The sequence below is a fragment of the Arachis ipaensis genome, chromosome B6, assembly GCF_059453495.1.
Source record: "Arachis ipaensis isolate K30076 ecotype BB chromosome B6, ASM5945349v1, whole genome shotgun sequence".
NCBI classification, from domain to species: domain Eukaryota; kingdom Viridiplantae; phylum Streptophyta; class Magnoliopsida; order Fabales; family Fabaceae; genus Arachis; species Arachis ipaensis.
This window is the reverse complement of record NC_142441.1, coordinates 12,091,693-12,196,233: the sequence shown is the minus strand read 5'-3', so window position 1 is coordinate 12,196,233 and position 104,541 is coordinate 12,091,693. Positions and strand designations below refer to the sequence as shown.

At 35.9% G+C, this 104,541-nt stretch overlaps 10 protein-coding genes across 17 annotated transcripts; 5 read left to right on the top strand and 5 right to left on the bottom strand.

Moving 5' to 3' along the window:
• The first annotated feature begins 1,968 nt into the window (after nucleotides 1-1,968).
• LOC107646539 (uncharacterized) lies at nucleotides 1,969-3,737 on the top strand. Its single transcript, XM_016350720.1, has 3 exons — nucleotides 1,969-2,450; nucleotides 2,565-3,225; nucleotides 3,432-3,737. The coding sequence occupies exons 1-3, from the start codon at nucleotides 1,969-1,971 to the stop codon at nucleotides 3,735-3,737; spliced, it is 1,449 nt and encodes a 482-aa protein (XP_016206206.1).
• Nucleotides 3,738-31,436: 27,699 nt separating this feature from the next.
• Nucleotides 31,437-34,849, top strand: LOC107645983 (uncharacterized). Of its 2 annotated transcripts, XM_021103967.2 has the most exons (3): nucleotides 31,447-33,479; nucleotides 33,621-33,994; nucleotides 34,277-34,849. In XM_021103967.2, exons 1-2 carry the CDS (start codon nucleotides 31,628-31,630, stop codon nucleotides 33,815-33,817), a joined length of 2,049 nt encoding a protein of 682 aa, XP_020959626.1. In that variant the 5' UTR covers nucleotides 31,447-31,627; the 3' UTR covers nucleotides 33,818-33,994; nucleotides 34,277-34,849. The 2 variants fall into 2 exon arrangements, with proteins under 2 accessions (XP_016205634.1, XP_020959626.1); XM_016350148.3 differs by having other exon boundaries at nucleotides 31,437-33,994.
• Nucleotides 34,850-35,019: 170 nt separating this feature from the next.
• On the bottom strand, nucleotides 35,020-36,880 carry LOC148554632 (uncharacterized). The gene has a single exon (XM_088489420.1). It carries the CDS (start codon nucleotides 36,004-36,006, stop codon nucleotides 35,266-35,268), a length of 741 nt encoding a protein of 246 aa, XP_088345546.1. The 5' UTR covers nucleotides 36,007-36,880; the 3' UTR covers nucleotides 35,020-35,265.
• Nucleotides 36,881-37,035: 155 nt separating this feature from the next.
• On the bottom strand, nucleotides 37,036-40,282 carry LOC107645985 (Pyridoxal phosphate (PLP)-dependent transferases superfamily protein). Its single transcript, XM_016350153.3, has 2 exons — nucleotides 38,569-40,282; nucleotides 37,036-37,315 (listed from the first exon to the last, which is right to left on the bottom strand). The coding sequence occupies exon 1, from the start codon at nucleotides 39,944-39,946 to the stop codon at nucleotides 38,573-38,575; it is 1,374 nt and encodes a 457-aa protein (XP_016205639.3). The 5' UTR covers nucleotides 39,947-40,282; the 3' UTR covers nucleotides 37,036-37,315; nucleotides 38,569-38,572.
• A 379-nt stretch (nucleotides 40,283-40,661) lies between these two features.
• On the bottom strand, nucleotides 40,662-47,936 carry LOC107645984 (tRNA (guanine(37)-N(1))-methyltransferase 2). 6 transcript variants are annotated; one of them, XR_015885705.1, is made up of 13 exons: nucleotides 47,064-47,936; nucleotides 45,591-45,747; nucleotides 45,357-45,454; nucleotides 45,070-45,174; nucleotides 44,640-44,700; nucleotides 44,311-44,386; nucleotides 43,254-43,779; nucleotides 43,054-43,173; nucleotides 42,687-42,845; nucleotides 42,398-42,504; nucleotides 42,127-42,201; nucleotides 41,817-42,020; nucleotides 40,662-40,927 (listed from the first exon to the last, which is right to left on the bottom strand). XR_015885705.1 is itself a non-coding variant. In XM_088489419.1 (11 exons), the coding sequence occupies exons 1-11, from the start codon at nucleotides 45,689-45,691 to the stop codon at nucleotides 41,961-41,963; spliced, it is 1,488 nt and encodes a 495-aa protein (XP_088345545.1). In that variant the 5' UTR covers nucleotides 45,692-47,050; the 3' UTR covers nucleotides 41,591-41,960. The 6 variants fall into 6 exon arrangements, 1 of the variants encoding a protein (XP_088345545.1); XR_015885707.1 differs by having other exon boundaries at nucleotides 45,591-45,708; XR_015885706.1 differs by lacking the exon at nucleotides 47,064-47,936 and adding an exon at nucleotides 46,645-47,050.
• Nucleotides 47,937-61,028: 13,092 nt separating this feature from the next.
• Nucleotides 61,029-62,986, bottom strand: LOC110263156 (uncharacterized). Its single transcript, XM_088489604.1, has 5 exons — nucleotides 62,948-62,986; nucleotides 62,761-62,859; nucleotides 62,606-62,665; nucleotides 62,178-62,299; nucleotides 61,029-61,521 (listed from the first exon to the last, which is right to left on the bottom strand). The coding sequence occupies exons 2-5, from the start codon at nucleotides 62,839-62,841 to the stop codon at nucleotides 61,332-61,334; spliced, it is 453 nt and encodes a 150-aa protein (XP_088345730.1). The 5' UTR covers nucleotides 62,842-62,859; nucleotides 62,948-62,986; the 3' UTR covers nucleotides 61,029-61,331.
• Nucleotides 62,987-63,304: 318 nt separating this feature from the next.
• Nucleotides 63,305-66,169, top strand: LOC107648023 (uncharacterized). Its single transcript, XM_088490417.1, has 7 exons — nucleotides 63,305-63,338; nucleotides 63,578-63,870; nucleotides 64,099-64,164; nucleotides 64,602-64,700; nucleotides 64,796-64,855; nucleotides 65,162-65,283; nucleotides 65,941-66,169. Exons 1-7 carry the CDS (start codon nucleotides 63,305-63,307, stop codon nucleotides 66,167-66,169), a joined length of 903 nt encoding a protein of 300 aa, XP_088346543.1.
• A 7,681-nt stretch (nucleotides 66,170-73,850) lies between these two features.
• LOC107645987 (aspartic proteinase) lies at nucleotides 73,851-79,336 on the top strand. 2 transcript variants are annotated; one of them, XM_016350154.3, is made up of 14 exons: nucleotides 73,851-74,041; nucleotides 74,684-75,056; nucleotides 76,675-76,735; nucleotides 76,829-76,923; nucleotides 77,016-77,128; nucleotides 77,244-77,412; nucleotides 77,517-77,556; nucleotides 77,659-77,723; nucleotides 77,834-77,947; nucleotides 78,053-78,105; nucleotides 78,260-78,413; nucleotides 78,510-78,629; nucleotides 78,770-78,858; nucleotides 78,992-79,336. In XM_016350154.3, exons 2-14 carry the CDS (start codon nucleotides 74,697-74,699, stop codon nucleotides 79,074-79,076), a joined length of 1,518 nt encoding a protein of 505 aa, XP_016205640.1. In that variant the 5' UTR covers nucleotides 73,851-74,041; nucleotides 74,684-74,696; the 3' UTR covers nucleotides 79,077-79,336. The 2 variants fall into 2 exon arrangements, with proteins under 2 accessions (XP_016205640.1, XP_020959619.1); XM_021103960.2 differs by having other exon boundaries at nucleotides 73,941-74,167.
• Nucleotides 79,337-82,011: 2,675 nt separating this feature from the next.
• LOC148554631 (uncharacterized) lies at nucleotides 82,012-84,502 on the top strand. The gene is made up of 4 exons (XM_088491865.1): nucleotides 82,012-82,323; nucleotides 82,883-83,474; nucleotides 83,556-84,157; nucleotides 84,236-84,502. Exons 1-4 carry the CDS (start codon nucleotides 82,012-82,014, stop codon nucleotides 84,410-84,412), a joined length of 1,683 nt encoding a protein of 560 aa, XP_088347991.1. The 3' UTR covers nucleotides 84,413-84,502.
• A 1,728-nt stretch (nucleotides 84,503-86,230) lies between these two features.
• LOC107645989 (D111/G-patch domain-containing protein) lies at nucleotides 86,231-89,528 on the bottom strand. The gene is made up of 8 exons (XM_016350155.3): nucleotides 89,381-89,528; nucleotides 88,935-89,020; nucleotides 88,542-88,737; nucleotides 87,724-87,878; nucleotides 87,330-87,473; nucleotides 87,137-87,240; nucleotides 86,829-86,982; nucleotides 86,231-86,580 (listed from the first exon to the last, which is right to left on the bottom strand). Exons 2-8 carry the CDS (start codon nucleotides 89,007-89,009, stop codon nucleotides 86,491-86,493), a joined length of 918 nt encoding a protein of 305 aa, XP_016205641.1. The 5' UTR covers nucleotides 89,010-89,020; nucleotides 89,381-89,528; the 3' UTR covers nucleotides 86,231-86,490.
• Nucleotides 89,529-104,541: the final 15,013 nt, after the last annotated feature.

Here is a 104,541-nt window from a genome sequence, read left to right as displayed (position 1 = left end):
AGAAGAAGCTCCGTGCGTAAACGAGCGTGAGAAGAAGAAGAAGCGCGGGAGAAGAAGAAGAAGCGCGGGGGAGAAGAGAAGAAACGTGAGAAAAAAAGAAAATGAAAAAAACGCGTGACCTAAAATTAGTTGGATGAACTTAGATGTCAAAATTGTTAGGATGTAAAAAATATCTCTATTTTTATTTTATAGCAATTGAAAAAATCGTAAAAAAATTGAAATAAAAATGGTAAGTAACTTTTTGCAAGATATTGTTAACTAAAAAAAAAAAAGAAAACTTCTGCAAGATATTCTTTTTCCATATAAAATAAAGAGCACATATCATTTTACATTATTATACCTCAATATCACATATTCCATATGAAAAATAAGTGACCTATCATTCACATCTACTTAATATATTAAAATTGGATTTTTCCCAACTAATGGAAGTCAGGTATCGATTCCTCATAAATCTATTTTTCTGCCAAAATGAATACACTATTTTCTCTTCTAAATTTATTTTAGAAAAATATTTTTATTATAATTATATTATAATTAGTATTTAAGTAATAATGCATAATTATACTAATTTAGGAAAATATCCTTATTATAGTTATATAAAATAAATCAATATTTAATGCATTATTAAACTACTTATCAATTATCAATCGAAAATATTTTTAATTATTTTAATAATAATAATAATAATAATAATAATAATAATAATAATAATAATAATAATAATAATAATAATAATAATAATAATAATAATAATAATAATAATATGATAATTATATGATAATGGTATCGGTTATTAATAACCAATTTATATTTTTCTAAATAAATTTATTTTAGAAAAATATTTTTATTATAATTATTATAATATTACAATTAGTATTTAATGAATAATGTATAATTATACTAATTTTAAAAATATATTTATTATAATTATATAAAATTAATATTTAATGTATTATTAAACTAATTATCACTCGAAAATATTTTTAATTATATTAATACAATTCTAATTCTTATTCATTATCGAATGATTTTATTAATGACAAGTTGCTATCTTAATGGTGATCCATTTATAATAATAATAATAATAATAATAATAATAATAATAATAATAATAATAATAATTACACTGAACCCAAGGATCTCGACCCAATCCGAGCTATATCTCGACGCAACGGTTACATTTTAACTGCTCACACACCAAAATCTCGGAACCAGCTCACACGCCAATATATCGGACTAGCCCACTCACCGAAGATCTCGGACTTCACTGACCGTTAAGCTACACACTGAATCTATAAATCCGAAGAAGAGAGTTGGAAAACACAGAGGACAAAAACACTTCTGCCCAAGAAGATTATTTCGCCCTAAAGTCCATTCTGAAATTATCTATCTCCGATCTTATATACTCATTTTTATCTGGTTTATTCTCTTATTAACTTGAGCGTCGAAGTCCCTTTTGCAGCTACCACGCTCGGGTTCGAGTTCACAAGGATATCATCGGCTCAGGCGGATTTGCTGATAAACAATCATACTGACGTATAGATCAGATACATTATCCTTGCAAAAACATTTGGTGCCCACCGTGGGTCCGGCGTAAATCCCCCCCGAAGATACAACTACTTTTAGCTCACCCATATCTGCTGCACGTTTTTCTTTCTTTGCAGAAAAAGAACCATGACGGATCATTCGGAAACTCAACCTCCCCGAACTAATGCCGATCTCCCGGCCGTAAATGCCGCACTCCTGGCAGAAAATCAGCGGATGGCCAAACTGTTGGCAGCGATGCAAAACAACGAGGATCGGAAGGTCGATAGTAAAAGGACAAACGCTGAATAGCACGAAGAGCATCAGTCAGAGTCTAACGCTAAGACAGGAGAAACCCCTCCCAAACCTGGGAGGCGACGAGCTAACCCATTCTCCGAAGAGATAATGAGTTACAAAATGCCCCAGAACTTTACACTCCCGATGACCCTGACACCATACAAGGGGATCGGGGACCCAAAAGTCCACGTCACCAAGTTCGAGTCCATGATGTTTCTTAACAGTGACTGCGACCCCATTCTATGCCGATCTTTTCCTACTTTCCTAGATGGAGCTGCCTTACTGTGGTTTTCTAATTTGCCTGCAGGGTCCATAACCAGCTTTGACGAATTCGCCAAGATGTTCATCAATCACTTCGCAGCATCAAAAATCTATGTGAGAGACTCCGATTATCTCAGCACAATCAAGCAAGGCCCGCATGAAAGTCTCAAGGATTACATGGTGCGCTTCACCACGGCGGCCATGAAAATCCTTGACTTAAACCCAGAAGTACAATTGCATGCTATCAAAAGTGGCCTCCGACCAGAGAAGTTCCAGGAAGCCATAGCTGTGGCCAAACCGAAGACACTAGAGGAATTCCAAGACAAAGCCACGGGACAAATTGAGATAGAGGAGCTGCGTGAAACGTGAAGAAATGAAAGACCACCATCACGAAAAGACGATGACAAGCCGAACAGATCTATTATTAAAGATCATAGAAAACCTTTTAAACTAACTCCAAAATTTGATTCGTATACCAGGTTCAACATGGGAAGAGAAGACATAATAAAGGATATATTACACAACAGGCTCATAAAGTCGCCAATCAAAGCAGGAACCTACCAAGATCAAAAGTACGTAGACAAAGGGAAGCATTGCGCATTCCACCAGAAATTCGGTCACACCACAGATGAGTGTGTGGCAGCTAAGGACCTATTGGAGAGATTAGCAAGACAGGGGCTACTAGACAAGTACATCGGTTCCAGGAATCAGAAGAAAATAGCTGAAATGAGCAAGCCGAAGTATACCTCGGAATGCAGAGACAAAGGAACATGGCGAGGTCTAGTAGAAACCCCTACCTCCAAAGGAGTCATAAACTACATCGCAGGAGGTTTCGCGGGAGGAGGAATAACAAACACATCAAGGAAGCGAAGCTACAGAGCCATGATGACAATGGAAGGAACTCAACAGAACACTCCAACACCAACCTCCTCGGCCATTGTCAATTTCAGCGCTTCTGATTTCAAATCAAGAACACCGAACCTAGACGACCCAGTGGTAATTTCAGTAAGCATGGGAGGAATGACTGTGAAAAAGGTGCTGCTCAATCCAGGAAGTAGCGCCGATGTCTTGTTCTACTCCACATTCAAGAAGATGCAATTAAGCGAAAGTCGCTACAACCATCAGGGGGAGAACTGGCAGGTTTTTTGAGCGAAAGAGTCCCCATATCAGGTTACATCTGGTTGAGGACGACATTAGGAAAACCCCCAAACTCCAAAACACTGGACATTCAATTTCTAGTGGTTGACTGTGCTAGCCCTTACAATATCATTTTGGGACGTCCATCCCTTAACTCTTTCGGAGCCATTGCTTCCACCATTCACTTGTATGTCAAGTTTTCCTTGCAGGACAACAGAATAGCAACAGTCCACACCGACCATAAGGAGGCCAGACAATGCTACAATGCGAGCTTACAGAAGGTTGCAAAGGAAGCCATCCCAAGGATCAATTCGATTTACAACTCGGAGCATATCCTACGCCTGACCGAGATGGATCCTAGAGACGACCACAGTCGCCCTTCTCCAACGGACGATCTTGAAAAGGTAGAATTACATACAGATAATCAGTATACTAACATTGGATCAGCTTTTTCTGCAGAAATAAAGCAACATTTGAAGAGAATCTTGAAAGCTAATGCCGACCTATTTGCTTAGACCCTGACTGACATGCCAGGGATCGACCCAAACTTTATCTGCCACAAACTGGCAGTCAACCCAAATGCCCGACCTGTACGACAGAAAAAAAGCAATTTGGGAACTGAAAGAAGAAACGCAGCAGCAATAGAAACACAGAAACTACTCGATGCGGGTTTCATTAGAGAAGTCCGATTTTCCTTATGGCTAGCAAACGTGGTTATGGTCAGGAGAAACTCAGAAAAATGGCGAATGTGTGTGGATTTCACAGATCTGAACAAAGCCTGCCCGAAAGACTCATACCCATTGCCGAACATTGACAGACTTGTAGACGATACCTCAGGTTACCAAGTGCTAAGCTTCATGGACGCTTACTCTAGATATAATCAAATCCAGATGCACCCAAACGACGAGGATAAGACCACATTCATAACCGACCAAGGTAATTTTTGTTATAAAGTAATGCTTTTCGAACTAAAAAATGCAGGTACCACCTATCAGAGACTAATGGACAAAATATTCAAGAAACAAATCGGAAGAAACATCGAGATATATGTTGATGACATGGTTGTCAAGTCTAGCTCAGAAGAACAGCACGAAGCCGACTTAAAGGAAGTTTTCCAACAACTTCGAACACACAACATGAGATTAAAACCGGAAAAATGTGCATTTGGTGTAAAGAAGGGAAAATTCCTTGGTTTCTTGTTAACAAACCGAGACATAAAAGCCAATCCGGATAAGTGCCGAGCAATCCTAAATATGCAATCACCAAAGACGATTAAAGAGGTACAACGATTAACAGGATGCCTAGCCGCCTTGTCAAGATTCTTACCAGCTGCAGCAACAAGATCCTATCATTTCTTTAAAACCATGAAAAAGTCAGAAAAATTTATCTAGATGGATGATTGCGAAAAAGCATTTTTTGAATTTAAGCAAATCCTGGGATCACCGCCCATATTGCAGAAACCAGAGCAAGGTAAGCCACTATTACTATTCTTTTCAATTTCGGCTAACACCGTCAGTTCTGTACTTGTAACAGAAGCAGGGAAAGAGCAGCACCCAGTATACTTTGTAAGCAAAGTCCTACAAGATGCCGAGTTAAGATATGCAACAATAGAAAAGCTGGCGTTCGGTTTAATAATCACAGCTCGGCGCCTGAGGCATTATTTCCAAACGCATCCGATTATAGTTCGTACTAGACATCCCCTACGTCAAATATTATCGAAACCAGACTTAGCAGGATGAATGACAAAATGGGCAATTGAACTTTCTGAATTCGACATCTCATATCAGTCACGGGGATCACCCAAAGCCCAAATATTAGCCTACTTCGTAACAGAGTTCACAGACAAAGGAGAACACCCAAGAAAATAGGACTTGTATGTAGACGGTGCATCGAATGAAAACTGATGTGGAGCAGGAATCCTTCTGAAGGATGACGAGGGAGTCCAGGCCGAACAATCAGTCAAATTCCTCTTTCAGGCAACGAACAACTAAGCCGAGTACGAGGCTTTACTAGCAGGGTTAAGACTGGCCATAGAAGTGGGAATCTCCAACCTAATGGTACACTGTGACTCATTACTCGTAGTGCAACAAGTAAACGGCCAATTTCAGGTACGAGATACAATCCTAGAAAATATTTAAATTCGGTTAAAACCTTAATGAAATCTTTTCAACATTTCGAAATATTGCACATATCTAGAGACCAAAATTATCGGGCCAACATTTTATCAAAATTAGCCACACATAGAATGACTGATCAAACAGATAAGCTCCGCCATATTACACTAATAGAACCGAGTTTAGACATGAAATCTATTTTGAGTATTTCACATGAAAAGGAAGACTGGCGAAAAACGTTCATTGCATACTTAAAGAATGGAGAAATACCAGAAGATGAAAACTTAAGAACGTTCAGATACAAAGTAAGCCAATACACCCTATTGGGGACCGAACTATACAAACGGGGAATCTCCCGACCCCTTCTGAAATGTCTTGGACCAGCAGAAGCAAAAACCGCAGTGAATGAGTTACATGATGGAATATGCGGAAACCACATTGGAAGTAGGAGCCTAGTCACCAGAATTCTCCGAGCCGGCTATTACTGGCCAACGATGAGAAAAGACTGCAAAGACAAGGTACAACACTGTGACGCATGCCAAAGATGCACACCACTTATCCACAACCCAGCCGAACTCCTGCATACATCAAACGTCAGCTGGCCATTTCATAATTGGGGGATGAATATACTCGGCCCATTCCCTATCTCAACATGACAGGTAAAATTCTTACTTGTAGCTATCGATTACTTCACAAAGTGGGTCGAAGCACAGCCTCTCGCAAAAATCACAGCCGAAAAGGTACAAAATTTCATATGGAAGTCGATAATATGCAGATTTGGTTTACCTAGGAAAATTGTATCTGATAATGATAGGCAATTCACAGATAGGAAAATTGCATCATATCTTACAGACTTACATATTAAATATCATTTTTCTTCTGTCGAGCACCCGCAAACCAATGGGCTCGCAGAAGCGGCTAACAAAGTTATCTTGCATGCATTAAAAAAGAAACTAACAGATGCTAAAGGACGATGGGCTGAGCTTATACCAGAGGTATTGTGGAGTTATAACACAACACCTCACACAACAACAAATGAGAGCCCATTCAGACTAGTATACGGTGCAGAATGCATGATACCTGTCGAAATCAGCCAAGGATCAAGTCGAATCGAATACTTCAACGAACAAAACAATTCAGATGACCGAACGTCTGAGCTCGACTTAATAGACGAGGAACAAAGCCTCGCCGAACTAAGACAATGAGCAATGCAAGCAACAATATGCAAGCATTATAATAAAAGAGTCAGACCGAGAATATTACAAGAAGGAGACTTGGTCCTATGACAAATGGAGGAAGTCCGAAAACCACCAGGGCAGGAAAAACTAGCCGCCAATTGGGAAGGCCTTTCGGAGTCTCCAAAGTCATAGGAAAGGGAGCATACAGTTTGGAAACATTAGAAGGGACAACTATTCCTAATACTTGGAACATTTCGTCCCTGAAATTTTACTACAGTTGAATCCTTTCTTCAATGTAAATATGAGCTGGCCAGGTACTCTTTTTCCTGATCACGAGGTTTTTTCCTAAGGAGGGTTTACTCGGACAGGTTTTAACGAGGCCGACCATCTCATATACCAAGCATTTCAATAAAATTGTCAGCCTATACACATCTTCAAACAATATTGAAAGCATATCAACCAAAATTTAGCAAACCGACATCATAAAGTCGGATACGTCAATGAAACTTAACAAAAATATCAAATATTCACAAAAGCAGCTAGCACACGAGCTAGACCAAATATCCACAAACACAAAACGTCGACAACAAAGTCGGAAGCAAAGCTCAAAACATTCTGATTTAAACAGAAAAACAACAATACAACATAAAAACCTCCACCAAGGAGGAGGAACACTCTCAGCCTGGTCTTCGACACCTTCATCATCAGCAAGGTGACCGTTAACAACAATATTTGCAACATTGAGCTTCCCAACGTCAAAGTTTGGGGAGAACAATGAGATTTGGCTGACAGCACGATTGAATCCGGCCACGAACATGTCCATATTTTCTTCCTCAAGCTCATTTAAACGAGCAGTCATTTCACCTTTAACTTTATCATTTTCCTTGAAATCAGCCTGGAGCAGCCTAATTTGCTCCTAAAGACGTCCCACTTCGCTTTCTTTCTCTTCCTTCAGTAATCTGATCTGTTCCTTTAGATCCACTACTTCATCTTCTCTCTCTTTCATCTTAGCGGTAACATCAACTACGACCTTTTCCTTTTCTTTCAATAAACGTTCAAAAGATGCAGCTTTTTCAATTACAACCTACCACTCCGAACTCAACAGCTCGGTCATGCGACCAACGCACAATAACCGAGAAGCAACAATCTGCATAAAATGCAAATTTTAGCATAACTGCAAATTAACAAGGATAAAAAGAACATCGGCAGAAAATATACCTGGATAAACTTGCCCATTCCCTCAAGTCCTACCCGACGAGTAAGTGCCATATCCCCAGGATACTGGAAAACATGATCTACAAGCTCGGCAAGGGGGAACTGGTCGCTCCACAGTGAATGCGGATTGGCACCAGGCAAGAAACCATGCAGCCGACGCTGTCGATCAAAAACAGACTTCACAGCAGTGCTCTGATCACCCTCGGAAATCACCTCTAATGAATTCTCCGACGCAGTTTTTATCCTTTTTGGAGAAGGAGGAGCCTGAGCAGCAGAGAACGCGGCATCCCCATCCGTCTCCTTCGCAACCACAGATACACTACCACCATTCTCCCCTTTTTTCTTCAAATACGCCTGAAATTTGGCAGGATTCAAATTGGGCATCTTACTACCTATAACAATAGGAAAATCAGCAAAAATATAACAAAACGACATAAACACTTACAAAAACAAGAGTACCTATATACAATTTCAGTCCTTCAAAATCATTTTCTGCATCATATTTCAATAAATCAGGGATAGGAAAACACTCCCCAGCAGCGAAATTTTCAATCAGAAACTCCAACAAACAATCCTCTTCCTCTCTCATTTCATCAGGCTCAAGAATTTGTAACGGCTCTGAACACCAGTACAAAGGAAACTTTTCTATCATTTCTTCATCAAGGAAAAAAGGGTACACGGTCTCCAAAGCACAAATTTTTACAAACATATACTTAAAATTTTTAAACGAAGACTTGTATAGCAGAAAGAGAGAACGACCAGGAAAACTACTCAGAAAAACCCAAAGTCCCTTTTGAACCCCTTTATATTGAAACAGGGAAAAGAAAACATTTAGTGAAGGAGGAAAACTCAGAAAATCCATAAGAACTTCAAATGCGCGCAGAAACGCCCACGAATTTGGGTGTAACTGGGAAGGAGCGCAGTTTAGCTGAATCAAAACCTTGCATTCAAAATCTGAAAACGGAAGCCTCACATGCAACTCAGTTAAACATGGAATGTACATGTAGAAGTAACCCCAGTCCCCTCTCCTCTCACATACCCTATCTTCACTAGAACAATGGAGAAACTCAAAGCTAATATAAGAACTAGGCCTAACAAACCTTGCGGGCTCTAAAACCTGAATCGACTCCCGATTACAGTAGGACGAAGCCCGAGTTTTCACGTCATCGTGAACCCAATGGTAAGGGTTCTCCTTATTATCCTCAACAACTTTCAACTTTTCTTTCTCTCTAACCATTTTCAGAAAACCAAACAAAGGAAGACGAAACCCGAAAGAAAATGTACAGACAGATAGAAGGCAAGAAGACTAACCTCTGGAAGACATGATTCCTCACTTATCAAACCTTTTTTTTTGAAAAACTGAAGAATTGTATCGAAAAACACACACATTCAATTACAACCCACTACTTTAGTGGGAAGTTGAAAAACCAGTAAGTTACGCGACCAAAGAAGAAACGGTCGGACTCTATTATTGCTAAACGTGCAAATTAATTGTGGCCCAGTTAACAAAGCGACAAATTCCTTTTTTGAAAAAAAAATGTGTTCAAAATTTTCATCTCCGAAAAAACCCGTTTGAGTTTTAGCCCAAGCTTGAACCCACGTTTGAGTTTTAGTCCTAACAAAAAGCTCAACTTGCTGCACTCACATCAAGTCAAGCTTGGGGGCTGTGTATTGTACCCAAGGACCTTGGCCCAATCCGAGCTATACCTCGACGCAACGGTTACATTTTAACTGCTCACACACCAAAATCTCGGAACCAGCTCACACGCCAATATATCGGACTAGCCCACTCACCGAAGATCTCGAACTTCACTGACCGTTAAGCTACACGCTGAATCTATAAATCCGAAGAAGAGAGTTGGAAAACACAAAGGACAAAAACACTTCTGCCCAAGAAGATTATTTCGCCCCAAAGTCCATTCTGAAATTATCTATCTCCAATCTTATATACTCATTTTTTATCTGGTTTATTCTTTTATTAACTTGAGCATCGGAGTCCCTTTTGCAAGTACCACGCTCGGGTTCGAGTTCACAAGGATATCGTCGGCTCAGGCGAATTTGCTGAACAACCAGACCGACGTATAGATCAGACACAGTATCCTTGCAAGAACAAGAACAATAACAATAACAATAACAATAACAATAACAATAACAATAACAATAACAATAATAATAATAATAATAATAATAACAATAACAATAATAATAATAATAACAATAATAATAATAATAAAGTATGATAACGATATGAAGTTGGCCCGGGTACTCTATTCATGATAAAAAAAAAACAATGATTTTAATCATAATATGATATGATAAAATAATATAATTTTAACAAAACAAATATATGATGTATAACTAACGTAAATAATAAAAAATTTCCTTAATAATAACTAATTTACATATTTTTTTAATAAAGCCTATATATAGAGTTTTTTTGTGGTACATGAGCTTAGATCTGAGAGTCAACTTATTTTTTTTTAATTTATTATTCCTCTTTTACTAGTTCATAGAATGTATTCTTCATTTTTCATCGAAATCTATCTTTTTAAGGTACAATTTATAATTTTGTATAGTATTTTTTATATACTCATTTTATTATATTATTCTTTTGATAATTTAATGATTGCTGTTATTCTAACTTATTCTTTTCGTCTAATATTCCAGTTCGATTGTCTTTTGTCGCAATCGTTTACAATACATCACATCCATGAAATACCTCATCGATTTGTATTTACTAATTCGGGTTCTAACTACATGGATGTAAGCGTCCAAAGAAGAGACATTAAACTCTATTTTACCGAAAGATGGTTGGATCTACTCACATATTATAACCAACCTAATGAAATGTGGGTAAAATTAGTTTTCTTGAAAATAGCTCGCTTTTTTATTGAGGAATTGTTTCCATGGAGCTTTATAAGCCAAGTTCAAGTTCTATCCCCTCCATTCTTTCTACGTCTGCATGGAGATCTTCGAAGTGGAGCACATAATAAGATTGAATTCCCTTAATTTAAGTTCAGTTTTGCTAATTCGTATCAAACTCAGATATGCAATTTCAACGATTGGTAATATATTTAAAATTTCTTATTTTAAGCTTTTCGTTATTAAAATAATTTAATAACATATTGTGATTTTTTTCAAAAATTACCAGCCTTCTTTTGCATCAATGCATGTCATTAAGGGGAATAAGGGTTAGTTTAGTTTCTCATTGTGACAATTCTATACCTTGTCGTATTGCATAGATAGCGGATGATGAAGCTTATTTAATAAGGGGATGGTCTGAATTTGTACGAATTTTAGATGTCCAAACTTATGATGTTGTTTCACTTGGTTGTCATTATGTTTTACTCAAATTTTTGTTCCATTATTAACAACAAATAAATCAACAATTTTCGAGTTTTGTTTCACAATCTTAATTTAAGGAGCGGAAACGACTCCTTTTGTGGATGTCTCAAGGTCTCAATTGTAGTTTCGAAAGTAAAATTAAAGATGAAAAGAAAATATGCAAGGTGCCGGAGGCAAAGTAAAATGCAAAATTAAAACAAACAGGAAATTAAAAAGAAGATGAAGGAAGAAACATGAACGTAAAAGAGAAAAAGACATAAAAGTAGAGGAATTTTATTAATAAAAACTGGAAAAAAGCAAAGTACAAATGTTTGAGTTCAGAGGAATTACTTAAGATTCCTAATTTTACTCTGTGATGCCAAGGGGCTGAGAGCGTTTTTTGGGTTTCTAAGTATTTTCCAAGAAGAACTGAACTGATTACAATATTTTTCTAAAGCTCTATTTATAGACTAACCTAAAGTCAGCTAACAGTTACCATTTGTACACTACTTGCGGAAAATTTGAATTTCTTGTAACTGTTCCCGCACCTTTTGTGAATTTCAAAAGTTAAAAAAGATAGTTGTTTTACTCAAATTTTAACGCTCCATGTTGATAACTGCTCCTGCATATAGCACGTCCTATAATTTAGGCTTAATTCAAATTTTGAATAAAAACTGCTTCTTTGCTAGTGAATTAGAAGCTTCCCCTAATATATTGAATCTGGCTTCATAAGTTAATAATAATATTATCTTACATTTATTTACTTAAAACAAATTATTTTTTCCTAAGTGATAATAATTTTTTGCCTAACAAGATGCCCCCAAGATTTCTCACTTGAAGATATGCAATGATTGAAAGTGAGAAAACTTAGTTGTTTATTGACATTTTTCTTATTTTTGATATTGAGAGTCAATTGACATTTTAGACACATCCGCTTGACAGATTAAATGCCTATTAGTAATAGACTTAACAAAATTTCTAAGTCTATAAAATTTTTTACATTAATAGTTGAACTGTCAATGGGTCCATTCTTTTGTATGAAAATTTTAAGTGTGTCAAATGATATCTATTCTAATTTTGGTACATTAAATGTGTATCAATTGACCTTTGTTTTGACCTTTAATATTTCAATTAAGAGTTTTTTGACACACACTTTCATTGTTTTAATTGACACAAATTTTCTAACTTCAGAAGTAACAAAATCTTAACTTCGTAAAGTCGTTTCTTTCATATGTTAAACTCCAGGTATCAATTAAATTTGATAAAATTTCTAATCCTATAAAATCTCCACACTAACATTCTAATAGATTTGACTCCAAGCGCTAAGAGACTCAACAGAATTTCTAAGTCAATTGGGCTTTTGTATTTATGAAGTACATACCCAAATGTCAATGAGAGATTATTTTTGTCCAAGATTTTAAACTTGATGCATTTTTTTTAAATAAAACCATTCATATCTATTTTACACATCTCAATACTTTCAAGATTAAATACCTTGGTGTCAACTGTTAGTGGCTTGACTCCAGGATTATACATCCTGAACTCCACATGCATCTCATCATAGTAACATGTACTATTATCAGCAGGAACTTCTTCCACTCCTCCATCTTCGTTCCAGAAAATCAACTTTTGATGTAGAGTGGATGGAATAGCACCCATTCCATGAATCCAATCACGTCCCAAAAGCAAGTTAAAACCAGCTTTAGAAGGAACAACAACAAATAGAGTTGACCTATTGACAGAACCAACCTCAATTGACAGCAGAACCACACCTCTAACAGAAGAAGTCCTTCCATTAAAATCTGTTACCCCAATGCTACTTTTAATCAGCTCTTTTTCAGTCTTTCCAAGCCTTCCCATCATTCTTTCAGGCATGAAATTAACAGCAGCTCCCCCCGTCAACCAAAATCTTATTGACTATCCTTCCATCAACACGAGCCTTGATATGCAGTGGACGCAAGTGTTCCTTATCATTTTCAGTAGGCTTCTCAAATAATCCTCCACCACACATATTGTCATCTAGCAATAAGCATTCGCTTCCAGGAAAGACATCATAACAATCATCTTCTAATGCTCTACTTCTTGGACTTGACTATACTCCTAAGGCAGTATTGACACCACAGCTATAGGTTGCTTAACACCAAATATCGCTTCTAAGCTATCATCAAAACCAGTGTCAAAATTATCAGTAATTAAATCTTCATCATTTTCTCCCTTGTTTTCAACCATTACCCTCTTCCCAGCAAGATTCTTCTTGACATTTTTATTGCATTTAGGGTGATTAGAAGAATTGCCTATTTCTGCAGACTTGGCCATGGTTGGCAAAGGAGGAAAATCTACTCCATGTCCCTTGTATGGATCCAAAGGAACATACTCAGGTATATTCTCTTTCTGCTCAAAAGTTGTAAAAGGAGAATATTTTGGAATATTTTGACAATTTGGTCAAGGAGAATAATTAGGAACTTGCTGCATGTTAGGATTATAACAAGAATAAATTGGCTTTGAGGGAACAGGCACATTTTTTGGAATATATATACTATCTCCGTCTTGTGCATGATTCATGTTTCATAACTGAGACTCATAGTACCTGGGCTTAAAAGGTCTAGGCTTCACCCATTTGTTTTTTCCTCTTGCAAAAGCAGTAGGTTGATTCTGCACATTTCTCATATTCTGGACCCATTTATTGTTTGAAATTTTGGTGGGAGGTACTCTTGTCTTTTGAGAAAATCCATCAGGTTTTCCACCAATCATGACCACAGTCTTCATCTTCTGGTTGACGGGTTGTACCCCAGTGTTGTTGACGCACTTGTTCAAAGGAGTTTGACCGCCCAACTTTTGTTTTCCCTCGGCTATCTTCCGCTTTAGCTCGTTAGTTTCATTTTCTTTTTCAGCAATCTTCTTTCTCAACTCAGCCTTTTCTTTCTCTTCAACTTTTTACTTTTCAAACTCTTTTGCAGCTTCCTTGTCAAAAACAACATTGGACTTTGGGCACATGGCGATGGTGCTATCAGATTTTTTAATTCTCAACAAAAAATCTAATAGATCCTCACTAGGACGAGGATAAACTGGCTTCTTATCTTGCTTAAAGACTCTCAGGTCTTTATTTTCATCTTTAGCACTAACCATTGTAGCATCAACTTCTACCATGTTGATTGACAAATTGAATGGCTCAATATAATTTGAGTCAGCAGCAAATGGTTCAGTGTCCACCTTCATAGTAGTTTTATCCTCAAACTTCAATCTTCCCTCCTCAATTGCTTTTTGTATCAAGTCCCTAAAACGGACGCAATTATTAGTGGTGTGTGAAAATACCTGATGAAACTTACGAAATTTCTTATTCTTTATTTCATCAGTTGAAGGCATCTTTTTTCCTTCTGGTAAAATAAGCTGTTTATCTTTTAATAAAACCTCAAATATTTGATCTGCCTTAGAAATATCAAAAGAATAAGTCTTATTTTCAACTTTAGAATAAGAAGAAACTTTTTCTTTTCCTTTAACAGGCTTCAAAGATTTGCATACATAAGGAGGACCCCACGTAATTCAGCAATATAAATCTCCTTCTCATCTGAATTACTACTATCAGAAAAACAATCAACATATGCAACCTTTTTTGAACCCTTTTTAAAATTTTCTTTTTCTTTCTTAATTTGTTCTATCTGTCTTACTCTTTCAGCTAACTGGGAAAGATCTAAAGTATGTTGATTGACAAGTTTCTTCCTAACTCCAAATTCTAACCCATTAGTATCCATTTTGACAACTTCAGTTTCCAGAATCGGAGTAAAACACTTATTTCTTATGTTTCTAAATCGCGCCAAATAAGTATCAATGGATTCTCCTTCTACACGTTTGACAGAGAATAAATCCGTAAGACTAACTTTCAATTCACCTCGGAAAAACTGATCATGAAAATTTCTTTCTAACTGTACCCAAGAATGAATAGAATTTGGTCTCAAGTTGGAGAACCATGTAAATGCATTTTTTGTTAAAGAAGAAGGAAAGTATCTCATCTTGAGATATTCATTAGAAGCTGCTTCCCCAATTTCAACAGTATATCGAGCAATATGCTCTACTGTAGACTCATTTTCTTCTCTAGAAAATTTTGTAAGGGATTTTGGAATTTCCAACCCTTTGGGAGCTCTGCTTGTTGCACACATTCAGGAAAAGCAGACACAAAATATGGCCTATTTAAGCAACTAACATTAAATCCCAAACGGTTTAAAACTTGTTCAACATTTCATGCTAGATTATAATGTCCCCTAAGTTGTTTTGCCTAAGTCTTTCTAACATATCATCAGCATTTTGACCATGTCTAGGCATATGGACATCATAATTAGGAATTGCTCCACCATTTTGATTGACATTATCAAATCTTAAACCTTGGTTATCATTTTCTTCTAAATTTACCACAGTAGCAATCCTATTAACTTGCCTATTTAATTGTTCAATTCTAGTGTTTGTATTTTCTAAAAGAGGATTTAAAATTGTCACCATTTGATGAGTTAACATGTTTACTAGATCATGGTGACTTTCATCCATCTGTTGCCTAATATTTGCTAAAGATCCCACAGTTTGACTAGGTTGATTAACAGGCATTGCTCTTGACATGTCAGAAAATACAGGTCTAGAATTTTCTACCCTAGTGACAGTGGATGTAGTAGAATTAGATGCACTGTTATTTCCTGTATTAATAGAATGTGAAAAAAAATTTTGTGATACGTGTGAACCTGACGCCCCAGAAACAGGTACATTTGACATGCCATATGGATTTTGATAAATAGGATTTTAAAAAGTTGAGTAGAGAGGCACAGGCAATCCTTGTGTCACCATGGAGGGGACATACCCCGGTGGCAAGCCATATGGCGGCCACCCCACGGTATTTATGTGAGTTGCATTTAACCCTGTATGGGCATGGCCAACGCCATCATGCCTCACTGACATCAAGGTAGGCTCTGTGTTTGAAATCACAGGAGAATTTCCGGATTTATTTCCTCTAATCTCATCACTAGAAGTAGAAGAAGATGCTGCAAAAGTATTTGACATGTCAACTGACACTGATTTCCTTGGCTCTGGACGCACGAACTTACCACTGTGCAACCACATGCAAATTCAAAACTCTTTGACGCCGGGACGTCGCTTGGGTCACCAATCGTGGCGAGGTTAACAACCCCACTATGGTGAAAATAGCCAAGAACCCACCTTGGTTGGCTAAGCCAAGGATGCACCTCTTACTCTCAAAGAGCCTAGAGAAAAATAAGCACACAGCTTATTTAAATATATAACTCAATCAATTCAACTTGCAAATAAAAGGGGTACATACGCATATTTATACTAGTAGGGGAGGGAGAACTTTCATGACTCGGGCGATGTGGGACTAACTCATAACATAATATAATAATATATGCTAAACTAGACTACTTTAATTAACGACACAAACATAAAGATATATGCTCCTGCATCATTCTCCTTGGGTTGAAAAGGCTCCTGCATTACTCTTGCTTTTTCTTTTGACAAACTACAATCTATTGACAATGTCCCACCGGGCGTGCCAATTTGTTTTACTCAAATTTTTGTTCCATTGTTAACAACAAATAAATCAACAATTTTCGAGTTTTGTTTCACAATCTTAATTTAAGGAGCAGAAACGACTCCTTTTGTGGATGTCTCAAGGTCTCAATTGTAGTTTCGAAAGTAAAATTAAAGATGAAAAGAAAACATGCAAGGTGCCGGAGGCAAAGTAAAATGCAGAAATTAAAACAAACAGGAAATTAAAAAGAAGATGAAGGAAGAAACATGAACGTAAAAGAGAAAAAGACGTAAAAGTAGAGGAATTTTATTAATAAAAACTGGAAAAAAGCAAAGTACAAATGTTTGAGTTTAGAGGAATTACTTAAGATTCACAATTTTACTCTGTGATGCCAAGGGACTGAGAGCGTTTTTTGGATTTCTAAGTGTTTTCCAAGAAGAACTGAACTGATTACAATATTTTCCTAAAACTCTATTTATAGACTAACCTAATGTCAGCTAACGGTTACCATTTGTACACCACTTGCGGAAAATTTGAATTTCTTGTAACTGTTCTCGCACCTCTTGTGAATTTCGAAAGTTAAATGGATAGCTGTTTTACTCAAATTTTAACGCTCCATGTTGATAACTGCTCCTGCATATAGCACGTCCTATAATTCAGGCTTAATTCAAATTTTGAATAAAAACTGCTTCTTTGCTAGTGAATTAGAAGCTTCCCCTAATATATTGAATCTGGCTTCATAAGTTAATAATAATATTATCTTACATTTATTTACTTAAAACAAATTATTTTTTTCTAAGTGATAATAATTTTTTGCCTAACACATTACGAGAATAATTCTAATCTATACGTGTCTAAGGACTAGAATAGATTAAATATTATTTAAGTAATTTAGTTCTAATATTGGTATTTGATTAAATTTATTTTACATTAATTTAAATTTAAATTTTTGCCTCAATTTATATATTACGATTTTTTTTGGATATGTTATTTTTAAATGTTTAAATATAAGATTTCTTTTTTCTGATATTTAAATTTATTTTTTTCTTGGACATATGTATCACTTTTTTTTTCTCTTTTTGTATTTTAGATTAGTAATGTAATTATTAATAAAAGTGCACTTAAAACAAAAAAGGAAAAAAATGTACATGGAAGAAAATAAAACAAAAAATTAAAAATACTCTATTAAAAAAAATTGTATAGAGATTGCGTATGAATGGAGTTAGTATTGGAGGCTATATATGAATATCAAACATAAAAATTTATTGCACACGTTGTGAAATAAAAAATAAATATATATAAAAAATTATAAGTGATTTAAATATTTTTATGCATAATTAATATATATGTATGTATAAATAAGAAAATATTTAGAATTATTTAAAATTAATAAATTATTGTAATTTATGAAGATTACAGATGATTTTTTTTCAAATGAATTTATTTTAATTATATTATAATTAACTCATGACTAATGTATAATTATATTATTTTACAAAAAATATCTTTATTATAATTATATCAAATCAATATTCAATGCATTATTAAACTAATTATCAATCATCGATATTTTTATTCATTCTAATTAATTAATATAATTTTAATTCTCATTTTTGTGCAATAATTTTATTAGTAGATAGTTATATCCATAATAACTCATGCTATAATTCTCACTCATTCTAATAATAATTCGTTAATTATATAAATCTTTATCTTTCTGTTTTAATTAGTGAATAATAATAATAATAATAATAATAATAATAATAATAATAATAATAATAATAATAATAATAATGTACGGATACAAGATTAATTAGTTAACAAATTGAATTTTAATTATTATATTTTATTTTTTACTCATATTTTTATTCATTAATTATTTTATTTTTTATATTTATAGTAAATATTGAATATAAAAAAATAGTGATTGTTAACCTCATAGCTCACATATTAATATTTTATTATTGATACTTAGTATTCTTCAATTCAATTCAACATAGGATGGGAATAGGATGGAATTTCTTGAAAAATTAAATAAATTTAAGAATAAAATATTTATTTTCAAAGTTTATGTGAAGTTGGAGAATATCAATTCTTTTCAATCGGTTTCTATCACAGTTGTAAAATTGTGTCACGATGAGACCATAATTAATTCTTTCAAACAAAAATACAATATTGAGCAACTATTTTAACTTTAGAGTAACCACGGTGTATATATAATTTTTTTACATACTCATTGTGTGTTTAAATTATCATTAGGATACTTTCTTCTCTGTAAATTCTGATATAATAATACTTCCACCTAATTATTCAGACATGAATAAGGTAGATAGCTTTACAAAAAAATTTCATCAATTTAATTTTAAAAAAATTATTTATTCAATTCATATATGTGAAAAAGAGTATGGGACAAAATTAGCATTATTAAACCATTCCGGTATTGACAAAATATTTAATTAATTGGCGAGATATAATGTATATCCCTTCTTAATATTGATATATTTATCCCTTATATTTAAATGATATAAAAATTCTCCAATTTCAAATGCGCTCTCCTTATTACAAATTTAGTGGACTCTCTGTCTACAAAAAATCTTTCTTGGTGCACGATCATAATTGTTGATATGTAATATTTTAAAATAGTTAATAGACTGCAAATTTAAGTGGTGCTGTTTTGTTTAAGAGTATGTAGTATTAACCACGGAACAGTTATTGTTTTATGTATGGTTTTAGGACAATTCTAAAGTTCTTGCAATTATTGCTCAAGATTTTGTAAATTTTAAGGTTTAGCTACTAATTTTTTAAATTGTAATTTTTAGAATATATAAACTTTAATGGTGGGATTATTAATTAGATCCTTATCTCTTTGCATAATTTTTAGGGCAAAAAATCCAATTAAGTCAAGAGGAGCATAAATTTACATGATTAAGCCAATCTGAAAACGACTTCATCAATCAACCAAACCACATTTATATATAATTCAAAAATGGTGCTGTTTTCTTCCCTTCTTTTTGTTAATGACATCTTTATCCTTAGTGGATAGACCTTCTTATTGCAAAAACATGCTTGCAAATCAAAATGGCAACATATTTGACTATGGCCGTTTCTCATTCCAAAAATCAATATCCCAAACCCAAAAATTCCTAAACCAAGTTAACTCATATCTCCAAAATACAAACACTTTGTCACAATCCACAATTGGGGCACTCCAAGATTGTACCTTTCTTTCTCAACAAAGCTTAGATCCTATTTTAGTATGTTATAATTTTTTAATTATAACATACTAAAATAGGATATTAGAAAAAAATAATCTATTATAATAATAAAAAATTATAACCTACTAAAATAGGATACTAAAAAAATATTATATAATATTAAAAAATATACTAAAAAAAGTATTAAAAAAATTATAACAAATTTAAAAAAAATAATATTATAATTTATTATTGTATGTACTCTTAATTGTATTCATTATGGGTATTATTAAATGTAATCTTTATTGAATATCCATACGGAATACAGTAAAAAGTACAAGTGTTAGTAATTCGAATCAACCCCATTCGAATTACAACTAGAGGCGAAATGTTAGTAATTCGAATCAACTAGGTTCGAACTACTATGGGAATAATGCAAGTGTAGTTCGAAGCAACCTACTTTAAATTATACTTTTTCATAATTCGAAACAAGAAAACTCGAATTAGTGTTATTTGTGAATAATTCGAAATGAGCTCCTTCGAATTATATACAAATGTAATTCGAATCTACTTCTTTCGAATTACTTATATATGTAGTTTGGTTGATTGATGAAGTCGTTTTCAGATTGGTTTAATCATGTAAATTTGTGCTCCCCTTGGTTTAATTGGGTTTTTTGCCCTAACTTTTATATTTTTATAGGACGTTGATTCACAAGTAGGTGACAACCAACTTGACATTGAATCTTTCAAGTCTACCACATTAATCAAGTTTGGAGAGAAAACAAGTTCTGCTACTGGTAAAAATCATATAGTTAATGAAGCTGGTGGTTGAAGTGCTACGATTACATGGAATAAACAGAACTTAGTTGCAAGCCCAATTTTTTTTTTTTTTGCAGATGAACCTACAGGTACGTCTGGAAATGCTTCTGAGACTGCTGAAAGTGAAAGATGGGTTTCACAAATAACTTATGTTGTTGAAGAAGATTACAATTTTTCAGCAACAAAGACGAGAAAGGTTGCTAAAGAATAACTTATTAAGCAGTTTTCATAATTATAATAGAACATGTACAAGATGTCTCTGGTACGGGTTGAAGGATGGATTAGGAACCTGCGGGTCGAGGCGAAGATCGGGTCGCGTGACTGGAACGATGGGGAGAGGTACTGCAAAGACACTCCGACGCTCAAGTCAGAATGGATCTGAGAGGTGTAAAGTGTGTGGAATGAATGAATACCTGAAGGGACCTGGGTCCTCTATTTATAGGTGATGGTAGTTATCTTATCTTATCTTATTTGGCTAAGATAAGGGAGACATTTGAATTCGAAAGTCGGTTGGGAGTTTCTAGAGGGCCGGTTTTGGGCCTTCCAGAAGAGTGAGGCGGGTTGGACCCGGAAAATCGGGATTGGGTTCGATCCTGGGTCCGGAATCCGTGGGCCGGATCCGTAACAGTTGCTCCTGCAGCGGGAGGGCGAGTGAGATCGGCCTGTCGCTGGGAGGTGTGGTTTCGACCGTGGGTTAGGTCGGTTTGTCGCTAGAGGGTGCGATTTCGACCGTGGGTTAGGTCGGTTTGTCGCTAGGGGATGTAGCCTCGACCGCGAGTTTAGGTCGGCTTGTCATGTCGTCCTGATCTTTCTTGGGGTCGTGGCGAGGTTTTGCTTGGCCGTTTTACGCGACTCTTCTATACCCAACGTGCCTGTTACGTTTTTCGAGGCGTACTTTATTGGTTTCTTTTTCCAAGGGGGCATTTATTGCGAGGGGACGTTTTTTGGGCATTTTTTCTCTATTGCCCCTGTGCGCTATTTTATTGTTCAGGGTTATTTGCGTCTTTTCTGCCCCTTTTTCGAAACCGTTTTTGGCTTTCCACTTCTCTTCCCTCTATTACTTCACTTCCCTCTATTACTTCATTTTCTTTTGTTTTCTCTTTTGGAAATATTCTTCTTCCTTCTGTGGATTTCTCTTGGTGCTGCTGCTGTCTCTTCTTCTCAAGCTCTTTCCAGGCTCACTTTCTGCATTATCAGGTTGGTCTTTTTTGCTTTTTCTTGTTTTTGTTTTATGGTGTATCTGTTTGTTCTATTTCTGCCGTGCATTGTTCTACCTTTTTCTTTTTTCGTTTTTGGACTGTGTTTTGTGTTTTGGGAGGTGGTTTTCGAGTCTTTGAAGGGGCTGAGCACCACCGTGTGGGTTGGTAGTGGCGGTAGGTTTTGTCTTGCTTCTGTATAGGGTTAGTAGGTTAATGGTAGTGCTCCTCCCTGTTTTAGGTATGCACCGGCGGAGAAATGAGGGTGTGGGTGCCCCGATAGCCCCTTTCCAGGGGCGTCCCCACTCGCTATACTTGGGTGACTAGCGATGTGTGGGGCGTTCCGTCACGGATGACGGAGGACGATCTTCAACGGCTCCGTGATCAGGGGGCGATTGTGGTGGTGGTGATGAGGAGGGGCGGTACGAGCTCGTCCTCCCGGATGCCGACGAGCGCGTTTGTTATCTGAACCTTCATTCGCCCGCTGTTCCAGACTGGATGTGGGTTTACGAGTCGATGTTCACTCGGCTCGGCGTGCGGTTTCCTTTCTCGCCATTTGTTCAAGATCTGCTGAGTCGGTGTTCCGTGGCGCCGTCTCAGCTTCACCCGAACAGTTGGGCTGCCGTGCGGTCTTTCGAGTTGGTGTGCCGGTATCTCGATCTTCCGGCTTCTGTTCCTGTTTTCCTTTTTCTTTTTTTATGCACTCTTCCGACTAAGGAAGGGAAGCATAAGAAAGGATATATGTCATTTCGTGCTCAGCCTCATCGCCGAATTTTTGGGTTGTTTGAGGATTCCTTTCACGGTTTCAAAAGGGAGTACTTTAAGGTGCGCCCCGTCCAGGGGCATCATCCGTTTTGGCTGACGCCAGAGGGCGTACGCCGGTTTCCAACGTATTGGAACTTTCGTGCCGGCCCGTCGGTTTTGACTAAGGTCACCTATGACGGTTTATCTCGGGAGGATAAGGACGTTGCCACCGTTTTGTGGCATTTGTTTGGCGAGCGTCCGTTGAATCCTCGAGATGTCATGGGGGATCCCGAGGCTTGTCGGACGTATATCGGTGTGTGCTTTGTCCCTTTCTTGGTTTTTTATGTTTTGTTTTTCCGACCTTGTAACTTGATTTTTCTTTGGTTTCTTTCAGTTGAGATGGCTGGTGGGCTGACTTCTTTGGCACGGTTGAAGGCAGCGATGGGTCAGGAGGAGGGGTCTTCGTCTCCTTCTACCCCTGTCTCCAATCCTGCTGTGAATTCTCAGCCGGTTTCTCAGGAGGTGATTTCTTCGGGGGTGCAGGTTGGTGCTCAGGCTTCGCCTGGTCCCGCGAACTCACCTGAAGTTGTCGTAGTTACGGCTGCTGAGGCTTCTCAGAAGAGGAAGAAGCTCGAGGAGCCTAGCAGTGAGACTTTTGAGGAGGAGGGTGCTGTGCCCAGTGTAATGGATCGGCATTTTGATGCTTCTGGGTTTATTGATCAGCACTTGATGCCTGGGACGGAGCCGTTTTTCGATGATTGTGATGTTTCGTTCCAGGCTAAGTCGGTGTATCGTGCCCTTCTCCGATCTGCTGTTGTTGTTCGGAAGGCCGAACCCGTGATGGCTCAGGTTAGTTTGTTGGACAAAAAACTTCGTCATTCGCACGCTGAGGTGGCTAAATTGAAGGAGCAGCTCGAGGCTGCTGAGGTCGCTAGGGAGAGAGCATGAAGTCTTCCGAGGAGGCTGGGGCGGAGATCCTCTGTCTTTCCGAGGTAGAGTCTTCACTTCTTTCCCAACTGAGTGCGGAGCGACAACGGGCTTCCGACGCGAGTTCTCAAGCTGCCATGTTTCTTAGCGAGCTGGAGGTTTTGAAGGCTGAAGTTGCAGCTCTGAAGAGGGAGAAGTCGGAGCTGTTGGCTGATGCTAAGGATGCGATTGTCGCTACTGAGGAGACGATGAAGGCTCAGGCCCTGGTGTTGGCTCCGGGTGTGGACGTGTCTGTGATAGGGGCTTTCAAGACCGTCCGCGATGGCCGAATTGTCGACCTTGAGTAGCTTTATATCTTGTATTTTGAATTTTGTTTTGAACTTTGCTTTGGGTATTTGGTTGGCCGTGCGCCGTGTAACCGTTCGGGCCTCTTTCTATATTCCGTTTTAAGCTGTTCTATTGTTTATTTGTTCCCTGTTTGGGGTGGGCGGACCGTCGTGAGGTCGATTTTTACATGGATATCCGTATTTCGGGCCTGGGGGTGATCGGTCTCCCAGTGGTGGCCGTGTTTCTGTTCCGTATTTGGGTCAGTTTTAAAAAATAAAGAGAATAGGGATAACTTTTAATGGAATTTTATTGATGCACGGGCCTCGTTAAAACCCTCCGTATGTGGCGGGAAAGAGTACCCGGGATTGATACTTGAGCGAAATAAAGAATTTAAGATTCGTAAAATGAGAAGATAAGTGATATGAGAAAAACAAAGAAAAGAGGTGACCTAGGGAGGTCGGTCTAGGTGTAGTATCGTCGTAAGTTGGCGGCGTTCCATGTCCTCGGGACTTCGTTGCCGTTGAGCCGTTCGAGCTTGTATGCTCCCTTTCCGATTGCAGCCTTGATTCTGTATGGCCCTTTCCAGTTGGAGGTGAGTTTTCCCTCTCCTGGGGTTGGGGGACCGATGTCGTTTCGTCGTAGGACGAGGTCGTCAGTTGCGAATTCTCGCTGGATGACTCCGTGGTTGTATCTTAGGCTGATTCTCTGTTTTAGGGCTAGCTCCCTGAGATGGGCTACGCTTCTTACTTTATCTGCTTCTTCGTCGTTACCCCCGATCGTTCTCCGTGGACTGGGGTCTCCGATCTCTACTGGAATAACGGCCTCCGTGCCGTATGTTAATCGGAAGGGGGTTTTCCCGGTGGCTGTCTGGGGGGTCGTGCGATACGACCATAAGAATGATCCGAGTTCATCCGCCCATAGCCCTTTGGCTTCGTCGAGTCGTTTCTTGAGTTCCTTGACGATTATTTTGTTCGCGGATTCCACTTGTCCGTTTGTTTGGGGGTGTTCTACCGAGCTGAAACGGTGAGATACACGTAGCCCTTCTAAAAATTCTCTGAACTTTTTGTCAGCAAATTGGGTTTCGTTGTCCGAGATAACGATCTCGGGGATCCCGAATCAGGTGATGATCTGTCGCTAGAGGAATTTTCGGCATTGGGTTGCCGTTATGGAGGCCAGGGGTTCGGCTTCGATCCACTTGGTGTAGTAGTCTATGGCGACGATGAGATACCTGAGTTGACCGGGTGCCGTAGGAAAGGTCCCGACGAGGTCGATCCCCCAAGTGCCGAATGGCCGTTCTACCGATATGATGCTGAGCTGGTGAGGGGCGGCTTGGTGGATATTGGTGTGCCTTTGGCATTTGTCGCAGTTTTTAACTATTTGTATGGAATCCCGGATAACCGTGGGCCAGAAGTAGCCTGCCCTGATGGCTTTTTGGGCTAATGTTTTACCTCCGACGTGGTGGCCGCAGCAACCTTCGTGGATTTCACGGAGTATGTACTCCGTGTCCCCGGGTTCGACGCATTTGAGCAGGGGTTGCGAGAATCCACGTTTGTATAGTTGTCCTGCAACAACGGTATAGTTGGCGGCTTCCCTTTTTATTCGTTTTCCCTCTTTGGGGTCCGGCGGCAGTATTCCGTCGAGGAGGTACTGTAGGATAGGGTAGGTCCAAGATCCCAGGTTCGAGAATATCAGATGAGCGTTGGTTTTTGTTGACACGGAGGGAGACTTAACGACTTTCTGAATTAGCGATTTGTTACCGTGTCCTGGTTTGGTACTGGCTAGTTTGGAAAGTAGGTCTGCCCTGGCGTTTCGTTCCCTAGGAACGTGTTGTATGGTAACGTGCTCGAATCCTTCTTTCAGTTTGTTTACCTTGGCGAGGTATTGTTGGAGCAGGGGATCTCGTGTCTGGTAGTCTCCGTTAATTTGGGAACTGACTGCCTGTGAATCGGTATTTACTTCTAGGACCTTTGCTCCGACTTCCCGGGCTAGGGCTAGGCCTGCCAAGAGGGCCTCATATTCTGCTTGGTTGTTTGATACTGGAAATTCGTATCGTACTGATTGTTCGATTACGACTCCATTTTGACTCTCGAGAATGACTCTGGCACCTCCGGAGGTGACGTTTGATGAGCCGTCAACATGTAGTTTCCATGATTCGGAGGTGGAGTTTCCTGAGGTCATCTCGGCGATAAAGTCAGCCATGGCCTGTGCTTTGATTGCGTACCGGGGTTCGAACTTGATTTGGAATTGAGATAGTTCGATGGACTATGCTAGCATTCTTCCCGCTAGGTCGGGTTTTTGTAGTACTTGTTTGACCGCCTGGTCAGTTCGGACCATCACAGGGTGGGCCTGGAAGTATTGTCGCAGGCGCCGGGAAGCCGTGAGGAGTGCGAAAGCTAATTTTTCTAGACATGAGTAGCGAGTTTCCGCTTCTTGCAAGACTTTGCTTATGAAGTAGATAGGTTCTTGTTCCTTTCTCTTTTTTTCGCGGATGAGCGCCGCTGTGAGCGCTTCTTCCGTTATGGAGAGGTATAGGTACATGGTTTCTCCTATTTGGGGTTTAGCGAGAACCGGTGGTTCTGCTAAGACTCTTTTGAAGTGTTGGAATACTTCTTCGCATTTTGCTTCCCAGTTGAAAGGGGCTCCTTTCTTCATTAACTTAAAGAAGGGTATTGCTTTTTGTGCCGATGCTCCGAGGAAGCGGGATAACGCCGTGAGCCGTGCGGTGAGCTTTTGGATGTCGTTAAGGTTTTTAGGGTTTGTCATTTCAAGGATGGCACGACATTTTTCCGGGTTGGCTTTGACTCCGCGTTGCGTGATCATAAAGCCAAGGAACTTTTCCGCCTCCATTCCGAAGGCACATTTTGTTGGATTGAGTCACATCTGGTGTTTCCGTAGGGTGTTCATTATGAGGCTAAGGTCGCTGACGAGTTGTTCGCCTGACTCGGTCTTGGCGAGCATGTCATCTATGTAGACTTCTAGTTTGCTTCCGGACAGATTCTGGAATATCTTGTTTGATGAGTCTTTGGTAAGTGGCTCCGGCATTTTTTAGGCCGAAGGGCATTACCGTGTAACAATATGTCCCTTCTGGGGTGATGAATGCTGTTTTTTCTTCGTCAGGTCGGTGCTTCGGAATCTGGTTATAGCCGGAGTATGCGTCCATGAAGCTGAGGTATCGATGGCCGGATGCGGCATCTACTAATCTGTCGATGTTTGGTAGGGGAAAGGCGTCTTTTGGGCAGGCTTTATTGAGGTCCGTGTAGTCGACGCACATTCGCCATTTTCTGTTAGATTTTTTCACCAATACGACGTTGGCTAGCCAGGTCGTGTAGAGGAGTTCCCTTATGAAGTTGGCTTCGAGTAAGGCTTTGACTTGCTTCTTGACTTCGGCGGCTCGGTCTGGTGACATTTTTTGTCTTCTTTGTGCTACGGGTTTAGCTTTGGGGTCCACGGCTAACCGGTGGGACATTAGGTCGGGGTTTATTCCCGGCATGTCGGCTGGTGTGAATGCGAATAGGTCTCTATTTTGCTTCAGGAGTTGAGAGAGATCCTCTTTAAGATCATATGGGAGGTTCCTGTTGATGAATGTGTATTCCTCTTTGGTTGGCCCTATTTGTAGTTTTTCCATGTCGCCTTCTGGCTCTGGCCTGGGTTGGCCGTCTTGTCGGGCGTCCAGGTCGGCTAGGAATATTCCGGCCGCATCTCGGGATTTCTTCCGTAGGGCTAGGTTGGTGTTGTCGCACTCTGCTGCGACTTCTCTGTCTCCGTGGATAGTGCCAATCGAGCCGTCGTCGGTTGTGAACTTCATGAGGAGGTATTTGGTAAAGATGACAGCGGAAAAGTCATTGATTGTTTTTCTTCCGAGGATGACGTTGTAGGCTGTGGAGTCTTTGAGGACCACGAATTCGGCTAGGATTGTCTTCCTTTGGTTACCTGTCCCTATGGTGATGGGGAGGGTGATCGAGCCGTCTGGTTTAAGGAAGTTATCTCCGAGTCCCGTGACACCGTTGCGGTGTGTTTGGAGGTTGTCGTTGTGGAGTCCGAGCTTGTCGAAGGCTCCTCGAAAAAGGATGTTTGAGTCTGCCCCGGTGTCTACCAGTATCCTTCGTACTAGTCCTGTTTCGATCCTTGCTGAGATGACGAAAGGGGCGTCTTCAGCCGAGGTGCCGTGCTGGCAATCCTCGGGTAGGATGGTTATCGTATTGTCAGCCAAGGTGGTAGGGGCTTGGTTTCTGACATCCATGACCTTGAGATCTTTTTCAATGTTGATTTTGACTTGCCCGTTATGTCTTTGCCTGTGATGACGTTTACTATGATGGTTGGGTCTTCTTCTGGGTTTTCCCTAGGGGGTTGTTTTTGTGCTCTTGGGTTGCGCCCTTCTCTTTCCGGTGTCCTGTCTCTTTCTGCACGTTTTGGTTCTCTGATTATTTTGGCGAACTCTGGGAGCTTGCCGTCTCTTATGGCTTGTTCGAGGGCGTCTTTAAGGTCGAAACAATCTTGTGTTCTGTGCCCGTAACCTCGGTGGTAGTCGCAGTAAAGGGTTTTGTTGCCGCCTATTCTTTCTTTGAGTTGTCGGGCTTTTGGGATGATGCCTCGATCCGCGATCTGGTGGTATATCTCGGTAATTGGTGCTGTCAGGGGAGTGTAATTAGAGAATTTGTCGATTCTTGGTGATCGGTTTGTGTTTGTCAGTTTGGGGTGGTCCCTTTGATTTTCTTTAGGTGGTGGGTTATGTCGGGGCGCTGAGTTGCCGTGTTGGGCGTTACCGTGTTGCCGTTTATTGGCGGCGACGACTTGGCTGACTTCCTTGTCATTGATGTAATCTTTGGCAACGTTTTGGATCTCGTGCATGGTCCATACTGATTTGGTGGTGAGGTGTTTGCGAAAGTCTTCATTCATGAGCCCGTTGGTTAGGCAGAGGCTAGCGACGGAATCCGTGAGTCCATCGACCGTTAAGCATTCGTCGTTGAAGCAGTCGAGGTATTTCCTTGTGGATTCTTCTTGTTTTTGCGTGACCCCTAGTAGGCTGATGGGGTGTTTGGCTTTAGTGATTCTGGTCGTGAACTGGGCCATGAACTTTCGCGTTATGTCGTGGAAACTGGCTATGGATCCGTTTGGGAGGGTGTTGAACCATTTGATTGCCGGTCCAGCTAGGGTTACCGGGAAGGCCCTGCATCGGACCGCGTCTGCTGCTCATTCTAAGTTCATCCTGGCCTCGAAGGCCGTTAGATGTTCGTGGGGATCTTTGGTTCCGTCGTACTTCATGTCGGTGGGTTTGTCGAAACCTTTAGGGAGTTTTGCTCTTAAAATCCTTTCTGTGAAAGGCGTGGCTCCCATTATTGTGTGGTCATTTCTTGTGCGCTTGGTATCTCGGTGTCGCCGATCTTCGTCCGAGTCGTGCTGACGACTCAGATCTCGGGAAGCGCTGCGGTTGTGCCTTTTGCTGTGTCGCCGTTTTGGCGATTTCTCTCGTCCGTGGTTGCGTGAGGTGCTGCGACCGTTTCTTCTGTCGTGTCGCCGAGTTGGCGACCTGCCGTGGCGAGATTTTGATCGGGAAGTTACATGGCTTCCGTGTTCGTTGTTGTGTCTTTCCTTGGTGGCCAATTTGCCTTCGAGTTCTTGGACCCGGAGGCAGAGGTCTTGAATGATTTGTGCTGCTTTGTCCCCTGTTTTCTCGGGGTGTCGCGGTTCCGTGATATGATCGTTCATGTGGTGGATAGTGCTTGCTATCCTGCCTTGGTTTATGACCTCCTGGTGTTCTGGGGTCGGATGGAGCGGTCGAGAGTCATCCCGGCCTGAGGAGGTTTCTTCCAGTACGTCCCCCATTCCGGCTTTGGACGGCGCAGTTCCCCACAGACGGCGCCAATGTACAAGATGTCTCTGGTACGGGTTGAAGGATGGATTGGAAACCTGCGGGTCGAGGCGAAGATCGGGTCGCGCGACTGGAACGATGGGGGGAGGTACCTGCAAAGACACTTCGACGCTCAAGTCAGAATGGATCTGAGAGGTGTAAAGTGTGTGGAATGAATGAATACCTGAAGGGACCTGGGTCCTCTATTTATAGGTGATGGTAGTTATCTTATCTTATCTTATCTTATTTAGCTAAGATAAGGGATACATTTAAATTCGAAAGTCGGTTGGGAGTTTCTAGAGGACCGATTTTGGACCTTCCAAAAGAGTGAAGCGGGTTGGACCCAGGAAACCGGGATTGGGTTCGATCCTGGGTCCGGGATCCGTGGGCCGGATCCGTAACAGAACGATAATGTAAGTACTTTTTGGAAATTTATTGTGTACCCAATCATCTTATTCACGCAATAAATTTAGTCTAAATATTTTCATTTTGTCTAATTACAAATTAGTTATATGATACACAGAGTAAAAATTTGGAGACTTTTTAATTAAAATATTAGTATTATCAACATATTACTTTATATCTTATCTTTATTTATGATTACATCTAGTATATATGTCTAATTTATTAAAAAAATAAATTATTAAAATTGGTTAATAACTATTTTAAAGTTAATACAATTAATATTAAATTAAGTGTATAACTCATTATTTTTTTTATTAATTAAATTATTATAATTTAAATTAATTTTAATAAAATAATTTAAAATTATAATTTTAATTTTATCACATGTGATGTACAGATAATTACACTTGTTTAAATGACTAAAAACCTTCCTCATTTTTTTTGTAAAGAAAATTTTCACGACATTCTCGAATTATTTTAAGCGTACGGGTTAGGGAACTGCCGGAAGTCTCTCTATTTTTTCTTTTCCGGAATTAGTCCCGCTTCTTTGACCATGATCAGCAAAAAAAAAAAAAAGAAAAAAAAAGAAAGAATATTTGGTGAAAATATAATATAAATAAAAATATATAAATAAAATATAATTACAAAATAATAAAAAAATATATAAATGAATTTGTATTGATATGGAATTAATTTTTTTAATTTTTTTTAAATATTTGGTAAAATATGTTTTTTTGTTATTTAATATTTTTTTATATTTTTTGTTATTTAAAAAATATAAGATAAAAGATTATATTTTATCAAATAATTAAAAAAATAAAAAATTTATTTTTGATTCTATTTGGATGAGAGTGATAAATACATATAATTATATAAAAAATATTATGATAAAAATTAAAAACTAATTTTTTAGACCAACATTATAATCTGTGGATTTTTTTTGGTGGCTGATATGTGGATATTTTTAAATGTTCATGATTCTTGTCTATTTGTTTTTATAAAAATATTTAAAAAATTTTGATATTTTTTATAAGAATTGATAAATAAAACTCACGTACATCTAAAAATATCTACAATTTTTTTGGGGGTCTGCATACCTATAAATCTGATCTCCAATAATTATTCAAGTAAACTGAAGTTATAAATCAAAGTAAGGAGCCCAGCCATTTAAACTTAATTCTCTATGAAACAAAAAAGAACTCCAAAGAATATATACAAATTTTAGGAAAAATTTTAAGTGTACGGAGACTGGTATTTTAGTTGTTTTAACCGTTAATTTTAATTAATATATATTATATATTTTTTATAATTTAGATCAACGATTAAAACAACTAGAACACCAGTATTCTCGACACCTGAAACTCTTCCCAAACTTTAAACTTAAATGCCCAAAAAGCCCCTTAATTACATCTCTTTTAAGAAAAAAAAAAAAAGGCAAAACTTGAATGAGACGGTCGAAACTCGGAACTCCATGGCGTTTGTTCAAAACTGGTAGGTGCTTCTCAGTCTCAGGTCAGATTTCAGGCCGATGTTTTAATCTTTCTCTGTTCTTCTTTCTGTACATAAATTGGGGAATTCATTATTTGCTCTATGGCACTAAAGCTCCAATCTTTAGCATATTCAACTCGAATCCTCAGATGGGTTTCTCGAAGTGCTTCGATTTCTTCAACCTCATGCCCCCGTCATGTTGAAGATCTTACCGAAAGCATTGCAACCTCCAATGATTCATCTGAGTTTCATCAAAATATTAACTTTTTGAGGAATAAACTTATGCCCGATAACTTGATCCGGGTTTTGAACCGTACTAGTGATTTGGATTCTGCGGTGAAGACATTCAAATGGGCTTCTACGCAGAAGAGGTTCCGCCACAGTTCCCATACATATTTTGGGATCATTTGGAAATTGGGTATGGCTGGGAATGTTCAAAAGATGGGGGCTTTATGTCAAAGCATGCTAAAGGATTGGTGCCCTGATGCGGAAGAAGCTCTTCTAGCATTGATTCATACCTTTGTGAAACATCATAGGATTAATGAAGCTATGGAAGTGTTTAGGAACTTGAAGAATTCGGGTGTATATAAGCCCCCAGTAGAAGTTTTCAATGTTTTGCTGGGAGCCCTAGTGGAAGAAAGTGGAGATTTTCAAAATGCCTTGTTTGTTTATAAGGAGTTGGTGAAGACAGGAATCCTACCAACGGTACATACTTTGAATTATTTGTTGGAGGCACTGTTCATGAATAATCAGGTTGAATTGGCCTTGAATCAATTTAGGAGGATGGGGAATAAAGGATGTTGTCCAAATAGTAAGACGTTTGAAATTCTTGTGAAGGGCCTAGTTGCGAAAAATCGAGTGGATGAGGCTATTTCTGTTATGGGGGAAATCTTTGAACAAAAATATCAGCTTGATATGAGTTTCTATTCCTTTTCCATACCTCTTTTGTGCAATGAAAATAAAGTAGAGATGGGAGTAAGGTTATTTGAAATGATGAAAGCTTCTGATGTTAAGCCAGATTCATTAATTTATGGGGATCTGGTGAGGTGTTTGTGCAGAAATCTCCATTTAGATTCTGCTATATGCCTTATAAATGGTATGATAGAAAGTGATATCTCACCCAGTGATGATGATTTTGTTGATCTGGTTAATTGCTTTTGTGAGTTGGGAAAAGTAAGTGAGGCTATAATGTTTTTAGAAGATAAACAAGTCCTCGAAACTGCTCCTTACAATGCATTGCTTGAAGGTTGCTGCAATGCCGGTAATATTCTGGATGCATATTTCCTGCTTGATTCAATGTTTGAGAGGAATATAGCTGATTGTCATTCTTGGAGCATCCTCGTTAGATGCCTTTGTGAAAAGGAAAACATCGGGAAGGCAATTGAACTTCTTGGAAAAATGTTGAAGTTACGAGTTCATCTTGATGTCGAAACATATTCTGCTCTTATACTTGGCTACTGCAGAGTGGGCAAGTATGAAGATGCATTTGGACTTTTTCGTCGAACTCGTGCCAAATGCTGGCTTTTGGATAGTACATCTTATTCTGAACTACTTGCAGGCCTCTGTGACATAAAAAATTCTGAAGCGGCTGTTGAAGTTTTCTACCACATGGCCTTGAACAGATGCTCTCTTCATCCTTCGTCCTACTGTAAGTTGATAAAATGTTTATGTGATGAATGCCAGGTCAATAAAGCTATAAATCTGTGGCAGTTGGCTTCTTGCTGTGGTACATCTTGCTGTATTGACGCGCACACTACAATCATGCGTGAGTTGTCTAAATCCGGGAAGGCAAAAGACCTGTTGGTGGTCCTTTCACAAATGTTAGTAGCGGGCTGCAATCTTGATGCAGAAACATATTGCATCCTCATTCATACCATGAGTAAACAGAATCAAGTGAAGAAATGCGTGTTGTTTTTCAATATGATGATAAATGAAGGCATAGTACCTGATCCAGGTAAACTATTTGATCAGCTGTCATTCATAGCCAATCATTCCCAGTTATGTATGATATCCAGTGCTATTGATAAGCTTCTTTCCGAATCTGACATTTTGAATTCGGCAATGTTTGGCTTATTGATAACCGGCCTGTGGAAAGAGGGTAAGAAACATGAGGCACGGAGGTTACTGGACCTAATGTTAGAAAAGGGTTGGCTTCCTGATGCTACCACTCATAAATTGTTGATCGGATCTGATGCTAGAGAAACGAGGAGTCAGGATATATTATCGATTGATAATTCTGCCGCTCAAGATACTGTTAGCAATATACTTGCAGAAGGGCTTGGAGAGACATGAAACACCAGCATTCCATGTACCGAGAGTTTTCATGCTAGTTCCATAATTGGTGCTGCTATGCATTAAGAGTCGTCTATTCGGTATTCTGCAACTAGAGTTGCAGCGCCAAGACAATTTTAAAATCAGAGATGCTGCTGTTCAGATGTCAGCTTCATTCAAATCTATTTGCCATGCTTGGTAAGACTTACATTATCAAATGACTCATGTAACCTGGATAAAACTAAAATTACAGGACATTTTACCATTTTTTACATTATAGACACCATGTTTTGGGTGCAAGCATCTATCTTACTTATAATGGGGTGAAATAAAACGGATCTTAGAGACAACTTTAAACTTCGGTTATTCTATATTATGTATTTGCTGCAAAGAGGGATAAGACTTTAGATTCTTTGTTTTTGTTAATGTAGATACACACAGGTTTTGTGAATTGAGGTTTTCTTATTTTGTTGATTGCAGAAGCCTACAAATCCCACTGATCTTGGTTGACAAAACTATTAACTGCTGCTATAATGGAGGATGACTTGTCATGGTTTCTGACACTGTATTTTGGCATACTGCTGCAACTTTTGCTCCAGTCTATATTTCTCATTTTCGGAGAAGGAAATGAACAGAGAAGCCAAAAAGACCTGCGGCTTAGATGCTTCGGACAGTTCATAGGAATCCAAAGCATGCAGGGACATGATCCCGTTGACTGTGTGATAAAATTAAGTGTGGGATGAAAACTATATGCACGGAGAGGAACGATGTTTGCTACCAGCGTTAATAATACCTTCAACAAATGTTGCATTCTTTGTTTTTGACCAGAAATACTCCTAGCACGCGCTTAAAAGTGAGAAGTGGTACAAGGGAGAGACTCTGATACTGTGGTTCAGTTGAAAAACCATTGTAATCGCTCGACATTCTTTTGATTCAATTTTTAAGAGGGCAAAAGAAAAGTTTGTAGCCTTGTGCCTGTCATGTGCACAAAGTCTACTAAGTTATTTTCTTTATTTATGAAAAGGTATATCCACTCAGATGCATTCTTTTTTATTACTCATTTGTTGTCATTTGCTGCAAAATAGGATCATACAAACTCACCAGCTTCCTTTTAGTAAAATCAAACAGAACAAATTAGAAAAACTATATATTCTGAAGAACGAAAGAATAGAGTAGAATGTTAAATATCAGAAAATGAGCATAGCATAATTACAGAAGGGCAATTTCCAAATCAATAGAATTACATAATCACAAAAGCATGGAATGAAAACTTTACACAAAGTCAATTATGTTCCCACTTGTCACATGATCAAAATCCAGATTCTAACTACAAAATAGTCAGCTAAAAATAACCAATTTTGGGTTAAAAAACTAGCAGAATTCATCTCAATATTCAATTGATTCATTAATTAACAAATGGAACTCAACCCAATTAGGTTTAGCCAAAGCCAACACCATGAATCAATCAATTATCTACCACCGTTATTGCTCTGTACACGCTCCAATTTCACATCCTCACTCGTTCCAGTTGCGGTTGCGATCCCATTGTTACCTCCGAAACCATTCTTGTTATCAGATAACCCATTACCATTCGCATTCACACTCACAGGGTTCGTAACCTTGTGAATCCCGAGATTCCTCGACCCAGAAACCCCGGCGGTGGCGGCCCGCTTGGCGTTTTCGACGGCGGAGAGGTGATCGAGGGCGTCCTTGGCCTTCTTCCTGGCGGCGGCGGACTCACGGACGGAGCGATCGGCCTTGACGCGGGCGAAAGAGTGGTAACGGTTGAGGGAGGAGCTGGCGATCTTGGAGGCGCAGAGGAGGACGGAAGCAAGTTTGGTATCAAGATTGTGAGGAGGGGCAGAATGGTCAACTTGGAAGAAAGAGTAGGAAGAAGGGGAGGGAGTGGAGCATGGAGGGCAGAGGAAGGTGGAGGCGGATGGGGGAGGGGAGGGGAGGCAGCGGACGTGGGTGAGGGAGGAGCACTTGACGCAGGAGAGGAAGCGGTTAGGGGCGGCAGAGGAGGTGGAGAGAGGGTGGTCGAAGAACTCGAAGCAGGAAGGGCAGAAGGAAGAGGGGTGGAGGCGGAGGACGCAGGAGGTGCAGAGGTGGCGCTCGGTGTTGCGGAGGTGGACGTAGTGGAAGAACCAACGGCTGGTGACGCCGCAGTTGGTGCAGGTGGAGGGCGTGGCCGGCGCGTGGAGGTACATGTCCAGAGAGAGTGAGTGAATTGTGATTTTAGGGTTAGGGTTTTACAGAAAGGAATTAACCAATTCAGAGAGAAAAGGGGGGAAGAAGGAGGTGCTTGAAGTGAGTGTGGACTGTGGTGTGGTGTATGGGACTCTGGCGGTTTCCAAAGGATCTCTCTCTCCCTCACTCGCTCACTAGTCACTAGTGATTCTCTCTCTCCCTCTCCTTCTCCACTACTCACCACTTGGTCTGTTTTGTTTGATCCGGTTGTTACGCCATTGGGCCATGGGTCAAATCTCTTCAGCATATTTGGAATCATCAATCAAGGAAATTTTCAAAAATATTACTACTACTATTAATTTCAAGAATACTTTTTAGAACGAGATTTTTGCTAGAATTTATTAATAGCTTTAATAATAAAAGGTATTTATTGGAAAGTTAAAAGAAATTTGAAATTTTCTAATTTTCTATTCATGTATAGTACATTTATTCAAAAATAGAAAATTTTTCAATTGAAATAACCTTGTTAGGAAACCCAGCAAAAACTTTCAATTTTAGTATATTATATTGTGAAAAAAAAATCATTTTTAAAAATTAAAGTTTTATTAACGAGTATTCCATAAAAAATGTAATTTGTATAGAGAATTTTGTCCATAAATAATTACTCGAATAATACTAACATTAATCAATTTATTTTCTTAACCATAACCTTATCATTGAGGAGGAGAGACAATCTTGAGAAATAATAAACAAAGAGAGCAATTTTATCAATAAAATAAAATTTTAAAAGAAATCAATGTGTACCGAAATTACTAAATTGAATATTATTAGTTTTATAATTAATGTATATATTTAAAATAAGTAAAGCATAAATCAGGCCAGGCAACTTACGTCAAATTTAGCTTTGCTGTTATTTGCATATGGTGGTGCAATTGTAGTGAAAGGATTAGGAAATTAGGATCAACATGACCTACGATCAAATCCCCACAGCTTCATCAATGGTGGAGAAATGAACATGGCATGGTAGATATACAGTGGAAAAATTGGCATTGAGCTAAACTTAAAACTTCAATTGGCATAGTGAAGGTCAAAAGCATCAAACCATCTGAGAATCAGGATTATATTTACAATGATCAATACATGACCTCATCAACATTGAAGTTAATCCCCAGGGAACGATGCAGCAAAGCAAAGATGAACATTTTCTGCAGTTTCTCTACACAACCTGGAGTTCATGGTACCGAAACCATTACAACAAATCCAGCTCGTGAGCAGCCGCAGAACCATCCAGTTTTATTCGTCATAAAACTACTTTGAAGCTTTTACTAACTGCAAATAAGCAGCATATTGCTCTAAATAAGAAACAAGTAGAATCATAACAAATCCCCTAAACCCTAATGGTATGTATGTAAGTAGTTATGAATGTATTATGATTTTCGGGTGAAAAGGAAGGAAGTGAAGGTTTGAAGAATCAAATGATCTATAAGATTTAGACCCTAAACCATTACCTTCCATTCCTTTCCCTTGAAAATAAAAACTTGCAAACAAACCCCATCTGAATGACAAATGTTGTATGCAGATAAACATAATAAATTGCATGAACTTTTCCAGACAGTTTTAAATGAATCTGCTCTCTTTATTAAAATCTCCTCTATATAGTGTGTCAGCAGTGTCATAATTGAACTTCTTGGTATTTTCTTTAATTATACACAAGAAAAGTTAAAAACATAGAATAGTAGCTCTTTTCAGTAATGCTTCCCCAAGACAAGCATTCCTGTTTAAGAACTGGTTTCAATAGATAAGTACACAGCAGAAATTATCTATGGTAAATTTAATCATTCTGCAGAGTAAATTCTCAATATTCAATCCGAACAACCATATATATAATGAAAAATTCTGAAAATGAAAGATCAATCGTTTGATTGTTGCCCTACAAATTAAATATATACACAAAATTTGTCTCCTTTACTTTGAGAGGGAGGAAATAGGGTTAATCTATGGCATTTTTGAAGACTGACATAGAAAAACATCAGTGAAATTTGGTAACACGATTAGATTCATAAGGTATTCAAATTTAATAATCTACCTACACAATGGCTAATGAGAGAAATTAGTAACTGCCGTTAATTTCCTATTACTGGATAAAAAATAGAGGAATGCTAGAGGGTCATCAGTTAGCTATCAATGTTTAAAAGTATGGGATAAAACATGTTGTTTGATTACTAGACTAAAAGAACTAGACGAAAGGCATTGAGTTGATAGCTAAATGATAGCCAAAAACAATAAATTCTGATGGTCCCCTAACATTTCTCTAGAAAATAATGTAAATCTATGATGTCTCTAATGCTTAACAGGCAGCGTTCAAACATATAAACTATAAGGAAGCATGAGCTCAGCTTTGATGCTGCAATGCTGTCAAAATTAAACATTAGTGATTCAAAAACCGTTAGACTCAGCGGATTTCATCATCTGCTAAATGAGCCAGCAGCATCAGAATTATACATCCAATGCAACTTCAAAATTTGCAACCATTTATTAACAAAAAATGAATGTATTGTTTAAAGCAAAGCAGAGGAGCACACCTCTTTAGCCTGAAAGGAGAGCACAGGTAAAACCATTATTGACAAGTTGGTTAACTGCATCCCTGAACTTGTGATAGTCATCAACTTTGTTGTAGACTTGATGAGAAATCCGGGCATATCCAGTTACACACCCGACTTCGCCATCTCTCGGCGGCCGATAGTATATAGGGACTTCAACCCCAAACTGTTCCCTTAAATGCACCCTTAACCCAAGAGCATCATCATCACAAGCAATCCCCAAAGAAGTAGGCAAACCCACCATGATCATGCTACCGCACATATCCGGAGGACTCCCAAGGTGCGTCCCCCATGATTGGGCAAGCATTTCCCCCATCTCCACAACAGCATCATGGTTCCTCTTCTTGATCCCTTCGATTCCCCCTTGGAACCGATTCACGAATTCCAAAGCAGCAGGAACCACCAATTGGGCACTATAGTCCCTGGTCCCAATCCAAGCACTCTCCACAGCCAAGCCATTGCCGTATTCATGAGACACCACAGGGTGGTGCAATTCAGAACCCCCCTTAGGGATTTTCCTTGTATACAAAAACGCAATGGAAGGAGGGCAAAAGAACCACTTATGCAAATTGCTGGTATAAAAATCAGCACCAATCTCTTCCATATCAACATCAACACACCCAATTGAATGTGCAGCATCAATAAAAACCTTTTCAACCCCTTCCTCCCTACAAATCTGAACCAATTCCTTCACCGGAATCACCACACACGGCATCGAAGTAACGTGATCTATAACGGCTAACCTGATCCTCTTTCCCTCACTCTTTCCTCTCTCCAATGCTTTTCTAAACTCTCTAACGATTTCTTCGTTGGAAGCGACGGGGAAAGGGAGGGGTACCTCGATGACGTGGCCTCCGGCGCGGGTGACGTAGGCCTCCATGGACTTTTTGACGGCGCCGTAAGCGTAATGGAGCATGAGGACAACGTCGCCCTTCTGGAAGGTTCCTTCGTGGAAGGACCAAGCGGTGTGCTGGAGGACGATGGCGGCGGCGGTGGTGGCGTTGTCGACGATGGAGATCTCATCGACGTGTTTGGCGTTGACGAGGTCCTTGATAATGGTGCGGGATTGGAGGATCCCTTTCTTGAGTTCGTTGAAGTAGAAGTTGTCGGGCTGGCGGAGGTAGTGGAGCTGGGAGCGGTGCTGGGCGGCGATGACGGAGGCGGGACAGCAGCCGAAGCTGCCGTTGTTGATGCGGGCGACGGAGGGGTCGTGGTGGGAGAATTCCTCGTGAATCTCGGCGGGAGTGATGAAGGATGATGATAAGAGCTTAGGCTTCTTGGATGGTTGGGAAATGGTGGAGGCGCCGTTGAGGTGGTGAGTGTGGATGTGGTTGTGATTGTTGGTGGTGGGAGAATCCATTGGTGGAGAGAGGGTAGGGTTTTGGAGATGAGAAGTGACAGTAGAATAGGAACACCACCATATGCGTGAAGAAAGATATTAGAGAAGAACGTGATGAGTCAGAGATTACCCAGTTATTATTCTTCTTTTATTATTGTTTCTCCATTAATAATTTTGGCGGGTCCTGACTCACGTGACATCGCGCGTGTGTCGACTGTTGCTTGTTCTTGTTTCTGATCATTCCAATTGCAAGCTCGAGCTATGCCATGCGTTATGCGTAGGAAATGTGATCATCTACGTGGAAGTGTGGAACTCAACTCGCAAAATTACTTCAACATCAACACGGCAGCTATGTTGAGTTCATCTGGAACACTTACTACGCCTAAATGCATGCATCAACACAACACTTTGGTTACATGCTAAAAACTATGCATTCATTTGTTTTATCATTATTAGATTAGATACTCAAATGAACGTAGACTTTCGAACACTTTTGAAATTTATTTTTCATGTCAGCATCAGATTTTTTTTTTAAAATTATATATCATATCACTAATTTTATTAAAATATTCTTATAACTTAATAAAAATAAAAATGATTTTTTTATTTAATTTAAAAAAAAAAAAAACTTAAATACCCTTTTTTATATATTAGACAAAAATTACCCTTTTAGATTAATCATTTAATTTTACCGTTTTAAAATTTAAATAATCTAAAAAATAAAAACAAAAACACATTTAATAAAATTATTTGTCTCTCCATAAATCTTAATAATCATTCATACCAAAAAAATTAAACAAATCTAAAAAATACTAAAAAAAATTATTTGTTCTTTGATTTGCTGGGTTTCTCACATATCCCTTCCCTTCATATCACTTTGTATCTCCCTCTCTTCTCTTCAATCTCTTCCCTTCATATCACTTTGTATCTCCCTCTCTTCTCTTCAATCTCGCCTCTCCTCTCTGGTAAAGAAGACAAAGAAGCTTCTTCCTCCACAGTGGCCTGCCAATTGCAACAATTAACGAATCAACAACTAATCATTAAAAGCATGCATGACATTTTGAATTGGAGCTTCTGATTAATAGACTAAGATAAACCAAGTATAAACTAGTCTACTTGTATAATCCACTATGTTCTCACATCTTTGATTTCTCCTTTCTTATTATTTTGCATTTTCATCTGAATCAATTGAGACCACTTAAATATTTAACCTGCTTCAAAATCTAATCCTCCATTAGCAGAGTATGCATACCAAGTAAGATTTAGTTATATATTTTTTCAGCCGAAAGAAATAAAGCAATATGAGATAATAAGATATTACTCCTTTTTGCTAGGCTTCTTTTCATCGGAGATAGTGGCTAAGATAAGTTGTGAAAGTTTTATTTGCTTAAACTTGATAATTACTCGTAATTTCTTTTCTTTTTTGGTCCTTGACAGCACATAATTCCAAATTGAGAGCAATAACTACCAAAGACAAAGCTGCATAGTATGGAGATAAGTGTTCTCATATAACTTCCAAGAACAAAAACTCCAACTTTCCTAATAATAAGAAAGGGCAATAGCGTTGGAAACACAACAGAGCATAATAATTAAGTAAAACACTGCCCGAACTTAAATCCCAACATTGTTTATCAAGCACAAAGGAAAGCTTGAGAACTTAAAGTAGGATGCTGTAAAATACTAACTCTCATATAACTGGGGAAATATCTACAGCTTTAATCATTGCTCAAAAACAGTCACCAATTCATCACAACATATGATTAGGCAAGCTAAGAACTTCTTTCTAGAAGAATCAACAAGCCCCTATAGTTAGTTAGTTAGTTAGTGTGTGTGTGTGTGTGTGTGTGTGTGAAGAGGGAAAAGAGGAAAAGGAAACAATTTGAAGAGTGACCTATTCCATTTTGCTGATTTTCACTTTTAACTACGCTTTTCTGAGTCAGATAGCATGGCATGGCCCTGTTACACCCGAAGAACTAGAGTAATAAATCACTCAAAGCTAATATCTCTTCAGCAGCATCAAGAAAGCATGCTCTTGTTATTGATCATCTTCCCTACAGCATGCTTCTGGCAACCTGAAGCTTAAACAAAACATTGCCTGCAAAGTAAACAGAAAAAGACCATGAATACAGATATTTTATAGTTTCTACAAACACAAATCAAATAGAAGAATAGCAGTGATCTATAGTACTGAATACTGATACCTTGTTTGGAGCTACATCCCTAACCCGATCAAATATTGGTTCTTGTATACAGGCACTCAAAGCAGACTCTACCACCTGCGAAATTAAGTTCAAAATTAACTGTCTAAGTGAAGTAAGAGTTTGATCAGTGTCCACTGAACTTCTTACAAAATCCAGGCTCCTAAGCCACCCGAATGGGCAAAACAAATACCACAAGTCAGTGAAATCATTGATATTCTTACCAAACATAGGAAAAAGAAAATGGGAAATACCATTAGTAGAAGGAACTCACAGCTATTATCGTCTCTGGAGTTTCAGTTGCTCTAATGAAGCAATAGCAGTGGACCCATGGTAGATTTCCTTTCCAATATTTCCTCTGGATTAATCCCCTAAATACATCTGGCAGAACATTTTTTTTAAGTCAGATATCTGCCAATAAATCTCAAAGATAATGAGAGTTTTTTGCAAAGCAAAGAATGAGTTACGAAACTCCTAGCATAGGAAGACAACAAGAGTCTTGCACGAAAGTTCCTTTAAAAAAATAAGTTACATTATGTCCAACGACATCACTCCATCTGTACCTAGAAACTGAACAGCTGATGCTGGTAGGTTCATTATTACGTGGTCAATATGCTCCCAAGTTTTTGTGTCAGTGAACTCGGAACCTCTCATTCTCTTGTTTTGGCTTCCTCTTTTCCCACTACCTTCAAAGCTATCAGTTCCATGAGTCTTTCCATTCTCTGTAAACAAAAACAACTTTATCAGGCTTTAATTTCAATCTTACAGAGTATTTTGAATACTTTGTTTCTCACTAAGAAAGGGCACTGTTCAACAAGGTTAAATTTCTTTATTTCCAGAACAGAAATTGCAGAATTATTTTGAGACTATAAGATCAGGTAGCCACTGTACTAGTGATATCCTGGGGTGTCACAGTGGTATCAAGAATACCTTCATGGGAACTACTAGAAGATCTCTTAGCAGAAGTTACAGATGTATCATCATGCTTTGATGAACATTCTACATCCTCTAAACTGTTGTTATTGTGATCTCCTATGCCCTTTCTATCAACTGCAAGAAAAATATCAGTGTTAGGTAACATGTTAAGATATCAAACCAGTATTTGCAGTTATATCCTGTAAAGATATTACCAATTAGCAAGGCAGTTTCTACACTTGTTTCAACATCATCTTTTGTGTTGCATGACTCACATGTATTCAGACTTGGAACATTACATTCTAATTTAACCTCAGAAGTTGGCACCTCCATCAGCTGGGAGATGAATTTTCTAGCATCTGTGTTGTATGCATATATGCGATCTTCGACCTTGTTGACTTTAGCATTGATCCTCAGATAGTGAATGCTATCTGGATTCAAATCATTTGCATAGACTAGGCATCCTTTTTGGGCTGCAGGAATTGCAAAAGGACCTATACCCGCAAACATATCGCAAATGATCTCTCCAGGTTGGAACAGAGAAACCAATCTTTTATGTTCATGTTCCAATCTAGAATTCCAATAAACCAAACTGTAATCAAGCTTAAAAGTGGCACCATATTGCTTCACTTCTGTAACCATATCATGTTCTCCTGCTAAAACTTCAAATTCTGGAACACGAAATTCATTTGTAATAGTTCCCACTTTATTAACAACGGTTTTGATTCTTGGATAGTTTTTCTGCATAAATAGCTAAAACATGAACAATAATAGGAGAAATATGTATAAATAAAACAATATGCTTGACACTATAAAGACCGAGTTTGTGGATGAATAACTGAATGGACGTCTATGTCACAAAGGCCATGCCATTCAAACATACAAACAGACATTATTGTATTATCCATTGTTGGTAAAAATAAAAATTCAGTTTGCTTCATATAAGCATGAAGCAACACAGAGATATGAAGACAGCAGCAATAAAATAAGGCCATCACATCCAATAGAACAGAGGATTCAAAGCCTACTTTTCAAAATAGAAAAATGTTACCTAGAAAGGATGCATCATAAATTTCATAACTTTGATACTGCAGCAAGCATTATGTTCATATACCTAAACAAAAGTATCTAACAAAAGTGCTATTCCCAAAGAAGATGAAAAGGGCAGAAGTATCTAACAATTAAGTGTAACTATTTCATCTAGTGGATGTAAATAGAAAAAGTAACTGAAAAGTAAAAGCTAAAACTAAAGCCGGAAGTAAGAAAACATACATCAAAAATAACCTTTGCAATAACATCTTTGTAGGGAAGTAATTCCTCGTGTAAGTTTAAATGGGCAATTTGACCTGCATTAGTAGGACAAATGTTAGCTTAGCATTAGTGACTGACCAACTAATAAAATTTAAGAAGTTACAACCCCACCCTGAAAGAATAAATGTTTAACAACTAAAAAAGAATATGCTTTTAGCTCATTTCAAAGAACATGCAAAATTGGATGGATATACACACATCAAAGAACAGTAGAATCAGAATCAGAATCATTATAGTAATATAGCCATACAAGAAGATACCAGGGAAAAAAATGAAATAAATACTTAACTATTGTTTCAAAGGATGAGGGAACCTCAAATCCAGCAGGCAGTATCTGCTTAAGCACGTGATCTATCAACAAAGATATTTGTCAGGTGGTCATAAACATGAGCAGGAAGAAAGAAAGGGGCAACATATAAAACAATTCAATCATTACAAAGAGAGCATCGTATGAATGCTGATCCTGTGAAAACATTACCTAGCATAAATGTAAAAGTGCATGTTTTTCAGAAATCAGATCGGAAAGGAAAGAATTGGTCCATGCAAACTTGGTATGCCAATACTTAAGAGATGATATTTGATAGCGAATTTGAAGTACAAAAAATTTTAATTGTTTAATATCTGATTAATGTAGTCCTAATAAAGAGTTTTTTGAACCATGGCCCATGTAATAATTGCCATAGCCTATGCAGCATGCTTCAAGAGAACAGTGGCACTCACCAGCACTCCAATATGAATACCCTAATGTTAATGAGTAAGGCACAACTTCAATCTCACACAAGCCCTTAAGCTCATCGAGTTTTTCCTTCGGAATATCGGATAAATCTGCTCCACATCCAAATCAAGTCAGCAATAAGAAGTTCACCAAAATTCATTATTAGATAGTGCAAAACAAATACAATTCATAATCATTTTTCATGAACACAAATTATATATATTCACAAGCTCATACCTAAACATCAGTGCAGAATTTCAACTCATTCATTGCCTAAAACATAGATTCATACCTTGGTTCTGAACTTTCTCGGAGAGAATAATGTAACGGTTTTTACGAGATGTCAGGTCCTCAGTGATGGGTTTAACCCGGGGCTTATCAAGCATGTAACTGCACAATCACAACGAACCAAACTCAAATTCTAATTTGGAATATAAAAAAGCTGCAAAACGTACAAATACACAAACACAAAAAACACACACACACACACACAAATGAAGAGACAGAGAGAGAATTGGGGGAATACCCATTGAGTATTCGAGTGGCGAGTTTGCAATGTTGGCAAGGAATTCGAAGCACCCAAAGCTTCAAGTGGACATCAAACTCACTCTCATCCAACAACATCATGCAGTTCCAAGATTAAGCTTGATGAATATAAGTGGTAGAATAAAATCAAGCTTTATCTAAAGACAGAAACACCAGACTTAGACGCCCTAATAAAATTATTGCACCAAACACCCTCGTTGCCCATTAACAATGAGAGATTAAATAGGACAGGATGAAAAGAACAACATAACCAAGGTTCTGAAAACCGAACCGGTCATTGAACCGTTCTAGTTACTGGTTTATTTGTCCAACCGGTTCAACCGTAGTTCAACCGAAATAACCGCATTTATAATAAAATAATAAATAAAATAACTAACAGCAAGGTTCCCATATTAACTAACAACAATTATTCAAAATTTGTTACAATAAAGAATAAAACCATAGAAAGATGTATTATCTTCTACATTCCAATCAAAGGAAATACCTAATATGTTTTTTTTTCCAAAGTAAAAAATAGAAAATAAATTAGAGAAAGAGCGAGAGACTATTCCACGCCACCGTTTCACAGTAACTTCACAACTGTTTTGTTTGCAAAACAAGGTCATTTACAACATGAACTAATACTAGAAAGAAAATGAAAGCTTTCATAGCCAACTAGACAGAATTGCTTGCATATTTAGAAAAGAGTAATCACCCAAATTTTGGTTCAAAAGAAACAATTTGGTTTTCAAAAGTATATACATTGTTCTATCTGACATATCTCTAAAAGAAAAGAAACGAATAAACTACTCTACTTACTAGTTACTACCATATGTCACAAAATTTGATGCCTTCTATCTACCAATATGCAACAATAACTAACAAAGGCTATGGGATCAAAGGCATACAGATCACTACGACTTAGTGAGGAATATGAAAGAATATATTCACACATCAACAAACAAAATTTCGACATTCAATTTAAAAAAGAAACTGAAAAGTTAATTTCTAAAGTGGGTCACAAGATTTACATCCATAATCATCACAGGGCCAACCTTAGAGAGAAGGTCCAAGCATGGTGGTAGAATCTCTTTGGAAGCAGGGATTGAGCCATACTAAACCAATAGGAGCAGTTTTAACATGGTAGGTTTAACATGGCAGGAGCAGTTTTAGCATGGCAGGTTTTCATCTTCCACTCAATGAACAATTTATTAAATCAACAACAGCAAAACACAATATAACAATCAAAAGGTCAAGAACAACACCAAAATAATAATTTATCAAATTAACAAATTAAGAAAAAGATCAATTAAAACTGAATCAAAATAACAAGAACAATTAAAATTTTAAACTACAGCAAACCAACAACAAAATAAGAACTAGAAAAACATACTAATAATGAAAACAACAATAAAATAAAACAATAACTGAATAATTAATACAAGAAAGAATAAGAAGAAGGAAAAAAAATCACCCTAGGATGGAGCAGTCCTGGAATTCAAACAGTACAGGGAGAGGGAGGGGCTTTAAAACGCGACAGAAATGGCTGAACGGAGGCTGAACAACGGCGGAACGGTGGCTGAAAGGCGGCGGAACAGAGGCTCGAACACGCGGCGTAGAGGGCTGAGCAGAGGGCTAAGCAGCTCGAACAAGGGCAGAGCAAGAGTTGGCCAAAAAGGGCAGAACAAGGGTTGGCCAAAAAACAGAGGCAGAAGCTTGAACAAAAACGAGGCTGCCGCGCGGCGAACAAGGGCGACGTTGAGCCGAAGCTGTAGCAATGCGGACGGCGGCGGTGGCTGGACGTTGAAGAACGGCGACGAGATGGAGGGCTGCTTCGGTGCTTCCTCCAAGCTGCGTTCGAGTTCTCTTCTCTGCCGGAAGCTCGAGGTGGAGACTGGAGACGTGAGAACTGACTACTGAGAGCGAGAGGTGAGAGTGGAGGGCTGGAGGATCGATAGTGGGTCAGAGGGGTGAGTGGGTCTGTGGGTGACTCATTGACTAGGGTTCCTTTCAGCTGCTGAAAGGAAAACGCAGCGTTTTTTTGCCAAATTTCAAAAACCGACTGGGTCACGGTTCGATTCAACAGTCTAGTTTCTGGCCGGTTTGGCGATCCAACTTCAATTTTTAAATTTGATGGTTTTGTCTTCTGTCCAAACCGTGTTTGCCAACAGTTTTTGTTTCGATCGGTTCAAACCAATTTTCAAAATATTGAACATAACAGATAGGGACACATTGTGCACCTTTCACAGCGAGAACAAAAGAGGCTCTTGCAACAGCGGTGGCGACGCTATGACTCTGCAAAAACGAAGAAGAATAACGGACTAACTGTAGAGACGTGAAGAGATGGAGTCCGAGGCTATTCTAAGGCTTTTACATTTTGTGTTTCTTTAATTAAAAAAAACGGCGTATTAATTCTGGGCCATGCTTATAGTCTGCTTCCAAAATTTTAAAAAACACTATAAAATTTAATAATTGAATATTATCCTAAAATTTTATTAAAATATATAAAAAAATAAATATAATTTTGTATATATTTTATTTTATTTTTTAATTCTTTTAATTTTATAAAAAAATTTAAATTTTATTTTTTATTTTTATTTATTATTTTTTTATAAAAATTTTAAAAAAATACTAAAACATAAAAATGCAAACTAAATATTCTCAATCTTTTATTAAAACGTCGTTTATTGAGAAAATAAAATTCATAAAGCTTAAAATTTTTGTACTCAATTAGCATTAATTAAGGTTTTAAAAATCAAACTATTCACCAAACTACTCTAACTACTAATTTATTAGTTTAATAATTTAATTAATTTAACAAGAGACGATTTATTCAACTCTTTTACAATATCCTACTATAGGAAGTAAATGGAAAATCTAGAACGCTCTCTTAGGATTCCTCCACAAGTGGAGGATCTTATGCAAAGAAGTACTGAAAAGGTCAAAAGCCGTGATGAAGTTGATCTAAATCAACCCAGAAAAAGTATGGATATGAGTGTAGAAAATATCCCTGAGATCATACCTACTCTTAAGGCATCCTACAAGGACTCATTATTGACTCCAGCTGGTCCCATGGTTGAGGCTCTTGATGATGTTGATGAAGATGCATCGGACCCCGAAGACCGGTGGTACAAGTATGAAGAGGAGGTGCCGAAAGGAGATAAGCCCTTTAATCCATGTCCGGTGATCCATGTTTCTAAAGAAGAATTTGACGAATGGTACAAACCTTGGCACGCGGCGTTGATCGTTAAAGTCATGGGGAAGAGAGTCCATCTTGAAATTCTGGAACAACGTCTCAATAGAGATTAGGTCAGAAAAGGTAAGATCAATGTTATTGATATGGATCGTGATTATTATCTTGTTCATTTTTCAGAGGAGGAAGACTATTCACATGCACTTACTGGAGGACCATGGATGATCGTGGGCCACTACCTTATTGTCCAAAGATGGAGACCTTTCTTCCTCTCATCCGAAAATGTAGTCAAAAAAATTGCAGCATGGATCCGTATTCCTAATCTACCTATTGAATTATAATCATCGTTTTCTATCAAGAGTTGGTTCTGCTATCGAAACCATGTTAAAGATTGATCGTACAACGTCTATTCACTCTCGCGGAAAATTTGCTAGAATATGCGTGGAAATCGATCAAAAAAGCTGGTGCCCAAAATCTCTGTCCCAGAAACTACTCTCAATATTGAGTATGAAGGTTTACACCTCATCTGTTTCTCTTGTGGAAGATATGGTCATAGGGCAGAACATTGCCTTGAATCCCCTGTTAGTAATGACAACAATCACCATGAAAATAACACCGCGGAAGAGATGGGAGGAATAGAAGTTAACACCGTCGCTGAGATGAAAGGTACTGAAACAACTCAGGTTTCCGGTGTTGATCATGAACCAAGCAACAATCAAGGAGTAGTTTCGGAATTAAATCTTTCAAAAAAAATAACCAAAACCCGCCAGAATTTGGCCCGTGGATGTTGGTAAGAAGGCAAGTAAGAAGGAAACATGAAAATAGTGCGGCGAGAATTAAGGGATCATCCTTAAATAAGGAAACTCACACTAGTATGGAAAGGAAGAATACTAATAACAGCCAACCCATGGAGAATGGTTCCAGATTTGATGCTTTAAATGAGGAAGATTTTGAAGACATTAATGTGGAGCATAATAACGTGATGCATGAAGAGCCTTCCCATTGTGAAGACATGCATATTGGGCTAAAAGAAAAAGATATCCAAAAAGCCCACAAGAATCAAATTGTGGTGAACCATATTCAAAGAAAAATCCTCAGGCCAGGAGCAGGAAAAAATTCACAAGCTAACAAAAAAGGGCCTTCTTCAAAAAATGGGCCTAACCCTTCAAATAAGATTGCCAAAAATAAAAATAAGGTAGGAGATCCATCAACTAGTTTGAATGATAAGTCAAAGGAGCTTGCTATGGTGCCACGTTTTGCTTCCAGAAATAACGAAAAAGAGGCCATGGAAAGAGAGATGTTGAAAGATTTGAGGAGAATCCAAAAGGAGCAAAGGGAGGCTTCGAAACTTCAAAGATGGCAAAAAACTTTCTAGAAACCTTTGTGGTTAGAAACAATTTTCTCAATCAAAACCCCTTTTTTCGGCAAGATGAGGAGACGTCAGAGATGGGGGAAGGGGGCCAGAAAAGTAAGATGCTGCTAGATAAGCCACCAAATATCCACATAGGTGAATCCAGCATGCACCATATGGAAGGAGTTCGGATTAATCCGGAAAGGATCAATGCTACCGGAAGGGTTAACACCCAGGAGTAAGGTGGGTCTCTAATAACTTCTTTTTTTTTTTCTCATCCTTGTTTATAATGAATTTGATTGTCTGGAATTGTAGAGGTGTGGGCTGTAAATCCTTTCCTACCCTTATTAGAGAGATTAAAAAAGAGTATGAAGCAACTTTTATTGTTCTTTTAGAGACCCATGTCAGTGGTGACAGAGAACATAAAATTAGAAAAAAATTGGGTTTGACAGGTGTTTTATTAAAGAGGCGAGAGGCTTTTCGGGTGGTATATGGTGCCTATGGGATACTGGAGCCTGGAAGGTTGATATTCTACACCACCATATGCAATTTATACACATGAAGATAACTGGGAGAGACATTGCGCCTTGGACTTTTACTGCTGTGTATGGTAGTCCAAATAGAAATTTTCGCAAGGAGCTCTGGAATTATTTATGCGCTCTAAATACATGTAATAGTATGCCTTGGTGTTTGTTAGGGGACTTCAATGCTATACTCCATGATTTTGAGAGGAAAGGGGGTTCCACTGATAATAATCGAAGAGCATGCCCTGACTTCCGAAACTGCCTTTCTGAATGTGGCCTGATTGATCTCGGGTATTCTGGGTAGCCTTTTACTTGGAAAAGAGGAAGTCTAGTAGAAAGGTTAGATCAGAGTTTGAGCAATCTTGATTGGCATATTCTGTTTCCAGATGCCAGAATTAAGCATCTCCCTATGTTTAAATTTGACCACTGCCTCCTTCTCCTCCAGCTGCTCCTACTACTCCTCCAAATAGAAGGAGGAGGCCTTTTAGATTCTTGGCGGCGTGGCTAACACATCCTGACTTTGAGAATATGGTGCGTACAAATTGGAAGATTCAAAACTTTTGGGCTAATGGAGTTAATGATTTTCAGGAGACCCTCAAGACTTGGAATCATAATGTCTTTGGAAATATCCAAAGAAGTAAAAGTAAGATTCTTAGGCGGCTTCAAGGCATAACTTCGAACCTCAATTCTAACAGCAACCGTTTCCTTGAAGAACTTCAAGAGAGACTTTGGAAAGAATATGAGAATATTCTCAATCAAGAAGAGATACTTTGGTACCAAAAAGCAAGATGCAAATGGATTGACATGGGAGATAGAAATACTAAATATTTTTCACGGATCAACCATGGCTCGAAGAAGAAGAAATAAAATTGTATCCTTACAAAATGATGATGGTGTTTGGATTTCTGATTTATCCATTCTTGAAAATATGGCTACATCCTTATATTCTTGCCTTTTTTTTATAACTTACTAGATTATCCTTTTATTCTTAATAATGGTTTTCCTACCTTGTCTAATGATGATATGTAGCGTATTGGTAGCTTTGTGATGCCTCAAGAAATTAAAAATGTTGTCTTTAGCATGAGCAGCCTCAAAGCCCCCGGGAGAGATGGCATTCAAGCAATCTTCTACCAAAGTAAATGGAACATAGTGGGACTAGATCTATGCAGGCTAGTTGAAAATATATTCAGGAACCCTCAGGACATTGGCAAGCTCAATGAGACCTTGATAACGCTAATCACTATGGTTGAGCCGGTCACGAACCTCAAGTAGATGAGACCCATCAGTTTATGCAATGTGTCGTATAAAATTATTACCAAAATCCTGACAAATAGGCTTCGACAGGTTATGGAAAAATTGGTAAAGCCTACTCAGGCAAGCTTTGTCCCTGGAAGACACACCTCAGACAATATTATCATCACCCAGGAAGTTATCCACTCCATGCGAGGCAAAAAAGGCATGAAAGGATGGATGGCTATTAAAATTGATCTGGAAAAAGCATATGACAGAATTAAATGGAGTTTCATCAGGGACACTCTTTCGGACATTGGCTTACCTCTGCTCTTTATTAACTTGGTCTGCAATTGTATCACAACTGCAAAAATGAGGGTTCTATGGAATGGAGAGGCCTTAGAGGAGTTCATCCCCTCTAGAAGGATCCGGCAAGGTGACCTCCTTTTCCCCTATATTTTTGTGCTCTGTATAGAAAGGTTATCCCAACTTATTAGCGCAACTTGTGATCATCAATTTTGGAAACCTATCAAGCTAAATAAAGACGGGCCGGCCTTATCTCATCTATGTTTTGCTGATGACTTGATTTTGTTCGCGGAGGCGGATGTGCGACAAGCAGAAATTATTAATAAAGTGCTGGAAGAATTTTGTAAAAGTTCTGGTAAAAAGTTGACAACGAAAAGACACGAATTTTCTTCTCTAATAATGTGGGTCATACTATAAGAGAGGAGATTAGCAACACTTTAAATTTTTCTAGGACTGATGATTTGGGTAAATATCTTGGGGTTCCTATATTACATTCCAAAGTTTCTAAGGATACATACAAGAATGTCATTAACAAGATGAATTCTTGACTCAACAACTGGAAAGCCTCTGTCCTGTCTCTAGCAGGAAGAACAACTTTGGTGAAATCTGTTCTTTTTTCTCTTCTTAGTTATACTATGCAAACTGCTATTTTACCCACATATACTTGTAATTTGATTGATCGTAAATGCAGGAATTTTCTTTGGAGCGACACAGAGCAGACCAAGAAAGTTCATCTCCTAAGTTGGGATAGGATCAACAAACCAAAGGTCTCGGGGGGCCTAGGATTGAAACATGCTAAGGATGTTAATCACTCCTTTATGATGAAATTAGGATGGGGTCTTGTTGCAAATAAAGACTCCCTTTGGGCCAGAGTGCTAAGATCCAAGTACAAGTGCGGTAGTGACATCCTCTCGAGAGTCAATAGGAAGAGTAGCATGTCAAATCTGTGGAAAGGGATTGTATCCGCTTGGCATGATGTCGAAAAGAACTCTATTTGGCATATCGGAGATGGATCTCAAATTAAATTTTGGGAGCACAATTGGGTGCCTAATTTGGACAGCTTGCAACAACACACCACTCAGGTAATTTTTCTTGGTGAATTAGAATCATCTCTAATAGACTTCCTTAATGTGTCAGGGGCATGGGATGAAGATAAGCTAAAGGAATGGCTTCCAGAGTCAATGGTTACAAGGATCATGGCCATGGCACCCCCATCTCCGTGGAAAGAAGCGGATTGCATTGCTTGGGCAAACACACATGACGGGTGTTTCAGCCTGAAATCGACCTACAAGTCTATCACTGAGGTTCAGTCTCCTCCAGATCGAGTTTTCAAACTTATCTGGAATTGGAAAGGTCCAGAACATATCCGCACCTTTCTCTGGTTAGTTGCTCACCAAGCAATCCTAATGAATACAGAGAGAGCAAGAAGACATTTAACTAACACAGCTGATTGTCCAAGATGCAACAATGCCAAAGAAACAACTTTACATGTATTGAGAGATTGTCCCTTTGCTAAGGATGTTTGGTATCGGCTTCTAAGACAAAGAGGAATACATGATTTCTTCAACCTGAATACTAGGGATTGAATTTGCAGCAACATTTCAGAGAAGGATGAGTGGTATTTGCTTGTTTGGAGTAGCCATCTCAGCTCTTTGGTTCTCGCGTAATAAGTTAATCTTTGAAGGAAAGCATATTCAACTAGCCACTGTCTCCCTGTCAATAAAAGCTAGAAGTGAAGAGATCATAAATCTTGAGACTCAATGGTCTCACCACAAGAATCAGCAGGTGAGATCCGAGCGTCTAATTCGGTGGAACCCCCTCCAGAACATTACCTCAAACTAAATGTTGATGGGTCTTTGTATGCCCAAAATAGCAATGCAACTTGTGGAGGTGTGTTTAGAGACCACCTAGGCATATTTGTGATGGGTTTCTCTTGCAATATTAGAAATTTCTCTATAACTCATGTTGAGTTATGGGCTGTTATTAAAGGACTTCAAATTGCAAATGCAAATGGGTTTCAAAAAATTGTAGTGGAGTCAGACTCTTGGACGGCAATTAACTTCATAAAAGAAGGTTGTTCTTCTGTCCACCCGTGCAACATGCTCATTGATGATATTAGGATTCTTGCCCGACGTCTTCAAAATGTAGTGTGGAATCATACTCTTCGTGAAGGAAATATGGTAGCAGATTTACTTGCTAAGAAAGGACAAGATCTTTCTGTTAGTTTGTGTTTTTTGTTTTGGGACTTTGCCCTCTCTTTCCACCAAAAAAAATAATTTAATTAATTTAATTGTAGTTCAACTATAATAACAATTTATAATGTATAAATTAGTTTTATTTATCATGTGCTCTAAGAACATAGGTTAAGATTACAAATTGAAATTTTTTTTATTAAAAATACAAAAAACTTAGATTTTCAATGCATTTGTTTTATATCTATTAAATAAAAAAATTAAAACCTTCTATTAATGATATGTTTATCATGTATAAAATTGCTTACTAATTTCTTCATGTTAGTGTTAATCTACGCCCTCTCCATATATGCAACAGAACTCAGTTTGAAATGGACTTTGGAGGCTGAAAATTCAAAATAAAATAAAAAATTTTATCCAAAAAGCACTACATGAGAGTCTGTTCATGATGGAGAAGCTACACCAACGATTCCCAACCACAACTACTATTTGCCCGTGCTGCAAACAAGTTGAATCGGTCTGCCATTGCCTCGTGGAATGTCAAACTGTAGCACGCCTTGAGCACCGTCGTGCCTCTTCCGACTGTACCTGGCACCTTCTTTGATTGGTGGTTCAGATTAATGGTTGCGCTAAATAGAGATGCAGAGAGAAGGAAGAAGCTTGACATAGCGGCGATTATTTGCTGGGGATGCTGGAAATCCAAAAACCTCATCACTTTTGAGAAAATGCAGACACCGACGGTGAAGATTTGGACAGTTGCAGCAAAATTAGCGCATGAATTGGATGGAGAAATGCAAATTTTGGAGACCCTTGACCAACGGAGTGATAACTTGGTTGTAATTGGATCGCGTCTCAAGTGTACTCTTCAAGTTGTTAGCATTTTCTTTATTCCTAATGTTGAATGTTAATGGGAGATTCCCAATTCTTTAGTTCGTTCCTGTTTGAACACTCTATTCATTTGCCTTTTAATGAATGACTTTTACCTTTGAAAAAAAAAATGGTAAGTTTATCATGTGCTCTAAAGACACATATTAGCTAAATCCTATATAAAATATGGAGTTAAATCCCAAATTGATCCCTGAGATTCACGAAATGTACCGATTTGGTCCTGACTTCCTAATTGCACTACTTATGTTATCGAGATTGAAAAAAAATACACCAAGTTGGTCCTTTTCCATTTTTCCGTCTAAGCTGCTTTTCGGCGAGAGTGTCCTGGCAAATGATTGCTAGGCTGGAGTGGCTAACGGTTACATGACATGGAAATTGAAAGTGTTTAACCCAATGTGGTCCCGATCCCCTTTTAACCCTAACTACAGAAGTAGCGCACCCAAGTTGCTATGCTGGTTAGAATGATGGTTGGACGTGCAAATGAAGGAGACTGGAGTTTTATTCGATCAACGACAAGGACGTCAAGTCGGAGTAGAGCCTCGCGAGTGCCAGAGCGGTGTGGGTGTAGGAAACGTCCTGTGCTCCGATGGTCTGGAACGGATACCCACCCAAATAAATCCTTCTTCGGATGCTCGAATTACAACGTGAGTGCGTCTTTAAGAATTGTTGTCGAGTTTTTTTATGCTAACTGTTAAATTTGCTGCTAACAGAGTAATGAAAAAAGATGGTGTAAATTTTTTCGATGGGCAGGCGTTGTAGAAGATGATAATGGGAAATTGAAAAGCGCTACAGCATATAACAATGAAGAAGTGAGCGTCAGTTTTGCTTTGAGGATCGGCAATTTGGAGGCTGAATTAAGGACCCATAAAATATATAATACAAATGTTAGGATTGCTGCTTTTTTTTCTTTGTTAGTTGTTGTCTTAGTTGTGAATTGTGATGGTAAAAATGCAACAATTGTGTTTGAAAGTATTTGTTTATGAATTTACGGGCACTCCTTGGATTATTGGTGTGGTTTGTGTAGATAGATTACAAAAATAATAACCAAACTGAATGAATAGAACAAGTAAACTGATAGCAGATTTTAATTATAATTAATACATTGTCAATGTAACACACTGTCAATAGACCACATAATGATAAACACTATAATACAGCCACCAGAAAGAAACACAAGAAGATCTCCAAGTTTAAAGGATTCTAAAGTATTTACTACCAAAAGTAAAGAACCATACAGTCTGGTTATGTACTATTCTTGAACGGAAATAACCCAAAAAAAAAACTAATTCTCAAATTCCATATGTAATCAAACATCAGCAACTAGTACATCCAATTATTTAGTGGTTTTCTTCCTTGGTGCTTTGAATCCTATAGTTGGAACAAACTTCAGAAAATTTGCTAATCTAAAAGATGTTGCTGCACTTGTTCCTTGCATGGGATCAACAGAAGCAGTTACTGGTAGTGGTGAGTTCCTCCTTTTAGTTGGTAATTTATGTAGCCTTTTTGTTGTTGGTGGTTGTGCCTGAGTAAAGTTAGGAAACTAGTTTGAATTAGTGTGAACAAGGAGCAATGACAAAAAAGTAAAAAACAAATGGTAGGAAGAATTTTTACCTCGTCTTGTGTTCCACCATAGTTTGGTTGGGATAAGTCAATCTCGGTAGCTTGGGGTGCAGCCACTGGTGGTGAAAAGTTGTCTGTAACAGCCACATGAGGAGGATTTTAGATACCTGCACTAGGAGGAGCTTTAACCACTTGGGGTGCTTCATTGGCAGTGTTGCTTGCTTCAGCTGCAGGTGTACTCCCAGTAGGAGACAAAGAAGCTTTCTCGGTAAAGAAGACAAAGAAGCTTCCTTCACGGCGCCTTGCCAAGGTCACTGCAGCTTTCGCGCGCGCCTCATCCAGCCGAGGAGAAGCATCAGAGAGCGTCACCATCTTGTGCGTTCCAGAGAGCGTCACCGTCTTTCTCGTTCTTCATCACCGTCATAAGCCTCTCCCTTCTAGTAATTCCATCCCTGTGATTTTTGTGATTTTAATTATTATAGCATTGTTGTGATTTTTGTAATTAATGTAATTTGATTTAATTTCTGTGATTTTATATTAGTTGTTGTTAATTTTGACAAAATGAAAAACTTAAGTATCAATGTGAAAGATTGTTGCTGGAGCTTCTGGGGTTGCTATTTTGCCTGGAATTGGGGTCTCATTAAGGGAAGTATTAATTAATTGTGTATTGACTCCTATTCAAGCGATTTCAATGGTAATTGAATATTTGGATGAGCTTATTTTGCTTTCTTGAAAAGAAAAAGGAAAAAGAAAAAGAAAAAAAGAAAAAGAAAAAAGAATCATATTTTTTAATTAACAGATATGATGAAAAGAAGCTTTGATTAAAAAAAGAAAAAAGGAACTGATTGTAGGAGTTCTTTAAGCTATCTAAAGTCTATAGCTTACTTTAGCATATTAGAAGAATCATGTTAGTTTATTCATTTATTTTTTTAATGAACTCTATTCGGCATCTTTGATCCGAGAAGAGCAAGCAAATACAACATTAAAATTTACATTATATGAACAAGCTTTCATCAAATCAACCATTTATATATTGAAACAGTATATGGTTTTGATTGGAATTGAGTCTCACTGATGTGATAGTGGAAACTATGTCTTATATGAACAATAAAAGATAGAAAATAAATTAAATGATATATTGATCTGCATAAAGCCATAAACTCAAGAGTCTATAGTTCAAATACAAATTCATTCCCAATTTCTCTGAATTCTTGCAAAACAATGAACTGCTTGTGTATTATTCCCTCTCATTTTCCCATCTATGCTCATCACTTCACCCCAGTTCTCATTTGGCTATGCTCTGAACTTAACAGAATGAACATTCATTTTATTTCAGATTTTGGCTTATTAACAATGTGTATTAGTCTTTACTTGTCTTCCCCTTAACATAGTTTATTATGTTTTGATGTTTCTTCATGTGTCGTTTAGGAAAAGAAAATTTAAAAGCTGACTAATTTTATGGTTCTCCAGGTCTTTTGCTGATGGATTTCCAAATACTTTTATAGAAAATGCAGAAGAGCTCCGAGGTCAACACATTGCTTTTCTGTGAGAAAGACTTTGAATTCAGAACTGTGGCATGCTTGTGCTGGCCCTCTTGTCTCTTTGCCTCAAGTGGGAAGTCTTGTTCATTACTTTCCCCAGGAACATAGTGAGCAGGTACATCTCTTCTTGTGATAAAATTTTCAGATAACTCTTTTTAAAATTTACTTCGTTAATACATAATTGCATATAGCTTTCCTTATGAATGTCTCTGTATGGCCTCTTATATGCATTCAGGATTTGTCTTAGGTTCTTCTTTGGCAAGTTAGCAATAACATAACACATAGCTAGGACCTGTATTTTTTAGTGATGCAGAATTATACAGTTCCCTGGTTTCTTTCTTTATTTCTTTTTGGTCTAATTAATCAATAAATCTGAAGTCATTCAATTTTTTGGGTGTTTTACTAATTCAGATTGCAGCATGGAATTGGTTTAGGTCCTACGTACTGGTACTTCCTAATATAAGACACATTGTCAATAATTTATTTTAGTATCTTTCTCATCCTAGTGTTCCTATATTGCTATTGTCATTCTTTGGGTATCTGCTTGTCAGGAAATGTTCAAGCTTAGTATTTCTTTATGATGCTATTTCATTCATTTTTCTCCAATTTTATGCACTATTAATAAATAATAATCGTGAATTTAGTTTATGGTGAATCAAGTCTTTTAAAGTTTTGCTAGTTGATCATTGTTCTTTTATTCTAGTTAAGGCTTTACAAACATTAAAGAAGGCTTTGGGGCTTCCTTCCAGGTATGGGTGGAATGGTGATCCTTGTGTTCCTCAACAACATCCATGGATTGGAGCAGACTGCCAGCTAAACAAGAGTAGCAGCAAATGGCTCATTGATGGACTGTAATTTCTTATTATCCTTATTCTTAGGTTTTTATTATACATTTTGTTGTACAGACCATTTAGTGGCATCTTAGCTTAATGGTTACCTGCTTATTCCATGCAGTCTTTTCTTTTTTGTTACAAAACCAAATATCATTTCTTTTTTTCCCCTTTACCACATAGCTCCTTAAGTAACAAATTAGAAGCCAATGGTTATAGGTGTCTCTGCCCACACAAAACTTACAATCAGATCCTGTTAATTTATTTTGGTTTTCAGACAATGTTTTCCTAAATCATTTGGGAAGTTTAAGTTTTGGTTTGCTTTGCTTTGCTTTGGTTTATGAAAACATCCCTTTCTATGTTCCATTTTTGAACGTCCATATCAACTCCACTCTGCACTTGACAAAGAAGTTTGTACCACTAGGGCATGATGCCATTATGTTCATGTTGAAAACTCAAAATGAATATTTAATCTCAATATTATTTGTTATTTCATGTTGTTTCTGTTGATGAACAGTGGTCTTGACAATCAAGATCTAAAGGGCTTCTTGCTAGATGACATATCCAGACTACACAATCTACAAACCCTGTGAGATAAGTAGATTATTTTGCGTTTAAGGCAAAGTTATTGTGTACCCGTATTTCAGATTTGTTGAGTTGATCCTATTTTCATAGTTCATAAAACACATGGTATAATTCCAATGTGTAATTCTCATGTTCAACACTGTTGAGTTGGAAATCAGTAAAAATGTATAAAATCCATGGGGAAAGATATTCTTTATATGATATATTCATGATGCTGTTTTTTTTTTCCAATGGTAGTGGATAATCTTTGTCAAGAAATTACTCCCATTTGTAAAAGCTAACCAAGGTTGAAACTAGCCTAAGAAGGTATTAGGGAAGTTGAGGCCATCACTTGAGTAAATTGAAACTTTGGAATTAGGGAGATCAAGGGGATCTTTGAAACATCCCATGAACATTCTATTCTCATTGGCAGTAATACATGCATTGTATTAATTCTTGTTAGAATTCTGGTCTAGTTAAATCATGTTGAAAGGTGGAATGGTTGCTTCTAGTATTGTAGAAAGTTCATGATAGGCTCTCTCAGCATTCAAGAGAACACAAAGTCAGCGAATTATCAAAGCACCTCATCTAGAGCATTAAAAAATAGAATTTAATAACTAAAGGTAAAAATATAAGCAAATACAATATTTTAGTGAAACTGCATAAATAAAGATAAAATTTTGGAACAAGGAAAAAGCATAGTTCTCCAACAGAGAATTGTCTATCCGAAATTTGTCCACCAGAAAAACAACAATCTGTCGGAAGTGCTGAGGATCTTTTGCAATAGCTGCATGAACATCGAGAACTAGTATTACAACCTGTTTGATTTTTTTAATTAAAAAAAGGAAGATGAATCACTGATAATTCCAGTAAATTTCCTATTCCAGAAAGCAAAATTTTGGTGTATTAAAATGAATTTACCTTTAGTATGAATGCAATCTATATCCTGCAGTATGAACATAGTAGTGTTACCATGCGCTATCTGGTGACTAGAAGATCGTGCGATCCTAAACTCCTGTTAAAAAATAGAAACCAAACAAATTTTTCAGTACACCTTTCAAAGAACAAATAGAGACTAACCTTAAGGGAATGATGAATACCAACACATCTCTTGACAAGAATTTAAAGCAGCAACATTCATTGTATAGACTGCGAGTTTAAGTGGTGGTGTTTTGTTTAAGAGTATGTAGTATTAACTCTTGACAAGAATCTTTTCAGTATTTTGACAGTTAAAATAACTAAAAATATATTTTAACTCTTATCTTCTTCAGTAGAGGTGTCATCTTCCTCATTCGGTCTAGCTTTGTAATGGGATCCTCAGTACCGCCAGTGCCTCCATCCATCATAGCTGTTGTGCCAGCACCATCAATATCAGAACTAAAGCCACCTCTTACATCATGGTCATGATCTGCACTGGTGAACTCTTGTGTATTTTGGCATTCTTGACTTCTCACCTCACAGTCGTGCTTCTCAGTGACACTAGCTTCATTGCTTGAGGTTTTTACTTGATCTCTGTTATGCTTCAGTGTAGATGCAGTTCATCCTGCCTTTGTAGCATTTTTGCTATAGTATCCTGACTCTTCTCTCTCTTCCAGGGGTTCCACCGATCACTCCATCCATATCTACAGAAGTATTCTCGTAATTCTCTTCGTTTTCAAGAGTTCTCTGCATAGCCTTTAATTGCTCCTGTTGCTTAGCAAAGAGTACTTGCATCTCCTCAGTAGTGGAATAAAATGCATGTAGTTGTATTTCCCTGCATGACATCAATGAGCTTCAGTGGCAAAATCAAAGCATAATGCAGGTGTAGATGTTGCCTCATAAAGTTAAAGTGCCAATCAGCATTTAATACAAACAGTGCATCGCTGCAGCATGTTAACCAACATGGACTCCTAAACAAAGCTGATTAACTTAGCATGAATGACATATCCAACAGATGAATACTAGGATCTGCAATTTTTACTGCAATGACATTGTTGAGTAGTCCATTCTAATAAATACAACAAAAACTATTCAGCCGTGGTCCTACTTTTATTTAGGCTCAATTGCTTTGCTAATTGCTTTCATATTCTTTTAGATGTTTATACATCCTTTATTCTTCATATTTTCAGGATAGCTAAAATCCATTCAGAATCTATGATAGTAATGTTCACATAACCATAATATACACACTAGTGATAATTCTAATTAAGAAGTCATAGAATTCCCGCTCCTGTCTATTTTAATCACCAATTTAAGAAAAAATGTTATATGTAAACTGTAAAGCAAGCCAAAGAATTACAATATTCAAGTAAAGTAGCCCATGCTTCGATGTCCTCTAATATTTTTTTCTACATACAGATTCATTCTTACATAACTTTCAAACTACAGTTGTTCGGTGATCATATTAAACAGAAACAACTTGTTCCTTACCAAAGCATAAGTCTTTCCTTGGCACCTTTTAATCTCCTCCTCTCAAAATCTAGATCCTGCATTGTGGCATTTATCTCAAGCTTAAGAATAGAAACTTTATCCCATGCTTCTTCTCGAGCTTCCTGCTAACAACAGCAACAAATATTTTCAGTTTCACATAAAGAAACTTCACCACCAAAAAGAAAAATAAGAGCTAAAAATAAATAAATAAAAAGATAGAAGAGAATAGGGGGGATATTGAATTAGAAAGATGAAGCAACTTATTAATTAGAATTTCTCAGTCTAGCAACATATAAATAAGATACTGTCACTCTGAAGTCTCACGGAAATAAGTCATTAACAGTAACAGCAATCGGTGGAAAGCAGACATCATTAAACAAACACCTTTATACAAAAACATTCTTGGAACATGAAATTCCGATTTCTACCTTTTCACTGTCAAGCTCTTTGCTTAATCTTCTTGTTTCCTCTTCAAGTTCTTCTATTTTCTGCTCTATGAATTTGCATTTTCGATCAGCGAGATAGTAACCAAATCCAAAATATGAAAATGGGACATAATACACACACAAAACCATATGATTACCTTTGTTTGATTTGCAGTGGTCAGCTTCTCCTCATGCAATTCAGTTTTCAACTGGCGAACCTCATTATCAAACACAACCATCTTTTGCCTAGTATCCTCCTACAACAAAATGGAACGAAGGCACAAACCTATTTATGAAATACACAAGTTATCGGCCATTGTAGGCTAAACATAAGCAAAACCATACCAGTTTGGACCTTAAGGTTTCAACTAACAAACACCTTTCTCTCTCTAACTCCTACAACATACAGAAAGAATGACAGCTTATAAGCTTCAAAAGCAAAGGGAGTACAGTTTTTTACTTTAGCGACAAAACCTTCAAATAGTAAAAAGTTTTTCATACTACTTAGACAAAGATTTAAAGGCATGCATAACAAGATAATAAGACAAACAACTTTGACCAAGCGCGTATCTAAAACTAGTTAAGGAGATGGATAGGCTAAACTTATTAATCACCTAAGCAGAGCAATGATATTGGAATATTTAACAGCACAATAGATTTATCAGAAGCAACACCATTTTTCCAAGGAAGTACAATGTGGACATGATTAGATACAATAACAGATTCAGAAAAGAAGGTGAAAAAAGAAACAACCATTCTCTGCATACAAACACAAGAAAGTCAAATTACTACAGAAAAATTACATGAAAATCCAGCACACAATTACTTAACCAGCACACAATAACCTCGGAAAATCCAGCTAATCAGCAAATCAATTTGAAACAAATAACAGGTATTATCATAAATCAATTGCTAAACCCTAAACCAGCAAGCAGACGCCAAGGAGATGGCTGTGAAGTGCGAAACTGCGAACAGAGTATTACTTACCGGCGGCGAGGTGGAAGGCGAGCGACGGCGACGAGAGAGGACGCGACACCGGCGAACAGAGAGAAGGCGTGTTCGGCGATGACAACGACGCGGTGGGGGCTACAGTGGTCAAACCCGTCGCTGCGGGGGCTGCGCGAACCCCTGGAAGAGAGAAGTTGCAGGATACCATAGCAAAAATGTGGATCAACTGCATCTACACTGTTCGCCGAACTCGCCTTCTCTCTGTTCGCCGGTGTCGCGTCCTCTCTCATCGCCGTCGCTCGCCTTCCACCTCGCCGCCGGTAACTAATACTCTGTTCGCAGTTTCGCACTTCACAGCCATCTCCTTGGCGTCTGCTTGCTGGTTTAGGGTTTAGCAATTGATTTCTGATAATACCTATTATTTGTTTCAAATTGATTTGCTGATTAGCTGGATTTTCCGAGGTTATTGTGTGCTGGTTAAGTAATTGTGTGTTGGATTTTCATGTAATTTTTCTGTAGTAATTTGACTTTCTTGTGTTTGTATGCAGAGAATGGTTGTTTCTTTTTTCACCTTCTTTTCTGAATCTGTTATTGTATCTAATCACGTCCACATTGTACTTCCTTGGAAAAATGGTGTTGCTTCTGATAAATCTATTGTGCTGTTAAATATTCCAATATCATTGCTCTGCTTAGGTGATTAATAAGTTTAGCCTATCCATCTCCTTAACTAGTTTTAGATACGCGCTTGGTCAAAGTTGTTTGTCTTATTATCTTGTTATGCATGCCTTTAAATCTTTGTCTAAGTAGTATGAAAAACTTTTTACTATTTGAAGGTTTTGTCGCTAAAGTAAAAAACTGTACTCCCTTTGCTTTTGAAGCTTATAAGTTGTCATTCTTTCTGTATGTTGTAGGAGTTAGAAAGAGAAAAGGTGTTTGTTAGTTGAAACCTTGAGGTCCAAACTGATATGGTTTTGCTTATGTTTAGCCTACAATGGCCGATAACTTGTGTATTTCATAAATAGGTTTGTGCCTTCGTTCCATTTTGTTGTAGGAGGATACTAGGCAAAAGACGGTTGTGTCTGATAATGAGGTTCGCCAGTTGAAAACTGAATTGTATGAGGAGAAGCTGACCACTGCAAATCAAACAAAGGTAATCATATGGTTTTGTGTGTGTATTATGTCCCCTTTTCATATTTTGGATTTGGTTACTATCTCGCTGATCGAAAATGCAAATTCATAGAGCAGAAAATAGAAGAACTTGAAGAGGAAACAAGAAGATTAAGCAAAGAGCTTGACAGTGAAAAGGTAGATATCGGAATTTCATGTTCCAAGAATGTTTTTGTATAAAGGTGTTTGTTAATGATGTCTGCTTTTCCACCGATTGATGTTACTATTAATGACTTATTTCCATGAGACTTTAGAGTATGACAGTATCTTATTTATATGTTGCTAGACTGAGAAATTCTAATTAATAAGTTGCTTCAGCTTTCTAATTCAATATCCCCCCTATTCTCTTCTATATTTTTATTTATTTTTTTAGCACTTATTTTTCTTTTTGGTGGTGAAGTTTCTTTGTGTGAAACTGAAAATATTTGTTGCTGTTGTTAGCAGGAAGCTCGAGAAGAAGCATGGGATAAAGTTTCTATTCTTGAGCTTGAGATAAATGCCACAATGCGGGATCTAGATTTTGAGAGGAGGAGATTAAAAGGTGCCAAGGAAAGACTTATGCTTTGGTAAGGAACAAGTTGTTTCTGTTTAATATGATCACCGGACAACTGTAGTTTGAAAGTTATGTAAGAATGAATCTGTATGTAGAAAAGAATATTAGAGGACATCGTAGCATGGGCTACTTTACTTGAATATTGTAATTCTTTGGCTTGCTTTACAGTTTACATGTAGCATTTTTTTCTTAAATTGGTGATTAAAATAGACAGGAGTGGGAATTCTATGACTTCTTAATTAGAATTATCACTAGTGTGTATATTATGGTTATGTGAATATTACTATCATAGATTCTGAATGGATTTTAGCTATCCTGAAAATATGAAGAATAAAGGATGTGTAAACATCTAAAAGAATATGGAAGCAATTAGCAGAACAATTGAGCCTAAATAAAAGTAGGACCACGGCTGAATAGTTTTTGTTGTATTTATTAGAATGGACTACTCAACAATGTCATTGCAGTAAAAATTGCAGATCCTAGTATTCATCTGTTGGATATGTCATTCATGCTAAGTTAGTCAGCTTTGTTTATGAGTCCCTGTTGGTTAACATGCTGCAGCATTGCACTGTTTGTATTAAATGCTGATTGGCACTTTAACTTTATGAGGCAACATCTACACCTGCATTATGCTTTGATTTTGCCACTGAAGCTCATTGATGTCATGCAGGGACACACAACTACGGGCATTTTATTCCACTACTGAGGAAATGCAAGTACTCTTTGCTAAGCAACAGGTGCAATTAAAGGCTATGCAGAGAACTCTTGAAAACGAAGAGAATTACAAGAATACTTTTGTAGATATGGATGGAGTGATCGGTGGAACCCCTGGAAGAGAGAAGTTGCAGGATACTATAGCAAAAATGCTACAAAGGCAGGATGAACTGCATCTACACTGAAGCACAACAGAGATCAAGTAAAAACCTAAAGCAATGAAGCTAGTGTCACTGAGAAGCATGATTGTGTGGTGAGAAGTCAAGAATGCCAAAATACACAAGAGTTCACCAGTGCAGATCATGACCATGATGTAAGAGGTGGCTTTGGTTCTGATATTGATGGTGCTGGCACAACAGCTATGATGGATGGAGGCGCTGGCGGTACTGAGGATCCCATTACAAAGCTAGACCGAATGAGGAAGATGACACCTCTACTGAAGAAGATAAGAGTTAAAATATATTTTAGTTATTTTAACTGTCAAAATACTGAAAAGATTCTTGTCAAGAGTTAATACTACATACTCTTAAATAAAACACCACCACTTAAACTCGCAGTCTCTGCAATGAATGTTGCTGCTTTAGATTCTTGTCAAGAAATGGTGTTGATATTCATCATTCCCTTAAGGTTAGTCTCTGTTTGTTCTTTGAAAGATGTACTGAAAAATTTGTTTGGTTTCTATTTTTTAACAGGAGTTTAGGATCGCACGTTCTTCTAGTCACCAGATAGCGCATGGTGACACTACTATGTTCATATTGCAGGATATAGATTACATTCATACTAAAGGTAAATTCATTTTAATACACCAAAATTTCGCTTTTTGGAATAGGCAATTTACTGGAATTATCAATGATTCATCTTCCTTTTTTTTAATTAAAAAAAATCAAACAGGTTGTAATACTAGTTCTCGATGTTCATGCAGTTATTGCAAAAGATTCTCAGCACTTCCGACATATTGTTGTTTTTCTGGTGGACAAATTTCGGATAGACAATTCTCTGTTGGAGAACTATGTTTTTTTCTTGTTCCAAAATTTTATCTTTATTTATGCAGTTTCACTAAAATATTGTATTTGCTTATATTTTTACCTTTAGTTATTAAATTCTATTTTTTTAATGCTCTAGATGAGGTGCTTTGATAATTCGCCAACTTTGTGTTCTCTTGAATGCTGAGAGAGTCTATCATGAACTTTCTACAATACTAGATGGGGAACCCTATTTGGATTTTACATCAATTATGGTTCAGGTTGGTTGACTTTTCTGCCAGCTTGAATAGCAAGATATATATATATATATGAAGCAACCATTCCACCTTTCAACATGATTTAACTAGACCAGAATTCTAACAAGAATTAAAATAATGCATGTATTACTGCCAATGAGAATAGAATGTTCATGGGATGTTTCAAAGATCCCCTTGATCTCCCTAATTCCAAAGTTTCAATTTACTCAAGTGATGGCCTCAACTTTCCTAATACCCTCTTAGGCTAGTTTCAACCTTGGTTAGCTTTTACAAATGGGAGTAATTTCTTGACAAAGATTATCCACTACCATTGGAAAAAAAAAACAGCATCATGAATATATCATATAAAGAATATATTTTCCCATGGATTTTATACATTTTTATTGCTCAACAACTGCTGCTCAATTCACAAGGATTAGAGCTGTTACTGATTTCCAACTCAACAGTGTTGAACATGAGAATCACACATTAGAATTGTACCATGTGTTTTATGAACTATGAAAATAGGATCAACTCAACAAATCTGAAATACGGGTACACAATAACTTTGCCTTAAACGCAAAATAATCTACTTATCTCACAGGGTTTGTAGATTGTGTAGTCTGGATATGTCATCTAGCAAGAAGTCCTTTAGATCTTGATTGTCAAGACCACTGTTCATCAACAGAAACAACATGAAATAACAAATAATATTGAGATTAAATATTCATTTTGAGTTTTTAACATGAACACAATGGCATCATGCCCTAGTGGTACAAACTCCTTTGTCAAGTGCAGAGTGGAGTTGATATGGACATTCAAAAATGGATCATAGAAAGGGATGTTTTCATAAACCAAAGCAAAGCAAAGCAAACCAAAACTTAAACTTCCCAAATGATTTAGGAAAACTAGAGACTCGAGTTTATGGCTTTATGCAGATCAATATATCATTTAATTTATTTTCTACCTTTTATTGTTCATATAAGACGTAGTTTCCACTATCACATCAGTGAGACTCAATTTCAATCAAAACCATACACTGTTTCAATATATAAATGGTTGATTTGATGAAAGCTTGTTCATGTAATGTAAATTTTAATGCTGTATTTGCTTGCTCTTCTCGGATCAAAGATGCCGAATAGAGTTAATTAAAAAAATAAATGAATAAACTAACATGATTCTTCAAATATGCTCAAGTAAGCTATAGACTTTAGATAGCTTAAAGAACTCCTACAATCAGTTCTTTTTTTCTTTTTTAATCAAAGTTTCTTTTCATCATATCTGTTAATTAAAAAACATGATTCTTTTTTCTTTTCCTTTTTTTCTTTTTTCTTTTTCCTTTTTCTTTTCAAGAAAATAAAATAAGTTCATCCAAATATTCAGTTATCATTGAAATCGCTAGAATAGGAGCCAATACACAATCAATTAATACTTCCCTTAATGAGACCCCAATTTCAAGCAAAATAGCAACCCCATAAGCTCCAGCAACAATCTGTCACATTGATGCTTAAGTTTTTTATTTTGTCAAAATTAACAACAACTAATATAAAATCACAGAAATCAAACCAAATTACATTAATTACAAAAATCACAACAATGCTATAATAATTAAAATCACAAAAATCATAGGGAGGGAATCACTAAAAGGGAGAGGCTGACGACGGTGATAAAGAACGAGGAAGACGGTAATGCTCTCTAGAACGCACAAGACAGGGACGCTCTCTGGAACGCACAAGATGGCAAGGCTCTCTGGAACGCACAAGATGGCAACGCTCTTTGACGCTTCTCCTCGGCTGGATGAGGCACACGCGAAAGCTGCAGTAACCTTGGCAGGGCGCTGTGGAGGAAGCTTCTTTGTCTTCTTTACCGGGGAGGAGAGGCGAGATTGAAGAGAAGAGAAGGAAATACAAAGTGATATGAAGGGATATGAAGGGAAGGGATATGTGAGAAGGATTTAGATTCTCTAAAGTTTGAATTTCACTTTAGAGAGGAAAGTGTGATCTCTCACCATTTATTTTATAGGTGGAACCAAAAATAAATATGAGAGAGAAACTATTTAAGGGTAGAAGATCACACTTTATCCTCTAAAGTACAAATTTAAAATTTAGAGGATCCAAATTCATGTGAGAAACCAGCAAACTAAAGAATATATATTTTTTTAGTATTTTTTAGATTTGTTTAATTTTTTTGGTATGAATGATTATTAGGATTTATAGAAAGATAAATAATTTTATTAAATGTGTTTTTGTTTTTATTTTTTAGATTATTTAAATTTTAAAACAGTAAAATTAAATAATTAATCTAAAAGAGTAATTTTTTTAATATATAAAAAAAGTTATTTAAGTCTTTTTATAAAATTAAATAAAAAATAATTTTTATTTTTATTAAATTATAAAAATATTTTAATAAAATTAGTGATATGATATATATATATATATATATATATATATATATATATTTTTTTTTTTAAAAAATATGATGCTGACATGAAAAATAAATTTTATATGACTTATTATTATTTGTCTATATTTTAAATGTATTGGTACGTATGAATTTATCATTTTACCGAAGCAAATACCATTGTAGATAGTTGATAGATTTACTATTTCGCAAACTAGTCCACCAACACCAAGTTATCTGCTAAATGCAATACATCCTTTATTTTTTTTGGTCAAGAGTTTTTTAGGCTTAGGCCTCATATTTTTTCGATAGGTACACATGTTCATCGGAAAAAAATTACTATAATTGGGCTGGGCTTGTATCAGGAAAAAAATTATTTTCGTAAGAGTGAGTCTATTCTAGATTGTAATGGACTAAAGTGAAAAATCCCTATCGTGGGACGCACATCCAGGATCTAACAAATTACCAAGCGATTATTATGGCCGAGTGGTAAAACTTATGAGATGATTGCCTATTCCATACACTTGACAGTTGACAACTAAAACACCAGAAAAGTAACCATCCGTGAAATTGTAATTTGTTGAATTGCATGCTCTTCGTTCTTCTAACATGTACACCTGCAAATAATAAACAATACATAAGGTGGAGATATTCCAAATCATAGAGCTATGAGAGATTAAAAAACGAACATTAGAGCATTCGTGACCTTAGCTTTCAATAGTTGCACGTGACATGCATGTTGAAAAAAAAAGAAAAAAAAAATAGGGTAGGGCAAAGGCCAATAATAATAGGATATATTAATCCTATAAAAGTATAAAAAAAAAAAGAAGAAGAAACAAATGGAGCATTCGGAAAAGGACGTAATCCACAAAGTGGTTAATGCAAAGTGGGATGTTAAGAACAAAAATTCAAGTTAAGCAGAATTTGCGACTGTACGTCAGTGTTTGGTCCCGTTCGCTATCAATAATAATGATTAATGATTAATAATGCTATGTATGTAGGGTGTTTGGCGGAGCAATAAAGAAAATAGAATGCATGTATATACAAATTGTTAAATACAAAATAAGACATTATTTAAGTCATTATTCCTATCGGCTTTTCATAAACAAAAAAAGCCAAAAAATAATTAAAACAAAACAAATGGTACCATTGAACTATCCTACGAAAGTTCCAGGTACCTTCCTTACACACGATAGTGCAAAGATTCAACTCTAGTGTTGCTACTCCCACCCGGAGGTGCAAAAGACAACCTTTAATATAACAATTCATCTCAGTATCCTTTTTAAACTCCGCATATATTACAATGAAAACATTTAATGTAACACAATAAAATAAGACCATTGTGTTTGTGTGTGCACTTGTTAAAAAAGTTTTAAATAATAATTAATGGGAGTCTCAAATAAAAACGTTTAAAACATTTTTTTAAGATATTTTTTAGTAATTAAAATTCAATACATATATCAATTAAATTATGTTATTTTTATCAAAATTAGATCAGATAAATTAATTTGGTCGAAAAATCGATAAATCAAATCTTAAACCGGTTTAAATTAATATTTTTTTTATAAAAAATAATTATAATAATTCTATTATAAAAAATGACTGAAATATTTTTATTATATATATATATATATTTTTTTTAAATTTTGAGAATTTTAAATCTCAATTCTGTAACAATATAGAGAGAAGAGAAGAAAATTGTTAGAATTTAGAGTTCTCAAAATTTATATAAAAAAATATTAATTTAGATTGGTTCAAAATATAGTTTACCAATTTTTTAACAAAATCAATTTATTTGATCTAATTTTGACAAAAATAATACGATTTAATCAATTATATGTATTAAATTTTAATTATTAAAAAATATCTTTAAAAAAAATTTTAAACATATTTATCTGAGTGACTCTCATCATTAATAGCAATGGATAAAATTAAAAGAAAAAAAAAAAAGAAGAAGCATATGGTATATATCGTTGTCATAATGGAGTATTATATTAGGGCTGGCATACATGCCAAGCAACCACAACTGAAGTTTTATAAAAAGAAAAAATATAGTAGACGTTGGTTGCGTACATGAATTATTAAAATGCCATTTCTCAACCTTACGGAACATTTAAGAAGATATTATCTGCATATTTTTGGAATGAGACACCACAACTTGCTAAAACGAAGAATCTAATTCTTAATTAGTATTGGTATCAGAGATACGTTGATGTTATGTATTTAAGAAATTTCTGGAGGCCAGTAATTTTTAGTATTTTTTATTATTATTTAATTAATATAAATATTAAATTATTTTTAATAAATAAATTTTATTAATTATGTGTATAAATTTTAAAAAATATAAATATAAATTGTATTAATTTATGTGTATAAAATTTTAATAAATACAGATACAAATTATATGGTTTTATGTATAAAATATTTATAAATATAGATAGATGTAAATTATTGTTGGTCAAATATTAATTAAAAATAATAATATTTAATGCTTAGATAACATTGTTCTATGTATTTGCTTAGTTTTTTTTTTCCAGTTCAAGCTTTCTGCTTATATATTTATCAAAAAATAAATAAAAATAATAATCTATTATTAGCCTATTAAAAATAGTTGACGTCATGTGGAAATTTGTAAACGTAATGTACTCATCGTTGCTTCGTTGTTATCCCAGAAATTTTTATACTTAATTTCTCTTTTTTATACTGACGATGAATCCGATAGTAACCAACGAATCTACTTAGCATTTTACGACAGAATAAGTTCCACGTAACAAATAAGTACTGTAAATAAATGAAATAATTCAAAGGTAATACCATCATCCAAAAATAAATGAATAAATAAATGAAGAAGAAGCTAGAGCTGGACCTGAAGAGATGATAATTACTGATTATAACATGGACACGCAAAATGAAACAGAATATGTATATAAAATAATTGAAAATGTCATCAAATGGATAGAATATATATATATATATATATATATATAAGAAATTAATTTTTAATTAATTGATATTATTTTTTTTATTATAAATTTATTTTTTAAGTGTTATGAACTTATGATTTAAAATGAGGATTTAAATTTTAAAATTTACGATTTAAAATTTACGAACTATAATTTAAAATTCAAAAATAATTAGTTCTCGTTTATATTTTGAATTATTTATTATTTTTTTATATCTATACTTGTATATTATTATTGTTATTAAATTTGATCAAATTAAATACGAATAAATTGAATCAATTTAGTTGATGAAAAATACAAATTTTCAGAAATAATTACAAGGTGACTATCATGGGATAAAATATTTTAATATCATTGGTTGATGATAAATAATTGTCAAAAGTAAAAATTATGGGAAATTTACTTGGAAAAACATGAATCGCTACGGTTTTAAAATTAACAACATGAGTTGTAATCTTTTTTTTAATTTTATAAAATCAATTTCATAAAAAGCGAATTGTTTTTTTTAAGTACAATTTCACTTTTTTTAAAAAGAATAAATTATATTTTTTTCTTAATATTTATAATTTTTCTTTTAAATATTTACGTTTAATTTTGTTTTTATTATTTTTTATTTATATCAAAATTATTTCTAGACTTTAATTTAATGTAAAACTTTATAAACAAAATAATAAATTTTTAAAAATAATTTTGATACAAATAAAAAATATTAAAAGATGAAATTAAATGAATAAAAATATTAAAAATAAAACTAAATAAAATTAAACCTTATAAATATTAAAAAAATAAAAATAAAAATTATACTTTATTCTTTAAAAAAAATTAATTTTTTAAAAATGTAATTACAAGTTAATATTCAATTTAGTTCGTAGACTTATACCTAAATCCTCGTTTAGTCCTTAAAATTTTAATTACTTTTTTTTAGTCTTTAAAATTTACAAACATGATTCATATTAGTTTTTAGAATAATTTTTGGCATAAAAAATTTAATAAAATGTTGATATAAACAATCAAATGTCATACTAAAACTTATAAAATAACATTATTTTAGTTTTCACGTTCAAATATTTTAAAAATAATATTAAATCACTTATTTTAAGTGAAAAATTTTCAATAAATGTTATTTATTATGTTTTTTTTTGAATTATTTAAATGTAAAAATAAAAATGACATACAAACTAACGTGAATTATATTTATAAAATTTAAAAATTAAATAAAAATAATTAAAATTTTAAAAATTAAATTAAAATTCGCGTATAAATTGATGGAAAAAATTGAATATTATCCCTGCAATTATCGTCTAACAGTAACTGGTTTCGCCAACGTCCAGGATACATTGATTATTAATATTGGGTAGCGACCTTCCAACTTTTGTGTGCACCTCACTCACTCCTTTTTCAATTTCCATTCACCTCTGCGCTTCTCTATCTTTGCCAACACCCACCTCGCTTGAAGCTTCAATCCACCAACAAAGGTTTCATTTTTCTTTTCATTCCGTCTTTAATCATCATACTTAGCTTACTCACTTTAACCCCACTCCCCCTCAAACTTTTCCTTCTAATTTCTGCTCCGATTTGACTTCTCCTTTACTTCTTCTGCTGTAATAATCCTTCATCCCCGGTTATCTCTGTAAACATGTTTTATCTGAATACGATCTTGTTTTGCTCTCCCTTTTTCTCTCTTGTTTTTTTCTTTGGTCTTGAATTTGATGTTTCTATTCTTATTCGTATTTTCGAGATCTGTATGAAATTGTAGCATTAGTTAAAGGATTTGGTCCCGTTTTAAACTTTGACTTTTTTCTGTCACTGCCTTATTGACCATACCTGGAAAAACAAAAAATCGTTTTTGATCAAATTCAAAACTCACTGTGGTAGCTTAGATATTAGAAAGTCAACTATTTTCACGTTTAGCATTGAGTGCTTAGTAAGAAAATGAAGCCAGCAGTTGCCTAATAATATCTAACTTTCTGTTTATCAGTTTATCTGATTTTATGTCTTATTATTTAGTGTAGAAAAATAGACTAAATTTTCATAGTGTCCTTATTGTTATACTGTGTAAAATTAGGATTGTATTCAGCGCAACTTACTTGAAGTTTCTTTTCTCTTTTTGGTGACAGATTTTCCCTGAATATGGGGGCCAAGCATTTGGCACTGGTTTTCTGTTTATGGGCTGTAACATGTTGTTCACTTCTTCCTTCTTTCTCATTTGGACTTCTGAGAGTTGGTCTGAGCAAAAGGCCTCTTGATCTTCAAAGTATTAATGCCGCTAAAAAGGCGAGAGAAGTCTTAATGTCTGGAAGGCCAATCATGGGTGCATATGAGAAGTATTTTGTTGGGTCAAATGGTGAAGATATAGTACCTTTGAAGAATTACATGGATGCTCAGTATTTTGGCGAGATCGGAATCGGCACACCTCCACAGCCCTTTACTGTCATATTTGATACTGGCAGTTCCAACCTTTGGGTTCCATCCTCCAAGTGCTATTTTTCTGTGAGTTCACTGTATTAAACTACTCTTCTACTTTAGCCCATGACAACAATAAAGAAGTATCGTGGCCCACAAATTCAGCCCAACAGAATACAAAAAAATTCAATTTTAATTTTAGTCTTTATTATCTTATCTTTATCTTATCTTTAATTGTTCTTATCTTATCTTTATTTGTTTTTATCTTTCATAGGACAATGCTCTATATATATTTAGTTTTACCTTCATAGTTTATAATACACTTCAGTACAATTCAATCAATTAACAATCAATAAAAGTTCTTTTCTTTGCTTTTCCTATTCTTTCACAATTTTATCATGGTATCAGAGCCATGGTATCCTCCTTGAGGAGGATATATAAATTATCATCTCTTCGGTGAGAAATCACCATGCTTCTTTTTCAACTTCCTCCCACAATAAATAATCATAGATTTAGTTACATGCATCCAAGTGAAAATTCTACCAATTATCCCGGTTCTTTACCAGCAATTCCGTCTGCGCCTTCTTCTATCATTTCATCTGCAACTTCTTCCGGGAGTTTCGTCAGTATTCTGTTTCAGCAGTTCAATCTGCATCTGTTCTAGCAGTTCCATCTGCACTCTTATTGCGCTCTACGCGCCATTTGAAGCATCTGAAGCAGTTCAATCTGCATCTGTTCTAGCAGTTCCATCTGCACTCTTATTGCGCTCTACGCGCCATTTGAAGACCACTCTTATTGCGTCATACGCGCCCTCTAAAGATCAATCTTGTTGCGTTTTACACGCTTATTTTTTATTTTTTTATTTTTTTTATTTTTTATTTTTTTTCATTCTTTTTTTTATGAAGATCGCTGCTTGCTCTCTCTCCCTCAAGCACAGCATCTCCTTTTATGTATTTTTGCCGTCGACAGCTCAAGCTCCGCCGCACGCAATTGTTTAAAGATCGCTGCTCAAGCACAGCATCTCCTTTTATGTATTTTTGTCGTCGGCAGCTCAAGCTCCGCCGCACGCAATTGTTTAAAGATCGCTGCTCAAGCACAGCATCTCCTTTTATATTTTTGCCGCCGGCAGCTCAAGCTCCGCCGCACGCAGTTTTTGAAGATCGCAGCTCAAGCACAGCATCTCCTTTTATATTTTTGCAGTAGGCAGCTCAAGCTCTGCCGCACGCATCTTCCTCCGCGTCACCACGTCAGACGCGCTTTTCTCAACAATTTCATCAGGAACTTATCCAAGCTGTGGATTATTGACATCTTCCATCCACCAGCTTGCGGGGGCGTATTAAACTACTCTTCTACTTTAGCCCATGACAACAATAAAGAAGTATCGTGGCCCACAAATTCAGCCCAACAGAATACAAAAAATTCAATTTTAATTTTAGTCTTTATTATCTTATCTTTATCTTATCTTTAATTGTTCTTATCTTATCTTTATTTGTTTTTATCTTTCATAGGACAATGCTCTATATATATTTAGTTTTACCTTCATAGTTTATAATACACTTCAGTACAATTCAATCAATTAACAATCAATAAAAGTTCTTTTCTTTGCTTTTCCTATTCTTTCACAATTTTATCACACTGCTTAACTTTTGTGCTTTTGCAACCCTGTAAATACAAGTTTATCCTATTGACTAATGTTCTTTTCCAGCTTGCTTGCTATACACACAATTGGTACAAGCCAAAGAAATCTAAAACATACATAAAAAATGGTAATGTTATCTTTGAAGTATTCATGTTCACTATGTTGAACTTTGATTGATGAAAACACTGAATTATAGTATTACTGCCAACTTCTTAATCAGGAACATCATGTAAAATAACCTATGGTACTGGATCAATATCTGGTTTCTTCAGTCAAGATAGTGTTAAAGTCGGTGATGTTGTTGTCAAGAATCAGGTGAGAGACTGACTCTATTCATGAGCTTCCTTCCCAACATAAATTGCTTGGTTTTGTAGCAAATTTACACGTGTCACTATTATAATCTGCAGGATTTCATTGAAGCTACTCGTGAAGGAAGTCTTACCTTTCTGGCAGCGAAGTTTGACGGCATACTTGGGCTTGGATTTCAAGAGATCTCAGTCGAGAAATCGGTGCCAGTATGGTATATATTTTGACCCTTTTCTTGTCTTTGTATGTGTCTGGTTTACATGCTAGATTAAGTATGATGAATATTTACTGTGCCTTTTAATTTATGGTTCATTATTTTACAACCATAGGTACAAGATGATGGATCAAAATCTTGTCAACGAGAAGGTATTCTCTTTCTGGCTCAGTGGGGATCCAAATGCGAAAAAGGGTGGTGAACTAGTTTTTGGTGGGGTTGACCCTAAGCACTTCAAAGGAGAACACATTTATGTTCCAGTTACTACAAAAGGTTACTGGCAGGTTAGCAAAATTTAAGATTTAGTTTATCTAGGAATTCCTTTTATATATGTATAATATAATCCTTTACACCAGAAAAATTTTAACGTGAAAATTTTCTCTATCAGATTGAGATGGGAGATTTTTATGTTGGAGGTGTTTCAACAGGTGAATTTATTGTTCTCTAACAATTTGCAACTTCATTTTTTGTTTCGAAGTGTGCCAAATTCTGTAATATTTATGTATATCAAATATCATTGTTATTTCTAGGTGTTTGTGGGGGTGGCTGCGCTGCAATTGTGGACTCTGGAACATCCTTGCTTGCTGGTCCAACTGTATGTGCTTGCATCTTTTCTCTTCTTTTTTGGTTTTCTTTTTCTTTCCTTTTTTCCCCCTCACACGGAGTTCTGTTCTATGATATACACTGACTCGTGATCGATTTTAGCCTGTTGTGGCTGAAATCAACCATGCTATTGGTGCTGAAGGAGTTCTGAGTGTAGAGTGTAAGGAAGTTGTGTCTCAATATGGAGAGATGATCTGGGATCTTTTAGTGTCAGGGGTATGTTTTCCTGCCTTCCCTGTGAACATTTGAACATGATTTGTGGCCGACATTTGTCCAGATGCATCTCCACTCATTGAACATAAATTTTATCTGGGTCTGCAGGTACAACCAGGAGAAATATGCTCGCAAGTTGGGTTATGCTCTAGCAAAAAGAGGTCTGGAAATCCTTTATTTGATAAGCCTTTTTACCTGTTGATGTATTCTTTTCTGCTTCCATTGTTTTTGAGGTTTTAACCTACCTTGCTTGTTCTGCAATATTCCGGCCTACTTAAGGCTTCTAGATTTACTTGCATTCCCTTTACTGTGCAGTGTTGGGATTGAGATGGTGACCGAAAAGGTTCAGAGTGAGGTGTCTGCCAAAGATACTCCTTTGTGTTCTTCTTGTCAGATGCTTGTGATTTGGATCCAAAATCAACTAAGTCAAAAGAATACCAAGGATAGAGTATTCAACTATGTAAATCAAGTAAGCCTTCTGAATCATCCTGCTAACAAGCTTGAGCCGTAGTTCGTACTTGTATGTTATAAGCATATATTGAGTGTTTGTTTTGATAATTGGCAGCTTTGTGAGAGCCTGCCAAGCCCATCTGGAGAGTCAGTGATAAGCTGCGATAGTCTTTCTCGGATGCCAAACATTACCTTTACTATTGGCGATAAACCTTTCGTTCTTACACCAGACCAGGTTAGGCCCTGGGCTTTCAGTGAACTGGAAAATTACTTCCACTACTAATTATGCTGTTATTTCTAATTTCTATGAATTGCAGCTAACACTAACACTTGAGTTTGCTGTGTTAATTCCAAAACTGCTTTTGGTATTTTCAGTATATCTTGAGAACTGGAGAAGGCATTACAGAGGTCTGCCTTAGTGGGTTTATTGCTCTTGATGTTCCTGCTCCAAGGGGACCTCTCTGGTATATAACCTTGTTTATATTAATTTATCAATCAATTTAAAGGCATTTATGCTTAAACTTGCTTTGGTATGGGATTAACTACACGATACTGAGCTTTGTCCTTTTTCTGTGGTACTACTTTCTTTGTGTGCAGGATTCTTGGGGATGTTTTCATGAGGGTCTATCACACTGTCTTTGACTACGGGAATCTCCAAGTTGGTTTTGCTAAATCTGCTTAACCAGATTTATGGAGGATTATCCATGATGTTGTAATAATATTGCTCGTGTTGTAATTTGTAAAGCAGCTCTTAAAACTAGTTACTACTATATTTCAGGTTCACTTTGTGATTCCACAAATGTATTTATGAATGTAGGATAAAATAGTAAAATACTGTGCTTTTTACATTAAGAGAGTTTCATTTCATTCCATGTTTAACACTGTTCAGGATTTCCAGTGTGTGTATATATATATATCTCCATTTTTTTTACCAAAAAGAAACTGTTAATTTATGAATAAATTGGTATTGAGTATTATGGTTTGATGTTCATTTTTAAAATCAAATGGCTTATAAGACATGCATATTTGAAACAACATATTCAATATCGTAAGTCAAGTGTCAGGGATAGTGATTCACATAAATAATTCGAGATAATACTCAATTTGGTCCCTAAACTTACGAGTAAATACCCATAGTAGTCCCTGAGATTCACGCAATTACTCATAGTAATCCCTAAGATTTCGAATTCCCTATTGTAGTCCTCCAGATAGAGCTCCGAGCACTCAAACTAGTCCCTGGCCATATTTCAGGTGATGACTCATCACCGGAACGCTGACGTGGCCTAAGATTGCCACGTGGGACATGTCCAAAACGACGTCGTTTTGGGTTTGGCGCCCTTGAAAGCCAAAAACGACGCCGTATAGTTGTTACTTAATATGAAAAACAGTTTTCTCCACCAACACAAACACTTCGTCTCTTCTTCTTCCACCTTCTGAGTTCTTCTTCATCTCCCCAACAATGGCGTAGCCATAGGGTTGTATGTGCTGGGTTAACAAAAATTTGAGAGAAGAAGTCATCTGATCAGAAGTTGTTGTTGCTCTTCCCTTCCCTTCGTTCACCACAAAGACGAGGTTCTGACGTTGTGATCGGACTTAAGGTAACCTTTTTTTTTTTAGTTTGCATTTTGAATACAGTGTTGTTTGATGATAGCATTGGTCAGTGTTGTTGAGGTTCTGGAGTTTTGGTGTCATTGTAGTGTCTAGGGTTTGAATGTTGGTTGGGGTTTGTGGGGTTGCTGTAATACCAATGAAACAGGGAAGAAACATGGATTAGTATGGAGGTTTGGAAAAAAAAGTTTTCTTGTGGTGATTATTTTTCCTCTGATAATGCATGAGTAGGCTTTCAAATTCTCCCTATGTATTGTAAAAATTTTAAATTTCTTGCAGATGGAGGAGAAGTTGGACATCATGTTTCATCATGGGGGTGACTTCAAAAAAAATGCAGAAGGAATTATGATATATTCTCCGGACAATAAGGCCTGTTTAGGTGATCTAGACACTGATACTCTGGATGTGTTCTACATAAGGAACTACCATAGGGAGCTTGGGTACAATGACATTAAACAGTGCTGGTGGCATGTTCCTGGAAAATGTTTGGAGAAGGGGTTGAGAAATGTAAACAATGACAAAGAGATAAGAGAGATGGTGAATTGTGCTAGGACAAATGAGGGATTGATTGATATATATTTCGAGCATACAGTTTCAGTGCCGGAGGTGTTAGAGGGAGATAACACAGTTGTGTACTTGGATGATCATGGTGGAGAGGGATGTAATGCAGGTACAGATACTGATGTGAGTCCCCCAGTTACAGAGACTCATGCAATCATAGTTGCTCCTCCTATCCCTAAGGTTGTACTCAACACTTCTTGCAAATCCAGTCCCAAAAAAAACAGAACATCTCTACGGCAATCACAACCATCACACTCCAAAACTGCCAATCCTTCCAAGACAACCAAACCTGTGAAGAAGAACAACTCCCCAAAAGCCACCAAGCCCACCAAGCTCACGAAGCCCACCCAGCTCACCAAGCCCACCAAAATCAGCCAGCCCACGAAATCCAGTTAGAACACCAAATCAGATAGGAGCAAGAAGCAGAAACTGTCCAAGAGACCAAGTATTTCCAAGAGACCCTGCACACGGTCTGCTGCTAGAGGATTTACTAGCAAAGTGTTTAACAATGAAGTTCCCTTTGATGTATCTTCTGATTCCTCTGATAGTGAAGAGGATAGCATGTTCAAGCCAGGTCCGGATGAGGGTAGTTCCTCTGAATCTGAGGCTACAGGGAATGATCCTAAAACTGGGAGTAGGATTAGGAGAAACATGATACATGCTACGGTGGGTAAGAGAAATATTAGTCCACTAGGTAAAGGGAAGGAGAAGATATTACATGAAGACGATGGTTTGGTGGAGGAGGTGAGCGATGCTGAGGTTGACCTTGGGTTTGTGGGTTGTGTTCATGAAGGGGTAGAGGATGGCCTAGACCCAGGTGTTGACTCAGATGGCACCAATTCTTGGCACTCGGAGGAGATGAAGACGCCTCCAAACTCAGAAGATGAGCTGGAGGAAGGAAATGAATCTGAAGAGGCAAGTCCGCTGTTTAGGGAGGGTGCAAGGTTTGGAGAGCTGCACCTTGAGGTAGGGATGAAGTTCGGAACTAAATGGGAATTTAGAGAAGCTGTGAGAGAATATACAATCCAAGAGGGAAGGAGCATAAAGATAGTGAAAAATGATAACATTAGGTGCAGGGCGGTGTGTAAGGTGAAAGAGTGCCCATGGGTGGCTTATGCATCAAGAGACCATGAAGACACATGTTGGCAAATTAAGACATTCAATGATGACCACACTTGCCCAAGAGAGGACAAGAATAGGGCTGCCAACAGGAATTGGGTATGCAGCAAGCTTGTGAAGAAGGTGAGAAAGTATCCAAATTTTAGACACTGCGAGGCTACAACTTACTTCAAGACACGGTTTGACTTGACTCTGAATAAAAACTCAATATCCAGGGCATTAATGGATGCAAGAAGTGTAGTGTATGGGGATGAAAAAGAACAATATAGGATGGTTAGGGATTATGGTATGACGCTGTTGAAGACTAATCCCGGTTCCACTGTACAAATATGCACCACCCCCAACCAGATGGTGAAGTTACCTTTGATAGAATGTATATATGCTTAAGTGGCTGCAAAAATGGGTTCAAGGCTGGTTGCCGTCCTTTGATAGGTTTGGATGGTGCTTTCCTGAAGACCCAGTTTGGTGGACAGATTTTGTCAGCCGTGGGGTTAGATGCTAATCATCATATCTATGTCATAGCATGGGCTATTGTCAGAGTGGAGAATACAGAGACATGGAGATGGTTTCTCGAGCTACTTCATCAGGACTTGGGTCATTATAAAGAGCATGACTGGTGCTTCATATCGGATATGCAAAAGGTGTGACTTAATTTGAATGTCTCTATTTGATTTTATGTGATCTTATATTAAGAATTGTTTCGTTATGCTTTCTGTGAATGATTGTGTTTTCATTAGATTTGGCTGGTTAGCTTTTAGTGTAAGACCTTTGATCATTGGATTATTGGATTTTGGTGGTTAGTTATAAGGGAATTCATATTTCTACTGTTATGCTTACTTGAATAATTGTAGCTTCCATTCGAGTATGATGGTTATTTATTTTGTTAAGAATTTTGCTGTTTTGCTTATCTGCATAGACTGTGAGATGATTGGATCTTCATGGTTACTTATTAGGTGTGCTGTTATGCTTGCTTGAAGAATTGTGCTTTCATTATGCTTGTAGTGCATCTTATAGAGAACTTGTAATTACTGGTTTTGTCATTAATCGAGCTATTTTACTAAACGTTAGGGACCTTTATGGGTCACGACCCTCAATTATAGGGACTATTATGGGGATGTTAATCAAATGTTAGGGACTATTATGTGTAACGATTATAATGTCAGGGACTATTATGTGTCTAACATTTACTGAATCTGGCAGGGACTGATATCAGCAGTGAAAGCGGTGATGCCTGATGTGCATCACCGTTTCTGCGTCTGGCATTTATGGAAAAATTTCAACAAGAACTGGAAGGACTTACAGCTAAGGGGACTTCTGTGGGAATGTGCAAGGGCAACAACATACCAAGAATTCAGGGATGGAATGGAGAAGATCAAAAGGTTAAATGAGGATGCCTGGGCATACTTAGAGAAGTGGCCTATGGATGCTTGGACCAGAAGCTTATTCAGCCATAAGCCGAAATTGGATAGCATCTGTAACAATGCCTGCGAAGTGTTCAACGCTAAAATCAAGGATGCACGAGCCAAACCCATCATAACATTGCTGGAGGAGGTAAGGATGTTTGTTATGCGAACCATAGCGAAAAACAAGGTGAAGCTGCAGAATCACACTGGGAAGCTCACACCTGTTATAAAGAGCAGGCTGGAGAAGGTGAGGAAAGAATCCAAGCATTGGAAGCCTATTTGGACTGGGGATAACGGATACGAAAAATTTGAGGTGCACGGACATCCAACCAACCATGTTGTGGACATAGGAAAGAGACTGTGCACATGCCAATTTTGGATGCTAACGGGTAAGTTAATTGTGTTTATGCATTTTACTTTCTTCAGCCATAACTATTATCATGGTTCCTCTCACTGTTTGGCACCTGCAGGTATCCCGTGTGTGCACGCTTGTGCTGCTCTGTCTCGTGTGAACAAACAGCCAGAAGACTTCTGTCACAGATGGCTGACCATGGAGTCATACAAGGAAACTTATAACCACCACATTAATCCAATTCCGGGTCAACCACTGTGGGAAAAAGCAGAGGACTGTAACAGGCCACATGCCCCTAAAATCAAGACAAAACCTGGAAAACTAAAGATGAAGCGGAGGATGGATGCGGACGAGAAGAGTGCTTCTGGATCTAAGAAGCCTAAAGTTGACCCAAAACTCTCAGGCAACACTGCAGATGGTGTACACCTAAAGAGACAGCTGGGTGCATTTACATGCAGTTACTGTGGTGATAAGGGGCATACAAAGAGAAGCTGCAAAAAGAAAAAAGATGCTGATGCTGCTACTGCTGCTGCTGCAGCAGCAGCCGCTGCCACTGCCGCCAAGGCAGCTGAGAAGAAGAAAAATGATGAAGTTCATACTGTGCCAGAGAAGCCGGTTCATCAACCCCAAGACGTGTCTGGCCAAGCAGATTTGGGAAGCAATCCCCAGGAGATCGAATTAACTCAGCCTTCTGCTTCTGAGCAAGAGGATTCTGAAAAGGTAACTAAAATTTTACATTTGAGTATGTTGTTATTTCCATGCATAAACAGTAGTTAATGCCACTTATTTCTCCTATAGGATCCTGCACCGAAAAGACCTTCCAAGCTGTCACCACGAAGACGATCCTCTAATCAGCCAACCGCACCAACAGTGAATCCCTTGCAGGGTGCATCTTCAGTAACATCTTCAAAGTTTGCCAACTTGATGCAGTTCATCCCAACGCCAGGATTTAGGCCTCCAAGAAAGAAGAATTGAATACTAGATATATGTACTTAGGAGTTTCTGTTTTGTGTTTTGTTATTAGTATTTTCCATCGTATAATGACTAGATGGTAAACTGTGATGCAAAGGCCTTTTTGGTATGCCTTGGCCTTGCTTTTGATGAAACTACTGATAGCAGCAACATGGTTTCTAGGCTGCCTTTTACAGTCAACTTTTGTTGTTTCTTGATAGACAATGGAATTTAAGTTAATATGCTATGCTATGTGCTTTACCATTCAAGAAGCAGTTTCTTTATTTTTTTCATACACAATGGAATTTAAATTAACAACAATTTCATAGTTAATAACACTTTTCATTCCATCAAGAAGCAGATTTTTACAAATGTTGATAACAAGGAACCCAAAACCACCAATTCATTCATCATTTACAATACAGGATCACCAACAACACTGTCAATACACACACACCTAACACTAACAACTGGGTCATCACTTTTTGCATCTGCACATCCTCCTCCAACCTTCGAAGCCTCCAATTAACGTTGATCTTCACTTCATCACCACACGATTCTGACTTTTCAACCTGTTCCTCATTCACAGAATCTGCCCACACAAAAAGCCCGCACCATCTCTTCCCACTTGTCTGCAACCAATAAAGGATCAAAGTTTGGAAAGGAACAGCACAAGAACAGTCAGGGGAGGCATAACAACACAAGAACAGTCAGGGGAGGAGAATAACAGCAACAAAAGTGATTACTCTAACCTACATTATAATTGGGGCATCCATAGAACGGTTTGTTCGGATTCGAATCTGTGCCAGACCATCTGAGAACTGGCCTACAGCCACAGCCGCACCATTCTGGCGGCGCCGATCTTCTGCTCTTTGTTTGCGTTCTACTCCGATTCCAGCTAGATGGGGAACGAACAGAGCTTCCACCTCCAGTGCTACCTCCACCAATCATCGACATCAGTAGCAGCCCCGGATGAGAGTGCATGAACAGGAACAAGTGTATGGAAGAGGAAGAAGAAGAGGTGAACAAGACGAAGAGGGGAGGTGTATGAGAATTTGGGGATTTAGGGTTAATTATACTACGAGGGACCAATTTGGGTAAAAATTGGAACTTAGCCAGCTCAGCTAGCCGTTGGCAGCAGTCCAGCGTGGCAATTCTAGGCCACGTCAGCGTTCCGGTGATGAGTCATCACCTGAAATATGGCCAGGGACTAGTTTGAGTGCTCGGAGCTCTATCTGGAGGACTACAATAGGGAATTCGAAATCTTAGGGATTACTATGAGTAATTGCTTGAATCCCAGGGACTACTATGGGTATTTACTCCTAAACTTACATGCGAATCTTAATTTAGTCCCTAAGATTTTAATTGTCTCTATTTAGCCCCCGAAGTTTATAAACGTGTCTTATATTAGTCCCTGAGACCATTTTTAGTATAAAAACGTTAATAGAGCACTGTTGTAGACTATCACATGTCACGTTAAAACTTGTAAAATAATGCAGTTTTAGTTTTGACATTTAAATAACTCAAAAACGACATCGTATTACTTATTTTGTTAGGTAAAATTTTAATAAACACCATTTAGGATGTTTTTAGGTTATTTGAGTGCCAAAACCAAACAAACATCATTTTACAAAATTTAGTGTAGCATCTGACTGTCACGACAGCGTTCCATTAACGTTTGTACGTTGAAAATTGTTTCAAGAACTAACATGAGTTATGTTCACAAAGTTTAGGAACTAAATAGAGGCAATTGAAATTTCATAGACTAAATTGAGACTCGCGTGTAAGTTCAGGGACCAAATTGAGTATTATCTCTAAATAATCCCTTCAAAGACAGAATACCGTCACATCAATAATATTTCTTTCAGGCACATATATAATCCTTTGACACAGAATTCAGCCCCATGAATAATATTTCTTTCAGGTATATTGTTTTCGCCCAACTCCCAACTTCCAACTCCAAATCAATAGATCCCAAATATTATGTTCTTGATCTGACAATTCTGACAAATATCAAATACAACATTTCACATAAACCAATCCACTTGGAGGATATATCAGGTAGTATCATGCTGAGTCAGAGCAGCAAGAGTAAGGTTCCACTATTCTTCATCAGAATCATTGCCAAAAATCGATGAAATGGGAACATTTTTTTTCTTTGCAATATTTGGCTTCTTGATACCAACCGAGACCTGCATGAATTAGGGGGAAGAATCAGTGCTACCATACAAATATTTTAGACAGAAAACCTTGAGTTTTAGACAAAAAAAATATCGCAATATTGAATAGTTAAAAAAATCTCAGTCGGAACTGTAAAGACTTGAGTTTGAACAGAACATCAAGTAGTCAATGATGCAATTCCATGAAAGATGTCAAGCATATACCCAACCACCACGAGACCAAATCCTGATTTCTTTACAAAACTTTGATCTATATATACCTTCGAAGCAGTGCCTTTAGAAGAAAACCCAAATTTCAACGTGTTCCGCTGCTCTTGATCTGTTAGTGCAGTAGCAGTTTTTGATCCAGACGAAGCTGATGCTGATCCAGACTCTTGCTGCAGTTGAAGTCGTTGTTGCTTTTGTGCATCAGCCCTGATTAGTGTTAAGGGATTCAGAGTAAAAGATGACATGGGAAGAAGGAAGTTAAAACCCACCCATGGAAGAAACATAAGGGGGGCAAGAGGGACTAAAAGAACTCTACAGAAAGATCAACACACAAAAGGTAGAACAGGTATAAGAGCGATACATTTGAGCAAACTTCGCCATCTCTTTCTCTTGACGCTGTTGTTCTCGTTTTTGCCTATCATCTCGGCTACTACCACCATGCATTTCCTTCATTTGTTTGAAACGCTGTAATCACACAAGGAATTTGCATTAGAAGAAAAATAAAATTTTGTGCCAATTTGGGAACCAAGTTAGTATTTAAGTAAATTGACTACCTTTCTGTGATTGTGATCATAAGAGCTCAAGTGTGCTTCAAATTCCATTGCCAATTTGTATTGCTTGTTGCAGAGTTCACAATAGAACACCTTTCGAATTTCTTTCACTTCGGTTTGAATTTTTTGTTCGCGTTCTGCTAACACCTGAATTTTCATAATGTGCACGAAGCAGGGCAGAAGAAGCCACCAGGTAATAAAAACTGCAGGAAATTCTCAAGATCTTCCAAAGTTGATGGTTCCTTATGACATACCAATCCGGTCAAAAGACATGCATATATGGTATATGCTGCCTTCTGCTACTAGGTTCAGGTTTAAGAAAATGGATACATCAACCTCAATACTACTACATGGTTCATGCACTAAGAACAACTACAAAGGAAATTATGAGGCATACCTCCCGCTTTCTCACATTTTCCTCTGTCTCCTCCAACTCAATATCTAGTTTTCTTCGCTGGATATTTTCCTCTGCGGTGAAAAAATCATCCTCCTCTTGTTTACCAACCCCAAGTCTTGGATCTCTCATCCCCGACTTTATTGGCTCAATGATTCCTACACGAATTAGATGGACAATTCAACAAAGAAATCATTTGATCCAAGTGTATGGCAAAACCAAATTGTATTTTGCCAAAGCATCCCATAGTTAGGAACATACACAATTAATATTTAAAAGGAAGAAAATAAAATTATCTTTGTTACCAAAATGACTATCTACCAGGAGAGTAAAGTGCAAGCCCACCATTAACAAATTAAACAATGAAGCAGCACAAGAGAAGTATCGCAACTCTTCTCCAAAAGTGTTTTTACTTTGCAGAACACTAAATGGAGTTTCTAAATGCCACATAGGGAACTATTCTTATTCTTAATGGATACAAAATTTACGAAAAGAAAAAATATAACAGATAGAATTACAATAATTGCTGCAATAGTCTATGAAAACAACTACATGCAGATGTATGGACAAGAAAGAAGAAACAGTGAGATGTACATTCTTAAGTTTTGAATGTTCATAGGGTATTATATACCACTGCAATAAGTGATTTAGCGGGAAGAAAAACTTGTGAGCTCATCAACACCACTAAGAATTGATGATAAAGGACTTAATGAAAGTCACACAGCATACAAGGATAGACAATGGCTAAATGCATTCCTATTAAGTAGATTAAAGAGAGGAAGAGATTGATAACTATTGATGAAAATAATACAATAACAGACCTTGCTCATCCTTCCCAAGACCTTTTCCTTTCCAACCCATCTTTTGGAGAAGCTTGAAGCCAATATTAGATGACGTTAACTGCGTATCAAGGGATGCTTGTTCTACATTTTCCAGGTCAACATTCTCTGTTGGCCTGTGGTTGATCGGCAAACGAAAATCCTCCAACGAATTCTCAACAGAGGAGTCCTGATATGCCTGTAACAAGCACTTCATCTCAACACATATAGAAATGGAATAACAACAATAGTTGTGCAAGCTGACATAATTGTTTTACCACTTACCAGTATCAAATGTTAATTTTCTTAAATCAGCAACTTGTAGCTGATAAAAATACATATATGAAACTCAAACAGCTTCTTCAACAAACAAAACAAAGAAATCAAATCTAGTACCTGGTCTCTTTTATGTTGTCTCCTGTCTCGGCCACTGCCAGTGTCCTGTCTCCCATTGGTCCAACGATAGTCCATTATGCATGTAGCTGCAAAGTCACAAGAAACAAACATAACAATAAGATGCAAAGATATTTATTGACAAGGATAAACCAGCACATGAAAAACCCTTACTCAAAACACAAGCTTTTGAACATACATATGAAATTACAAGCTCCAGGTAATATAATCAGACTACCCAATTGAAAAGCAGGCCTATATAGTACATATATCCATGTAGTTCAAGTTACATAAAATTCAAAGTACCCAACCCAGGTTGAAAAGCTAGGATTTTGCACAACCCTTTTGAAATTCAACCAAAACCCAGCTGTGAAATAAATAGAGAGTATGGATTGAGAAAAGTAGAAAACCCTAGCTCAGAAGAGTGTATGGTATCGGAAAGAGGATACCTTAATTCAAAGTTGTTATGGCAAAGATACGGTGCTTGCGTTGGATGATGTTTTCGGATTTCAATGCATAGTCTTCAGCATTCAGATTTATTGATATTTCAGATTTGATCACGAAAATAAACGGATCACACCGAGTTATTTTTGTAATAAAAAAAGAAAAAGAAAAAGAGAATTAATTAACTAATTAAGAATGGACCGTGTTGACTATTGACTTGAAAATATGGGTTTGGGCCGTTTCTGTTGCTACAAAAAATTCTAAACTAATCTTTCATAAAAATGAAAGAAGCCTAAAACCCAAACTATAAAAGAGGGTGAATGATTTCTTGATGCTACATCGTTTTTTTTTTTTTATATCAAAAGATAGGAAACTCGAATCCGTAACCTTTTAATTGAGTATGGGAAGACTATGTCATTTGAGGTATAACTCATTGGCTTGATGCTACATCGTTTTGCACTAATATTAGTGCATAAATAGATTAATGGTTAGATGAAGACAATATAATTCAACGGTTTTTAATTAGTAGAATTTATTTTTTATAATTTGAACCCAATAATTTTATATTATTTATTTATTTTTAACACTAAGGAATGATTCACTTTTTTTTTTTACCAAAGATATGAGACTCGAACTCGCAATCTCTTAATTGAGTATGGGAAGATTATGCCATTTGAACTATAACTCAGTGGCGGAATGATTCACCCTTAAAGAGTGAGAATTTTTTTAAAAAAATAAGGTCTAAGTATAAATAATAGTTGTTTATTGAATTTGAAGATCTATAGCAAATTTTTAAATAGAACTTAGATCTACCGTAAATTAGTAATCTATCATAAATTAGTAATAATGATTATTTAAACAATATATTTTATAAATAATTTTTATTTATCAAAAGATGTATTTCAACGAGATTAGAAATTACTTATTGATTATTGGCCAATGAATATCCAAAAATTTATGTTTAGTGACTAAAGAAGAGAAATTTATTAATTAAAAAATACAAGAAAATATAAGAAAAGAAAATTACGAATATTATTATGCAATTGATTACTACTAGTAACAAGCACCAGTTTATTTAATTTTATATCAACTTCTTGTATCTGCTATGGAGACCATATCACCAAAATCAAAGCGCAATAAGCATGCTAATTATATATCTAATTAAGGACCCTTTAACATAATTAATTACCATTTTATTTTATTCGCAGTAGATGCGAATATCTCTCAAGATAAATCACACAATAGCTACAAATTTGTACTAGATAGATATATAAAGTTTTAGAATTTGAAAAAGGAAGAGAATAAATTGTGCATACAGCATCAGCATCGAGAAACTTGTCTATCCAAACCAAAAGATCATTCATATGTATGTTGCAGCTTTTGCTTTTCAGATAGCTCTATATACATAGATAGCATTATGCTGAAAATCCTAGGAATGAAATTAAAAGGCGATGAAGTTAACCTTCTCAGAAGATGTTATGAGATAGATATCGCTTTCACAGAATCCTGCTTTAATTTTTATAACATACTCAATTCAGTGAACTTACCATTTGATATGTATATGAATGGAAGAAGGAAGCTAAACTCGTTTAACAAAAAACCTCATTATTCTTAAATGTGATTACAGCAAAGAGAAGCACCATCACATCACAATGGCTTAAAATAGCAAGAAGGAATATATTATTGTAGGGGCTAATTATATTTTATATATAAATATAGAAAAGGGAATAGACATATAATATATAGAGTTCCGTGTGCCTAAAAGTACATGTTGGTATGCCAAACCTTGGCCCTTAAAAGGTATTTTAATTTAATATAATTAAGATTTTTTGCAGATTCCTCATGACAGCTTGAAGGCAATAAGATAATGATGGAAATTAAAGAAGCAAAGTTCATTTTCCTTCCAAGAACAGCAATTGGATTAGTTCTGTTATGTGCATGTTGAAATTAAACTTGTAATGTAATACTGTTTTTTGTGAACCTTTTCTTCTGATCTCTTAGCTGGTCACCATCTCAAAGGCACTAAGTACTTTTCTACGGTTGGTAGAGAATAGCTTAAAAGAATAATGAACTTTGTTTCAAAAAGCGCCTAAACAGAACTCTCTTTTTGTCTTAAAATATTTGAGAAACACCTAAACCTTACACTCATCACTATATGCCCCAAAATACAAAAACATGAAAGCATTTTTTGACCACTTCACTCACTCAATTCCCAATTCCTCTTATTCTTTATGCTAAAGTTATGCATTTGTTGTCTTCATTTTATGTTTAGGCACTGTCATTGTAAACACACAAAAATATCTCATCCATATTCAATTTTGCTTTTCCCCTTAATGGAGATCTTAACCTGATCACAAATTATTTTTTATACAAGCTGATGGAAAATTTGTTGGAATTTTGAGCTAATTAACTTTAGATTAAGAAATTAGTATATCTGAAAGACCATTATATTCCAAGTTTTGTGAAATGAATGCTAAAAGTTTAGTTATTATGCTTCTAAGATTAGAATAAAAATTGTTGCCCAGTGAAGAAATTTGCAGCTGTAAAGTTGCAATAGAGTGAATAATGCATGTTAGTATAGCCAAGAGAGAAAGGATAAATCCTATTGCCCCCAGCAATAATAAGAGTGAGTGCATAAAAAGGAAATTTGGTAGGTAGGTATAAGTCTACTATACTATACTCTACTCTACTCTAGTACGTACGTACAAATGTACACAAAAGTCATGCATGAAGATCCAATAATAAAACAAATAAAGAAAAGGGTGAAGCAATAATGCAGTGAAAATTGAAGCTAAGACTTGTCAAGCTATGAAATAGGAACCACTGGACCACAGAAAATGTGCCTTTTTATTAAAGTGGGAACATTGTTCACTGTTCCACTGTCAGTTTTCATTTGAACCATGAATGTTGGTCATTGCATGGTTTCACAATTGAATCAGATTCTCCACACCCTACCCTTTTCTCAGTTTCACAAAGCTAGCCTAGTCCTATAAATTGAGACACACCTAGCCTCCAACTTCTACTTAACTCAACACACTACAACACACTAGTCTTAGTGTGTGTTTTTCATTCATATCTAACCATGGGGGGCAACAACAGGCAAAGGAAATCTTCATCATTCATGTCTGTATTCAGCATTTTCAAATCAAACAACAGGCAGAGAGGTAATTATTATTATGAAGAAGGGGCAAAGGCAGTTACAAAAGTGTGGCCTAGTGATGAAGACAGAGGAAGGTGGGGTGTGGCTGATCCTGTCATTGACATGAAGGCCACGGCTTTCATTGCCAAATACAAGAAACGCATTTCTGACTCTGAAGTTCACTGCCATGCAGCTCATCATGTCCAGAAGTAACAATTTTGTTTCTTTTATTTTGTAATATATCGTTTTTTATTATTTTTCATTTCATTGTAACTCTCATCCATCTCTTGTACTTAGGTACTATATATTATTCATTACAGTTACATCATGTACTCTTCTCTCAACTACAAACAAATAAATAAATGTTAACATCAATAAACAACAATAACTTTCTCATTTCAAAGCTTCTCTTATAATTGATCTATCAATAAATGTAAAAACGGACACATTGTCCCAATTGTTGTAAAATCACATGAGAAAAATAACTTAAATTGAATCATTTTACAAAACTCTTCACGGTTTGAATAAATACTTACTTAAATATCGAAGTGTCTTGATATCTATACCTTAATTGAGTTGAGGTATACTGAAAAAGTTTGTAACGCTGATAATTATAAATTACTAGTGTATATTCCTGTATCCTATACGGGATAATACATAAAATCAAGGACGGACATACCTAGGGGCGAGTGAAGGGCTCGGACTCTCCCAATTTTTTTTAAAAAAGTTAATAGTAATAAGTTATTAAGTATGAATTAATTTTTTAAAAAAGTTATTTAATATTTAGTCTAAGATAAATAAAAGTCTAGTCCAATCTAAATATTAATGATTTCTAATATCTAAAAAGTAAGTAATAATATTTAAAAAATTTGAAAAATATATCATTACTAATACTTTTTACTTAAATAAAATATTTTAAATCCCATCAGGTGGATTTTTTTTCTTCTTGTGACTTTTCTTCTTAATTTATTTGGTATTAATTTTCTCTATTTCAACTGCTACAATAAAATAGGTAGATGATAGCTTAATTCATCACTCAAAATTAATTTAAAAGGTAAGTTATTTAGCATCTATAATAATTGCTGAAATCATATTCTTAATTAACTTGTTATTTATAATATACTCTTCTTACACCTAGGTGGCGCATAACTAGTGATCATGATCACTGATTTTACAATTGAACATGCTTAATTTAATATTAAAAAAAAAGGTCTCTATTGATACGAAATTTGTAATAAACTAATAATTATTACTCTGCCAATATCCAGAATACTAACAAATGATATTTACACTTATCCGAAGTTTGGTGAAAACTTATAAATGTGATATGAATAAAGAATGAAGTGAATGTGAATGATAGGTGTTGGAATTGTTGGTCAAAGAAGTGTTTAAGGAGCAGAGAGAAGAGTTTGAGTTAACCGTACTCTACTCTCTAGTCTCTACATATAACATTTGGATTCATGTCAGCCACTGTTGTGGTCGAGTTTCCTTTATTCCTTTTTGCCAAATTACATGCAAATCAAGCCTGCAGGGACTTTCCACCAAGGAAGAAATCATAATTTATGTTAATTTTGATTATTCAGATAAATTTAACCATTATTTTAATTCATCATTTCTGAAGAAGTTCATTATATCCAAATGAACGCATAGCTTTATTTACCTTAAATTAAGTGGTACAATAGTAACGTCACATAATTAATAAATTTAGGCCCGATAATCTGTTAGTTAAAAAAAAAAAGATTTGTCATGTGCACAGAAAAACCTAACTTACAAATCAGTTAATATATGTTTGTGTATAAATATATGGTATTGATTATTGAATTATTTTTAATGTTTATTTTGTCAATATGAATTTTATATGAATGATTGATTTTTTGTGTATACATAACATAGTTGTAAAAAAATATACAATTTTTTTAATCAACAAAAGATAAAAATAAAAGACAAAAATTAAAGAAATGTTATTTAAAAAATTTTAATTTTCAAACTTTCTCTTTTCTTTTTAAAATAATCGTAATTTTTTTAGACAATAGGAGACTTTATATAATATACTCACTCATCAATAATATGAAGCTAATTAACTAGTAACATAGAATAAGATTAGGGTGTTAGGTAAAAAACTTCTGAGAGATTTTGAAGAGGAATCAAGTGAGATAACAAAAAATGAGAAGACACTATATCCAACTCAAAACTTTAAAGTATTAAGTTAATTGATCTCTTATCTTATAAACTCCTCACTCTTTCTTGTTTTCTTTGATGTGGGACTAACTTCATACACTTCTCACACTTGCAATATTAACAGTAAGATCGAAGCTGATTAAATGGAGAAATTCAAATATGCAGTAGCCAAGTGTTAGGTTAGATTGAAAGTTGTGTGAATTATGTTAAACGCGAGCACTACTAAGTTTTATACACAAATGGCGTGAAGCCATGAAAATAAAGAATTGATTCCATAATTAATACATAGATGTAGAAAAGTGAATTGCATAAAGTGCATGAATGAGAAAGAAGCAATAATTAAGTAATAACGTGAATCTTCATAGGAGTAGAAGCAAGTACAAAATTCAAAGCATAGCCAACAATCGTGCATTATTGACAGTACTCTTCACCAAAAGTGTTTGTGTGTCAAGTACAAACTAAAACTAGCGGACCACACAAAATGTGCCTTAGCTTTTACCAAAATGTGGTACCAACCATTGAACTCCATTGAGCTCGTTACCCAAGCGATGTGTTAGATTCTTCCCTAGCTAGATACAATTCACTATTTACTATTTTACTCAATCAAAATAAAAGTAAATTAAATTTTAACTTATCATCAAATAAAATATAAAATACTAATTTTTTTGTCTTTTTCTTTTGTGTCTTATTCTTGATATCTTGTTTTGTCTTGTCTTGTTTTCAGAATCAAAGGCAGTCTTAAGAATGATTAGTCTTTGTTCTTTTTATTTCTCTTTCTTTTGTTGTTATACAAAAAAAATAATCAAAAAATATATAAAAAAAAAGTTAAAGTAGTTGTTCAAAAATAATTTCTTTATAATTAGACAATTTTGAAAAAGATCAGATTTTAAAAACTTTTCTCCTTTTTGAATGTTTTTAATCAGTGTCGTTTTGGTAATTATTGGTATGTACTATATATGTAGTATTTATTCCCCAATGCATCGACCAATTAGCACTATAAATTGAGCAGCACTATGAATTTATGATCATCCTTAAGCAAGAAGGGAAGCTTATTGAGATGGGAGGTAACAAGAGGCAAGGGAAGTTGTCTGGTTTTGTTTTGAGGCTCTTCAAATGGAAGAAGAGCAGAGGAGTAGGGCAGTGTGAAGTGTGCGATTCATGGCGAAAAGTGTGGCCAAGTGACGAAGACAAAGGTCGTTGGGGTGTTGCAGAACCCGGCATTGACAAGAAAGCTGATGCTTTCATTGCTCACCGTAGGAGCCGTACTTTCTGTGAACCATCAACTTGATTTGCAACTCTCATCTTCTACTAACCCTACCCTACATACAACTATATATTATTGTATCAATTTATTACATCTTGTTTATTTATTTATTGATGTGAAGTTGGTGCGGTCATCAATATATATATACATAAGAAAATGCTTCTTCTAGTTGTAACATATGCATATTAATTGTATTAGAACAATTAAGAACAATGAGTTCCTTCTATTGATTACGATCCTAGCAATTCTCCTCTCATGCTTAATTATTAGATTCATATATGACTAAGACTGAACCTATATATGCATCTAAGAGATTATTGCTACACTTTACTCTTCACTGCTGCATGGTTAATTGATGCTCACGCTATTAAAATTGAGGGATTTAATTTATTCCTAAAAATTATACTGTCTCTACTTGTAAATGCTCTAGACCATATTATTTGAGATAGAGATGTAAAAATGTAATACGCATAATCTAAATTTGCTCTTAATCAGCGACTAATTTTCGATTGGGTTAAGTACTGCTTTAGTCATCTCTATTGTGTAGGTTAAGTTCTAATTTTGTTTCTAATATTTGGAACGTTTTATTTTTATTCTAAATAATTTATTTTGTTATATTTTAGTTTTTTTATTGTGTTAGTTTGGATTGACTTAGTATTAATTTGAATTGGCTTATTTGAATGGAAAAAGTATTTTTTTTTTATCAAAAATAAAAACTTTTATTAAGTTTTAAACACATCTAAATACATCTTTTAAGGAAAATACTTATATTAAAAAAATAAACTATTTTTCTAAAAGCCAACAATACTTTACTTTTAAAAAAAGAAAAAACAAAAAACGTTTTTAATATTTAAAAATTCTTTTTAAAAAATTTATCCAAATATAAAATAGTTTTTGTCTATTAAAAAATAATATTTAAAAAAATTAAAATCAATCCAAATTCACCTTTGTTTAATTGAAAAAAAGTTTTTTTAATAAAATATTTTTATTAAATTTTAAGCATATTTAACTAAATCTTTTAAAAAATATTTTATTTATCTTTTTTAAAAGCCAATAATACTTTATTTTTTAAAATATTAGAAGTAAAAAATCTGTCCAAATATAAAATAAATTTTTGTTTAAAAAAAATAAGTATTTTTTTTTCTAAAATTACTATAACTACTCATTGCAATTATGATTTTTATTATTATCTAGACGAAAGTTATAACAAAGAAAGGATTTTTTTGAAGAAAAATAATTTAATTTTGACCAAAAAATTAAAATAAGACGAAATAAAATATTTTAGATAAAAATAAGATGTTTCAAACATTAGAAATAATATTATAACTTAACCCAAACCGGAAGAACTATAACAGTAGTAATTTATCCTTTTAAAATTAATTAAAATATAAGTATGGTTATTGAGGTAGTTAATTAAAGCTGATTTATAAATGTCACGTGGGAAATAGATTCTTTCCAATGAAAAAATACTTGAAAGAATAAAGTGTAATTTCTTACCTTTAATTTTATAAGTGGGACTAAAATTAAATAAAAAAAAAGTAATAAAGGGTTAGATTCAACACTTGACAGCATCCAATTTTTTTTTACTGGACAGAATCCACTCCCATGCAGGCACGGACCTACGTGCAATGAAGAGGAGGCATTTGCCCCCATAAAATTTTTAATATATATATATTGTTATATTATGTTTATTTTAAAATAAAATATAAATGATTTTCTTGTGTTTTATGTTAAAATTTTGTTATTAAACTTAACATATAATAATAATAATATTATTATTATTATTAAATTTGAGTTAGTATAATAATAAAAAATAAATAAATAAATGAATTCAAAAAATAATGATAATTAATTTTATTATATTAGTTAATTAGTTGATAGTTAAATTAAAACTTAATTATAAGTGATTGTGTGTATATTTTTAGTTTTTATTAATATGTATAGATAGTTCTAATTTAAAATTTTAAATATATCTAAATCAATTTGGATTAGTCGAGTAATCAGCTTAAGCATTGTCCGCTTAAGCAAGTGTTGGGAGTTCGAATTTCATTTCGTATGTGTAACAATTCATTGGCAAATTGCAGACTTTTAAATAAAATTCAAATTCATAACGGATTAGTCTTTAACTTGTTGAGTATTGTAGAAAACAAAAAAAAAATATATTTATACCTAAATTTTATTATATTTTTATCCCCGCTACAAAATTTTTCTGGGTACGTGACTACTCCCATGTCATGTGATGTGAGCTTATTAGGAGCTTAGTTACAATGAGAAGACACCAAAAGGACACCTGAACAGTGAAAGCGCACAATAGCATGTTGTTTTTATATTGAAGTGATTCCAGAAAATCTGAATTAGGTGATTCCAGCTCAAGGAATATAATAATCCTTCTTGCTTCCACGAGGAGGGGTTGTAATGTTTTTATTTTTAGGTTCAAATGCATAATCATATCGGTCATGGATGCACGTTTTACCTGTTTCTATCACCCAATCTTTCTATGTTATGTTATGTTCTTTAAAACCCACTTTCTTTCATTTCCAAGCCACCTTTATTCCTTTCAACTTCCATCTTATTCATGTGCTTGCAGATGAATAATGAAGTGAGATCTACCTAAACCGCTAAAATGCTAATCATATAAAATAATAATAATGTTCCATATTCATTAATCTTTACACTATTATTATATATGAAAATGTTAAAATATTTTCAAGTACGAGTCGTGAAGTTTTACATCAATTAAATTTCGATTAAATAATAAAGAATACATATTTATTATTAGAATTGATAGATGCAGTGTTTCCTAAATTGTCGTTATATAATATAATTGCTTACTTAGGTTTATATCAGAACTTTCATCTACACTCTAATCAAATTATGTTTTCTATTGGTTTAATTACTATTTTTCTTTTAAAAAAAAACATTTTTCATTCATAGAGAAGCCAAATAACATTTACAAATATCATAAACATATTAATTTTACATCGATAATAAGAAGATAAATATCATATATATATATATCAAATTATAATCTAATAAAAAACATAATATTTGATTACTAAAAATCTTAAAAGGTAGAAACAAAAAAAAAATTTGAATCACTTTTATTTCTACATCTACACACGCATGCTGCAAGACAGTAAGATACATCTTCTTCTTTATATAGATTTGAATATTTTCTAAATTTAAAAGTTTTTCGATAAACAAAAATATTTTTTCATAGAATTTTTTTCCTAAATTTAAAAAGATCTGTAATATAAAATCACCACTATCTAACAACTATAAAGGAACCAAGAGCACCCCTATAAAAGAGAAAAAAAAAATCACGAAGCGATTATTAAAACTAAAAACACAGAGCTAATTTACTCAGGTCTGATAACAGTCTATGGTAAAAAACGTAGACGAAGAAAAAAATAAGCTAAAATAAACTAAAAATAATAAAAAAAACAGAAACAGAATTCAGAGGAAGAGACTAAAATCAAAAAAAGGAAAAAGGAGAGGAAGAAAAAGTGAAAGAAAAGGAAAGGGAATAGTAAGAAAAAAAGGAGTTTTTTTTTTTCCGGATCTAATCAAACCAGAGGCTGAAAAGAAAACACGAAAAACCAAAGAAAAAAATTGGGAGAGAAGAAGAAGAACAAAGAAAGTAGGTGGAGTGAGAAAGAGCAAAGGAGAGGAAGGAAAAGTTTGGAGGTTGAGAAGAAAAAACGATGGAGGGCCGTCATTACCAAGGCTGGAGCGGCAGCGACAACTCTCATATACTGCTTTCAACTTTGTAATTAAGTCATTTTCATGTTAAAAATATTAAAATTAACAGAATATTTTTTCTAAAATACATGCGGTCAAAAATCTAATTAAGTTTTGAATTATGAATATCTTCAATTTGTGAAAATATATTAGTTAACTCTAACATTTTTTACACTAAAAATTACCTAATTATAAAATTAAAAACAGTATAAAAATTCAATTAAAAAAATATTATAAAAATTTAATTACAAATTTAATAAAACTATAGCACCAACAGAATAATTAAACATTTTCTATTATATATATATTATACATGACACAAATAGAAGTGGCAATTGATATGCCTCTCTAGTCCTACCAAAATCCGTTCCTTAAATTGACTAGTCCATCCTATTTTAATATGTAGTTCCAAAAGTACACTCTCGCAAACGAAACAAAAAAAATAAAATTTATAAAATGAAATTTGAGTTTTTTTTTTTTTAGGATTTAAATTGATTTTTTTTAGTTTAACCTAAATCGAAACTAAAAAAATTAGATGAATTGCAAAAAATAAAGTGATTTTTTTACAAAATTCAATAACTCATAATTAAAAACTATTCTAAACAACATAAATTTAATATCTAATCTATTTTTTTTGGTTGGCTAAACAGATCGATCCAATGGATTAAGGTTCATTTGCTATTCATAGTCATAAAGTTAAACACTAATTTTACAGAACTATTTTAAATTGGTCGAATTGTTAACTTATTCGTCTGCTTAAATAAATGTTTGGTGGGTTAAATCTAACTTTGTACATGTATCAATCTAACGATCAATAATAAATTTTTAAATAAAATTTAGATTCGCAACAAATTAATCTTTGAAGTTGTTAGACCAGTAAATACCTCAGAAAAAAATACTAATTTATCGTTAAAGGAGATTTAGAAAAAAGGGAAAGGAAAATACATAGCGACACTAATTGAATTTGATTAAACGAGTTGTCCCTTGATATTGGTAGGTTTAGAATCCCCTTTACCTTTATGCCATCAACCTCACCTTTGGGTGTATGGTGTTTAAGCTCTTTCTTGCATAGCCTCTAAATATTGAAGGCACGACATGTTATGCAACTTTGATGTATCCTCTCATGTAAACAAAGTAAAGATAATAATAATAATAACAATAAGTAGTAAACACTACACGATGCAATTTCCCAAAAGAGAAAACAAAAAACAAACAACGCGTATGTACTAACCAGAGATTTTGGAGATTCCTTCCTTGTTTGGTCTTGTCATGTCTACTTCCTTTTCTTTAATCTTTATTGAACCAATTGCTGGATTCTTGTAACATAAACCAGAAAAAACAAAATCATCAGTTAGTGATATGCCATGCTTAAAGGTAAAGACATATTTTCGATCTATAGTGTTATTGAATGAACAACTTTTGCAATACATGATTGATAATGATGGATTGGTGATCGACCAAGTATTTTGGTAATAAGTAAAGGTTCTAAAGTGAACTTTCCTAAGATACCACTAATGCATGTGTTCCTTCTGATGCTTCTCACTTCAATTGACGATTATCACCTAGCTCATATTCTTCTTTAATAACTTAGTTTTTGCATCCTTGAAGATGTTTTTCTTTTTTTTTTTTTTTTTCTGTAAAATACTCTGTTTCCTATTCAAACTTATTGGTAATTAATGCAAGTAGTTTATAATTTTAGTTTCAAATGTTTGATCAATTTTAAAAGTATTTGGAAAGTAGAAAAAGAAACAGTTAAAACCTATTGAATAAGACCCTAGCATAAAAAGAAATGCAATATACGAGACAATTTATATAGTTTACTAAAATTATTTAGAAAGGACTAGCTCGTCACGAGTAGAATTGTTTGTTTGGTTTGCTTCGACTAATAAGATCAGTACAAAGGAGAGACTGAGTTGGTTTGGAGCTATTAACCATCAAGATACCTTGTGTGTTTTGTGTAATAAAAGTATTGAGCTTGGTCACCACTTGTTTTTTAGCTGTAGTTTTGCTTGGCAGATTTGGTGTATATGGATATCATATGATAGTAAACAATGGTCTTGTCCGGATACGTTGAAGGAGCATTTCTTAAGCTGGACAGAGATATCACAAAGGAAGGCGGAGTACATAGGAGTGTCCGCGGATCGGATCGGATCGGATCGGATATATCCGCATAATTAAACCTTCTCTTTTTAATCATATTTTTATGTAAAAGAATTCGATAAAAATATTTCTTTCATACTTTAAACTTATTTATTCTTAAAATATTTTTAATCAAACTCTCTCTAAATAAAAAAAATAAAATAATACAATATATGAATAATAATTACTAACTAAAACATACAAACAAGTAAATATAATATCAAACATATATATATTTAATTTTTTTTTAATTATTATAGTGCGGATCTGCGGATCGGATGCGAATATTTACCGCGGATCTACAGATACGATCTGATCCATGGACACCCCTAGGAGTACAAGAAGTGGATGGTGTACTTTTGTGCGATTACCTGAAACTTATGGCTGGAAAGGAACACGAGAATCTTCCAAAATAAAGGAAAAGGAGTTGAGGAGATTATCAACATGTCCTTTATGAGTTACAAGGAATGGTTAGGTGTGGATCCCTTTTGTTGTTGATGGCAATATCGAAAATAACAAAGGGATATATATTACCGTATGTTTACAGGGTTTGTCTCTTTGTTTGAGTTGTCTTACCATTGTGTATTCTCTATGCTTTGTTAGAATAAATTAATTTCAATATCCCAGATCATCCATATTGAATCACCAAAAATATATATATCATAATGCGGAAGCGTACCTGAATTCATAAACATGAATCATACGATCGGAAAAGTTTGGATCTTGTGGTTCTTTCGATCTTCCTCAACCAAAGCCTTCTGTATTCCTAGGAGGCTGTACTGTAACTCTTTTGATGGGGAAAGAGCAACGAAGGCGGCTTTGGTATATTGGGGACCGAAACCCTGAAGGTCTATTTATATTTGAGCATGGCACCCATTAAACCCTTAAGCCCAAATAAAATAGTATCTAAAGCCCAAAAGATAATATATCTAAAATCCAAAAAGATAATTATCTAAGGAACAAAAGATAATATCCGGTTTTATTCTCATTTAATTCCAAATCAAAAGTAATAATGACTTATTCAATTTAGCATTTATAACAATAAATGAGATCACCATTATATAAGTCATTTAATTTGAAATAGCATAATTTGTGATTATAATTAATATATGTATTGCCCATTAAAAGTTAGGAAATTAAATAATTTTCTAACAATCTCCCACTTGGGCTATACATATATTCTTTCTTGACATAATCACATCTTATAAACTTTATGCGCGCATCTGAATGCTATTTCTCTCATTACTTTAACAATCTGGTCCGTCTCATACATTAGATATGGAACTACCGCAGCTTTTATCACATTAAATGCCATGACTAAACCACGCCAATCACCATCCTAATATACTCAACGACATAGATCAAATTTGGATGAGTAATATGGAAATTACATGCCAAATGATCTCATGCATGTCTATTTCCAGCTGATCCAACTTTATTGAGATCAAACACAATACAAATATTGCAAAATGAACATTTCACATAACATGAAATAAACCATCAACTTAATTCTGCAGAAAAATAACTCAATATCTGTCATAGGACATATATCATAAAATAAACTCCCACTAAACCAAAGCATCACAAATATTGACACCCATTCGAGCAGTGTGCTCATGAAAAACTTTAGGGGTCAATCCCTTGGTAATGGGTCTGCTAGCATATACTCTGTTCCTATATGTCCTATGGAAATATGTTTTTTTCTTAAACTTTCTCCTTGACAACTAAGAACTTGATGTCTGTATGCTTCGATTTTGTCAAGCTCTTATTGTTATTGGAGTATAGTACTGCTGACTTATTGTCACAAAATATCTTTAATGGCCTTTCAATGTCATCTACTATATGAAGCTTAGTGACAAAGTTTCGCAACCATATGCCATGAAATCGAAATCGGAATCAGAGTTCCTAATGATCTCCAAATTTTCTGATCTCCGATAAATAAGCATCTAATCATTTGTTCTCTTTAGATAACGCATTACGCGTTTAACAGCTATCCAATGATCCATGCCTGGATTGCTCAAGTATATACTCAATACTCCCACTATAAATGATATATCGGGATGTATATAGACTTGAGCATACATTAAATTCCCTAGTGCTGATGCATAAGGTTTATCATGCATTGTTATCTTTTTAAGATCATTTTGGGGCATTGCTTGAGACTAAACTTGTCTCCTTTAACTACGGGTGTGTCCATTGGTCTACAACTTTCTATGCCATATCTACTTAAAATCTTTTCGATATAGTTCTTTTGTGATAATCCAAGAATACCTTGAGAACGATCTCTTAGTATCTCGATTCTTAATACAAAAGAGGCATCATCAAGATCTTTCATTTCGAATTTGTTCGATAGAAATTTCTTAGTTTCATGCAACAAGCCTATATCGTTGCTGGCAAGTAGAATGTCATCAACATGTAAGACCAAAAAAGGTATTTACTCCCACTGAACTTGCGGTATACACATTCATCTATAAAATTTACCTCAAAACCATGAGGTAATGACTTAATTAAACTTGTGATACCATTAACAGGAAGCTTGTTTGATACCATAGATGGATTTTCTCCTTTTTCTATTGGATCTCCTTAATGACACTTCTTGAGGTTGTTGAGCTTGCTGTATGGGTTGAGTTTGAGGAGGATTCTCACTATTTTCTTGTACTGTAGCAGTATCTTGAGCAACAACAATATTCTCATTGTTCTCTTGT

Coding starts and splice junctions, on each gene's coding strand:
- LOC107646539 (XM_016350720.1), top strand. CDS start 1,969: ATGACCCTGACACCATACAAGGGGATCGGGGACCCAAAAGTCCACGTC. Junction 2,451..2,564: donor ATAGAGGAGCTGCGTGAAAC/GTGAAGAAATGA, acceptor TTCGTATACCAG/GTTCAACATGGGAAGAGAAG. Junction 3,226..3,431: donor ATCAGGGGGAGAACTGGCAG/GTTTTTTGAGCG, acceptor TTTTCCTTGCAG/GACAACAGAATAGCAACAGT.
- LOC107645983 (XM_016350148.3), top strand. CDS start 31,628: ATGGCACTAAAGCTCCAATCTTTAGCATATTCAACTCGAATCCTCAGA.
- LOC148554632 (XM_088489420.1), bottom strand. CDS start 36,006: ATGTACCTCCACGCGCCGGCCACGCCCTCCACCTGCACCAACTGCGGC.
- LOC107645985 (XM_016350153.3), bottom strand. CDS start 39,946: ATGGATTCTCCCACCACCAACAATCACAACCACATCCACACTCACCAC.
- LOC107645984 (XM_088489419.1), bottom strand. CDS start 45,691: ATGATGTTGTTGGATGAGAGTGAGTTTGATGTCCACTTGAAGCTTTGG. Junction 42,505..42,686: donor ATCAGCTGTTCAGTTTCTAG/GTACAGATGGAG, acceptor ATGTTCTGCCAG/ATGTATTTAGGGGATTAATC. Junction 42,202..42,397: donor CTCCAGAGACGATAATAGCT/GTGAGTTCCTTC, acceptor TTAATTTCGCAG/GTGGTAGAGTCTGCTTTGAG.
- LOC110263156 (XM_088489604.1), bottom strand. CDS start 62,841: ATGGTTGTGTTTGATAATGAGGTTCGCCAGTTGAAAACTGAATTGCAT. Junction 62,666..62,760: donor CCACTGCAAATCAAACAAAG/GTAATCATATGG, acceptor TTCATAGAGCAG/AAAATAGAAGAACTTGAAGA. Junction 62,300..62,605: donor AAGAGCTTGACAGTGAAAAG/GTAGAAATCGGA, acceptor TGTTGTTAGCAG/GAAGCTCGAGAAGAAGCATG.
- LOC107648023 (XM_088490417.1), top strand. CDS start 63,305: ATGATTAGATACAATAACAGATTCAGAAAAGAAG. Junction 64,165..64,601: donor TATCTAATCACGTCCACATT/GTACTTCCTTGG, acceptor ATTTTGTTGTAG/GAGGATACTAGGCAAAAGAC. Junction 64,856..65,161: donor AAGAGCTTGACAGTGAAAAG/GTAGATATCGGA, acceptor TGTTGTTAGCAG/GAAGCTCGAGAAGAAGCATG.
- LOC107645987 (XM_016350154.3), top strand. CDS start 74,697: ATGGGGGCCAAGCATTTGGCACTGGTTTTCTGTTTATGGGCTGTAACA. Junction 76,736..76,828: donor TAAAACATACATAAAAAATG/GTAATGTTATCT, acceptor CTTCTTAATCAG/GAACATCATGTAAAATAACC. Junction 77,724..77,833: donor CCTTGCTTGCTGGTCCAACT/GTATGTGCTTGC, acceptor GATCGATTTTAG/CCTGTTGTGGCTGAAATCAA.
- LOC148554631 (XM_088491865.1), top strand. CDS start 82,012: ATGCACCACCCCCAACCAGATGGTGAAGTTACCTTTGATAGAATGTAT. Junction 83,475..83,555: donor CCAATTTTGGATGCTAACGG/GTAAGTTAATTG, acceptor TGGCACCTGCAG/GTATCCCGTGTGTGCACGCT. Junction 84,158..84,235: donor AGCAAGAGGATTCTGAAAAG/GTAACTAAAATT, acceptor TTTCTCCTATAG/GATCCTGCACCGAAAAGACC.
- LOC107645989 (XM_016350155.3), bottom strand. CDS start 89,009: ATGGACTATCGTTGGACCAATGGGAGACAGGACACTGGCAGTGGCCGA. Junction 88,738..88,934: donor GACAACATAAAAGAGACCAG/GTACTAGATTTG, acceptor TGCTTGTTACAG/GCATATCAGGACTCCTCTGT. Junction 87,241..87,329: donor ATGATCACAATCACAGAAAG/GTAGTCAATTTA, acceptor GTGTGATTACAG/CGTTTCAAACAAATGAAGGA.